Source organism: Bubalus kerabau, chromosome 1, assembly GCF_029407905.1.
Source record: "Bubalus kerabau isolate K-KA32 ecotype Philippines breed swamp buffalo chromosome 1, PCC_UOA_SB_1v2, whole genome shotgun sequence".
Taxonomy (NCBI): Eukaryota; Metazoa; Chordata; class Mammalia; order Artiodactyla; family Bovidae; genus Bubalus; species Bubalus kerabau.
Window position 1 is genome coordinate 63,085,093 of NC_073624.1, and position 144,179 is coordinate 63,229,271.

Sequence of the window (144,179 nt, forward strand, 5' to 3'; positions counted from 1 at the left end):
TCTACAGTGTCCTATAGTACCTAAGACAGCAGGTTCTCAATGTTTGTTTAATGAATAACAATGATTGAATCAAAAGATGTGGAGATTTTTTTGGTCATTTCTAAAATTTGATTAAAGGTCGCTGGGACTTATAGCCTCCCCTGTCCCTGCCGCTTGGTTTGCTGGGTGTACAACCGGCACACCTTCTCAGGAGGATGTTGACTGTCCAGAATCTGAAGAAGTCTTGGTTAGCAACGAAGCCTTCTTGCAGTTTGGTAGATGATGCCTCTCTGGGGCCACGATTGCCCCCTTTCGGCTCTGGCTGCCCTCGCCTGTCTGGGCTGAGCTATCTCTGCTCAGTCCTTTGTTCTGTGAGTGGGCCTGACGGTGTCTTAGGTTAGCGCTTTTTGTGTGGTAGCTATACCACAGTCTAGTTTGCTAGCCCAAGTTAGTTCCCTCAGACTGCCCTTGGAGCATTCAGGCCTGGTCCTTACTCTAAGCAATGTAGCCCATGTCTCCTTGACCAGCCCCAGCTTGCTAGTGGCAGATGCAGGCGTCTGCACTGCTTCTCCACCGGGGGAGTTACCATTGGCACGTAATCTGTGGGTTTTAATTATTTACTTATTTTTCCTCCCAGTTATGTTGCCCTCTATGGTTCCAAGGCTTGCCACAGAATCGGCAGTGAGAGTGTTTCCTGGTGTTTGGAAACTTCTCTCATTTTAAGACTCCCTTCCCTGGACGGAGCTCCATCCCTACCTTTTTTGTCTCTCTTTTTATCTTTTATATTTTTTCCTACCTCCTTTCGAGGACAATGGGCTATGTTTCTGGGTGCCTGATGTCCTCTGCTGGCATTCAGAAGCTGTTTTGTGGAATTTACTCAGTGTTCAAATGTTCTTTTGATGAATTTCTGGGGGAGAAAGTGGTCTCCCTGTCCTATTCCTCCACCATCTTAGGACCCTCTGCCTCAACACTACACCTAAAGCAACTAGAAAATGAAGAAATGAAGAACCCCAGGGTTAGTAGAAGGAAAGAAATCTTAAAAATTAGGGCAGAAATAAATGCAAAAGAAACAAAAGTGACCATAGCAAAAATCAGCAAAGCCAAAAGCTGGTTCTTTGAGAGGATAAATAAAACTGACAAACCATTAGCCAGACTTATCAAGAAACAAAGGGAAAAAAATCAAATCAATAAAATTAGAAATGAAAATGGAGAGATCACAAAAGATAACACAGAAATATAAAGGATCATAAGAGACTATTATCAGCAATTATATGCCAATAAAATGAACAACTTGGAAAAAATGGACACATTCTTAGAAAAGTACAACTTTCCAAAACTAGGCCAGGAAGAAATATAAAATCTTAACAGACCCATCACAAGTACGGAAATTGAAACTAATCAGAAATCGTCCAGCAAACAAAAGCCCAGGTTCAGACAGCTTCACAGCTGAATTCTACCAAAAATTTAGAGAAGAGCTAACACCTATCTTACTCAAACTCTTCCAGAAAATTGGAAAAGTTTGAGTAAGAGTTGAGGAAGTTAAACTTCCAAACTCATTCTATGAGGCTACCATCACCCTAATACCAAAACCTGACAAAGATGCAACAAAACAACAACAACAACAACAACAAAAACTACAGGCCAATATCACTGATGAACATAGATGCAAAAATCCTAAACAAAATTCTAGCAATCAGAATCCAACAACACATTAAAGAGATCATACACCATGACCAAGTGGGCTTTATCCCAGGAATGCAAGGATTCTTCAATATCCACAAATCAATCAATGTAATGCACCACATTAACACATTGAAAAATAAAAACCATATGATTATCTCAATAGATGCAGAGAAAGCCTTTGACAAAATTCAACATCCATTTATGATAAAAACTCTCCCAAAAGCAGGAATAGAAGGAACATACTTCAACATAATGAAAGCTATATATGACAAACCCACAGCGAACATTATCCTGAATGGTGAAAAATTGAAAGCATTTCCTCTAAAGTCAGGAACAAGACAAAGGTGCCCACTTTCACCTCTACTATTCAACACAGTTTTGGAAGTTGTGGCCAGAGCAATCAGAGCAGAAAAAGACATAAAAGGAATCCAAATTGGAAAAGAAGAACTAAGACTCTCACTGTTTGCAGATGACCTGATCCTCTACATAGAAAACTCTAAAGACTCCACCAGAAAATTAATAGAGCTAATCAATGAATATAGTAAAGTTGCAGGATATAAGATCAACACACAGAAATCCCTTACATTCCTATACAGTAACAATGAGAAAACAGAAAGAGAAATTAAGGAAACAATTCCATTCACCATTGCAATGAAAAGAATAAAATAGTTAGGAATATATCTACCTAAAGAAACTAAAGACCTATATATAGAAAACTATAAAACACTGGTGAAAGAAATCAAAGAGGACACTAATAGATGGAGAAATATACCTTGTTCATGGATTGGAAGAATCAATATAGTGAAAATGAGTATACTACCCAAAGCAATCTATAGATTCAATGCAATCCCTATCAAGCTACCAATGGTATTTTTCACAGAGCTAGAACAAATAATGTCACAATTTGTATGGAAATACAAAAAACCTCGAATAGTCAAAGCAACTTTGAGAAAGAAGTAAGGAACTTGAGGAATTAACCTGCCTGACTTCAGGTTCTACTACAAAGCCGCAGTCATCAAGACAGCATGGTACTGGCACAAAGACAGAAATATAGATCAATGGAACAAAATAGAAAGCCCAGAGATAAATCCACGCACATATAGACTCCTTATCTTTGACAAAGGAGGCAAGAATATACAATGGAGAAAAGACAATCTCTTTAACAAGTGCTGCTGGGAAAACAGGTCAACCACTTGTAAAGGAATTAAACTAGAACCCTTTCTAACATCATACACAAAAATAAACTCTAAAGATCTAAACATAAGACCAGAAACTATAAAACTCCTAGAGGACAACATAGGCAAAACACTCTCTGACATAAATCACAGCAGGATCTTCTATGACCCACCTCCAAGAACATTGCAAATAAAAGCAAAAATAAACAAATGGGGCCTAATTAAAATTAAAAGCTTCTGCACAACAAAGGAAACTAAAAGCAAGGTGAAAAGACAGCCTTCAGAATTGGAGAAAATAATAGCAAATGAAGCAACTGACAAAGGATTAATCTCAAAAATATACAAGAATCTCCTGCAGCTCAATTTCAGAAAAATAAGCGAACCAATAAAAAATGGGCCAAAGAACTAAATAGACATTTCTCCAAAGAAGACATCCAGATGGCTAACAAACACATGAAAAGATGCTCAACATCACTCATTATCTGAGAAATGCAAATCAAAACCACTATGAGGTATCATTTCACACCATCAGAATGGCTGCGATCCAAAAATCTACAAGCAATAAATGCTAGAGAGGGTGTGGAGAAAAGGGAACCCTCTTACACTGTTGGTTGGAATGCAAACTAGTACAGCCACTATGGAGAACAGTGTGGAGATTCCTTTAAAAACTGGAAATAGAACTGCCATACAACCCCACAATCCCACTGCTGGACACACAGACCGAGGAAACCAGAATTAAAAGAGACACGTGTACCCCAATGTTCACCACAGCACTGTTTCTAATAGCCAGGACATGGAAATAACTTAGATGTCCATCATCAGATGAATGGATACGAAAGCAGTGGTACATATACACAATGGAGTATTACTTGGCCATAAAAAAGAATACATTTGAATCAGTTCTAATGAGGTGGATGAAACTGGAGCCTATTATACAGAGTGAATTAAGCCAGAAAGAAATACACCAATACAGTATACTAATGCATATATATGGAATTTAGAAATATGGTAATGATAATCCTGTAAGCGAGACAGCAAAAGAGACATAGCTGGATAGAACAGTCTTTTGGACTCTGTGGGAGAGGGTGAGGGTGGGAGGATTTGGGTGAATGGCATTGAAACATGTATAATATCATATGTGAAATGAATTGCCAGTCCAGGTTTGATGCATGATACAGGATGCTTGGGGCTGGTGCACTGGGATGTCCCAGAGGGATGGTATGGGGATGAAGTGGGAGGAGGTTCAGGATGAGGAACGTGTGTACACCCATGGTGGATTCACGTAGATGTAAGGCAAAACCAATACAATATTGTAAAGTAATTAGCTTCCAATTAAAATAAATAAATTTATTTTAAAAAAAAGAAAAAAGAAAGAAAATTAGATTAAAGAAATCTGAATTGTACATTTTTGCAGATATCCTAGATTTTATGCTTTTATTATTTACAAGAACCCAGCCCACCAATCAAATGAAAAGAGGCCTCTGGATAATAGATACTTAATCAGCACCATTATTAAGGGAAAATGACCTGTGAAAATTCTTGGAACATATTGAAGGCTTTAAAATGTATTTAATCTATTTCTCTCATGCCTTCTATGGGAATTCACTGAGCATGATACTGTATCTCATTCTTCTTTTCATTTTTCTCTAATCTTTTCAATAACTTATTTTATACTTAGTATTTTAGTGAGCCACTTTATGGGGACATTTTATTACACAAGAAAGGAAATGTAGTGTTTACACATAAGATTCATTCATCCCAATATTTCAGTCAGCAAGGTCAAGAAATGTCTATACTTTAGGGAAATCCTGATGTATCAAATTCAGAAAAAACTCTTCCAAAAATTTTGCAAATCTTCCATATGTTTCTGCCCTACTTCTCATGTTTTTCTATCTCTTTGGACATTGTCCACCAAGTTTATTAATTCAATAGTGGTACAAATATTAATAACATATGTATAATCCTTAGAGTATTTTCCTCTTGGCTCTGTTGGCACATTTGATTCACTGAAGTACTTCCCATGAGCCATGGGCATATGTTGTGATAAAACTGTATGTGGCTTATACAGGTTAAAAATCCATATAAAAACCATGTCCATAAAGAACCACAGTAATAATATCTTGATACCCTTCACCAGATGGTGACTGCAGCCATGAAATTAAAAGACGCTTACTCCTTGGAAGGAAAGTTATGACCAACCTAGACAGCATATTCAAAAGCAGAGACATTACTTTGACAACAAATGCCCATCTAGTCAAAACTATGGTTTTTCCTGTGGGCATGTATGGATGTGAGAGTTGGACTGTGAAGAAGGCTGAGCGCCAAAGAATTGATGCTTTTGAACTGTGGTGTTGGAGAAGACTCTTGAGAGTCCCTTGGGCTGAAAGGAAATCCAATCAGTCCATTCTGAAGGAGATCAGCCCTGGGATTTCTTTGGAAGGACTGATGCTACAGTTGAAACTCCAGTACTTTGGCCACCTCATGTGAAGAGTTGACTCATTGGAAAAGACTCTGATGGTGGGAGGGATTGGGGGCAGGAGGAGAAGGGGACGACAGAGGATGAGATGGCTGGATGGCATCACTGACTCGATGGATGTGAGTCTGAGTAAACTCTGGGAGCTGGTGATGGACAGGGAGGCCTGGCGTGCTGCGATTCATGGGGTCACAAAGAGTTGGACACGACTGAGCGACTGAGCTGACTTACTGATCCTTCACCATTTTTGCTCCCATGGTTACAAAGCAAAATGCATCAAAGAAAAATAGCTATAGAAAGAAGATAACTGCAAATGTGTTGAGATAGAGTATTTTTACAAATGCTGAATATCTTAACCTAAACTTGAAATAGTTACCAATATTTTTAAATAGTTTCTGCCACTTAATGTGATGCATTTGTAGAAATAGAGGTAAGATTGTAAAGTAAATGCCAATGCAAACTTTCCTTTCCTTAGCACTGATTTATTAATCCTTACCTTGCATTTCAGCAGGTGAAATAAATAATGAATAATTTGGGGTTGCCTTTCTTTCCTGTACATATCAAGGATTCTGAAGAATGAGTCTGTTTATGTTTCCTGTTTGTCATATTAATTTATTAATTTTCAGAAAATTATTGTGAGTTTGGTCTTGCTCATTGAATATATGTCTGATAAGTATCACATGCTTCAGTTTCCGAAGGATATAGTATAGAATTCCAATTTAATGTTTAACTAACTGTATGCTTTTGTTTATAATAATTAATCTCTCATTGTCAGCTTATTCAAAGGTAACAAAAGGTTATTTCAATGAGTCAATGAGATCAATGAGATAAGTACATAAACAGCACTGTCTCTCAAATAAGTGTCCTCCAAAATGGTTGCTATAGTTTTCTAGTGGGACCATCTTCCTCAAATGTAATAATTGATTTTATTTGTAAGAATAATAAAGAGAACAGTATTTACTGTGTGGGAATGCATGCTTTAAAATTTTATGTAATTTAATTTTACTTTTACAAGTTAGCCATCACAATAATTCTATGAAATATTATCCTCATTTTCACAGTGGGGAAGAAAAAAAATATAACTCAGAGATAGATGTATTTTTAATCCAGATGTCTTGGAATGCAAATCCCCAATAATCTCACAGAAATTAATTAAAATTAAGACCCGATGCTATATTTTTATAAGAATTTCTTTTCCTTTTTAGGTTAAAAATTATCTTCAAATATAGATAATAGTTAACAAACAGACATTTAGGGAGATATATAATATCTCTATGGAAACCCACACATCCTAAGAGTGATTTACATAATTATATTTTTTTCCTTCATTATTCCAAATCATACGGGTTTGTGTGTTGATCTGACTAATTTGATTTGACTCCCCTTTTCCATTAAGAAAATGAAAATTTCCTTTTTTCAGAGGAGTCAGAGAAACAGAATTCTGAACTAACTCTAGGACTATTCAAAAATTGTCTTAAGGTAATAATCTGAAAATAATCTAAATTGACTCTTCTTATGAATTTTTTGATACATTCATAATGAAGTTCTTACATGGTATTAGACGTCAGCAAGTGCAGTCAGCAGTGGAAGAAATCATTCTAGAAAAAAAAATTAAGGTTGTTATAAATCCAAACTATTACCCAAGATATAAAATTTAACCAATATTCTGTTCTCTTCTATGACAAATTATCCTAACTTATAAACCTAACACCAATAAAAATATCCTTAATTAATAGGGAAAGACAGATAATTGGAATTCTGTGTAATAATGCCAGAGCTTCCCACGTGGCTCAGTGAAAAGAATCCACCTGCCAGTGCAGAAGATTCAAGAGACTCAGGTTCTTGATCTGGGGTTGGAAAGATCCCCTGGAGGGGGAAATGGCAACTCACTCCAGTATTCTTGCCTGGGAAATCCCATGGATAGAGGGGCCTGGAGGGCTATAGTTCATAGAGTTGCAAAGAGTTGGACATGACTGAGTATGTATGCACCTTTATTAATACTGATGGTGCAAACTGTCTTGAGTTTATATTTGTTCATAGCATTACTTATGACTTCTTAAGAGTTTTAAAGTTAGGAATAGTAAAGTCAGTACATATAGAGAATGTGAGAAGCTAACTTTTGTTTCCAATTATATTGTGGAATTTATGGAGCTTCCCACCCATGTCTCACAATTTAGATAATAAGGAAAACAATGTCTCAACCCTTAATAGACGTTTACATAGTGTTGCTTTTTCAAATTGTAGCATTTAGGGAATGCTGGTGATCTTTTCACAAAGAAGCCATTCTTATAATTTACTATGAAATAGCAGATGTGTCCTGAAAATCATTCCCAGTTATTTTATTTAACCCCAAATTTTATTTAACTCAATGGCAAATATTTGCTTATTATATAGATTGATTTTAATTTTCAAAGATCCACAAGCCTAATTTGACACTGAGCTATCCAAGACACTAGAATTCATTAAAAAGAAAGAGACATAAAGGAACATGAAGCTTGTTATCCTAAGATCCTTGGGACTAGAAAAAACGTGAATGAGCCATTAGTAAGGAAAGTATGAAATGATGACTTATAGACTTGGATATATTCTTTATAACATTACCAAAAACATCCCAGGAATGGTTGACACCTCACATCCCAGAAATGATTTACAGATTAGAGTCATAAATAGCTGTTAGTTGCAGAGGATTGTTCATTGAGAACAATGACTTTCAAATTTTAAATATCTATCAAATACTTGAGTTGCCATACATTTGCCTAAGAAATTATGCTTGTAAGGCTTGCTTTTCTTATAAGTGCTCTTAAACTTTTTTCTTTAGTCATTGAGGATTAGCAAAAGGATAGGTTCATTTTAATGTGAACATCACATTTTTTCCCAGTGCACTGGCCACCACTGACCTCAGTTGGAATTTTCCCTAAATCAGCAGCAGCTCTACTTTCTGCTATACAGAGGAGTAAATGAAAAGAGAGCTCAGGTTTGTAGAGAAAAAAAAAAATTGTGAGAATTTTCACAATGTTACAATAAATTACACACTACAAATCAACAAACCCACACCTTGAAACTAAGTATGCTATTGTAAAAAGTTCTCTCCTGACACTAGAATGTAAAAGCTACAAGTCAATGAGAATTCACAAAATGAATGATATTGAAATTTGTTATTGTTGTTCAGTCACTAAGTAGTGTCCAGGGTTTGCCACCCCATTGACTGCAGCATGTTAGGCTTCCCTGTCCTTCAGTATTTTCTAGAGATTGCTCAGATTCTTGTCCATTGAGTCAGTGATGGTGTCTAACCATCTCACCCTCTGATGCCCCAGTCTCCTTTTGCTTTCAATCTTTTCCAGCATCAGGGTATTTTTCAATGAGTTGGCTCCTCACTTTAGGTGGCCAAAGTATTGCTGCTTCATTCACCAACAGTCCCTCCATTGAATATTAATGGTTGATTTCCTTTAGGATTGACTGGTTTGATCTCCTTGCAGTCCAAGGGACTCTCAAGAGTCTTCTCCAGCACCATCATTTGAAAGCATCAATTCTTGGGCGCTCAGCCTTCCTTATGGTCCAACCCTCGCATTCATACATGACTACTGAAAAAACTATAGCTTTGACTATATGGACCATTTTGGTAAAGTTATATCTCTGCTTTTAAATATGTTGTCTATGATTGTTATAGCTTTTCTTCCAAGGAGCAAGCATCTTTTTATTTCATGGTGGCAGTCATTGTCCTTAGTGATTTTGGAGCCCAAGAAAGAAAATCTGTCACTGCTTCCACTGTTTCCACATCTATTTGCCATGAACTGATGGAACTGGATGCCATGATCTCAGTTTCTTAAATGTTGAATTTTAAACTAGTTTTTTCACTATCTTCTTTCACCCTCATCCAGAGGCTTTTTAGTTTCTCTTCACTTTCTGCCATTAGAGTGGTATCATCTGCATATTTGAGGTTATTGATATTTTTCCGGGATATCTTGATTCCAGTTTGTGCATCATCCAGCCTGGCATTTCACATGATGTACTCTGGGGTTTCCCTGGTGGCTCACAGGTTAAAGCATCTGTCTGCAATGCAGGACACCTGGGTTCGATCCCTGGGTCGGGAAGATCCCCTGGAGAAGGAAATGGCAACCCACTCCAGTATTCTTAGCTGGAGAATCCCATGGAGGGAGGAGCCTGGTAGGCTACAGTCCATGCGGTGGCAAAGAGTCGGACACGACTGAGTTACTTCGCTTCACTTCACTCTGCATAGAATTGAAATAAGCAGGGTGACAAAATACAGCCTTGATGTATTCCTTTCCCAATTGGGAACCAGTCCATTGTTTCATGTCTGGTTCTAACTGTTGCCTCTTGACCTGCATACAGGTTTCTCAGCAGACAGGTAAGATGGTCTGGTATTCCCATCTCTTTAAGAATTTTACACAGTTTGTTGTGATCCCACATAGTCAAAGACTTTACTGTAGTCAATGATTCAGATATTGAAATAAACTGGTTAAATGATTTCTGCTACTGTTAGTTATGATGACAAATAAAGACTCTATTGCTCTTTCATGGATTATACTAGTAGCCTGACAAAATAGAACTTCTATTAAAGGAATATTATTGTCGATAAAATACAAATATAATATAAAAATCAGAATATACACATATATATAGAGAGAGAATGCTAATAATATTTAGATAGAGAGATTTGGAAGAAAAAAGTGTTCTCCTGAAGGTAATGTTTTATTTTAGATATTGACATGAAGAAGGCAATGGCACCCCACTCCAGTACTCTTGCCTGGAAAATCCCATTGATGGAGGACCCTGGTAGGCTGCAGTCCATGGGGTCACTAAGAGTCAGACACGACTGAGCGTGATTCACTTTAACTTTTCACTTTCATGCATTGGAGAAGGAAATGGCAACCCACTGCAGTATTCTTGCCTGGAGAACCTCAGGTACGGGGGAGCCTGGTGGGCTGCCATCTGTGGGGTCGCACAGAGTCGGACACAACTGAAGCGACTTAGCAACAGCAGTAGCAGATATTGACACACTTTGGTTTTCTTAGCTCATGACACAGATCCAATATACTTAATGGCCACTCTGTCTCCTTTCTACTCTTGACTATCTAATATCTGAGAAGATCACCAAAACAGATACATGACCAGGATTCCTTTATTCTATTATCTGGGGCTTCACATGAGTAGGAGGTTGAGAAGGTGAGTGTGAGTTTGATTCAAAACTTAGAAATCTGTCACATAACTCAAGATTCATCTTCCATGATTTTCCTTTTTGAAACATATGCACTGAATGGCCTTTTTCCTGACACATTTGGCTTTTCTATATTACACTAGGAAATAATCATTATATGAGAAACTAGGTGACAGACATTAGGATAGGATGATTTACTGAGGTTGAAGAAAAGACAGAGAGTATCCCAATAGGAGGGGATCCTGTGGAGACTCTTTTTAAGAGTCAAGAGGTAGCTTTTATCTTCCTGTATTTCCTAGGTTGAGAAAAAACATAGATTATAATCCTTGCTTTTCATGTGAAGGATATGTTTTTTGTATAAGATTTTTAAAAATATTTTTAGCCTGATACCAATTTGCAAACTAGAGATTTTGTAAGGTAACATTCTATATGAAACACAAATCTGACATGTAGTAAAAACTTACTTCAAAACAAGTTATCTATTTCATTAACTTTTAAACAATCTCCTAAATTATGTTAGCAGGGCATAATAGGTTTCCTTTCAGAGCCAAATCCCAGTGCTATACATGGATAATCCCCTTTTCTGTGTCTTTCCTTTGTGTTTTCTCCTGAAGGTTACTCAAAAGAAGAAGAAGAAAAATGAGCAACAACAAGAAATAACAGAGTTTATCCTCCTGGGTCTGTCAGATGACCCACAACTTCAGGTTGTGAGCTTTATCTTTCTGCTCCTCACCTACATGCTCAGCATCACTGGGAACTTGACCATTATCACCCTGACCCTGCTGGATATCCACCTCCAGACCCCCATGTATTTCTTCCTCAGAAATGTCTCCTTATCATAAATTTCATTCAGAACTGTCAGTATACCCAAGTTCTTGGCCACCATTATTACAGGAGATAAAACAATCTCTTAGTGATTGTATGGCTCAGTTATTATTATTATTATTTTTTTTTATTTTCTTGGGAGTCACTGAGTTTTATCTTCTGGCTGCCATGTCCTATGACCACTACTTTGCCATCTGCAAGCCGCTGCATTACATGACCATCATGAATCATAGAGTCTGCACACTGCTTGTCTTGGCCTCTTGGTAGCTTCATTCTTAACTATATTGCCATTAGTAATGCTCTTCCTTCAACTTGATTACTGTAAGTCCAATGTTATTGACCATTTTAGTTGTGATTATTTCCCTTTATTATACCTTTCTTGTTCAGACACCAAATTTCTAGAGATAGTAGGGTTTTCCTGTTCTGTGTTTATTCTCTTGTTCACTTTAGCATTAATAATTCTGTCCTACACATATATCATCAGAACAATTTTGAGGATCCCTTCTACCACTCAGAGGACAAAGGCCTTTTTCACGTGTACTTCCCACATGATTGTCATCTCCATCTCTTATGGCAGCTGCATTTTCATGTATATGAATCCATCAGCAAAGGACAGGGTGTCTTTGAGTAAGGGGGTGGCTGTGCTAAACACCTTCATAGCTCCCATGCTGAACCCCTTTATCTATACCCTAAGGAATCAGCAAGTCAAGTGAATCTTCATGGGCATGGCAAGAAGGACTGTATTTTTCTAAAGCAAATGAAAAATAAAAGTCCTGTTTTATGAATTAGACACATAGGAATGGAAAGCTATTAAATTAAAATCCAGGAATGTCAGAATCTATTAATATCCACACAGCCTCCCTAGATTCATATTTCATCATTCATATTTTTATTGCCAGCAGTTTATCAAGGATATTTGCATATGTATATTTTCCTTTTGCCATTCAAATTTGAATTCTTCATATATATATATATATACATATATACACAAATATGTGCTTATACAGTATACAGTTTTTTTCCATTCAATTTGTAATCCTTCTCTCATATACTTTTCTTCCTTTAGGGCTAGTCTTTGTAGTCTGTTACTATGAGAGTGGTTTTATTTCATTCTTTGAAACACCTTTAATTTCATTATTTCACACTAATTTTTAGAAAATTAAAGTCAGAAAGAGGCAGAGCATGTACACACAAGAAATAATAGTGTTTTACAATCTCATCAGAAATCAGGTTTTCTAGAAATTAAATGCATATTAAATCATATTTAATCTTATTTTTAATTTACTACACAGAGACTATAAACATAATCTGACAGTCTTATTAGAATCTTGCACACACTCTCCTTTTCATACTGTGGCCTACTTTGTAACTATGTGAAAAACAGTACAACTAAAAGAAAAATGTAATTACATTTTCTTGAGAAATCAAAAAACTTTTACCATTATGGAGTTTAATATTTTCTGTGCTGTTGTTCAGTCACTCAGTCATGTCCAACTCTTTGCTACCACATGGACTGCAGACTCCCCGGCTGCAGAAGACTGCACCCAGGCTTCCCCATTCCTTACTATCTCCTGGAATTTGTTCAAACTCATGTCCATTGACTCGATGATGCCATTCAAACATCACTATATTGTTCTTCAATTCAAAAAACTATTATAATGAATAGTTGCTTAGGGAAAATTATGATACAGACCCTGCTTTGGGGGATGCCAATTTTAGCATATATACAATAATAATTCTTTTAAAAAGTCTGAAGAAACTGGTAACTTAGTGTGTGTGGATTTATCTCTGGGCTTTCTATTTGTTCCATTGATCTATATGTCTGTCTTTGTGCCAGTACAATACTGTCTTGATAACTGTGACTTTGTAGTAGAGCCTGAAGTCAGGTAGGTTGATTCCTCCAGTTCCATTCTTCTTTCTCAAGATAGCTTTGGCTATTCGAGGTTTTTTGTAGCTCCATCCAAATTGGGAAATTATTTGTTCTAGCTCCATGAAGAATACCATTGGTAGCTTGATAGGGATTGCATTGAATCTATAAATTGCTTTGGGTAGTATACTCATTTTCACTATATTGATTCTTCCAATCCATGAACAAGGTATATTTCTCCATCTATCAGTGTCCTCTTTGATTTCTTTCACCAGTGTTTTATAGTTTTCTATATATAGATCTTTAGTTTCTTTAGGTAGATATATTCCTAAGTATTTTATTCTTTCCATTGCAATGGTGAATGGAATTGTTTCCTTACACCTTATTTTTGACAAAGGAGGCAAGAATACACAATGGATTAAAGACAATCTCTTTAACAAGTGGTGCTGGGAAATCTGGTCAACCACTTGTAAAAGAATGAAACTAGAACACTTTCTAATACCATATACAAAAATAAACTCAAAATGGATTAAAGATCTAAACGTAAGACCAGAAACTATAAAACTCCTAGAGGAGAACATAGGCAAAACACTTTCCGACATACATCACAGCAGGATCCTCTATGACCCACCACCCAGAACATTGGAAATAAAAGCAAAAATAAACAAATGGGACCTAATTAAACTGAAAAGCTTTTGCACATCAAAGGAAACTATTAGCAAGGTGAAAAGACAGCCTTTAAAATGGGAGAAAATAATAGCAAATGAAGCAACTGACAAACAACTAATCTCAAAAATATACAAGCAACTCCTACAGCTCAACTCCAGAAAAATAAATGACCCAATCAAAAAATGGGCCAAAGTTAAGTTTAAAAATAAAATAAAATTAAAAAAAAAAACAAATGGGCCAAAGAACTAAATAGACATTTCTCCAAAGAAGACATACAGATGGCTAACAAACACATGAAAAGATGCTCAACATCACTCATTATCAGAGAAATGCAAATCAAAACCACTATGAGGTACCATTTCACACCAGTCAGAATGGCTGTGATCCAAAAGTCTACAAGCAATAAATGCTGGAGAGGGTGTGGAGAAAAGGGAACCCTCTTACACTGTTGGTGGGAATGCAAACTAGTACAGCCACTATGGAGAACAGTGTGGAGATTCCTTAAAAAACTGGAAATAGAACTGCCTTATGATCCATCAATCCCACTGCTGGGCATACACACTGAGGAAACCAGAAGGGAAAGAGACACGTGTACCCCAATGTTCATCGCAGCACTGTTCATAATAGCTAGGACATGGAAGCAACCTCGATGTCCATCAGCAGATGAATGGATAAGAAAGCTGTGGTACATATACACAATGGAGTACTTCTCAGACATAAAAAAGAACACATTTGAATCAGTTCTAATGAGGTGGATGAAACTGGAGCCTATTATACAGAGTGAAGTAAGCCAGAAAGGAAAACTCCAATACAGTATACTATATGAATCTATAAATTGCTTTGGGTAGTATACTCATTTTCACTATATTGATTCTTCCAATCCATGAACATGTTATATTTATCCATCTATTAGTGTCCTCTTTGATATCTTTCACCAGTGTTTTATAGTTTTCTATATATAGGTCTTTAGTTTCTTTAGGTAGATATATTCCTAAGTATTTCATTCTTTTCATTGCAAAGATGAATGGAATTGTTTCCTTAATTTCTCTTTCTATTTTCTCATTCTTAGTGTATAGGAATGCAAGGGAGTCAATATATAATGAATAATGAAATAAATGAGATCAAAAACACTCTGGAGGCAATAAATAGTAGAATTACAGAGGCAGAAGATAGGATTCATGAATTAGAAAATCAGATCATATCAGATCTGTCACTCAGTCATGTCCGACTCTTTGCGACCCCATGAATCGCAGCACGCCAGGCCTCCCTGTCCATCGGTAGAAATAAATGAATCAGAGAGGAAAAAAGAAAAATGAATTAAAAGAAATGAGGACAATCTCAGAGAGCACCAGGACAATATTAAATGCTACAACATTCGAATCATAGGGGTCCCAGAAGAAGAAGACAAAAAGAAAGACCATGAGAAAATATTTGAGGAGATAATAGTTGAAAACTTCCCTAAAATGGGGAAAGAAATCATCACTCAAGTCCAAGAAACCCAGAGAGTCCCAAACAGGATAAACCCAAGGTGAAACACCCCAAGACACATATTAATCAAATTAGCAAAGATCAAATACAAAGAACAAATATTAAAAGCAGCAAGGGAAAAACAACAAAAAACACACAAGGGGATTTCCATAAGGATACCAGCTGATCTTTCAATAGGAACTCTTCAGGCCAGGAGGGAATGGCGAGACATACTTAAAGTGATGAAAGAAAATAACCTACAGCCCAGATTATTGTACCCAGCAAATCTCATTCAAATGTGAAGGAGAAATCAAAAGCTTTACAGACAAGCAAAAGCTGAGAGAATTCAGCACCACCAAACCAGCTCTCCAACAAATACTAAAGGATATTCTCTAGACAGGAAACACAAAAAGGGTGTATAAATTCGAACCCCAAACAATAAAGTAAATAGCAAGGGGATCATACCTATCAATAATTACCTTAAACGTAAATGGGTTGAATGCCCCAACCAAAAGACAAAGACTGGCTGAATGGATACAAAAACAAGACCCAAATATATGTTGTCTAAAAGAGACCCACCTCAAAACAGGGGACACATACAGACTGAAAGTGAAGGGCTAGAAAAAGATTTTCCATGCAAATAGGGACCAAAAGAAAGCAGGAGTAGCAATACTCATATCAGATAAAATAGACTTAAAGGCTGTGAAAAGAGACAAAGAAGGTCACTACATAATGATCAAAGGATCAATCCAAGAAGAAGATATAACAATTATAAATATATATGCACCCAACATAGGAGCACCACAATATGTAAGACAAATACTAACAAGTATGAAAGGAGAAATGAACAATAACACGATAATAGTGGGAGACTTTAATACCTCACTCACACCTATGGATAGATCAACTAAACAGAAAATTAAGAAGGAAACACAAACTTTACATGATACAATAGACCAGTTAGACCTAAATGATATCTATAAGACATTTCATTCCAAAACAATGAATTTCACCTTTTTCTCAAGCGCACATGGAACCTTCTCCAGGATAGATCACATTCTGGGCCATAAATCTAGCCTTGGTAAATTCAGAAAAATTGAAATCATTAGAGGCATCTTTTCTGATCACAATGTAGTAAGATTAGATCTCAGTTACAGGAGAAAAACTATTAAAAATTCCAACATATGGAGGCTGAGCAACAGGCTGCTGAATAACCAACAAATCACAGAAGAAATCAAAAAAGAAATCAAAATTTTCATAAAAACGAATGAAAATGAAAACATAACAACCCAAAACCTGTGGGACACTGTAAAAGCAGTCCTAAGGGGAAAGTTTATAGCAATACAGGCATACCTCAAGAAACAAGGAAAAAAGTCAAATAAATAATCTAACTCTACACCTAAAGCAACTAGAAAAGGAAGAAATGAAGAACCCCAGGGTTAGTAGGAATAAAAAAATCTTAAAAATTGGGGCAGAAATAAATGCAAAAGTAACAAAAGAGACCATAGCAAAAATCACCAAAGCCAAAAGCTGGTTCTTTGACAGGATAAATAAAATTGACAAACCATTAGCCAGACTCACCAAGAAACAAAGGGAGAAAAATCAAATCAATAAAATTAGAAATGAAAATGGAGAGATCACAACAGACAACACAGAAATACAAAGGATCATAAGACTACTATCAGCAATTATATGCCAATAAAATGGACAACAGGGAAGAAATTGACAAATTCTTAGACAAGTACAACTTTCCAAAACTGGGCCAGGAAGAAATAGAAAATCTTAACAGACCCATCACAAGCACGGAAATTGAAACTGTAATCAGAAATTGTCCAGCAAACAAAAGCCCAGGTCCAGACGCCTTCACAGCTGAATTCTACCAAAAATTTAGAGAAGAGCTAACGCCTATCCTACTCAAACTCTTCCAGAAAATTGCAGAGGAAGGTAAACTTCCAAACTCATTCTATGAGGCCACCATCACCCTAATACCAAAACCTGACAAAGATGCCACAAAAAAAGAAAACTACAGGCCAATATCATTGATGAACATAGATACAAAAATCCTTAACAAAATTATAGCAATCAGAATTCAACAACACATTAAAAAGATCATACACCATGACCAAGTGGGCTTTATCCCAGGGATGCAAGGATTCTTCAATATCTGCAAATCAATCAATGTAATACACCACATTAACAAATTGAAAAATAAAAACCATATAATTATCTCAATAGATGCAGAGAAAGCCTTTGACAAAATTCAACATCCATTTATGATAAAAACTCTCCAGAAAGCAGGAATAGAAGGAACATACCTCAACATAATAAAAGCTATATATGACAAACCCACAGCAAACATTATCCTCAATGGTGAAAAATTGAAAACATTTCCCCTAAAGTCAGGAACAAGACAAGGTGCCCACTTTCACCATGACTAATCAACATAGTTTTGGAAGTTTTGGCCACAGCAATCAGAGCAGAAAAAGAAACAAAAGGAATCCAAATTGGAAAAGAAGAAGTAAAGCTCTCACTGTTTGCAGATTTCATGATCCTTTACATAGAAAACTCTGAAAAAGCCACCAGAAAATTACTAGAACTAATCAATGAATATAGTAAAGTTGCAGGATATAAATTAAATTTTCATGCACTCAGTATCACATGCTGTTTCTGAAGTTGCCTCATGTATCTCAGTCATTTTGCCTTTTTACATTTTTTTAAATCCATATTTACAAAACTGATTCACATGTATCTTTTAATGATGCCTCATTGGTGCTCTCTTTGCTTAGATTCCCCTGGGCTAACAGGAGACAGATAAAATAAATCCAGTTCCATGTGTATGACATACATAGAGAAGAACATTCCTATTTTCTGTTTTTCAAAGCAGAATTTGTAGAATATGTTAGGCTCTGAAGCCTAAGGAAAATGTTACTTAAATTGTATAGATAGATTATCATAGAATTACATAATATTCATTTAAAATCTTTGCATTAATACAAAGAAAATGTCTTAGTAAGTAGTGTTTCATATTATATAAAAAGGAGCAAGTGTACAAAGTACTTTATGAGTCTGCCCAGGTGTAATTAAGATTTTACACAGAGCTTGGGTAACAGACAAAGAGCAACTATGCATTGCATTATAATGAAAATATTCCTCCAATTTTGCAGCAGCAGGAATGAAGGCTATTGTGGGTCAAATATTACCAGTCTAACCATAATGAGAACTATAAACCTTGAGAGCCATGACAAAGTTGAATCACCATACTTGATTTGAGAGTACAAAAGAAACCAAATAAATTGCCAACTCAATTCACCAACTCTGAATTTATATAAATATGGAAGTAATCAGACTTTAAAATTTGAGACTAAATCATCAAGAAGAACCAGGGAGTAAGTATCTTTGTTATTTTCAAGTATAATAATATGATTCCTTTTCATTAAAATGTTTTAAAATAGTATTTGTTTATGGGTTTGTGAATTCAAAACCTTTCTGATATTAAAATGTGATTATTTACTAACAAGAAGACTATTCATAGAGTCCTGAAGAACCAGCACAGCAATAAGTCTAGGGCTTTTCATTAACTTTTCTTAAGTTAAATGGTTTTCTGTTACAGAAATGAAATGACATTCTCTGTGTAAAGGAATATCTGCTTCCCAGTAAAAGTTCTGACCATCTACTTGGTCACTTTCTAAAGCAATATTGTAAAACAAAACAAAACTGATGTGCTCATTGCATGAACAAAACTATTTTTAGACAATATTTATTTTAGTAGCAGACGTTACACTCTCTTGTCCTTCTGGCCTGTTATGAGAAATAGAAAACAATGATGTGGGAAAGGGTTGCATCAACCAAACCCATAAGAAAAAAGAGAACACCAAAAAAATATTCCCATTGAAAACACATATTCTAAAGTGAGATATTTACTATGTGAACGAGTCATTTAAACTTGTGAAAGTTTCCTAAACAAAGTGGGCCTCAGTTATTCAAAATATAAATGTGGAAGAGGGCTACATAGCCTCTGTAAGATTATAAACTCTGTATTTAGATTATCTACAAAGCATACTGGTTTTTATAATACTGAGGAAAGGAGAAGAATAAATTAAATGTCATATTATCACCAAGAAAGCTAAATATTTTAAAGAGTAATTTGAAGTCTTAAGAAAGAAAACAGTAGAAGAAATGTCCCAGTTTAAATGTTAACATGTAACTTTTATTTCATCCATGGCCTGTGAGAGTGTATTTTTGAAGATGAGAGCTCAATATTTAACTTCAGATAATATTCATTACTTGAATGAAAGGTTGAAAGGAAACTGGAGAAGTTACTGTATGGGAAGAGAGGTTTTCAATGTCAAACACTACTTCATGATGGAAGCTTTAAAACTTTTGTATTCTATCCGCAAATATCTTTTAACATTTTTTATGTCCTATAGGGAGAGCATATTGGAGAAGAAAATGGCAACCCACTCGAGTACTCTTGCTTGGAAAATTTGATTGGACAGACGAGCCTGGTAGGCTACAGTCCATAGGGTTGCAAAGAGTCAGACATGACTGAGCAACTTCAGGGAGAGCATACATTTTCTGTTCTAATGAGGGAGAAAATAATCAGAAATGAAAAACCACACAAGACGCACAGAATTCAATCTTCTGGGGCTATCAGATGACCCAAAGCTTCCGATTGTGATTTTTCTCTTTTTAATCATCACATATATATTAAGTGTCACTGGAAATTTCACCATCATCATTCTCACCTTGGTGGACTCCCATCTACAGACACCTATGTATTTTTTCCTCAGTTACTTCTTTATATTAGAAATCTCCTTTACAACTGTCTGTATTCCTAGATTTCTGGGCACAATTATCACCAGGGACAAAGCAATTTCATACAATAATTGTACAATTCACCTGTTTTTCTTCATTTTCTTGGGTATCACTGAATTTTATCTTCTTTTTTTTTTTTAATTTTATTTTATTTTTTTTTTTATTTTTATTTTTTTTTTTTTAATTTTATTTTATTTTTAAACTTTACATAACTGTATTAGTTTTGCCAAATATCAAAATGAATCCGCCACAGGTATACATGTGTTCCCCATCCTGAACCCTCCTCCCTCCTCCCTCCCCACATGTTTATAAGTTGATGTTTCATCAAATGATAGTTCTAAGACTCTCAATTGAGTATGGTATGTGAATATCAGGAATAAATTTCCCCTGAGTTATGGTTACAGTCTTTGTATAACAATGGTTTAAAAATGAGGGATGTGTTACCTAACCTGAACACATGTGTATGTGTGGTAGATTCATGCTGATATATGGCAAAACCAATACAATATTGTAAAGTTAAAAAATAAAATAAAAAAAAAAATTGAGGAATGAGTTTGAATACCTTTCATCATTATATAAATTTTTGACTTCATGGAAAACAGAAAAGAAAAAAGTGTTCAGGGCCAGAATTGCATGATCTTGTATGATTATTCATATAAATTCTAATCAGTATATTTTCCAATATGATAATGCTTAAAATAAGCATTTTTAACAAAAACCCTCAAGTTTATATATGGTAAAACTTTGCTCTTGTTACCTTCTTTACTCCTATTGATTAGGCATACACTTAAAGAGGGAATTAAAAGAATTGTATGTACAAGCTATTATCTCAGAATAGTCACAAATATGTGAAAGTTATAACACCCCTTAGCTACTGATTATCAAAAGATCAGCTTAACATTAAGCTTTTATTTAAATATACAACTGACCGCAGTAAATGCGGTCATATTTGGTATCCAGTAATATTTATTTTGTCAGCTACAAATTGGCACTTGTCATGAGTGCTTGCCATCTGTCTCTACAAGGGTTAAATCATGTGCTGTGCAGCTGCTGATGTTCTACACCGTCTGAAGGAGTTCAGTGTGGAGAGCAGGAGTGAGGCACTTTGTGCTCTGGGAAAACTGGCAGGACAGGCCTTCATATAGTTATACAGTCTCAGGAGCTGATTTTATGAGCCCAATTCTTGTATCTCCTCATATCAAGAAAAACACTAAAATTCTTCATTGTGACGATTGTTTCTCATAACTAGCAGACTTTTCATGAGACGAGCAGAAACTTTCTACAAAAAGAAATGTGCTTGAATACATGTACTCCCTTTTTACCATATCACATATATACTGTCCTTCCCCTATACCTCTTTAGATCTGTTTCTCACAGATATCTGAGGTCTGTCTCCCGGATTGCAATCCTCATATTGCTCCAAATAAAATTTAACTTGCAACTCTCACGTTGTGTTTTGTTTTTAATTGATAATTTCTTCAGGCATTTTAAAAGAATTATTATGATACACATGCTAATAATGGAGTTCCCCAAGAAGTGGAGGCTATTTCATAGTGTTCCCTAATAGCTTTCATAGTTTTCTTCATTATAATAATCTTTGAGTTGATAAATTATACAGCACAGAAAATGTTATACGAAGTAATGAGAAAAGTTATTTGATTTCTCAAGAAAGTGTAATCACATCATTCTTATAAGTTGTACTGTTTTTCATGTAGTTACTAAATTGGCCACAATATGAAAAGGAGAGTATATGCAATGTTCTAATGAGACTGTCAGATTATGTTTATTGCCCTTGTGTGGTAATAAAAAATAAGATTAAACACGATACAATATTTACTCAATTACTGAAAAGAGTAATTCTGGTGAAATCACAAAATGCTATTTTCTCTTGCATTTTGAAATTTCACCAGAAGAAAAGTGCATGAGAGAAGGTTTGCAATCTGAATGGGAAAAAAAAAATGTGTATGTATATATATTTACATATATGAAGAGTTCAAATTTAAATGGCAAAAATAAAATACACATATGCAAATATCCTTAGTAAACTGCTGACAATAAAATTATAAATGATGAAAATGAATCTAGGGAGGCTGTGGATATTAAATTTTGAAAAACCTGGATTTTAATTTAATTGCTCTTCATTCATATGCCTCTAATTCAGGAAATAGGGACTTTTATATTTTCATTTCCTTGAGAAAAACATAGCCTTCCTTTCCATGTCCAAGAAGGCTCTCTTGACTTGCTGATTCCTAAGAGTGTAGATAAAGGGGTTCAGCATGGGTGCTACTGAGGTATTTAGCACAGCCACTCCCTTGCTCAAAGAGACCCTGTCTTTTGCAGGTGGATTCACACACATGAAAATGCAGCTGCTGTAAGAGATGGAGATGACAATCATGTGGGACGAACACGTGGAAAAGGCCTTTTTCCTCTGAGTGGTAGAAGGGATCCTCAAAATTGTTCTGATGACATATGTGTAAGACAGAATTATTAATGCTAAAGTGAACAACAGAACAAAACACAGCACAGGAAAACCCCAGTATCTCTAGGAATTTGGTGTCTGAACAAGAAAGGTATAATAAAGGGAAATAATCACAAGTAAAATGGTTGATAACATTGGACTTACAGTAACCAAGCTATATGAAGAACATGAGTAATGGGAATATAATTAAGAATGAAGTCAGCCAAGAGGCCAAGACAAGCAGCGTGCAGACTCTGTGATTCGTGATGATCATGTAATGCAGTGGTTTGCAGATGGCAATGTAGCGGTCATAGGACATGGCAACCAGAAGGTAAATCTCAGTGACTCCCAAGAAAATGAAAAAAAACAACTGAGTCATACAATCATTAAAAGAGATGGTTTTATCTCCCGTAATAATGGTGGCCAAGAACTTGGGAATAGTGACAGTTGTGAATGAAACTTCCAATGTGGAGAAACTCCTGAGGAAGAAATACATGGGGGTCTGGAGGTGGATATCCAGCAGGGTCAGGGTGATAATGGTCAAGTTCCCAGTGATGCTGAGCATGTAGGTGATGAGCAGAAAGACAAAGATCAAAACCTGAAGTTGTGGGTCGTCCGACAGTCCCAGGAGGATAAATTCTCTTATTTCTGTGTTGCTTCTCATTTTACTTCTTTTAAGTAACCATCAGGAGAAAACACAAAGGGAAGACACAGAAAAGGGGATTATTCATGTATAACAATGGGATTTGTCTCTGAAAGTAAACTTTCTATGCCATGCTAACATAATTCAGGAGATTTTTTAAAACAAGTTAATAAAAATAGGTAACTTACTTTATTTTTTTTAATTTTATTAAATTTTATACTTTACACAATTGTATTAGTTTTGCCAAATATCAAAAAGAATCCGCCACAGGTATACATGTGTTCCCCATCCTGAACCCTCCTCCCTCCTCCCTCCCCACACCATCCCTCTGGGTCGTCCCAGTGCACTAGCCCCAAGCATCCAGTATCGTGCATTGAACCTGGACTGGCAACTCGTTTCATACATGATATTTTACATGTTTCAATGCCATTCTCCCAAATCTTCCCACCCTCTCCCTCTCCCACAGAGTCCATAAGACTGTTCTACACATCAGTGTCTCTTTTGCTGTCTCGTACACAGGGTTATTGTTACCATCTTTCTAAATTCCATATATATGCGTTAGTATACTGTATTGGAGTTTTCCTTTCTGGCTTACTTCACTCTGTATAATAGGCTCCAGTTCCATCCACCTCATTAGAACTGCTTCAAATGTCTTCTTTTTAATGGCTGAGTAATACTCCATTGTGTATATGTACCACAGCTTTCTTATCCATTCATCTGCTGATGGACATCTAGGTTGCTTCCATGTCCTGGCTATTATAAACAGTGCTGCGATGAACATTGGGGTACACGTGTCTCTTTCCCTTCTGGTTTCCTCAGTGTGTATGCTCAGCAGTGGGATTGCTGGATCATAAGGCAGTTCTATTTCCAGTTTTTTAAGGATTCTCCACACTGTTCTCCATAGTGGCTGTACTAGTTTGCATTCCCACCAACAGTGTAAGAGGGTTCCCTTTTCTCCACACCCTCTCCAGCATTTATTGCTTGTAGACTTTTGGATCGCAGCCATTCTGACTGGTGTGAAATGATACCTTATAGTGGTTTTGATTTGCATTTCTCGGATAATGAGTGATGTTGAGCATCTTTTCATGTGTTTGTTAGCCATCTGTATGTCTTCTTTGGAGAAATGTCTATTTAGTTCTTTGGCCCATTTTTTGATTGGGTCATTTATTTTTCTGGAGTTGAGCTGTAGGAGTTGCTTGTATATTCTCGAGATTAGTTGTTTGTCAGTTGCTTCATTTGCTATTATCTTCTCCCATTCTGAAGGCTGCCTTTTCACCTTGCTAAGTTTCCTTTGATGTGCAGAAGCTTTTAAGGTTAATTAGGTCCCATTTGCTTATTTTTGCTTTTATTTCCAATATTCTGGGAGGTGGGTCATAGAAGAACCTGCTGATGTATGTCAGAGAGTGTTTTGCCTATTTTCTCCTCTAGGAGTTTTATAGTTTCTGGTCTTACGTTTAGATCTTTAATCCATTTTGAGTTTATTTTTGTGTATGGTGTTAGAAAGTGTTCTAGTTTCATTCTTTTACAAGTGGTTAACCAGATTTCCCAGCACCACTTGTTGAAGAGATTGTCTTTAATCCATTGTGTATTCTTGCCTCCTTTGTCAAAGATAAGGTGTCCATATGTGCGTGGATTATCTCTGGGCTTTTTATTTTGTTCCATTGATCTATATTTCTGTCTTTGTGCCAGTACCATACTGTCTTGATAACTGTGGCTTTGTAGTAGATCCAGAAGTCAGGTAGGTTGATTCCTCCAGTTCCATTCTTCTTTCTCAAGATCACTTTGGCTATTCGAGGTTTTTTTGTATTTCCATACAAATTGTGTAATTATTTGTTCTAGCTCTGTGAAGAATACCGTTGGTAGCTTGATAGGGATTGCATTGAATCTATAAATTGCTCTGGGTAGTATACTCATTTTCACTATATTGATTCTTCCAATCCATGAACATGGTATATTTCTCCATCTATTAGTGTCCTCTTTGATTTCTTTCACCAGTGTTTTATAGTTTTCTATATATAGGTCTTTAGTTTCTTTAGGTAGATATATTCCTAAGTATTTTATTCTTTCCGTTGCAATGGTGAATGGAATTGTTTCCTTAATTTCTCTTTCTGTTTTCTCATTATTAGTGTATAGGAATGCAAGGGATTTCTGTGTGTTGATTTTATATCCTGCAGCTTTACTATAGTCATTGATTAGTTCTAGTAATTTTCTGGTGGAGTCTTTAGGGTTTTCTATGTAGAAGATCATGTCATCTGCAAATAGTGAGAGTTTTATTTCTTCTTTTCCAATTTGGATTCCTTTTATTTCTTTTTCTGCTCTGATTGCTGTGGCCAAAACTTCCAAAACTATGTTGAATAGTAATGGTGAGAGTGGGCACCCTTGTCTTGTTCCTGACTTTAGAGGAAATGCTTTCAATTTTTCACCATTGAGGATAATGTGTGCTGTGGGTTTGTCATATATAGCTTTCATTATGTTGAGGTATGTTCCTTCTATTCCTGCTTTCTGGAGAGTTTTTAATCATAAATGGATGTTGAATTTTGTCAAAGGCTTTCTCTGCATCTATTGAGATAATTATATGGTTTTTATTTTTCAGTTTGTTAATGTGGTGTATTACATTGATTGATTTGCGGATATTGAAGAATCCTTGCATCCCTGGGATAAAGCCCACTTGGTCATGGTGTATGATCTTTTTAATGTGTTGTTGGATTCTGATTGCTAGAATTTTGTTAAGGATTTTTGCATCTATGTTCATCAGTAATATTGGCCTGTAGTTTAAAGTAAGTTTTTACCATATTCCAGTATGTGTGTTTCACATAGAATATTTCTTTATCAAATCCCTGTTTTACAGGTTGCAATCAGAGTAGGAATAATTTTAAAAAATCTTATCCAAATCACATACCTGAATTGAAAAAGCAGGGATCATCACCTAGATCTTTCTAAAACCTAGGAAATACAGTACAATAAATGCTACCTGTTGACTTGTAAAATGCCCCACCCCCCAACACTTACAGGGTTCCCTCATGTTGGGAAAGACTTTGTCTTTTTTCAAGCCCCATAAAATCATCCTATCCTAGTTTGTGTCAGGTGGTTACTCGTATTGCTATTCTCTACTGTAATACAGAAAACCTAAATGTGTCAGGAAAAAGTCACCCAGTGGATATGTCTCCAAAATGAAAGTCATTGGAATGAAATCTTTAATAACATGACAGTTTTCTAAGTTTCCACTTAGACTCATATTAACTTCTCAAGCTCATAATCCTCTTCTGAGGCCCCAGATAATGGAATAAAGGAATCCAGATAATGGATTTGCTTCAGCAGTCTTCTCACATATTAGACAGTCAAGAGAGGAGGCAGAGTGGACTTTTAGTAGATTGCATCTGTGTTATGAGTTAAGGAAACCAAAATATGTTGTTCAGTCTCCAAATCATGTCTGACTCATTGTGACCCTGTGGACTGCAGCACGCCAGATTTCCCTGTCCCTCACTATCTCCCAGAATTTGCTCAAGTTCATGTCTATTGCATTGGTGATGTCATCCATGCCCTCATGCCATGGTGATGCCATGCTTCTGACATCCTCTTCTCCTTCTGCCCTCAATCTTTCCCAGCATCATAGTCTTTTCCAATGAGTCAACTGTTGGCATCAACTGGCCAAATTATTGAAGCTTTCAGTAGATAGCAATAACGGAGCTGCTCTGCTACATCAATCAGCTCAGTTCAGTTGAGTTGCTCAGTCCTGTCCAACTCTGCGACCCCATGAATTGCAGCATGCCAGGCCTCCCTGTCCATCACCAACTCCTGGAGTTCACTCAAACCTACGTCCATTGAGTTGGAGATGCCATCCAGCAATCTCATCCTCTGTCGTTCCCTTCTCCTCCTGCTCCCAATCCCTCCCAGCATCAGAGTCTTTTCCAATGAGTCAACTCTTTGCATGACATGGCCAAAGTACTGGAATTTCAGCTTTAGACTCATTCCTTCCAAAGAACACCCAGGACTCATCTCCTTTAGAATGGACTGGTCGGATCTCCTTGCAGTCCAAGGGACTTTCAAGAGTCTTCTCCAACATCACAATTCAAAAGCATCAATTCTTCAGTGCTCAGCTTTCTTCACAGTCCAACTCTCATATCCATACATAACTACTGGGAAAACCACAGCCTTGACTAGATGGAACTTTGTTGGTTCCTATGCAGCTCTGCTACACAGGAAATCCCAAATCAGAATTACATTGTCTACGAATGGTTTAGCACCAGGTTCCCTACAAATTGGGGAGCCATGATGGGTGAAGGGGTGACTACCTTTCTGGCTGCACCCAGTCCCAGGATGAAGGGCTCTCTGCACCTGACCCTGGTCCCAAAGAACAGGGTGGTGCTCCCTTAGGGACCCCGGGGAGTCCTGCCAGCAGGGATGTTGATGGACCAGCTATCCTAGGCCAATCAAGGCTCCTGTGATGCTGATATATCATTCTGTATGGGCAGGATTCTCACTTAGAGGTGTTCGGTCATAATCCCACAGATGGTTGCTTCGCTCCGTTGGCTCTTCAGCTAAGCTCTCAACCAAAGTATATGAATATCTGAAAACAAACATTACCTTCCAGAGAATAGTTTTTCTTCAAAATTTATGCCATCTAAATGTTACTAGTATTCTCTCTCCATTTCTGTTTCTCAGCCGTGTCCAACACTTTGCAGCCCCATTGACTGTAGCCCACCAGGCTCCTCTGCCCATAGAATTTTCCAGGCAAGAATACTGGAGTGCAGGTGCCATCTTCTACTTCAGGGGATCTTCCCCATCCAAGTATTGAACCCAAGTCTCTTGAAAATCTTGCATTGGCAAACAGATTATTTACCAATTGTGCCACCTGGGAAGGTTCTACATTAATCTTCCCTTAATAGAATCTCTATTTTGTCAGTGTATTAGTATAAACATGAAATAGCAATGAAAACCTTTATTTTGTCATTCCATTAACAGTAATAATAATTAATTTATGTTAAAAAGAAGCTGAGTTTCCTCAATAAATTCAGACAACCCAGAATTTGATACATATTTACAAATATAAAAGTCATTGTTCTCGGTTAACAAAAATCATCTATAATTAACAACTGTGTCTAAGAGTCATACATGACTGAGTGACTGAACTGAACTGAACTGATGACTCTGATGTGTAAACCACTTCTGGAATGTGAGGTGTTAACCATTCCTGGGATGGTTTTGGTAAAGTAATGAAGAATATATCCAAATTTCTAAGACATCATTTCCGAGTTTTATTTTTTTTTTTCCTTACAACTCATTCAAGCTTTTTTTTCCCCTTAGTCCCATGGAACTTAGGATAACAAGTTACATATTCCTTTCTGTCCCTTCCTTTGTAATTAATTCTAGTGTCTTGGTAAGGGCTTCCCAGGTGGCACTGGTGGTAAAGTACATGCCTGCCAATTCAGGAGACGTAAGAGATGTGGGTTCCATCTTTAGGTTGGGAAGATGCCCTGGAGGAGGGCATGGCAATCCACTCCAGTATTCAGCCTGGAGAATCCCCATGTACAAAGGAGCCTGGCAGGCTACAGTCCATAGGGTCTTAAAGAGTCAGACACGACTGAAGTGACTTAGCAGCAGTGTCTTGGATCTCACTGTCGAAACAGGCATGTGGCTCATTGAAAGTGAAAATTAACCTATATGATAAACAAATGCTGGCCATTGTTGTAAATAAGATAACTGGAAGTGATTTTCAGGACACACATGCTATTCCATAGTAAAGTGTAAGCATGGCTTCCTTGAGAAAAGATCACTAGCATTGCCCAAATTCACCAATTTAAAAAAGTGACAATATTTAAATGTCTATTAAAGATTACATTCCTTATTTTATATAAATTGTGAGACACAAGTGGGAAGCTCTCTAAATTCCACAATATAATTGGAAACAAATTAGCTTCTCACATTCTCTATGTGTACTGAATTTTCTCTTCATAACTTTAAGACTCCTAAGGAAATCATAAGTAATTCTATGAACACATATATCCTCAAGGCAGTTTTCACCCTTTGCATACGACATAGTATTCCACTTCCTTATCGTTTCCTTTCACTTGAGGGTCTTTTTCCTGGTGTTAGGTTTATAAGCTAGAATAACTTGTCACAGAAGAGAACAGAATATTTATTAAATTTGATATCTTGGGTAATAGCTTGGTTTTATAACAACCCTAATCTTTTTCTAGAATGATTCGTTCCACTCCTGATTGTATTTTCTGACATCTAATACCATGGAAGAACATCATCATGACTGTAAGGGGAAAAAAAAACTCATAAGAGTTAATTTAGATTATTTTCAGATTATTACTTTATGACTGCCTTTGCTAGTCCTACAATTAGTTCAGAGTCCTGTTTCTCTCAGACCCCTAATTAAAAAAAAAAAAAAAAAAAGTCCTTGTTTCTTTCTTAATGGAAAAGGGAAATCAAACCAAAGCACCAATAAGTATGAATAGGAATAATGAAGGGAAAACTGTAAAGACCTAGGTCACTCTCAAAATCTGTATAATTTCCTAGAAATGTTGCTTCTCCCCTAATTGTCTCATTTTTAACTATTACCTATGTCTGAAGATAATTTTTAACTTAAAAAGGAAATAAATTCTTATAAAAATATGGCATCAGGACTTAACTTGCTAGTTAAAAACGTGTGAGACTATTAGGGATTTGTATTCCAAGAGAAATTATTAAAAATACAACTCTCTGAGTTATAGGTTTCTTTTCCACTATGAACATGACTATAATATTTCATGGAATTATTATGAGGGCTAATTTAATTAAAAGAAAAGTGATATTATATAAAAAATTTTAAAGCATGCATTCCCAGAGTAAATATTATTTTTATTATTATTCCTAAAAGTAAAATCAATTATTACCTTTGAGGAAGATGATCCCAATATTAAAAATAATAACCATTTTTGAGGAAACTCGTTTGAGAGACAATGATAAGATTTATGCAGTCATCTAACAGACTCATTACAATATTTTTGTGTAATGTTTGAATAACCTAATAATGAGAGGCTAAATATTAAACAAAATCATATAGCTAGTAAATGGTCAAATTAGTATTCTAAATTCTTTCTGCTTGAACTGAAGCATGTGTTATTTATCAAACATATATTCCATGAGGAGGACCAAACTCAAAGAGTAATTTTCTAACAATGAATAAATAATTAGTAAGACAAACAGAAAGAATTAATGTGCTCATTCTTCATAACCCTTGATATTTACAGAAAGGAAAGGCAACTCCAAATTATTCATCTCCGTGTAATGAAAAGTTAAGCTAAGAATGTATATATCAATGCTAAGAAAAAGTTGTCATTGGCTTTTACTTTACAGTCTTACCTCTTTTTGTACAAATGCATCACTTCAGGTGACTGAAGCTATTTTAAAAACTTGGTCACTATTTCAGTTTTAGGATAAGATATCGAGCATTTCTAAGAATGCTCTATCTCAACACATTTGAAATTACCTTATTTCTATAGATAAATTTCCTTGATACATGTTACATGGAAGCCATGGGAGCAAACACAGTGAAGGGAAGCAAGATATGGAGTTACTGTGGTCCTTTCTGGATGTGATTTCTCTATGAATTTTAACCTGCATGAAGCAAATGTTGCTTTATCCACCATATGGGCAAGGCTAGTGGGAAATACTCCAGTGAATCAAATGTGAGAACAGGGCCAAGAGGAAATACACTAAGGATTATAAACATATTATCAACATTTATATCACTACTGAAACAGAAAACTTTGCAGATAATATCCAAACAGATAGAAAAGCATGAGAACTAAGGCAGAATCAAATGGATTATTTTCCTTACTGTCTATGTGAAGATATCTAAATGTACAGGATTTTGGAAGGGATTTCCTGAATATCCTAAATCACCATTTCTCTGAAGAATAGACCTTTTCCCCCTTGCTGACTAAACTACTGTGATGAATGGATCTTATGAGTAAACATTACATTTTCCTTTCTTATGTGATAAAATGTCTCTATAAAGTTGCTCTCTGTGCTACTAAATAAAAAAAAAATTAAAAATCAAATAGAGCACAATAAAAACAAGAATGAGAAAAAATATCATACTCAGTGAATTCCAATGAAATTTATGAGAAATTGTGGATTAAATACACTTTAAAATGTTCAAACTCTTCCTAAACACTTTTCAGGTTATTTTTCCATAATAATAGTACTAACTGTTGAGAAGGATCTACCAGAGGTCCTGTTTTCATCTGATTGATTGTCAGTGTTCCAGTAATTACTGAAAGCATAAAATCTAGTAATTTTATAGGAATTTACAACTCAGATTCCTTTTAATCTAATTTTAGAAAGGACAGAAAATTAAATAAACCTCATCTATTGACTCAATCACTGTTATTCATTCAACAACCATTTATTGAGATTCTTCTAGCTTTAGATACTATAGGAGCACTAGAGACACTACAGGATCAAAATAGATATGACCCAAATTTTAATCAGCTTACCAAGGAATCTCCAAACACAAATAAAGAAGATATTGTCGTGGTCCGTGCACAGGTTAGAAAAGAATTTCCAGACATATAGAATGAGAGGGAAATAAAGTTTATTAGAGTGGGAGATGCTGATAAGAAGAGATACTACACTTGATCTTAGTCAAAAGGCTGAGACGCAATAGATTTAGGGACATGGGGAGAGGGGAGGAGAGGGTGAGAAAGAGTAACATGAAAACTTACATTACCATATGTAAAATAGATAGTCAAGGGGAATTTGCTGTATAGCTCGGAAAATTCAAACAGGGGCTCTGCATCAACAGGGGTGGGATTGGGAGGGAGTTGGGAGGGAGGTTCAAAAGGGAGGGGATATATGTATAGCTATGGCTGATTCATGCTGAGCTTTGACAGAAAACAGCAAAATTCTGTAAAGCAATTACCCTTCAATAAAAGAATAAATTAATTTTTTAAAAAAAGAAAGAAAAAAAGAATGAGAGAATGTTAGAACAGTGAGCCAGCTCAAGGGAGAACCAACGCTGAACAGTCCTCAGTCCACTTTTATATCCAGGGTGCAAGTACAAGGAATGGGGTAGGTGTCTTGTGGGTCACTTGCTGATTGAATGAGACATGCATATTGGGTAGCAAAGAGTAAGGCAAATACCTTCCTTGTGTGGGTAGGAGGGGAGACAGGTTATACTGCTCAGGAGGACCAGAAATCCGTTAATAGTTATGACATGGGGGAGGGAAGGACCATATGTGTCTGCTTTTTTCGTTCCTGCATTCCAAGACCCTCCTTGGTTTTATCAGCTTTTTAGTCCCTGGGTCACCACATTCCTCCCTTCCTTTATTTTTAGGGCCAATTCTTTGGCCCCTGTTGATACCCTGTTCATGTCTAATTATCTACCTATTGCTCTTTTAGGCATTTGGGAACTGAGTCTCAGGAGAAGAGGAGCGATGACCATTCTGGATTCTTCAGGCTGTACAGGGGTGTCATGGGACTCTGGGCTCCCTTTGCCTGCTTCTTTGTCAGGGTGAATTTATGGAGGGAGATGAGAGTCCATGGAATGATAAGGTGATTTGTTTCAGCATTGTCTTTGGGCTGGTCAGAGGACAGTCTTGTTGTACTACCACTTGGAGATTTGTTGTATTCTAGAAGAAACAAACTTAACAAAAAAGTTAAAGGTACATGGGCCAAAGATTAAAAGAAGTAGGAAAGCTGCTCAGGGGCTAGCCAGGAGAACCAGGGCCAGACATTGGTTCGTGACATTAGTGTTTCTCTAGGTACAAGAAGATGCAAGAATTTGGGCTCATAAAATCTTTACCTGAAAACATCTGACTGTCTGAAGGCCAGTTCTTCTGGGCTTTTCCCAGAGCACAGAGCGCATTATTTCTGATCTCCATCCTGAGCTCCTTTTAAGGGGTGTTGAAAGTCAGCAGCTTGCAGTGGTCATGATATAATCTTTGTAGAGGCAGCTAGCAAGTGCCAACTCCTAGTCAGCAGGGTCCAAATATGTGACCATGCTTTGGGTGCATTTCATGCCCATTGTGCCCTGCAGTGCTGGGAAGGCTCATTCCAGGTCCGGGGAAGATTTCATTGATCGGCCACTCAGGGTGCTGTTATTGGACCAGGTCTTGTGAGCAGCAAAAGTCTCTGGACCATATCTGTCTTACTAGCCTCTTGGTCCAGGAATATAGTCCCTCTTGTTGCTTCTTCCCATATCTAGAGTTACAATATTACAATCATTGATATCATGGAACTGCTTATCAGCATTTTATCACAGTCTCAGTCACACATTTATTAACATAAGAAACAATCTTCTGATACAAGAGACATAGAAAATAGTGCAGCTAGCAGCTGGTAATAAGGTCACAAGCAAGAATTTAAGTCAAGAACTTTCATTAGGTATAGCCCAGCACACCCTGGGTAATCTGACTTGGTTAAATGACTATAGACAGGTGTGACTCTAATGGTTGTACATCGAAAGGTTGGTTATTGAGATAAGCTTAAGAAACAAACAGAGTGTCCTTTTTAATAACTTAATTAAACCTTTATCAATATAACATAACAGTAAGGAACTATCTCAGAAGTGAGTCGTAGTAAACACACACCTTAATTAATGAAACTAGAACTTAATATTAAGTGAAATATAATTTTTTTGTCATTGTGAGGGCATTAACCCTGTAGCCAGGGAAGGCTTTAACCCATCAAATAAAAATGAGGTTTGTCAGGGAGCCTGAAAAATTCAAGCGGCCGTCTTGGATTTCCCATAGTCCTGACTCTTATTTACAACTATTGTTAACCCATTTTTAATTCTCTGATTTAGGAGTAGGCTATTGCCATATTTTAAGGACATCAAATAGCAAAAAAAGAAGGGTTATTTCTTGTAGAAGCAGAATGAGCTTTTACATGTATCATAATCTTTAATAATTCTTATTTACTTTACCAAAGTAACAAAAGATTTAAAAAACAAATAAAATACTTAAAGGCAAAGAAATTCATAATCTGTTATTGAAAGCTTCATTCTAAGAAAACTTTGTTCTCTTAACATAGAGAATTGGCTGAATTCCAGCCTGTTACCAGTTTAACAGATAACAAACAAACAAAATTTTTATTGATTAATCTTAGAAAAGTCTTTTCCATAAATCTTGAAATAGCTGTATTCTTGCAAAGGCATCACAGTGAAACCATAGAAGACATGTTAAAAATCTCATTAAATTGCAATTGACAAAGTAGCTTGGCCATTGCTGTGATATGTAACACTAATATGATAATTAGAATTATAATTGAGCACATTTTTATCAGGGCATATCAGATCTATACGAATTCCACATAATTTTAGGATATATATATATATTAGTAAGTCAACCGTATAGTATGATCTGAGAAGATTTATCATCCCTTCAACAATATTTCCCATGTAACTTAACATGTCTAATGAACCCAGGTGGTTTAAGAGCTCTTTGGGTTGTCTCAGGGGCCCTCTGAAGCATCCCAAAGTCATCCTCATAAAATATGTGAGATGCCCCCAAATCTCTTGGTGGACTTGATCATGATGAAGTCCTGAACAAATCCAACTCCAAAATACTGGAATGGCAGTTGAACCGCCACTTGGTGTAGGTAAAAACACCAAGTTACAAGGGAAAAGAAGAAACAGAAAATAACCCAATCAAATAAAATAAACCTCAAAAATTTTACCCTAAACAAATGGAGGTTTTTAAACACTTGACAAAGACATCAAAATAACTGTCATAAATATTATCACTAAATTCAGGAAAGTGGCAGTGTTTTAGTTTTATTGAATTTATTCTGAATTATTTGAATGAATTTTTTCCAAAATAATAGAGAACATGGAATTATATACAAATTACATGATATCATGATCAATATTTACCTTCAAAACATGTATTGAATTTCACAAAATAAATATCTTGACATTAAAAGTCTGATGCATGAGTACATATCTCTTTGGACAGAATTTAGTGTATGCCGACTAAAAAAATATAGTCACAACCTGAAAGAAGAGAGCTATTTTATTTGATGGGAATGTTTAGGACTCTGAGCCCAGGAAACAGCATCTCAGTAGCTCTGAGAAAACTGCTTCAAGAAGAAAGGAGAGGGAGTCAGACTATATACAAATTCGCAACAAAGAGAGCAGGCAGTCTGAACACCAAAGATCAGGTATCAAATAAAGGAATTTAACATTCTAGGTATAGGAAGATGCAAGCCTCTATGTCCACTGAATTAATTCCTTTCATAAACACCTCAGCTGCTACTGCTACTGCTAAGTCGATTCAGTAGTGTCCGACTCTGTGTGACCCCATAGATGGCAGCCCACCAGGCTCCCCAGTCCCTGGGATTCTCCAGGCAAGAACACTGGAGTGGGTTGCCATTTCCTTCTCAGCTATCTGGGGCCAAATCCGGTTCCCTTGTTCACCTTAAAGAGTTGCAAGTGGTTACTTCTTGCATCACCCCCAGGTACTCAGCAATCACCATGAGGGAATGAGACTCTACTGGTTCTCAGTTTGGGGAGCTCTCATTCACATTTGGAGACCAGAATTTGCTGATGGCTGTGACGTTTCTTGTTTGTTGATATGACAGGAGATATTTTCATTTCACACATAATATCACACAGAATATACAGATTCTTTAAACCATAGGAAATATTAATGTTCATCTTGAAAATACACAGGAAATTACACACTCATTTTGAAATTCCATATTTGAAGTACAAGGTGGTATCATAGGATCTTTTCAGTGACTGATTAAGAGAATTAAAACCATCTTTCACATTGTGCTATGGCTTAAAGAAATACATTTCTTTTTTTACAAAAGTTCTGCATGAGAAATAACCTAATTATATATTTATTTTTTATTTTTTTAATTTTATTTTATTTTTAAACTTTACATAATTGTATTAGTTTTGCCATATATCAAAATGAATCCACCACAGGTATACATGATTATATTTTTAAATGTCAAAAAATAATACACTGGAGAAACAGGAATGGAAGTAGAAGCAGCAGACTGGGAAAATAATATATTAACTGTCAAGTGGCATGTTAAGAGACTATAACGATCAACCATAGTTAAACAGACTTTAAGGAATTTTAGGAATTAACCAAACTGCCATTTAAAGTTGACCAAAAAATCATTTATTGCCAGAAAAGACTGCTTTACAGACCATGTCTTTGAAGGCTTGTTTCACTTGCTGGTTTCTCAGGGTGTAGATGAAGGGGTTCAGCATAGGGGCCACAGAGGTATTGAGAATAGCTACTCTTTTGTCAATGATGCCTTTTCTTTGGCTGAGGGATTAGCATACATGAATATGCAGCTTCCATAGGAGATGGAGATGACAATCATGTGAGAGGAACAAGTGGAGAAGGCCTTTTTTCTCTGACTGGCAGATGGGATTCTCAGAATAGTCCTGATAATGTACATATATGACAAAATCACCAAGGCCAAAGTGAATAGCAAGGTAACCAAAGCAAAGTAAAAACCAATTATTTCTAGGAACCGTGTATCTGAACAAGACAATTGTAAAAGGGGGAAATAGTCACATGCAAAGTGATCAATGACATTGGAAGCACAGTAATCCAGCTGGAGGAGAAGCATAAGGGGTGGGAAAATGGTCAGAAACCCACCAAGCCAAGCACAGAGCACAAGCAGGCTGCAGAGTTTCCTGCTCATGATGGTTGTGTAATGCAGGGGCTTGCAGATGGCAACATAGCGGTCATAGGACATGGCAGTTAGAATGTAAAATTCAGTCACTCCCATGAAAATAAAGAAAAATAGTTGGGCTGCACAATTGTTGTAAGAAATAGTCTTGTCTTTGGTAATAATTGCCCCCAGAAATCTAGGGATGCACACAGTAGTAAAGGAGATTTCTAAGAAAGAGAAGTTTCGGAGGAAGAAATACATTGGTGTCTGGAGATGGGAGTCCACCCAGGTTAAGGTGATGATGGTCAGGTTTCCAGTGACACTTAATACATATGTGATTAATAAAAAGAGGAAAATCACAATCTGAAGCTCAGGATCATCAGAAAGGCCTAGAAGGACAAACTCTGTGATCACTGTGTGGTTCATTTCTTTCTCTTTTTCCCTTCTTTTACCTTCTTTTAAATATATTTAGATAGAAAGTGTATTAAAAGGAAGTGATGAAAAATATAATTCATGATGACCAATATCATCATCATTTCTAAAGCATTCTATCTAATTCATGCCCATATTGTTTTCGTTTAATACCTTATTTACAATTTTTCTTAAAACGTATTTGTGGGTCATGTTTTATATAAGAGTTCTCTTATTCTAAAGCTAACAGGAAAAGTTAGGAAATCTTTATATGAGTCATATTATTCAGAGATGATAAATGAATTTGATACTTTTTGCTTTGTCTAGTTTATGCAAGTCCTTGCAGTTTTGTTGGGATAATCCTATAAAACATACATCATTTTTTGTCAGGTATCAGAAAACACTGCCATCTAAAAGAGAAGTGGATGATCTTAATTCCATCATAAGACATAAATGAAACTTAAAAGAATAAAGTAACAACACCTTTTATGAAACAAGAAATCAAATCACGATTTTCTTAGCAAATAAAATAAACTTTAAAATATTTAATGATTAGATAATTTAATTACCAGCTATATATATTTTTTTTTTACCAGCTATATTTTTTAAATTTTATTTTATTTTTAAACTTTATAATATTGTATTGGTTTTGCAAATTGGGGTTTATGAATGTAATTATCAACATGAATATGCTATAGGTATTAGATATTATTTACAAGAAAATATAATTATTTTATATATTAAATATCATTCACTTAATGGTTTACCTGATAATTCCTTTGAAATCATTAATGTTTGACATTCTCTAAGATTTTCTATGCATATATATATATATATAGAAACTTTATATATATATACAAGACTGTGTATGCTTTTTAGCTTAAAAGGATATGCAGTATTTATCAATTTTTTATTTTCATTGGAAGCACAAACTGAAAAATAACTACTTGCCTCAGATAGTAGCAGCTCTATTACCCAGACTTCAGCCCAGTACATTTTCCATTTGAACATCCTTGCTTCTCAGCTATTAAACTTTATGAGCAACTGTTTTATTCCCTTGGAGTTCTACCCAACATTTATCTTTTACATGAGGTGATTAATCCAAAAGGATGTTCCAGAAATGTAGAAGAAAACCTCTCCTATTAATCCAAAGCCATTCAGCTGATTCCCAGCTCCACTGGATGTATCTATCATTCTGCGTATCTGGTTTGCTAAAATCATAATAGCTCCCTTATCTTATTTTAGATATTCACATTTCTGCTGTGAATAATAGAAGATAAATCATCACTACTCTGCCAGACACTAGTAAACATCACACGAATTAAATTTGATTATTTTCTCTCTATTTTATGATGATTCATGAAAAATAAAAATGGAATATCAAAAACTTAAGAAGATATGGAACTTCTATCATCCTCTTCAATAATGTTGGTCTAGAAGTTTAAAGGAGCAATATTTAAAGTGAGAACTGCAAGTGACATGGCAATGTGGGGTATTATGAGTGTAGAGTCTTAAACTAGGATCTGGCATTTAGTTGCACTAAATGCTCAAATATTCAAGTTTAGCTCTTGTGACCTATGAAGAGAGACCTGTGTTGATCTCCTGGGAACAAAGGCCAGGCGACAGCTGTGCTATGACGTGGAACATCGGGATTTCTGGAAGCTACCATTGGTGTTCTCAGAGCCGCCTGACTCTCTTCTATAGTGAATCTCTCTTGGGAATGTTTATGTTCATCCCACAGAAGAGTTCAATGAGGACTTCTACAAAATAATACTTTTTTCATTTATCCCAATTATTTACTATTTTTGAGTAATAAAATAGATGTGAAATCTTACAAAAATAGCACTCAGTCGACTTTAGTTTCAGCCATATTCTTGGCATATAAAAGTTTTCTACATATACACTTCATTACTTATCCTTAGACTTCATTATTGTTGGAGCTTCAAGGTTCTTTCATAATTCTAAGTTATATAAGAACTTTATTAAATATTAAGGGTAACAAGGGAAAAATAACATACAAGGGAACTTCCATCAGGTTATCCACTGACTTTTTAACAGAAACTCTACAAGCCAGAAGGGAATGGCATGATATATTTAAAGTGATGAAAACAGAAGAACCTACAATCAAGACTACTCTACCCAGCAAGCCTCATTCAGATTTGATGGAGAAATCAAAAGCTTTCCAGATAAGCAAAATTTGAAAGAATTCAGCACCACCAAACCAGTTTTACAACAAATGCTAAAGGAACTTCTCTAAGCAGGAAACAAGACAAGGAAAAGACCTACAAAAAATAAACCCAAAACAATTAAGAAAATGATAATAGGATGATACATATTGATAATCACCTTAAATGTAAATGAGTCAAATGCACCAACCAAAAGACATAGACTGACTGGGTGGATGAAAACCTGTGCATGTATGTACTTCCAAATACTATATCTCTCTGCTTAACCTCCCAAACAGTATGGAGTCATTTTATATTATTAGGTTAATCATGTTCCCATTATCGCTTGCAATTGCACTGATCTTTAAATGCTGTCTGGCTAATGATTGTGAACATTGAAAAACATCTTTTACTATTGTGATTATGTAACTATTACTCCTTAATATCATTGTATCATGATTGGTCAACAACAGAATTCTATATCATCAACACTAACATTTAATAGGAAAACCTATAATCACCTTTTAAAATAAAGATGCATATCTGAAATATCTTGGAATTTTTTGAAAAATACAAATGCCCAGGTATTGCTTTTTTCTTCCAAAGCTCCAGATACGTTTCTAAGGAGCAGCCATGTTTAAAAAGGACTGCACCATAGGATGATCTTTTACTTTTATCTAGTTGGTTTCACTTTTTCTATTTCATATTCAGTGCTCCCATCTCATTTAGCTTTTGTTTTCAGATTTCTCCATCTCTTCTACTTTTTTTAATGTCCTTTCTCAAGCTTTTATCAATCATAGTAGAACAGTTTTCATATACATATATATAAATAGTATTTGTAGGGTGTATATATATATATATATATCTCTTAGAAAAGTATGAATTTTTTCCTAAATAAAAAATTTGACATTTTGACTCAACTCGACTTAATATTAATAAAATGCTATATTTCTAATTATAAAAATAGATATACAACAAGCAACAAAGTTTTATTATATCACACAGGGAACTATAAACAATATCGTGTAATAACCTATAATGGAAAATAATTTGAAAAATAATATATGTGTATATGTGTAACTGAATTACCTGGCTATGTACCTGAAACACTGTAAGTCAACTATACTTCTATAAAGTATATATGCTAAGAAATTTTAAAACAGAAATGGAGCTTTATGGTACTCAAGGATGAGATTCTGCAAAGTATTTTAAGATCACTATAGAAAATTATTCCACACTATAAAGTCTTTTAAGCATGTAAAAGACTATGTAAATAATCAATAACATGTCACCGACCATTACAATGTTTACTGAGCTTAAAAAAAGATTAGAAACTCATATATACATATATATATATAAATTATTTACATTATTAATAGTACTTCTGATAATAATGAGGAGGAGAAAAAGAAAGAGGAGGGTAGAGATACTTTTTTTTCAGCAATGACTATAATCTGGGATGACCCAGAGGGATGGTATGGGGAGGGAGGTGGGAGGGGGGTTCAAGATTGGGAACACGTGTACACCCGTGGCGGATTCATGTTGATGTATGTCAAAACCAATACAATATTGTAAAGTAATTAGCCACTAATTAAAATAAATAAATAAATAAAAAAATCTATAGCCCAGACCTAAGTCCCAGGGACCGGGGAGCCTGGTGTGCTGCCGTCTATGGGGTCGCACAGAGTCGGACACGACTGAAGTGACTTAGCAGCCGCAGCAGCAGCAGACCTATTCTAATTGTTTTCTTCATATTGCCTCTTCGAATCCTGCCAACAACTTTATGAGGTACCTATAATTATTATTCTCTTGCAGAAATATTTATGTTATCTTTTTCTCTGAAAATATTTTATAAGATTGTTGCCAATTGGTCAAAGTTTATGGGAAATTTTAAGACAGCAAGTGGATAGACTATCTATAGCCTACTGGGCAAATTTGGCTCATGAACTATTTTTATTAAAAGCTTTATTAGACATGCTTTAGCCCTTTCATTTACATGTTGTTCATAGCTGCATCCACACTACAGAGGGGGACAGTTAGTTACCTCAAGGACTTATGGTCTACAAATTCTAAATTATTAATATATGACCCTTTTATAGAAAAAGTATGACTTGACTGGTGATATTGATAATCAAAATGCTCATACAGATTGCAAACATTTATAATAACCACTAAGGAATTTGCATAGTGTTATGTAGAGAGCTGTATTATCTGATAATATCAACATAAACTCTCTCATATCTTTTGCAATAATTTTACAGTTCTTTTAATTACCAGAACTACACCTATCTGCAGTCTATGGTATATATTTTTTTTGAGTCATTAAAAAGTCACAGTTATCAATCAAGTCTAACTTCAGTATTTTCATGTTTCCAATTAAGCTTAGAAATGATAAATGTCCAACATGAGGGGAGGAAAAAGTAACTGCATGACTTCCCTACAGTGTGGAAATCTCCTCAGTATGGTTTATAAGTTATTTTCTTTGTGTTTCAGCTAATGATGTATCTAAGACTCTCAACTGAGTATAGTAAAAGAGTATCAAAACTTAGTTCAATGAATTATGATTACAGTCTTTCTATAATAATGGTTTAAAAGTGTAGGATGATTTTGAGCACTTTCCATTATTATTTCAGTTTTTGACTTCATGGAAAACAGAAAAAAAATGTTCAGGGCCAGAATTGTATGATCTTGTACAATTGTTCATATACATTCTAATCAGTACATTTTCCATATGATATCATACTCTAATGCTTAAGATAAGCATTTTTAACAAGAAAATCTCAGTTTTGTGTATAGTAAAACTTTGGTACTCTTAGTTTCTCTAATACTGATTAGGCATATCACTTAAAGAGACAATTAAAAGAATTGTATGTATAAGCTATTATCTCAAAATAGCCACAGATATGAGAAAGTTATTAAAAAAAAAAAAAACCTTAGTTATTGATTATCAAAAGACGAGCTTAACATCAAGCATTTATTTAAATATATAACTGACCATAGCAAATGTAGTCATATTTGGTATCCAGCAACTACAAATTGGCAATTGGCATGGGTACTCGCCATATAACCTCTAAAAGGATTAAATCATGTGCTGCTGCAACTGCTGACCTTCAACACTCCCTGAAGGAGTGAGGGTAGAGAGAAGAAATGAGGTACCCTCTGCTCCAGGAAAACTGCCAAGACAGGTCTTCAGATAGTTAGATACACTCAGGAGCTGATTTTATGAGCCCAATTCTTGTATCTCCTCATATCTAGAAAAGTACTAAAATTCTTCATGGTGCAAATTGTTTCTCATGACTGGCAGAAGCTTCATAAGACCAGCAGAAATTCTAAAATAAATGTGTGCTTAATTGTATATCAAAATCATATATACACTATCTTTCCCCCGTACCTCTTTGGAACAGTTTCTCAGAGTTATTTGAGGCACTGTCTCCTGGGTCGCTCATATTGCCCACCTAAAAACTTAACACACAGCTCTCAAGTTTTTAAGTTGCCAGTTTCTTCAGGCTTCTTAAAAGAATAGTTATTATATATATGTTAAAATTGGCATTCCCCCAAATCAGGGTCTGTTTCATAATTTTCCCTAAGCAACTATTCATTATAATAGTTTTTTGAATTGAAGAACAATATAGTGATGTTTGAATGGCATCATCGACTCAATGGACATGAGTTTGAACAAATTCCAGGAGATAGTAAGAAACAGGGAAACCTGGGTGCAGTCTTCTGCAGCCGGGGAGTCTGCAGTCCATGGGGTCACAAAGAGTTGGACATGACTGAGCGACTGAACAACAGCACAGAAAATGTTAAACTCCTTAATGGGAAATGTTTTTTGATTTCTCAAGAAAATGTAATTACATTTTTCTTTTAGTTGTACTGTTTTTCACATAGTTACAAAGTAGGCCACAGTATGCAAAGGAGAGTGTGTTCAAGATTCTAATAAGACTGTCGTATTATGTTTATAGTCTCTGTGTAGTAAATTAAAAATAAGATTAAATATGATTTAATATGCATTTAATTTCTAGAAAACCTGATTTCTGGTGAGATTGTAAAACACTATTCTCTCTTGTGAGCACCTGTTCTGCCTCTTTCTGATTTTAATTTTCTAAAAATTAGTGTGAAATAATGAAATTAATTTATATTAAAAAAAAACCTAATTTCTCTATTACCATAAAAAAAGTGTTTCAAAGAAGGAAATAAAATCACTCCCATAGTTACGGACTAGAAAAACCAGCCCTAAAGGAAGAAAAGTACATGAGAAAAGGATTGCAAATTGAATGGAAAAAAACTGTATAGTGTATAAGCATATATTTGTGTATATGATGTGTGTGTGTGTATATATATATATATATATATATATATATGAAGAATTCAAGTTTGAATGGCAAAAAGAAAATATACATATGCAAATATCCTTGATAAACTGCTGGCAATAAAAATATGAATGATTAAACATGAATCTAGGGAGGCTGTGTGGATATTAAGAGATTTTGAAATTCCTAGATTTTCATTTAATTGCTTTTCATTCATATGGGTCTAATTCATAAAACAAGACTTTTATTTTTCATTCACTTGAGAAAAATACAGTCTTCCTTGCTGTGTCCATGAAGGCTCGCTTGACTTGCTGATTCCTTAGGGTATAGATAAAGGGGTTCAGCATGGGAGCTATGGAGGTGTTTAGCACAGCCACCCCCTTGCTCAAAGACACCCTGTCCTTTGCTGATGGATTCATATACATGAAAATGCAGCTGCCATAAGAGATGGAGATGACAATCATGTGGGAAGAACAGGTGGAAAAGGCCTTTGTCCTCTGAGTGGTAGAAGGGATCCTCAAAATTGTTCTGATGATATATGTGTAGGACAGAATTATTAATGCTAAAGTGAACAAGAGAATAAACACAGCACAGGAAAACCCTACTATCTCTAGAAATTTGGTGTCTGAACAAGAAAGGTATAATAAAGGGAAATAATCACAACTAAAATGGTCAATAACATTGGACTTACAGTAATCAAGCTGTAGGAAGAGCATTACTAATGGGAATATGATTAAGAATGAAGCCAGCCAAGAGGCCAAGACAAGCAGTGTGCAGACTTTGTGATTCATGATGGTCAAGTAATGCAGCGGTTTGCAGATGGCAATGTAACGGTCATAGGACATGGCAGCCAGAAGATAAAACTCAGTGACTCCCAAGAAAATGAAAAAAAATAACTGAGCCATACAATCATTAAAAGGGATGGTTTTATCTCCTGTAATAATGGTGGCCAGGAACTTGGGTATACTGACAGTTGTGAATGAAATTTCTAATAAGGAGAAATTTCTGAGGAAGAAATACATGGGGGTTTGGAGGTGGGCATCCAGCAGGGTCAGGGTGATAATGGTCAAGTTCCCAGTGATGCTGAGCATGTAGGTGATGAGCAGAAAGATAAAGCTCACAACCTGAAGTTGTGGGTCATCTGACAGTCCCAGCAGGATAAACTCTGTTATTTCTGTGTAGTTTCTCATTTTTTCTTCTTCTTCTTTTGAGTAACCTTCAGGAGGAAACACAAACAGAAGACACAGAAAAGGGGATTATCCATGTATAGCTCTGGGATTTGGCTCTGAAAGGAAATCTACTATGCCCTGCTAACATAATTCAGGAGATTGTTTAAAAGTTAATGAAATAGATAACTTGTTTTGAAGTAAGTTTTTACTACATGTCAGATTTGTGATTCACAAAGAATGTTACTTTATAAAATCCCTAGTTTACAAATTGGCATCAGGCTAAAAATATTTTTAAAAATCTTATACAAACAACATATCCTTTACATGAAAAGCAAGGATTATAATCTATGTTTTTCTCAAACCTAGGAAATACAGGAGGAGAAAAGCTACCTCTTGACTCTTTAAAAGTGTCTCCACAGGATCCCCTCATATTGGGGTACTCTTTGTCTTTTCTTCAACCTCCGTAAATCATCCTATCCTAATGTCTGTCATCTAGTTTCTCGTATAATGATTGTTTCCTAGTGTAATATAGAAAAGCCAAATGTGTCAGGAAAAAGGCCATTCAGTACATATGCTTCCAAAAGGCAAATCATGGAAGATGAATCTTGAGCTACATGCCAGATTTCTTAAGTTTTGAGTCATACTCACACTCACCTTCTCAACCTCCTACTCATCTGAAGCCCCAGATAATGGAATAAAGGAATCCAGGTCATGTATCTGTTTTGGTGGTCTTCTCAGATATTAGATAGTCAAGAGTAGAAAGGAGGCAGAGTGGCCATTAAGTATATTGGATCTGTGTCATGAGCTAAGGAAACCAAAGTATGTCAATATCTAAAATAAAACATTACCTTCTGGAGAACATTTTTTTTTCTTCCAAACCTCTCTATCTAAATAGTATTAGCATCCTCTCTCTATCTATATGTGTATATTCAGATTTTTACATTACATTTTAATTTTATCTACATTAATGTTCCCTTAATAGTTCTGTTTTGTCAGGCTACTAGTATAGTCCATGAAAGAGCAATGAAGTCTTTATTTTGTTATCATAACTAACAGTAGCAGAAATCATTTAACCAATTAATTTCAATATCTGCCTCATTAACTACAGTAAAGTCTTTGGCTGTGGAAAATTCTTAAAGAGATGGGAATACCAGACCATCTTACCTGCCTGCTGAGGAACCTGTATGCAGGTCAAGAGGCAACAGTTAGAACCAGACATGGAACAATGGACTGGTTCCAAATTGGGAAAGGAATACATCAAGGTTGTATTTTATCACTCTGCTTATTTCAATTCTATTCAGAGTGAAGTGAAGTGAAGTAGCTCAGTTGTGCCTGACTCTTTGCGACCCCATGGTCTGTAGCCTACCAGGCTCCTCAGTCCATGGGATTCTCCAGGCAAGAATACTGGAATGGGTTGCCATTTCCTTCTCCAGGGGATCTTTCTGACCCAGGGATCGAACCCAGGTCTCCTACGTTGCAGGCAGACGCTTTAAACTCTGAGCCACCAGGGAAGCCCCATAGTACATCATGTGAAATGCCAGGCTGGATGATGCACAAACTGGAATCAAGATTGCCCGGAAAAATATCAACAGCCTCAAATATGCAGATGATACCACTCTAATGGCAGAAAGTGAAGAGGAACTAAAGAGCCTCTGGGTGAGGGTGAAAGAAGATAGTGAAAAAACTAGTTTAAAATTCAACATTTAAGAAACTAAGATCATGGCATCCAGTCCCATCAGTTCATGGCAAATAGAAATGGAAAAAGTGGAAGCAGTGACAGATTTTTCTTTCTTGGGCTGCAAAATCACTAAGGACAATGCAGCCACAAAATAAAAAGATGCTTGCTCCTTGGAAGACTATGACAATCCTAGACAACATATTTAAAAGCAGAGATATAATTTTACCAAAAAGGTCCATGTTGTCAAAGCTATAGGTTTTTCAGTAGTCATGTATGAATGTGAGGGTTGGACCATAACGAAGGCTGAACGCCCAGGAACTGATGCTTTCAAATTATGGTGCTGGAGAAGACTCCTGAGAGTCCGTCGGACTGCAAGGAGATCAAACCAGCCAATCCTAAAGGAAATCAACCATAAATATTCAATGGAGGGACTGTTGGTGACTGAAGCAGCAATACTTTGGCTACCTAATGTGAAGAGCCAACTCATTGAAAAATACCCTGATGCTGGAAAAGATTGAAAGCAAAAGGAGAATGGGGCGGCAGAGGGTGAAATGGTTAGTTAGATACAATCACTGACTCAATGCACATGAATCTGAGCAATCTCTAGGAAATAGTGAAGGACAGAGAAGCCTAACATGCTGCAGTCAATGGGGTGGCAAAAAGCTAGACATGACTTAGTGACTGAATAACAACAACAATAACAAATTTCAATATCATTCATTCTGTGAATTCTCATTGACCTGTAGCTTTTACATTCTAGTGTCAGGAGAGAAGTTTTTGCAATGGAATACTTAATTTCAAGGTGTGGGTTTGTTGATTTGTAGCATGTAATTTATTGTAACATTGTGAAAATTCTCACTTTTTTTTTTTTGTTTGTTTGTTTTCTCTACAAACCTGAGCTCTCTTTTCATTTACTCCTCTGTATAGCAGAAAGAGGAGCTGCTGCTGATTTAGGCAAAATTCCAACTGAGGTCAATGGTGGCCAGTGCACTGGGAAAAAATGTGATGTTCACATTAAAATGAACCTATCCTTTTGCTAATCCTCAATTACTAGAGAAAAATGTTTAAGAGCACTTATAAGAAAAGCAAGCCTTACAAGCATAATTCCTGTAGGCAAATTTATGGCAACTCAAGTATTTGATAGATATTTAAAATTTGAAAGTCATTGTTCTCAATGAACAATCCTCTGCAACTAACAGCTATTTATGACTCTAATCTGTAAATCATTTCTGAGATGTGAGGTGTCAACCATTCCTGGGATGTTTTTGGTAATGTAATAAAAAATATATCCAAGGCTCTAAGTCATCATTTCATACTTTCCTTACTAATGGCTCATTCATGTTTTTTCTAGTCCCAAGGATCTTAGGATAGCAAGCTTCATGTTCCTTTATGTCTCTTTCTTTTTAATGAATTCTAGTATCTTGGATAGCTCAGTGTCAAATTAGGCTTGTGGATCTTTGAAAATGAAAATCAACCTATATAAAGCAAATATTTGCCATTGAGTTAAATAAAATTTGGGGTTAAATAAAATAACTGGAAATGATTTTTAGGACACATCTGCTATTTCACAGTAAATTGTAAGAATGGCTTCTTTGAGAAAAGATCACCAGCATTCCTTAAATGCTACTATTTGAAAAAGCAACAATATGTAAATGTCTATTAAGGATTGAGTGATTGTTTTCCTTATTTTATCTAAATTGTGAGACATGGGTGGGAAGCTCCATAAATTCTACAATATAACTGGAAACATAAATTAGCTTCTCACATTCTCTATATGTACTGATTTTACTATTCCTAACTTTAAGATTCCTAATATGTCATAAGTAATGCTATGAACAAATATAAACTCAAGAGGGTTTGCACCATTAGTATTAATAAAGGTGCATACGTGCTCAGTCATGTCCAACTCTTTGCAACCCTATGAACTGTAGCCCTCCAGGCCCCTCTGTCCATGGAATTTCCCAGGCAGGAATACTGGAATGAGTTGCCGTTTCCTCCTCCAGGGGACCTTTCCAACCCCAGGATCAAGAACCTGGGTCTCTTGAATCTTCTGCACTGGCAGGTTGATTCTTTATCACTGAGCTATGTGGGAAGCTCTGGCATTATTACACAGAATTCCAATTATCTGTCTTTCCCTATTAATTAAGGATCTTTTTATTGGTGTTAGGTTTATAAGTTAGGATAATTTGTCATAGAAGAGAGCAGAATATTGGTTAAATTTTATATCTTGGGTAATAGGTTGGATTTATAACAACCCTATTTTTTTTTCTAGAATGTTTTGTTTCACTGCTGACTGTGCTTGCTGACATCTAACCATGTAATAACTTCATTATAACTGTATTAAAAAATTCATGAGTCGATTTAGATTATTTTCAGATTATTACCTTAAGACTATTTTTGAATAGTCCTAGAGTTAGTTCAGAATTCTGTTTCTCTGACTCCTCTGAAAAAAGGCAAGTTACTTTTTCTTAATGGAAAAGGGGAGTCAAATCAAATTAGTCAGATCAACACACAAACCCATATGATTAGGAATAATGAAGGAAAAAAATGTAATCACCTATATCACTCTTAGGATCTGTGGGTTTCCATAGAGATATTCTGCTGCTGCTGCTAAGTCGCTTCAGTCATGTCAGACTCTGTGCCTACCAGGCTCCTCCATCCATGGGATTTTCCAGGCAAGAGTACTGGAGTGGGGTGCCATTGCCTTCTCCGTAGAGATATTCTATTTCTCCCTAAATATCTGTTTGTTAACTAGTATCTATATTTGAAGATAATCTTTAACCTAAACAGGAAAAGAAATTCTTATAAAAATATAGCATTAGGTCTTAATTTAAATTATTTTGTGTGGGATTATTCGGGATTTGCATCCCAAGAGATCTGGATTAAAAATACAACTCTCTCTGAGTTATATGTTTTTTTTCTTCCCCACTGTGAAAATGAGGGTAATACTTCATAGAATTATTGTGATGGCTAACTTGTAAAAGTAAAATTAAATTATATAAAATTTTAAAGCATGCATTCCCACACAGTAAATACTGTTCTCTTTATATTCCTACAAATAAAATCAATTATTACATTTGAGGAAGATGGTCCCACTAGAAAACAATAGCAACCATTTTGGAGGAAACTTATTTGAGAGACAGTGCTGCTTATGTAATTATCTCATCGATCTCATTGATTCATTACAATAACCTTATGTTACCTTTGAAGAAACTGACAATCAGAGATTAATTATTGTAAACAAAGGCATACAGCTAGTTAAAGGTCAAATTGGAATTCTATACTATTTCCTCCTGAAACTGAAGCATGTGATACTTATCAGGCATATATTCAATGAGCAGGACCAAACTCAGAATAATTTTCTGAAAATTAATAAATTAGTATGACAAACAGGAAACATAAACAGACTCATTCTTCAGAATCCTTGATATATACAGGAAGGAATGGCAACCCCAAATTATTCATTATTTATTTCACCTGATGAAATGCTAAGCTAAGGATTAATAAATCAGTGCTAAGGAAAGGAAAGTTTGCATTGGCATTTACTTTACAATCTTACCTCTATTTCTACAAATGCATCACATTAAGTGGCAGAAACTATTAAAAAATATTGGTAACTACTTCAAGTTTAGGTTAAAGATATTCAGCATTTGTAAAAATACTCTATCTCAACACACTTGCAATTATCTTCTTTCTATAGCTATTTTTCTTTGGTGCATTTTGCTTTGTAGCCATGCATGGGAGAAAAAAAATGGTGAAGTGTAGCAAGATATCATTACTGTGGTTCTTTATGGACATGATTTTTATATGGATTTTTAACCTGCATGAGCCACATGCAGTTTTATCACAACATATGCCCATGGCTCATGGGAAGTACTCCAGTGAATCAAATGTGCCAGCAGAGCCAAGAGGAAAATACTCTAAGGATTATACATATGTTATTAATATTTGTACCACTATTGGATTAGAAAACTTGGTGGACAATGTCCAAAGAGATAGAAAATCATGAGAAGTAGGGCAGAAACATATGGAAGATTTGCAAAACTTTTGGAAGAGGTTTTTTGAATTTGGTACATCAGGATTTTCCTAAAGTATAAACATTTCTTGACCTTGCTGACTGAAATATTGGGATGAATGAATCTTATGTGTAAACACTACATTTCCTTTCTTGTGTAATAAAATGTCCCCATAAAGTGGCACACTAAGCTATTAAGTATAAAATAAATTATTCAAAAATTTAATAGAGAACAATGAAAAGAAGATTGAGATACAATATCATGCTCAGGGAATTACCATAGAAGGCATGAGAGAAGTTAGATGGAACTGGACGAATCAACCTGCCTGATTTCAGGCTCTACTATAAAGCCACAGTCATCAAGACAGTACGGTACTGGCACAAAGACAGAAATATAGATCAATGGAACAAAATAGAAAGCCCACAGATAAATCTACGCACACATGGACACCTTATCTTTGACAAAGGAGGCAAGAATATACAATGGATTAAAGACAATCTCTTTAACAAGTGGTGCTGGGAAAACTGGTCAACCACTTGTAAAAGAATGAAACTAGAGCACTTTCTAACAACATACACAAAAATAAACTCAAAATGGATTAAAGATCTAAACGTAAGACCAGAAACTATGAAACTCCTAGAGGAGAACATAGGCAAAACACTCTCCAACATACACCACAGCAGGATCCTCTATGACCCACCTCCCAGAATATTGGAAATAAAAGCAAAAATAAACAAATGGGACGTAATTAAACTTAAAAGCTTCTGCACAACAAAGGAAACTATAAGCAAGGTGAAAAGACAGCCTTCAGAATCGGAGAAAATAATAGCAAATGAAGCAACAGACAAACAACTAATCTCAAAAATATACAAGCAACTCCTACAGTTCAACTCCAGAAAAATAAATGACCCAATCAAAAAATGGGCCAAAGAACTAAATAGACATTTCTCCAAAGAAGACATACAGATGGCTAACAAACACATGAAAAGATGCTCAACATCACTCATTATCAGAGAAATGCAAATCAAAACCACTATGAGGTACCATTTCACACCAGTCAGAATGGCTGCGATCCAAAAGTCTATAAGCAATAAATGGAGAAAATGGAACCCTCTTACACTGTTGGTGGGAATGCAAACTAGTACAGCCACTATGGAGAACACTGTGGAGATTCCTTAAAGCACTGGAAATAGAACTGCATTATGATCCAGCAATCCCACTGCTGGGCATACACACTGATGAAACCAGAATTGAAAGAAACACGTGTACCCCAATGTTCATTGCAGCACTGTTTATAATAGCCAGGACATGGAAGCAACCTAGATGTCCATCAGCAGATGAATGGATAAGAAAGCAGTGGTACATATACACAATGGAGTATTACTCAAGCATTAAAAAGAATACTTTTGAATCAGTTCTAATGAGGTGGATGAAACTGGAGCCTATTATCCAGAGTGAAGTAAGTCAGAAAGAAAAACACCAATACAGTATACTAATGCATATATATGGAATTTAGAAAGATGGTAGCAATAACCCTGTATACGAGACAGCAAAAGAGACACTGATGTATAGAACAATCTTTTGGACTCTGTGGGAGAGGGAGAGGGTGGGAAGATTTGGGAGAATGGCATTGAAATATGTGTAATATCATATATGAAACGAGTCGCCAATCCAGGTTTGATGCACGATACTGGATGCTTGGGGCTGGTGCACTGGGAAGACCCAGAGGGATGGTATGGGAAGGGAGGAGGGAGGAGGGTTCAGGATGGGGAACACATGTATACCTGGGGCAGATTCATTTTGATATATGGCAAAACCAATACAATATTGTAAAGTTAAATAAAATTTTAAAAAAATCTTCTTTAAAAAAATTGAAATAATAATGGAGAGTGCTAAAACTCATCCTACACTTTTAAACCATTATTATAGAAAGACTGTAATCATAATTTTTTGAACTAAGTTCTGATATTCACGTACTATTCTCAGTTGAATGTCTTAGATACATCATTTGCTGAAACACAAAGAAAATAACTTATAAACCATACTGAGGAGATTTCCACACTGTAGGGAAGTCATGCAGTTACTTTTTTCTCCCCTCATGTTGGACATTTATAATTTCTAAGCTTAATTGGAAACATGAAAATACTGAAGTTAGACTTGATTGATAACTGTGACTTTTTAATAACTCAAAAAAATATATACCATAGACTGTAGATAGGTGTAGTTCTGGTAATTAAAAGAACTGTAAAATTATTGCAAAAGATATGAGAGAGTTTATGTTGATATTATCAGATAATACAGCTCTGTACATAACACTATGCAAATTCCTTAGTGGTTATTATAAATGTTTGCAATCTGTATGAGCATTTTGATTATCAATATCACCAGTCAAGACATACTTTTTCTATAAAAGGGTCATATATTAATAATTTAGAATTTGTAGACCGTAAGTCCTTGAGGTAACTAACTGTCCCTCTCTGTAGTGTGGATGCAGCTATGAACAACATGTAAATGAAAGGGCTAAAGCATGCCTAATAAAGCTTTTAATAAAAATAGTTCATGAGCCAAATTTGCCCAATAGACTATAGATAGTCTATCCACTTGCTGTCTTAAAATTTCCCATAAACTTTGACCAATTGGCAACAATCTTATAAAATATTTTCAGAGAAAAAGATAAGATAAATGTTTCTGCAAGAGAATAACAATTACAGGTACCTCATAAAGTTGTTGGCAGGATTCGAAGAGGCAATATGAAGAAAATAATTAAAATAGGTCTGCTGCTGCTGCGGCTGCTGCTAAGTCGCTTCAGTCGTGTCTGACTCTGTGCGACCCCATAGACGGCAGACCGCCAGGCTCCCCCGTCCCTGGGATTTAGGTCTGGACTATAGTTTTTTTTTTTTTGTTTGTTTGTTTTTTTAATTTTAATTAGTGGCTAATTACTTTACAATATTGTATTGGTTTTGCCATACATCAACATGAATCCGCCACGGGTGTACACGTGTTCCCAATCCTGAACCCCTCTCCCACCTCCCTCCCCATATCATCCCTCTGGGTCATCCCAGACTATAGTCATTGCTGAAAAAAAATTATCTCTACCCTCCTCTTTCTTTTTCTCCTCCTCATTATTATCAGAAGTACTATTAATAGTGTAAAGAATTTATATATATATATATATATGAGTTTCTAATCTTTTTTTAAGCTCAGTAAACGTTGTTATGGTCTGTGACATTTTATTGATTATTTACATAGTCTTTTACATGCTTAAAAGACTTTATAGTGTAGAATAATTTTCTATAGTGATCTTAAAATACTTTGCAGAATCTCATCCTTGAGTACCATAAAGCTCCATTTCTTTTTTAAAATTTCTTAGCATATATAATTTATAGAAGTATAGTTGACTTACAGTGTTTCAGGTACATAGCCAGGTAATTCAGTTACACACATACACATATATTATTTTTCAAATTATTTTCCATTATAGGTTATTACACGATATTGTTTATAGTACCCTATGTTATATAATAAAACTTTGTTGCTTGTTGTATATCTATTTTTATAATTAGAAATATAGCATTTTATTAATATGAAGTCGAGTCAAAATGTCAAATTTTTTATTTAGGAAAAAATTCATAAATTTTCTAAGATATATATATATACACACACACCCTACAAATACTATTTATATATATATATATGTATATGAAAACTGTTCTACTATGCTTGATAAAAGCTTGAGAAAGGACATTAAAAAAAAAAGTAGAAGAGATGGAGAAATCTGAAAACAAAAGCTAAATGAGATGGGAACACTGAATATGAAATAGAAAAAGTGAAACCAACTAAATAAAAGTAAAAGATCATCCTATGGTGCAGTTCTTCTTAAACATGGCTGCTCCTTAGAAACGTATCTGGAGCTTTGGAGGAAAAAAGCAATACCTGGGCATTTGTATTTTTCAAAAAATTCCAAGATATTTCAGATATGCATCTTTATTTTAAAAGGTGATTATAGGTTTTCCTATTAAATGTTAGTGTTGATGATATAGAATTTTATTGTAGACCAATCATGATACAGTGATATTAAGGAGTAATAGTTACATAATCGCAATAGTAAAAGATGTTTTTCAATGTTCACAATCATTAGCCAGAGAGCATTTAAAGATCAGTGCAATTGCAAGCTATAATGGGAACATGATTAACCTAATAATATAAAATGATTCCATACAGTTTGGGAGGTTAAGCAGAGAGATATAGTATTTGGAAGTACATACATGCACAGGTTTTCATCCACCCAGTCGGTCTATGTCTTTTGGTTGGTGCATTTGACTCATTTACATTTAAGGTGATAATCAATATGTATCACCCTATTATCATTTTCTTAATTGTTTTGGGTTTATTTTTTGTAGGTCTTTTCCTTGTCTTGTTTCCTGCTTAGAGAAGTTCCTTTAGCATTTGTTGTAAAACTGGTTTGGTGGTGCTGAATTCTTTCAAATTTGCTAATCTGAAAAGCTTTTGATTTCTCCATCAAATCTGAATGAGGCTTGCTGGGTAGAGTATTCTTTTTTTTTTTTTTTTTTTTTTTTTGTTTTAATTTTATTTTATTTTTAAACTTTACATAACTGGGTAGAGTATTCTTGATTGTAGGTTCTTCTCTTTTCATCACTTTAAATATATCATGCCATTCCCTTCTGGCTTGTAGAGTTTCTGTTAAAAAGTCAGTGGATAACCTGATGGAAGTTCCCTTGTATGATATTTTTCCCTTGTTACTCTTAATATTTAATAAAGTTCTTATATAACTTAGAATTATGAAAGAACCTTGAAGCTCCAACAATAATGAAGTCTAAGGATAAGTAATGAAATGTATATGTAGAAAACTTTTATATGCCAAGAATATGACTAAAACTAAAGTCGACTGAGTGCTATTTTTGTAAGATTTCACATCTATTTTATTACTCAAAAATAGTAAATAATTGGGATAAATGAAAAAAGTATTATTTTGTAGAAGTCCTCATTGAACTCTTCTGTGGGATGAACATAAACATTCCCAAGAGAGATTCACTATAGAAGAGAGTCAGGAGGCTCTGAGAACACCAATGGTAGCTTCCAGAAATCCCGATGTTCCACGTCATAGCACAGCTGTCGCCTGGCCTTTGTTCCCAGGAGATCAACACAGGTCTCTCTTCATAGGTCACAACAGCTAAACATGAATATTTGAGCATTTAGTGCAACTAAATGCCAGATCCTAGTTTAAGACTCTACACTCATAATACCCCACGTTGCCATGTCACTTGCAGTTCTCACTTTAAATATTGCTCCTTTAAACTTCTAGACCAACGTTATTGAAGAGGATGATAGAAGTTCCATATCTTCTTAAGTTTTTGATATTCCATTTTTATTTTTCATGAATCATCATAAAATAGAGAAAAAATAATCAAATTTGATTCGTGTGATGTTTACTAGTGTCTGGCAGAGTAGCAATGATTTATCTTCTATTATTCACAGCAGAAATGTGAATATCTAAAATAAGATAAGGGAGCTATTATGATTTTAGCAAGCCAGATACACAGAATGATAGATACATCCAGTGGAGCTGGGAATCAGCTGAATGGCTTTGGATTAATAGGAGAGGTTTTCCTCTACATTTCTGGAATATCTTTTTGGATTAGTCACCTCATGTAAAAGATAAATGTGGGGTAGAAGTCCAAGGGACTAAAACAGTTGTTCATAAAGTTTAATAGCTGAGAAGCAACGATGTTCAAATGGAAAATGTACTGGGCTGAAGTCTGGGTAATAGAGTTGCTAGTATCTGAGGCAAGTAGTTATTTTTCAGTTCGTGCTCCAATGCAAAATAAAAAATTGATAAATACTGCATATTATTTTAAGCTCAAAAATATACACAGTCTTGTATATATATAAAGATTCTATACATATATTCATAGAAAATCTTAGAGAATGTCAAACATTAATGATTTCAAAGGAATTTTCAGATAAACCATTAAGTGAATGATATTTAATATATAAAATAATTATATTTTCTTGCAAATAATATCTAATACTTATAGCCTATTCATGTTGATAATTACATTCATAAACCCCAATATAAAAATAAAACTGGTAATTAAATTATTAATCATTAAATATTTTAAGGTTTATTTTATTTGCTAAGAAAATCATGATTTGATTTCTTATTTCATAAAAGGTGTTGTTACTTTATTCTTTTAAGTTTCATTTATATCTTATGATGGAATTAAGATCATCTACTTCTCTTTTAGGTGGCAGTGTTTTCTGGTACCTGACAAAAAAATGATGTATGTTTTATAGGATTATCCCAACAAAACTGCAAGGACTTGCATAAACTAGACAAAGCAAAAAGTATCAAATTCATTTATCATCTCTGAATAATATGACTCGTATAAAGATTTCCTAACTTCTCCTATTAGATTTAGAATAAGAGAACTATTATATAAAACATGACCCACAAGTACGTTTTAAGAAAAATTGTAAATAAGGTGTTAAACGAAAACAATATGGGCATGAATTAGATAGAATGCTTTAGAAATGATGATGATATTGGTCATCATGAATTATATTTTTCATCTATTCCTTTTAATACACTTTCTATCTAAATATATTTAAAAGAAGAAAAATGAAGGGAAAAAGAGAAAGAAATGAACCAAACAGTGATCACAGAGTTTGTCCTTCTAGGCCTTTCTGATGATCCTGAGCTTTAGCTTGTGATTTTCCTCTTTTTATTAATCACATATGTATTAAGTGTCACTGGAAACCTGACCATCATCACCCTAACCTGGGTGGACTCCCATCTCCAGACACCAATGTATTTCTTCCTCCGAAACTTCTCTTTCTTAGAAAGCTCCTTTACTACTGTGTGCATCCCTAGATTTCTGGGGGCAATTATTACCAAAGACAAGACTATTTCTTACAACAATTGTGCAGCCCAACTATTTTTCTTTATTTTCATGGGGGTGACTGAATTTTACATTCTAACCGCCATGTCCTATGACCGCTATGTTGCCATCTGCAAGCCCCTGCATTACACAACCATCATGAGCAGGAAACTCTACAGCCTGCTTATGCTCTGTGCTTGGCTTGGTGGGTTTCTGACCATTTTCCCACCCCTTATGCTTCTCCCCCAGCTGGATTACTGTGCTTCCAATGTCATTGATCACTTTGCCTGTGACTATTTCCCCCTTTTACAATTGTCTTGTTCAGATACATGGTTCCTAGAAATAATTGTTTTTTACTTTCCTTTGGTTACCTTGCTATTCACTTTGGTCTTAGTGATTTTGTCATATATGTACGTTATCAGGACTATACTGAGAATCTTATCAGCCAGTCAGAGAAAAAAGGCCTTCTCCACTTGTTCCTCTCACATGATTGTTATCTCCATCTCCTATGGAAGCTGTATATTCATGTATGCTAATCCCTCAGCCAAAGAAAAGGCATCATTGACAAAAGGAGTAGCTATTCTCAATACCTCTGTGGCCCCTATGCTGAACCCCTTCATCTACACCCTGAGAAACCAGCAAGTGAAACAAGCCTTCAAAGACATGGTCTGTAAAGCAGTCTTTTCTGCCAATAAATGATTTTTTGGTCAACTTTAAATGGCAGCTTGGTTAATTCCTAAAATTCCTTAAAGTCTGTATAACTATGGTTGGTCTTTATAGTCTCTTAACATGCCACTTGACAGTTAATATATTATTTTCCCAGTCTGCTGCTTCTACTTCCATTCCTGTTTCTCCAGTGTATTATTTTTTGACATTTAAAAATATAATAAGGTTATTTCTCATGCAGAACTTTTGTAAAAATGAAATGTATTTCTTGAAGACATAGCACAATGTGAAAGATGGTTTTAATTCTCTTCATCAGTCCCTGAAAAGATCCTATGATACCACTTTGTACTTCAAATATAGAGTTTCAAAATGAGTGTGTAATTTCCTGTGTATTTTCAAGATGAACATTAATATTTCCTATGCTTTAAAGAATCTATATATTCTGTGTGATATTATGTGTGAAATGAAAATATCTCTGTCATATCAACAAACAAGAAACGTCACAGCCATCAGCAATTTCTGGTCTCCAAATGTGAATGAGAGCTCCCAAAACTGAGAACCAGTAGAGTCTCATTCCCTCATGGTGATTGCTGAGTACCTGGGGGTGATGCAAGAAGTAGCTACTTGCAACTCTCTAAGGTGAACAAGGGAACCGGATTTGGCCCCAGATAGCTGAGAAGGAAATGGCAACCCACTCCAGTGTTCTTGCCTGGAGAATCCCAGGGACGGGGGAGCCTGGTGGGCTGCCATCTATGGGGTCGCACAGAGTGGGACACGACTGAATCAACTTAGCAGTAGCAGTAGCAGCTGAGGTGTTTATGAAAGGAATTAATTCAGTGGACATAGAGGCTTGCGTCTTCCCATACCTAGAATGTTAAATTCCTTAATTTGATACCTGATCTTTGGTGTTCAGACTGCCTGCTCTATTTGTTGCGAACTTGTATATAGTCTGACTTCCTCTCCTGTCTTCTTGAAGCAGTTTTCTCTCAGAGCTACTGAGATGCTGTTTCCTGGGCTCAGAGTCCTAAACATTCCCATCAAATAAAATAGCTCTCTTCTTTCAGGTTGTGACTATATTTTTTTAGTCAGCATACGCTAAATTCAGTCCAAAGAGATATGTACTCATGCATCAGACTTTTAATGTCAATAAATTTATTTTGTGAAATTCAATACATGTTTTGAAGGTAAATATTGATCATGATATCATGTAATTTGTATATAATTCACATGTTCTCTATTATTTTGGAAAAAAATTCATTCAAATAATTCAGAATAAATTCAATAAAACTAAAACACTGCCACTTTCCTGAATTTAGTGATAATATTTATGACGGTTATTTTGAGGTCTTTGTCAAATGTTTAAAAACCTCCATTTGTTTAGGGTAAAATTTTTGAGGTTTATTTTATTTGATTGGGTTATTTTCTGTTTCTTCTTTTCCCTTGTAACTTGGTGTTTTTACCTACACCAAGTGGCGGTTCAACTGCCATTCCAGTATTTTGGAGTTGGACTTATTCAGGACTTCATCATGATCAAGTCCACCAAGAGATTTGGGGGCATCTCACATATTTTATGAGCATGACTTTGGGATGCTTTAGAGGGCCCCTGAGACAACCCAAAGAGCTATTAAACCACCTGGGTTCATTAGACATGTTAGGTTACATGGGAAGTATTGTTGAAGGGATGATAAATCTTCTCAGGTCATACAATATGGTTGATTTACATATATATATATATATATCTCCTAAAATTATGTGGAATTCGTATAGATCTGATATGCCCTGATAAAAATGTGCTCAATTATAATTCTAGTTATCATATTAGTGTTACATATCACAGCAATGGCCAGGCTACTTTGTCAATTGCAATTTAATCAGATTTTTAACATGCCTTCTATGGTTTCACTGTGATGCCTTTGCAAGAATACAGCTATTTCAAGATTTATGGAAAAGACTTTTGTAAGATTAACCAATAAAAACTTTTGTTTGTTTGTTATCTGGTAAACTGGTAACAGGCTGGAATTTAGCTAATTCTCTATGTTAAGAGAACAAAGTTTTCTTAGAATGAAGCTTTCAATAACAGATTATAAATGTCTTTGCCTTTAAGTATTTTATTTGTTTTTTAAATCTTTTGTTACTTTGGTAAAGTAAATAAGAATTATTAAAGATTATGGTACATGTAAAAGCTCATTCTGCTTCTATAAGAAATAACCCTTCACTGTTAGACTTTTGCTATTTGATGTCCTTAAAACATGGCAATAGTCTACTCCTAAATCAGACAATTAAAAATGGGTTAACAATAGCTGTATATCAAAGAGTCAGGGCTATAGGAAATCCAAGATGGCAGCTTGGATTTTTCGTGCTCCCTGACAAACCTCATTTTTATTTGATGGGTTATAACCTTCCCTGGCTACAGGGTTAATGCCCTCACAATGACAAAAAAAAAAAAAATGTATTTCACTTAATATTAAGTTCTAGTTTTGTTAATTAAGGTCTGTGTTTACTATGACTCACTCCTGAGATAGTTCCTTACTGTTATGTTATATTGATAAAGGTTTAATTAAGTTATTAAAAAGGACACTCTAAGTTTGTTTCTTAAGCTTATCTCAATAGCCAACCTTTTGATGTACAACGAGGAGAGTCACACCTGTCTATAGTCATTTAACCAAGTCAGATGACCCAGGGTATGCTGGGCTGTACCTAATGAAAGTCTTGACTTAATTCTTGCTTGTGACTTTATTAACAGCTGTTAACTGTACTATCTTCTATGTCTCTTGTATCAGAAGATTGTTTCTTATGTTAATAAATGTGTGACTGAGACTGTGATAAAATGCTGATAAGCAGTTCCATGAGATCAATGATTGTAATAATGTAACTCTAGATATGGGAAGAAGCAACAAGAGGGACTATATTCCTGGACCAAGAGGCTAGTAAGACAGGTATGGTCCAGAGACTTTTGCTGCTCACAAGACCTGGTCCAATAACAGCACCCTGAGTGGCCAATCAATGAAATCTTCACCGGACCTGGAATGAGCCTTCCCAGCACTGCGGGGCACAATGGGCATGAAATGCACCCAAAGCATGGTCAAATATGTGGACCCTGCTGACTGGGAGTTGGCACTTGCCAGCTGTCTCTACAAAGATTATATCATGACCACTGCAAGCTGCTGACCTTCAACACCCCTTAAAAGGAGCTCAGGATGGAGATCAGAAATAAGGCACTCTGTGCCCTGGGAAAAGCCCAGAAGAACTGGCCTTCAGATAGTCAGATGTTTTCAGGTAAAGATTTTATGAGCCCAAATTCTTGCATCTTCTTGTACCTAGAGAAACACTAATGTCACGAACCAATGTCTGGCCCTGGTTCTTGTGGCTAGCCCCTGAGCAGCTTTCCTACTTCTTTTAATCTTTGGCCCATGTACCTTTAACTTTTTTGTTAAGTTTGTTTCTTCTAGAATACAACAAATCTCCAAGTGGTAATACAACAAGACTATCCTCTGACCAACCCAAAGACAATGCTGAAACAAATCACCTTGTCATTCCATGGACTCTCCTCTCCCTCCATAAATGCACCCTGACAAAGAAGCAGGCAAAGGGAACCCAGAGTCCCATGACACCCCTGTACAGCCTGAAGAAGCCAGAGTGGTCATCGTTCCTCTTCTCCTGAGACTCAGTTCCCAAATGCCTAAGAAGGGAAATTGGTAGATAGTTAGACATGAACAGGGTATCAACAGGGACCAAAGAATTGGCCCTAAAAATAAAGGAAGGGAGGAATGTGGTGGCCCAGGGACTAAAAAGCAGATAAAACCAAGGAGGGTCTTGGAATGCAGGAATGGAAAAAGCAGACACATATGGTCCTTCCCTCACCCATGTCATAACTATTAACAGATTTCAGGTCCTACTGAGCAGTATAACCTGTCTCCCCTCCTACCCCAAACAAGGAAGGTATTTGCCTTACTCTTCCCTACCCAGTATACATGCCTCATTCAATCAGCAAGTGACCTACAAGACACCTATCCCATTCCTTGTACTTGTACCCTGGGTATAAAAGTGGACTGTTCAACGTTGGTTCTCCCTTGAGCTGGCTCACTGTTCTAACAGTGTCTCTCATTCTTTTTTTCTTTCTTTTTTTAAAAAATGTATTTATTCTTTTATTGAAGGGTAATTGCTTTACAGAATTTTGCTGTTTTCTGTCAAAGCTCAACATGAATCAGCCATAGCTGTACATATATCCCCTCCCTTTTTTTTTTTTTCCAGTGTTACAGCTCTATTTTATTTATAAGATAGCAGGAGAATCCAAGACTTGAAGAGAAGAGAGTGGAGGAGTGCATGGGGAGGGAGGGAGAGAGAGTGAGAGAGAGAGAGTGAGAGAGAGAAAGAGAGAGAGAGATAGAGTGCATACACGCGGGATAGAGAGTCCTAGAGAAAGCACTTTGGATCCTCCTTTTATATGTTTTTTCTGCCACCTGAGCCTGCCCTATGCAAATTAGGCTTAGCCAGGAGTGCTGTTTGTTCTGTTTGTTCTGCCTGAAGTCTTCACTCTGGTCCTCGGACCTTCCTTGTCTTTTAGCCACCGCCATTTTGGACTCCTTTTCCCTATTCTACCTACCTAACATTCCCCCCTCAAGAGATGGGAGGCCCAATTCTTTGGGAATAGGGGCGACGAGGTCTTTCTGGCTACTTCCTGCTGAACTGGGACGGCGAGGGGTATTGGGCCTCCTCCTCTTGCTGGTCTCAATTCTCAGAGTCCTTATAGCGGTATCCAAGGGTGTGTGATATTTTCCGTGGTCAGCTGCAGTTTTACATTTTTGTTGAACTTGCACTGCATGTTGCAGCTGGTTGACATGGGGGCAGAGGCTTAGCCTCTATGGTCTCAAAATTGGAGACTACTGCATACCTGGCTCTTCTTTTTCCATCCAAGACCAAGCTGCTTCCATCAGTGTGCCAGATTTCCTCAGGATTGGTCAGAGGATCTTCTGACAATTGCTCTCGGGGTTTTGTCCAGTGGTCCAAGGTTTCTAGACAAGAGTGAAATGGGAGAGAGCCCTCAGGGGTAGGTAGGAGGGTGGCTGGGTTAAGAACCTTACAAGGGGATATAGTGAGGCCTGGATTTTCCATCAGCATTACTTGATATCTGAGGATTCTTTGATCAGACATCCATAAATGGCCTCTCCCATTTAGGAGTTGTTTTACTTGGTGGCTGGTAAAAATAGTTAGTTTGCCCCCAAAGGAGAGTTTTAAAGCATCTTCTATCATGATTGCAATAGCCACAAGATTTCAAAGGCGGGGGGGCAACCTTGGGAAGTTGGATCGAGCCTCTTGGATAAGTAAGCTACAGGCTGGGGCTCAGATCCCCACATTTGAGTTAACACTCCCAAGGCTATTCCCTCTATTTCATGGACATAAAGTTGGAATGCTTTTTCTGGGTCTGGCAACCTCAAGGCAGGTGCCTGAGTTAAGGCCTGTTTTAGTGTAGTATCCCCTCACTTTTGAACCTCCCTCCCGACTCCCTCCCAATTCCACCCCTGTTGATGCAGAGCCCCTGTTTGAATTTCCTGAGCCATACAGCAAATATCCCTTGACTATCTATTTTACATATGGTAATGTAAATTTCCATGTTACTCTTTCCATACATCTCACCCTCTCCTCCCCTCTCCCCATGTCCCTAAGTCTATTGCTTCTCAGCCTTTTGACTAAGATCAAGTGTAGTATCTCTTCTTATCAGCATCTCCCACTCTAATAAACTTTATTTCCATCTTATTCTATATGTCTGGAAATTCTTTTCCAACCTGTGCACAGACCATGACAGTATCTTCTATATTTGTGTTTGGAGATTCCTTGGTAAGCTGATTAAAGTTTGGGTCATATCTATTTTGATCCTGTAGTGTCCCTAGTGCTCCTATAGTACCTAAAGCTAGAAGAATCTCAATAAATATTTGTGGAATGAACAACAGTGATTGAGTCAATAGATGAGGTTTATTTAATTTTCTGTCCTTTCTAAAATTAGGTTAAAAGGAATCTGAGTTGTAAATTCTTATAAAATAGATTTCATGCTTTCAGTAATTACTGGAACACTGACAATCAATCAGATGAAAACAGGACCTCTGGTAGATCTTTCTCAATGGTTAGTATCATTATTATGGAAAAATAACCAGAAAAGATTTTTTGAAGAGTTTGATCAGTTTAAAGTGTATTTAATCCAAAATTTCTCATAAATTTCATTGGAATTCACTGAGTATGATATTTTTTCTCATTATTGTTTATATTGTGCTCTATTTGATTTTTAATTTTTTTTTATTTATTAGCACAGAGAGCAACTTTATAGAGACATTTTATCACATAATAAAGGAAAATGTAATGTTTACTCATAAGATCCATTCATCACAGTATTTAGGTCAGCAAGGGGGAAAAGGTCTATTCTTCAGAGAAATGGTGATTTAGGATATTCAGGAAATCCCTTCCAAAATCCTGTACATTTAGATATATTCACATAGATAGTAAGTAAAATAATCCATTTGATTCTGCCTTAGTTCTCATGCTTTTCTATCTGTTTGGATATTATCTGCAAAGTTTTCTGTTTCAGTAGTGATATAAATGTTGATAATATGTTTATAATCCTTAGTGTATTTCCTCTTAGCCCTGTTGTCACATTTGATTCACTGGAGTATTTCCCACGAGCCTTGGCCATATGGTGGATAAAGCAACATTTGCCTCATGCAGGTTAAAATTCATAGAGAAATCACATCCAGAAAGGACCACAGTAACTCCATATCTTGCTTCCCTTCACTGTGTTTGCTCCCATGGCTTCCATGTAACATGTATCAAGGAAATTTATCTATAGAAAGAAGGTAATTCCAAATGTATTGAGATAGAGCATTCTTAGAAATGTTTGATATCTTATCCTAAAATTGAAATAGTGACCAAGTTTTTAAAATAGCTTCAGTCACCTGAAATGATGCATTTGTACAAAAAGAGGTAAGACTGTAAAGTAAAAGCCAATGACAACTTTTTCTTAGCATTGATATATACATTCTTAGCTTAACTTTTCATTACATGGAGATGAATAATTTGGAGTTGCCTTTCCTTTCTGTAAATATCAAGAGTTATGAAGAATGAGCACATTAATACTTTCTGTTTGTCTTACTAATTATTTATTCATTGTTAGAAAATTACTCTTTGATTTTGGTCCTCCTCATTGAATATATGTTTGATAAATAACACATACTTTGGTTCAAGCAGAAAGAATTTAGAATACCAATTTGACCACTTACTAGCTATATGATTTTGTTTAATATTTAGCCTCTCATTGTTAGGTTATTCAAACATTACACAAAGCTATTGTAATGAGTCAGATCAGATTCAGATCAGATCAGATCAGTCTCTCAGTCATGTCTGACTCTTTCCGACTCTTTGCCATGAGTCACAACATGCCAGGCCTCCCTGTCCATAACCAGCTTCCGGAGTTCACTCAGACTCACATCCATTGAGTCAGTGATACCATACAGCCATCTCATCCTCTGTTGTCCCCTTCTCCTCCTGCCCCCAATCCCTCCCAGCATCAGAGTCTTTTCCAATGAGTCAACTCTTCCCATGAGGTGGCCAAAGTACTGGAGTTTCAGCTTTAGCATCATTCCTTCCAAAGAAATCCCAGGGCTGATCTCCTTCAGAATGGACTGGTTGGATCTCCTTGCAGTCCAAGGGACTCTCAAGAGTCTTCTCCAACACCACAGTTCAAAAGCATCAATTCTTCGGCACTCAGCCTTCTTCACAGTCCAACTCTCACATCCATACATGACCACTGGAAAAACCATAGCCTTGACTAGATGGACCTTTGTTGGCAAAGTAATGTCTCTGCTTTTGAATATGCTATCTAGGTTGGTCATAACTTTCCTTCCAAGGAGTAAGCATCTTTTAATTTCATGGCTGCAGTCACCATCTGCAGTGACTTTGGAGCCCAGAAAAATAAAGTCTAACACTGTTTCCCCATCTATTTCCCATGACGTGATGGGACCGGATTCCATGATCTTCGTTTTCTGAACGTTGAGCTTTAAGCCAACTTTTTCACTCTCCACTTTTACTGTCATCAAGAGGCTTTTTAGTTCCTCTTCACTTTCTGCCATGAGGGTGGTGTCATCTGCATATCTGAGGTGTTTGATAACTGCATAAATCTTAGCATTGTCTCTCAAACGAGTTTCCTCAAAAATGGTTATTATTTTTTATATTGGGATCATCTTCCTCAAAGGTAATAATTGATTTTACTTTTAGGAATAATAATAAAAATAGTATTTACTCTGGGAATGCACGCTTTAAAATTTTTATATAATTTCACTTTTCCTTTAATTAAATTAGCCCTCATAATAATTCCTTATTATTATATTATAGTCAAGTTCATAGTGGAAAAGAAATCTATAACTTAGAGAGTTGTATTTTTAATAATTTCTCCTGGAATACAAATCCCTAATAGTCTCACACGTTTTTAACTAAAGTTAAGTCCTGATGCCATATTTTTATAAGAATTTATTTCCTTTTTAAGTTAAAAATTATCTTCAGACATAGATAATAGTTAAAACTGAGACAATTAGGGGAGAAGCAACATTTCTAGGAAATTATACAGATTTTGAGAGTGACTTAGGTCTTCACAGTTTTCCCCTCATTATTCCTATTCATACTTATTGGTGCTTTGATTTGATATCCCTTTTCCATTAAGAAAGAAACAAGGATTTTTTTTTTTTTTTTAATTAGAGGACTGAGAGAAACAGGACTCTGTACTAATTGTAGGACTAGCAAAGGCAGTCATAAAGTAATAATCTGGAAACAATCTAAATTGACTCTTATGAGGTGTTTTTTTTTTTTTTTCCCCCTTATAGTCATGATGATGTTTTTCCATGGTATTAGATGTCAGCAAACACAATCAGGAATGGAATGAATTGTTCTATAAAAAATTACCCAAGATATCAAATTTAATAAATATTCTGTTCTCTTCTGTGACAAGTGATTCTAGCTTATAAACATAACACCAAGAAAAAGATCCTCAAGTGAAAGGAAAAGAAAAGGAAGTGGAATACTATGTTGTATGCAAAGGGTGCAAACTGCCTTGAGGATATATGTGTTCATAGAATTACTTATGATTTCCTTAGGAGTCTTAAAGTTATGAAGAAAAAATTCAGTACACATAGAGAATGTGAGAAGCTAATTTGTTTCCAATTATATTGTGGAATTTATAGAGCTTCCCACTCATGTCTCAAAATTTATATAAAATAAGGAATGTGATCTTTAATAAACATTTAAAAATTGTCACTTTTTTATTTTTTTTTATTTTTTTTTTATGGCTTTTACAATTTTTTTTCTTTTTTTTTTTTTCTTTTTTTTTTTAAATTTTATTTTATTTTTAAACTTAACATAACTGTATTAGATTTGCCAAATATCAAAATGAATCCGCCACAGGTATACATGTGTTCCCCATCCTGAACCCTCCTCCCTCCTCCCTCCCCATTCCATCCCTCTGGGTCGTCCCAGTGCACCAGCCCCAAGCATCCAGTATCGTGCATCGAACCTGGACTGGCAACTCATTTCATACATGATATTTTACATGTTTCAATGCCATTCTCCCAAATCTTCCCACCCTCTCCCTCTCCCACAGAGTCCATAAGACTGTTCTATACATCGGTGTCTCTTTTGCTGTCTCGTACACAGGGTTATTGTTACCATCTTTCTAAATTGACTTCTCTCTTCTTTTTTAAGAGACTTCTCTCTTTTTTAAATTGGTGAATTTGGGCAATGCTAGTGATCTTTTCTCAAAGAAGCCATGCTTACACTTTACTATGGAATAGCATGTGTGTCCTGAAAATCACTTCCAGTTATCTTATTTAACACAATGGCCAGCATTTGTTTATCATATAGGTTAATTTTCACTTTCAATGAGCCACATGCCTGTTTCGACAATGAGATCCAAGACATTGTTGCTAAGTCACTTCAGTCGTGTCTGACTCTTTGAGACTCTATGGACTGTAGCCTGCCAGGCTCCTTTGTACATGGAGATTCTCCAGGCTGAATACTGGAATGGATTGCCATGCCCTCCTCCAGGGCATCTTCCCAACCTAAAGATGGAACCCACATCTCTTATGTCTCCTGAATGGCAGGCATGTACTTTAAAACCAGTGCCACCTGGGAAGCCTTTATCCAAGACACTAGAATTAATTACAAAGGAAGGGACAGAAAGGAATATGTAACTTGTTATTCTAAGTTCCATGGGACTAAGGGAAAAAAAGCTTGAATGAGATGTAAGGGGAAAAAAAAAACCTCGGAAATTATGTCTTAGAAATTTGGATATATTCTTCATTACTTTACCAAAACCATCCCAGGAATAGTTAACACCTCACATTCCAGAAGTGGTTTACACATCAGAGTCATCAGTTCAGTTCAGTTCAGTCACTCAGTCATGTATGACTCTTAGACACAGTTGTTAATTACAGATGCTTTTTGTTAACTGAGAACAATGACTTTTATATTTGTAAATATGTATCAAATTCTGGGTTGCCTGAATTTATTGAGGGAACTCAGCTTCCTTTTAACATAAATTCATTATTATTGCTGTTAATTCGAATGACAAAATAAAGGTTTTCATTGCTATTTCATGTTTATACTAATACATTGACAAAATAGAGATTCTATTAAGAGAAGATTAATGTAGATGCTTCCCAGGTGTCACAGTTGGTAAATAATCTGTTTGCCAACGCAAGATTTGAAAGACTTGGGTTCAATACTTGGATGGGGAAGATCCCCTGAAGTAGAAGATGGCACCTGCACTCCAGTATTCTTGCCTGGAAAATTCTATGGGCAGAGGAGCCTGGTGGGCTACAGTCAATGGGGCTGCAAAGTGTTGGACATGGCTGAGAAACAGAAACGGAGAGAGAATACTAGTAACATTTAGATGGCATAAATTTTGAAGAAAAACTATTCTTTGGAAGGTAATGTTTGTTTTCAGATATTCATATACTTTGGTTGAGAGCTTAGCTGAAGAGCCAATGGAGTGAAGCAACCATCTGTGGGATTATGACTGAATACCTCTAAGTGAGAATCCTGCCCATGCAGAATGATATGTCAGCATCACAGGAACCTTGATTGGCCTTGGATAGCTGGCCCCTCAACATCCCTCCTGGCAGGACTCCCTGGGGTCCCTAAGGGAGCACCACCCTGTTCTTTGGGACCAGGGTCAGATGCAGAGAGCCCTTCATCCTGGGACTGGGTGCAGCCAGAAAGGTAGTCACCCCTTCACCCAACACTGTGCCCCAATTTGTAGGGAACCTGGTGCTAAACCATTCGTAGATGACCTAATTCTGGTTTGGGATTTCCTATGTAGCAGAGCTGCATAGGAATCAACAAAGTTCCATCTAGTCAAGGCTGTGTTTTCCCAGTAGTTATGTATGAATATAAGAGTTCGACTGTGAGGAAAGCTGAGCACTGAAGACTTGATGCTTTTGAACTGTGGTGTTGGAGAAGACTCTTGAGAGTCCCTTGGACTGCAAGGAGGTCCAACCAGTCCATTCTAAAGATGAGTCCTGGGTCTTCTTTGGAAGGAATGATGCTAAAGCTGAAACTCCAGTACTTTGGCCATGTCATGCAGAGTTGACTCATTGGAAAAGACTCTGATGCTGGGAGGGATTGGGGTCAGGATAAGAAGGGGATGACAGAGGATGAGATGGCTGGATGGCATCACTGACTCGATGTACGTGAGTCTGAGTGAACTCCAGGGGTTGGTGATGGACAGGGACGCCTGGCATGCTGCAATTCATGGAGTCCCAAAGAGTCGGACAGGACTGAGCAACTGAACTGAACTGAGCTGACTGATGTAGCAGAGCAGCTCCGTTATTGCTATCTACTGAAAGCTTCAATAATTTTGCCAGTTGATGCCAACAGCTGACTCATTGGAAAAGACTATGATGCTGGGAAAGATTGAGGGCAGAAAGAGAAGAGGATGTCAGAGGAATGGCATCACCATGGCATGATGGCATGGATGACCTCACTAATGCAATAGACATGAACTTGAGCAAACTCTGGGAGACAGTGATGAACAGGGAAGTCTGGCATGCTGCAGTCCACGGGGTCACAATGAGTCAGACACGATTTGGAGACTGAACAACACATTTTGGTTTCCTTAACACATAACACAGATGCAATCTACTAAACGTCCACTCTGCCTCCTCTCTTGACTGTCGAATATCTGAGAAGACTGCTGAAGCAAATCCATTGTCTGGATTCCTTTATTCCATTATCTGGGGCCTCAGAAGAGGAGTAGGAGGTTGGGAAGGTAATATGAGTCTGAGTGGAAACATAGAAAACTGTCATGTTATTAAAGATTTCATTCCAATGACTTTTATTTTGGAGACATATTCACTGGGTGACTTTTTTCTAACACATTTAGGTTTTCTATATTACAGTAGAGAATAACAATACAAGGAACCAGCTTACACAAACTAGGATAGGATGATTTTATGGGGCTTGAAAAAAGACGAAGTCTTTCCCAACAGGAGGGAATCCTCTAAGAGTGGGTGGTGGGGCATTTTACAAGTCAACAGGTAACATTTATTTTACTGTATTTGCTAGGTTTTAGAAAGATCTAGGTGATAATCCCTGCTTTTTCAATTCAGGTTTGTGATTTGGATAAGATTTTTTAAAATTATTTCTACTCTGATTGCAACCTGTAAAACAGGGATTTGATAAAGAAATATTCTATGTGAAACACACATACTGGCATATAATAAAAACTTACTTTAAGTTACCTATTTTTATTAACTTGTTTTTAAAAATCTCCTGAATTATGTTAGCATGGCATAGTAAGTTTACTTTCAGAGACAAATCCCATTGTTAGACATGGATAATCCCCTTTTCTGTGTCTTCCCTTTGTGTTTTCTCCTGAAGGTTAATTAAAAGAAGTAAAATGAGAAACAATACAGAAATAAGAGAATTTATCCTCCTGGGACTGTCGGACGACCCACAACTTCAGGTTTTGATCTTTGTCTTTCTGCTCATCACCTACATGCTCAGCATCACTGGGAACTTGACCATTATCACCCTGACCCTGCTGGATATCCACCTCCAGACCCCCATGTATTTCTTCCTCAGGAGTTTCTCCACATTGGAAGTTTCATTCACAACTGTCACTATTCCCAAGTTCTTGGCCACCATTATTACAGGAGATAAAACCATCTCTTTTAATAATTGTATGACTCAGTTATTTTTTTTCATTTTCTTGGGAGTCACTGAGTTTTACCTTCTGGTTGCCATGTCCTATGACCGCTACATTGCCATCTGCAAACCACTGCATTACATGACCATCATGAATTACAGAGTCTGCACGCTGCTTGTCTTGGCCTCTTGGCTGACTTCATTCTTAATTATATTCCCATTACTCATGTTCTTCATACAGATTGATTACTGTAAGTCCAATGTTATCAACCATTTTACTTGTGATTATTTCCCTTTATTATACCTTTCTTGTTCAGACACCAAATTCCTAGAGATACTGGGGTTTTCCTGTGCTGTGTTTATTCTATTGTTCACTTTAGCATTAATAATTCTGTCCTACACATATGTTATCAGAACAATTTTGAGGATCCCTTCTACCACTCAGAGGACAAAGGCCTTTTCCACATGTTCGTCCCACATGATTGTCATCTCCATCTCTTATGGCAGCTGCATTTTCATGTATGTGAATCCATCTGCAAAAGACAGGGTCTCTTTGAGCAAGGGAGTGGCTGTGCTAAATACCTCAGTAGCACCCATGCTGAACCCCTTTATCTACACTCTTAGGAATCAGCAAGTCAAGAGAGCCTTCATGGACGTGGCAAGGAAGACTATGTTTTTCTCAAGGAAATGAAAATATAAAAGTCCCTGTTTCATGAATTAGAGGCATATGAATGAAGAGCAATTAAATTAAAATCCAGGTTTTTCAAAATCTCTTAATATCCACACAGCCTCCCTAGATTCATTTTCATCATTTATAATTTTATTGTCAGCAGTTTACTAAGGATATTTGCATATGTGTATTTTATTTTTGCCATTTAAATTTGAACTCTTCATATGTACATATATATACGTACACATTTTTTTTCCATTCAGATTGCAAACCTTCTCTCATGCACTTTTCTTCTGGTGAAATTTCAAAATGCAAGAGAAAAAAACATTTTGTGATTTTACCAGAATTACTCTTTTCAGTAATTGAGTAAATATTGTATCATGTTTAACCTTATTTTTTATTACCACACAGGGATAATAAACATAATCTGACAGTCTCATTAGAACATTGCATATACTCTACTTTTCATACGTGGCCAATTTAGTAACTACATGAAAAACTGTACAACTTAAAAGAATGATGTAATTACACTTTCTTGAGAAATCAAATAACTTTTCTCATTACTGAGTTTAACATTTTCTGTATAATTTATCAACTCAAAAACTATTATAATGAAGGAAACTATGAAAGCTATTAGGGAAAACTATGAAATAGTCTCCACTTCTTGGGGAACTCTAAAATTAACATATGTATCATAATAATTCTTTTAAATAGCCTGAAGAAATTATCAATTAAAAACAATTCACAATGTGAGAGTTGCAAGTTAAATTTTATTTGGGGTAATATGAGGATTGCAATCCGGGAGACAGACCTCAGATATCTGTGAGAAACAGATCTAAAGAGGTATAGGGGAAGGACAGTATATATGTGATTTGGTAAAAAAGGAGTACATGTATTCAAGCACATTTCTTTTTGTAGAAAGTTTCTGCTGGTCTTATGAAAAGTCTGCTAGTTATGAGAAACAATTGTTACCATCAAGAATTTTAGTGTTTTTCTTGATATGAGGAGATACAAGAATTGGGCTCATAAAATCAGCTCCTGAGACTGTTTAACTATCTGAAGGCCTGTCCTGCCAGTTTTCCCAAAGCACAAAGTCCCTCACTCCTGCTCTCCACACTGAACTTCTTCAGGCGGTGTTGAACATCAGCAGCTGCACAGCACATGATTTAACCCTTGTAGAGACAGATGGCAAGCACTCATGGCAAGTGCCAATTTGTAGCTGGCAAAATAAATATTACTGGATACCAAAGATGACCGCATTTCCTGTGGTCAGTTGTATATTTAAATAAAAGCTTGATGTTAAGCTGATCTTTTGATAATCAGTAGCTAAGGGGTGTTATAACTTTCTTATGTTTGTGACTATTCTGAGATAATAGCTTGTACATACAATTCTTTTAATTGCCTCTCTAAGTGATATGCCTAATTAATAGGAGTAATGAAGGTAACAAGAGCAAAGTTTTACCATATATAAACTTGAGGGTTTTTGTTAAAAATGCTTATTTAAGCATTATCATATTGGAGAATGTACTGATTAGAATATATATGAATAATCATACAAGATCATGCAATTCTGGCCCTGAACATTTTTTTCGTTTCTGTTTTCCCTGAAGTCAAAAATTTATATAATGATGAAAGGTACTCAAACTCATCCCTCATTTTTTTTTGTTTTTTTATTTTATTTTTTAACTTTACAATATTGTATTGGTTTTGCCATATATCAACATGAATCCGCCACAGGTATACATGTGTTCAGGATAGGAAACAGATCCCTCACTTTTAAACCATTATTATACAAAGACTGTAACCATAATTCAGAGGCAAGTTTTTCCTGATATTCACATACCATACTCAGTTGAGAGTCTTAGATCTATCATTTGATGAAACACAAGAAAAACAACTTACAAAAATAATACTGATATTTCCATGTTGTAGGGAAATCATGCCATTACTTTCTCCTTCCCTCATGCTGAAACATTTATAATTTCTAAGCTTGATTGGAAGCATGTGAAAATACTGAAGTTTAGACTTGATTGAGGGTTGTGAGTTCTTATTCACTCAATAAAAATATACCATAAATAGTAGATAGGTTTGTTCTAGGAATTAAAAGATCTGTAATAATTTTACAAAATTTGTGAAGGAGCCTACGCTGATATTTTCAGATAATGCAGCACTCTACATCATTCTATACAAACTCTTTAGTGTTTAGTTTAAATGTTTGCTATCAGTATAATCATTTTGATTATCAATAGCAGGGATCAACACAAACTTTTTATGTAAAAGGGTAATACATTAATAATTTAGAGTTTGTAGGCATAGTGTCCCTGATTCATTACTCAGTTCTTCCTGTCTTTATTTTTGATGCAGCTATGAACAACATGTAAATGAAAGGGCTCAGGTGTGTTCAATAAAACTTTTAACAAAAATAGGTGGTGGGTCAAATTTCCCAGTGAGCAATGGATCGTCCACCAACCTCCTGTCTTAGAATTTTACTAAACATTGACCCATATATTATTTCTTATTTAAAATAAGGTAGTATGACTAATAGGTCCATCTAGTCAAAGCTAGGGTTTTTCCAGTAGTCATTTATGGATGTGAGAGTTGGACTATAAAGAAAGCTGAGTGCTTAAGAACTGATGCTTTTGAAATGTTGTGTTGGAGAAGACTCTTGAGAGTTCTGTGGACAGCAAAGCAATCCAAATAGTCCATCCTAAAGGAAATCATTCCTGAATATTCATTTGAAGGACTGATGTTGAAGCTGAAACTTCAATACTTTGGCCACCTAATGTGAAGAACTGACTCATTTGAAGAAACCCTGATGCTGGGAAGGAAGGAGGGTGGGAGGAGAAGGGGACAACAGAGGATGAGATGGCTGGATGGCATCACCGACTCAATGGACATGAGTTTGAGTGAACTCCGGGAGTTCGTAATGGACAGGGAAGCTGGTGTGCTGCAGTTCATGGGGTCGTAAAGAGTCGTACAGGACTGAGTTACTGAACTGAACTGAACTGAACTGAAGAGTGAAAATTTCAGAAATCCACATTATTCCTGAGATTCTTTTTCTCAAACAAAATGGCTTATGTTGTAACATTTTATACTTCATCAAATACATACGAATAAAAATCAGTTTACAGAAAATTCTGAAGCAATATTCAGCTTTATTCAATTTATTTGGTTCAACGTGTGGGGAAGTTCAGAAAAGGAATAAATAAAAAGGAATCATATAACTGTAGTGAAAGAGTTTTGAGAGAATATGAATGAAGAAATAATTGACCAGAACTTTATTTTTTAATGCTGCAGTTAGTTGCATTTACTGGAGAAAAAGATAAACTTTTGGATGGTATCCTTAAAGGCTTGCTTCACTTGCTGGTTCCTCAGTGTATATATAAACGGATTCATCATAGGAGCAACAGAAGTATCCAGAATTGCTACACCTTTCATCAAGGATGTCTTTTCTTTTGCTGAAGGGTTGATATACACAAATATACAGCTTCCATAAGAGATGAAAATGACAATCATGTGAGAGGAGCATGTAGAAAAAGCCTTTTTTCTCTGACTGGCATAAGGCAGCCTCAGAATTGTCTTGATGATGAACATGTAGGATAGAATTATTAATGCCAAAGTAAAAAGCAGAATCACTATTGCAGAGTAAAAACCAATCACTTCAAGGAGCCATGTGTCTGAGCAGGATAGTTGCAAGAGAGGGAAATAGTCACAAGCAAAGTGATCAATGATATTAGAATCACAGTAATCTAACTGGAGAAAAAGTATAACAGGTGGGAAGATGTTTAAGAACCCTGCCAGCCAAGCACAAAAGACAAGCAATACACATACTCTGTTGTTCATGATGGTTGTGTAATGCAGAGGTTTGCAGATAGCTACATAGCGATCATAGGACATGGCAGTTAGAAGATAAAATTCAGTGATACCCAAGAAAATGAATAAAAACAGCTGAGCTGTACAATTGTTGTATGAAATTGCTTTGTCCTTGGTGATAATTGTGCCCAGAAATCTAGGAATACAGACAGTTGTAAAGGAGATTTCTAATATAGAGAAGTTCCTGAGGAAAAAATACATAGGTGTCTGTAGATGGGAGTCCACCAAGGTGAGAATGATGATGGTCAAATTTCCAGTGACACTTAATATATATGTGATGATTAAAAAGAGAAAAATCACAATCGGAAGCTCTGGGTCATCTGATAGCCACAGAAGAATGAATTCTGTGGGTCTTGTGTGGTTTTTCATTTCTGATTCTTTTCTCCCTCATTAGAACAGAAAATGTATGCTCTCCCTGAAGTTGCTCAGTCATGTCTGACTCTTTGCAACCCTATGGACTGTAGCCTACCAGGCTCCTCTGTCCAATCAAATTTTCCAAGCAAGAGTACTCGAGTGGGTTGCCATTTTCTTCTCCAATATGCTCTCCTATAGGACATAAAAAATGGTAAAAGATATTTGCGGATAGAATACAAAAGTTTAAAGCTTCCATCATGAAGTAGTGTTTGACATTGAAAACCTCTTTTTCCATACAGAAACTTCTCCACTTTCCTTTCAAACTTTCATTCAAGTAATGAATATTATCTGAAGTTAAATATTAAGCTCTCATCTTCAAAAATACACTCTCACAGGCCATGGATGAAATAAAAGTTAACATGTTAACATTTAAACTGGGACATTTCTTCTACTGTTTTCTTTATTAAGACTTCAAATTATTCTTTAAAATATTTAGCTTCTTTGGTGATAATATGATAAAATTTAATTTATTCTTCTCCTTTCCTCAGTATTATAAAAACCAGTATGCTTTGTAGATAATCTAAATACAGAGTTTATAACCTTACAGAGGCTATTTAGCCCTCTTCCACATTTATATTTTGAAAAACTGAGGCCCACTTTGTTTAGGACACTTTCACAAGTTTAAATGACTCGTGGACATAGTAAATATCTCACTTTAGAATATGTGTTTTCCATGGGAATATTTTTTTGGTGTTCTCTCCTTTCTTATGGGTTTGGTTGATGCAACCCTTTCCCACATCATTGTTTTCTATTTCTGATAACAGGCCGGAAGGACAAGAGAGTGTAACTTCTGCTACTAAAATAAATATTGTCTAAAAATAGTTTAGTGCATGCATTGAGCACATCAGTTTTCTTTTGTTTTACAATATTGCTTTAGAAAGTGATCAAGTACATGGTCAAAACTTTTACTGGGAAGCAGATATTCCTTTACATGCTATGCTATGCTAAGTCACTTCAGTCTTGTCCGACTCTGTGCGACCCCATAGACGGCAGCCCACCAGGCTCCCCCATCCCTGGGATTCTCCAGGCAAGAACAGTGGAGTGGGTTGCCATTTCCTTCTCCAATGCGTGAAAGTGAAGTGCTCAGTCGTGTCCGACTCTTACGACTCCTTGGATTGCAGCCTAACAAGCTCCTCTGTCCATGGGATTTTCCAAGCAAGGGTACTGGAGTGGGGTGCCATTACCTTCTCCGATTCCTTTATATAGAAAATGTCATTTCATTTCTGTAACAGAAAACCATTTAACTTAAGAAAAGTTAATGAAAAGCCCTAGACTTATTGCTGTGCTGGTTCTTTAGGACTCTATAAATAGTCTTCTCGTTAGTAAATAATCACATTTTAATATCAAAAAGGTTTTGAATTCACAAACCCATAAACAAATACTATTTTAAAACATTTTAATGAAAAGGAATCATATTATTATACTGGAAAATAACAAAGATACTTACTCCCTGGTTCTTCTTGATGATTTAGTCTCAAATTTTAAAGTCTGATTACTTCCATATTTATGTAAATTCAGAGTTGGTGAATTGAGTTGGCAACTTATTTGGTTTCTTTTGTACTCTCAAATCAAGTATGGTGTTTTAACTTTGTCATGGCTCTCAAGGTTTATAGTTCTCATTATGGTTAGACTGGTAATATTTGACCCACAATAGCCTTCATTCCTGCTGCTGCAAAATTTGAGGAATATTTTCATTATAATGCAATGCATAGTTGCTCTTTGTCTGTTACCCAAGCTCCGTGTAAAAACTTAATTACACCTGGGCAGACTCATAAAGTACTTCGTACACTTGCTCCTTTTTATATAATAAGAAACAGTACTTACTAAGACATTTTCTTTGTACTAATGCAAAGATTTTAAATGAATATTTTGTAATTCTATGATAATCTATCTATACAATTTAAGTAACATTTTCCTTAGGCTTCAGAGCCTAACATATTCTACAAATTCTACTTTGAAAAACAGAAAATAGGAATGTTCTTTTCTTTGTATGTCATACACATGGAAATGGATTTATTTTATCTGTCTCCTGTTAGCCCAGGGGAATCTAAGCAAAGAGAGTGCCAATGAGGCATCATTAAAAGATAGATGTGAGTCAGTTTTGTAAATATGGATACAAAAATGTAAAAAGGCAAAATGACTGAGATACATGAGGCAACTTCAGAAACAGCATGTGATATGAGTGCATGAAAATTTAATTTAGATTTGACTCTTGTATGATTGGGGCTTCCCTGGTGGCTCAGAGGTTAAAGCATCTGCCTGGAATGCAGGAGACCGGGGTTTGATCCCTGGGTCGGGAAGATCCCCTGAAGAAGGAAATGCCAACCCACTCCAGTATTCTTGCTTGGAGAATCCCATGGAGGGAGGAGCCTGGTAGGCTACAGTCCATGGGGTCCCAAAGAGTTGGACACGACTAAGCGCCTTCACTTCACTCACTTCACTTGTATGATTATGTTTAAGGAATATACTTTTTTCTCCCAGAAATTCTGGATTTACCCTTAAGAGAGTTAATGTGCTTATATCCCTTGTATTTTGAGTTTGGATCATAGAAACAATGAGTCTCTACAAATAGATTTGTATTTGTACAACTCCAGAGAGGCAGTTTTTAAACATTTACCAGAAATCGATAGTCCTTCTCATTTAGAACATCTGTCAGCCATGCAGTGGATATTCAATAAATGTAAAATAAATAAACATATTTAAATAATTTATGTGCAGAGTCAATCCCTGTTAGTCAACAGAACCTTAACAACTGATTGCAACATGTATTATTGGTAAAGAATTTGAGAAAGAAAATATAAAAAGAATCACTACTTGGATACACAAATAAAGGTGAAGTCTCTCACCATGGCAAATTTCAAGCTATCAGTGTACCCTTACTGAACTCAGAGGTGAGAACAGACTTGCAACCATTGGCTCCCAGGATGTGGTCCAGGCAAGCTCCAGCACACCACTGCTGGGAGTGCATCAGTTCATCTACAAAGTAGATAAAGGCCCCTGCTTTCATGGGGTAAGGGATGTAAGAGAATACAGACAATAAACCTGAACATAATTGACTAGTAAACTATATATATGGTATATCATATGTTAATGAATAGTTTGTAAAAGAAGAGAAAACTGAAAAATCTTGGAAGTAGGGAGATACTGTAATATTAAAAAATGTCATTGGGGTGGATGTTTGTCATTGAGGTGACATTTGAACAGAGACCTAAAGGAGTGGAGGGTGCTAACCATGCAAATATCTGGGAAAGGAAACTTTCCACTAAAAGAAATATTTAGTGTAAGACACTAAGGACCTAGGAGGAAAATTGTGTTATTTGCAATGAATGACACATTTGTTTATTCCTTTCCAATACTTTTATTTATATTTAGTTTTTTTATGATAGTTCCATGGATAGACCTTCCAACAGAGTACTAAATGAAAGGAGTTATGGTGATAGTTCTCATTTTATAACTGATTTTATCAAGACTTGGCTACTGTTTAAAACATTAAAATTGTTAGCTATCATTCTTAACTTATGAATATTATCAAATATACACTAAGATAGAGAACTGGAGAAATAAGTTTCATTTACAGATCAAGCAGACTCAATAATTATGAGGGCTCTTAAAATATTTGCATTAACTCTTTTTTTAAAACTTTAAAGAATTTTATTAATATATATTAAACCAGAACTGAAATAGAGTACTTTTTCATCCCTGTATATTTTCAGTATAAATTCCTAAAATACATGTTTGATTTTTGCTTAACCATAATGCAATTTTCAAGCTAGTAAAATTAACCAAGGTCTTTGATATTATTTATCATCTTGCAATACTCAGAGGTACCCAGTTGTCCCAAAATATCATTTTGCCTTAACTTGTTCCAATTGAGTTAAACAAGGAACATAGAGCATATCTAGTTGTGATGATGTCATCAGGTTATTTATGCTACCAAGAAAAAAATATTCTGTTGTATTTTACTAAGAGACTGTTAAGAATCATGACTGGTTATTGCATTTTGTTCAAGGATATGTGATTTTCTTTTTTCAACCTTTGATTTTCAGCTTTATTTATTTTTTTTATTTTATTTTTTAAACTTTACATAATTGTATTAGTTTTGCCAAATATCAAAATGAATCCACCACAGGTATATCTTTAATGTAACTGATTCCACAAATAAGCTTTCTACAGATAAATTACCTTTGGGATAAAATCATATGTAACATGAAATGCTAGTTTTGATACTTTTAGTACTTTATCTTTTAATTTAGGGTTCAAATTGTTGATTATATTTAATTTCTTACATTATGTTTTGATATCAAGAATAAAAATCTCCAAAACTGAGTTAGAAATGCTTGTCTCATCTTTTCCTCTGGAAATAATTTATAAGATTATGCTAATTTACCTTCATAATAAAAAGATCTGGAGTTAAAATTAAAACTTACATCTATTATTGAATTTTCACATTTCAATCAAATTAGCCCATATTAAATAAAGAAAATAGCATATGGGTTAATGTTTATGGCAAAAGTCTAAAACAGGGTGAGTGAACTAAGGTTTATGGGCCAAATTTGGCCCAGTTCCTATTTTTGTTAAAGAAAGCTGTGGTACATATACACAATGGAATATTACTCAGCCATTAAAAAGAATGCATTTGAATCAGTTCTAATGAGGTGAATGAAACTGGAGCCTATTATACAGAGTGAAGTAAGCCAGAAAGAAAAACACCAATACAGTATACTAACTCATATATATGGAATTTAGAAAGATGGTAATGATAACCCTGTATGTGAGACAGCAAAAGAAACACAGATGTATAGAACAGTCTTTTGGACTCTGAGGGAGAGGGCGAGGGTGGGATGGTTTGGAAGAATGGCATTGAAACATGTATATTATCATATGTGAAATGAATCGCCAGTCCAGATTCAATGCATGATACCTGGTGCTCGGGGCTGGTGCACTGGGGTGACCCAGAGAGATAGTGTGGGGAGGGAGGTGGGAGGGGGGTTTAGGATGGGGAACACGTGTACACCTATGGTGGATCCATGTCAATGTATGGCAAAACCAATAAAATATTGTAAAGTAAAAAAAAAAAGATAATGTAACATAGCATTACAAAGAAAAAACAAAAAGTTTTATTGGACATGCCTGAGCCCTTCCATTCACACAATGCTTATAGCAGCATTCGTATTACAAAGATGGAGAGTTGAATAGTTTCAACAGGGACACTATGGTCTGCAAATTCTAGATTATTGATATATTGCCCTTTTACAGAAAACTTGTGTTTACCTCTGATATTGATAATCAATGTTTACATGCAGATTGCAAACATTTATATTAACCACTAAGGAGTTTGTAAGAGTTATGTGGAGAGCTCCATTATCTGATAATATCAGCATAAACTCCTCTTTTGTAATTCATTTACAGTTCTTTTAATTCCCAGACTACAGTTTATGGTATCTAGAACTCACAATCATCAATCAAGTCAGTATAAAATAAACTTCAGTATATTCAAATATAATTCAATATTTATAATTCGAATATATTCAATATTTATAATTCAAATATATTCAATATTTATAATTCAAATATATTCAATATTTATAATTCAAATATATTCAAGTATAATAAACAGTATAAAATAAACTTCAGTATATTCAAATATTTCCAATTAAGCTAGGAAATCATAAATGTTTCAGCATGAGGGGAGGAAATAGTAATTCCACAACTTTCCTACAAAGTCAAAATTGCCTCAGTATTTTTTAATAAGCTGTTTTATTTGTTTTTCAGTAAATTTTGGACTTCTCTCTCTCAATTGATAATAGTACACAAATATCAGGAAGAATTTGGCTCCGTGAATTACAATTACACTCTTTCTGGATAAATGTTTTAAAAATGTAGGATGAGGTTGAGTATCCCTCATTATTATTCCAAGTTTTGACTTCAGGGAAAACATAAAAAAATAAAATTTCAGTGTCAGAATAGCATAATCTTGTATGAATGTTTTATAAATTTTAATCAATACATTTTCCAAAGTAATGCAATTTTCTAGTGCTTAAAATACAGTGAACTTACAATTTTTATTTAGCCTCAATTAACTTTGCCAATGTGAGCTTCATTATCCCTACTAATTAGGTTTGTCATTTAAGCAGATTATTGAATGAATTGTATCTGTAAGATATTACCTCAAAATAGCCACAAATATGAGAAAGTTACAGAAACTCTTAGCTATTGATTATTGAAAAGATCAGCATAACATCAATCATTTATTTAAATATACAACTGGCCACAAAAAATGTAGTCATATATGGTATCTGGTAATATTCATTCTTCAACCTTTCTTTAAGAATTGTTACAGCATATATGTTAGTTAAATATTTCCAAAAAGGAGGTTATTTCACAGTCTTGCTAAATGTATATATTCATATTGATAAATTATATGGCACAGAAGATTTAAGCTGAGTAAAGAGAAAAGTTTTTGAGTTCTCAGAAAATATAATTACATTATGTTCTTAGTTGTATTGTTTTCACATAACTACTAGGTAGGCCACAATATGCAGAGGAGGGTATATGTAATAGTCTAATGAGATGAACAGATTATGCATATGGCCATTGTAGAGTAAATTAAAAATAGTGCTTTGCATGATTTAATATTTCCTGAAATTCTAGAAAGAGTGTTTTCTGGTGAAATCATAAAACACAGGTCTCTCTTGAGTGCTCTTGCTCTGCCTCTTCTGTCTTTAATTTTTAAAGAAATATTGTCCAAAAATGTGGAATTAAAAACATTTCAAAGAAGAATTATGAGGTCAGTTCATGGTTATAGAGTGGAAAGACTAGCCTGAAGGAAGGGAAGTGTATGAGAGAAGGATGGGAATGTGGAAAAAAATGTATCTAATATCCTTGGCAAGAGCTAGCAATACAAGTATGAGAAATGAAAAACAACTCTAGAGATACTATGTGAAAATAATTAGATTTGTTAGTAATTTATAATAATTACTCAACAATAGTGTATGGCTTCCCCAATGGCCCAGTAGATAAAGAATCTGCCTGCAGTGCAGGAGACACAGGAGACACAGATTCAATCCATGGGTCAGGAAGATTGCCTGGAGGAGGAAATGGCAATCCAATCCAGTATTTCTTGCCTGAAAAATCTCATGGACAGAGTTTAGCAGGCTACAGTCCAAAGGAACACAAAGAGTTGGATGCGACTGAGATGAACAATAATGAATAATGATCAACAATATATATATATGCCAGCCCCAATCACACACCACCCCCAACCCCCTGCTTCCTCTGGCAAGCAGTAGTTTATTGGATAGGTTAATTTTCACCCTAAATGAACCACAAGCCTGATTCAACATGAGATATATAAGACATTAGAAATCTTAAGGGAGAGAAAGGAATATGAAGCTTGTTATTCTAAATTTCATGGGAATAGCAGGAAAAGTGTGGATAAGCCCTAAGGAAGGTTAAGTCTGAAATGAGGTCTAAAAGACTTGGGTATATTCTTCATTGCTTTATCAAAAACATCCCAAGAATGGTTGACACTTCACATTCCAAAATGGTTTAAGGATCAGAGTTATGTACAGCAGTTAATTAGAGAAGATTGTTGTTAATTGAGAACAATGACTTTTACACTTGCATTAATGAATATTTATCAAATATTGATTTGCCATGAATTTGTCTACAGACAATGTAAAGCCTGCTGTTTTTGTCAGTTTCAAGATATTGTTTTCCTCTGATCTTTGAGGATTAGCAAAACGATATACTCATTTTCTCCTAAACATCACATGATTTCCCAGTAGAATTGGCCACCATTCATCTCAGTTGGAATTTTCCCTAAATCGAGAGTAGCTATAGTTTTCTTATACAGTAAAGTGAATGAAAAGGCTCAGGGTTGTAGAAGAAAAAAAACACTGAGAATTTTCACAATATTATGATGTATTACATACTAAAAAATAAGCCTTCCCTGGTGGCTCAAATGGTAAAGAATCTGCTGGCAATGGAGGAGACCCAGTTAGATCCCTTGGTCAGGAAGATCCCCTGGAGAAGGGAATGGCTACTCACTCCAGTATTCTTGCCTGGAGAATCTCATGAATAGAGGAGCCTGATGGGATATAGTCCATAGGTTTGCAAAGTGGTGGACAGAACTGAGCAACAAAGCATGCACATACAACAAATCAATAAACCTATATCTTGAAATTAAATATTTTACTGCAGAAAGTTCTCCCCTGATATCGAAATGTAAATTTTACCATTCAAAGAGAATTCACAGAATGAGTGATCTTGAAAATAACTGGGTCAATTTATTGACCTTTTAAAATAAATGCATTGTTATTTTTGTTACTGTTAAACAGCAAAACAAAGTAAATGTCTTTCATTGCTATTTAAGAATTATACCAATATACTGAAAAAATAGAGATTTTACTAAGTGAATATCAATGTAGAAAAAAGGAAAATATAAAAATACAACATAGGATAGAAAGCAGAATATACATGAAACTGGAGCCGATTATACAGAGTGAAGTAAGCCAGAAAGAAAAACACCAATATAGTATACTAATGCATATATATGGAATTTAGAAAGATGGTAACGATAATCCTGTATGGGAGACAGCAAAAGAGACACAGAAGTATAGAACAGTCTTTTGGACTCTATTGGGGGGGGTGGATGATTTGGGAGAATGGCATTGAAACATGTATAATATCATATAAGAAACGAATCGCCAGTCCTGGTTCAATACAGGATACAGGAAGCTTGGGGCTGGTCCACTGGGATGACCCAGAAGGATGGTATGGGGAGGGAGGTGGGAGGGGGGTACAGGATTGGGAACAAGTGTACAGCCGTGGTGGATGCATGTTGATACATGGCAAAACCAGTACAATATTGTAAAGTAATTAGCCTCTAATTAAAATAAATAAATTTAATTTTAAAAGAAGAAAAAAAAAGAATATACACACACATATAGAGAGAATAATAATATTTAGATAGCAGAGATTTTGAAGAAAAAAATATTCTCTGAAAGATAATGTTTTATGTTTGATTTCAGATATTCATACAACTTAGTTTCCTTAGCCAATGACACAGATGCAGTCTATGAAAAATCCACTCTACCTCCTCTGTACTCTGGAGTCTGTACACAAGTTCCCCAACTTTTTGTACCAGGGATCAGTTTAGCAGATGACAACTTTTCCAAGGACCTGGGTGGAGGCTAGTTACAGGATGGTTCAAGCTCATTTTGCATATTGTGCACTTTAGTTCTATTATTATTACATCTTTGTCACATCAAATCATCAGGCATTAGATTTCAGAGTTCATAAACCCTGGCTCCAATACTCGAGATGGTCACAATAGTGAATCCATTAGGTGTGATTCAGATAAGGAGTCAGAAGTTAGGAAGGTGGGTGTGAGTCAGAGTGAGAACTTAGAAGTCTTTCATATTGTTGAAGGTTTAAGTCCAATGACTTTCATTTGGGAGACGGACCCATTTGAGTGACCTTTTCCCTGACATATTTGGATTTTCTAAATTAACTAGCAAAATAATAATATAAGAAATCAGGTAAAAGATTAGGAAATAATGCAATCTAACTGAATTTGAAGAAAAGATGAGGAGTTTCCCATTGGGGAAGAAATATTTTAGGAAAGGATTTAAAAGATCAATAGATAGCATTTCTATTCCAGTATTTTATATACATAGAAAAGCCTAGGTTAAAATTCCTGCTCTTCGCATTTAAAGTATGTGATTTGAATAAAATTTTTAAGCATATTTTTAACCTCATTTCAATCAGTGAAATAGTTATTTTAAAAGAAATATTCTGTGTCTCTTTTGCTGTCTCACATACAAGGTTGTCATTTTCATCTTTCTAAATACCATATATATACGTTAGTATACTGTATTGGTGTTTTTCTTTCTGGCTTACTTCACTCTGTATAATAGGCTCCAGTTTCATCCACCTCATTAGAACTGATTCAAATGTATTCTTTTTAATGGCTGAAAAATACTCCATTGTGTATATGTACCACAGCATTCTTATCCATTCATCTGCTGATGGACATCTAGGTTGCTTCCATGTCCTGAATATTATAAAGAGGGCTGTGATGAACATTGGGGTACACGTGTCTCTTTCAATTCTAGTTTCCTCGGTGTGTATGCCCAGCAGTGGGATTGCTGGGTCCTATGGCCAGTCCAGGTTCAAGGCAGGATACATGAAGCTTGAGGCTGGTGCACTGGGATGACCCAGAGAGACGGTATGGGGAGGGAGGTGGGAGGGGGTTCAGGATGGGGAATACGTGTACACCCGTGGCGGATGCATGTTGATGTATGACAAAACCAATATAATATTGTAGAGTAAAATAATAATAAAAATAAACATAACATAAAAGAAAAAAATGAAAAAAGAATAAAAGAAATATTCTATGAAAAACACACACTGGCATATGTTAAAAAAAAAATCTTTAAAGATAAGTTGTTTCAAAGATCTCCCAAGTTAAATTGGTATGGCATAGCCCTTCCAGAAATAAATTCCAGTGCTATGTGTGAATAGTTTGCTTCCTTTTAGTCTCTTTGCGTTTTACCCTGAAGGATACTCAAAAGAAGATGAAAAGGAGAAACTACATAGAAATAAGAGAGTTTATCCTTCTGGGACTGTCAGATGACCCACAATTTCACGTTGTGAGCTGTGTCTTTCTACTCACCACCTACATGCTCAGTATCACTGGAAACCTGACCATTAACCACCCTAACCCTGATGGATGCTCACCTACAGACCCTCATGTATTTCTTCCTCAGAAATTTTTCCATATTAGAGGTGTCATCCACAACTGTCACTGTACCCAAATCCCTTATCACCATTACTACAGGAGAGAAAACCTTTTCTTTTGCTGATTGTATGACTCGTTGTTGTTTTTTTCCATTCTCTTACGAGTCATTGAGTTTTGCCTACTGGCTGCCAAGTCTTCTGACCATTACATTGCCATCTGCAAATAGCTGCATTACATGAGCATCATGAATCATAGACTCTGCACACTACTTGTCTTGGCTTCTTGGTTGACTTCATCCTTAATCATTTTCTCATCACTCATGCTGTTCAGACAACTTGATTATGCTATTGATCATTTTACTTGCGATTATTTCCCCTTTCACACATTTTTTGTTCAGACACCAAATTGCTAGAGATGATGGTCTTTCCTACTGCTGTATTTACCCTAATGTTCACTTTGGTATTAATAATTCTGTCCTATCCATATATTATCAGAACAATTTTGAGGATCTCTTCCACCACTCAGAGGACAAGGGCCTTTTCCACGTGTTCTTTTCACAAATTGTCACCTCCATCTCTTATGGTAGCTACATTTTCATGTACATGAATCCATCAGCAAAGGACAGGGTGCCTTTGAGCAAGGGAGTGGCTGTGCTAAACACCTCAGTTATCCCCATGCTGAGCCCCTTTATTTATACCCTAAGGAATCTGAAAGTCAAGTGAGCCTTCATGGACATGGCCAGGAAGACTGTACTCTTCTCAGGAAATGAAAAAATAAAAGCCTTGTTGCCGGGGTCCAGCCCCGGCTGATCCAGGGTATTCGAAGGAGAGACGGCGTAGGCGAGGGTCAGGAAACAACTGCTTAATTAAACATTAATTAAGGATATAAAGAGTAATAGAATGAGGATAGCTCAGTAGGAAAATTCAGTGGAGAAAAGCGGCTGATAAGGATTGCTCAGTAGGAAAATTCAGTGAAGAAAAGAGGCTGAGTAGCTTGGTTTACACGGGAGACCAATAAAACTTCAAGACAAGAAGTTTGCACCACTTACGTAGGCCGCAGGCATCCTTCCGTTCTCCCGAAGGAGAGGAGACACTGAGGCCTCCCCGGTCGGATCTTAGAAGCCCAGGCACAATTAGCAAGCATGGCGGGTTCCGTGCTCCAGATGGAGACTCAGCCAGAATTTGAAAGAGAGAGTGACATGGGGAGACCGAGTTTCGGTGAACAAGGCCCGCACTTTATTTTCCAAAGTAGTTTTTATACCTTAAGTTATGCATAGACGATCATGGGGGAAGGGGTGGAGTCATGCAAGGACAGCAGTTCCTGGTTCTAATCGAAGCCAGGCTTTCAAACTTATCATATGCAAAAGTTCAGGTGATTGACATCATCTTCTGGCCAGGAGGCCTGTTAACATTTTAAGAAACTTATTTTTCTCTAAAGGTGATTATTCCAAAGTCAGGCACCAGCCTCCAAAAAAGCATTGGACAAAGCTGCATTTTACATTTCTATACACCCATTATATCAATCAATACACTGCCAAGGACACAGTAGGTAAGGAGTATGGAGACTTAGCAGCAAACATTGGCCCAAAAAGTGAAAAACCCTTCACCAATACAATTTCTAATCAATCTTTTAACTACTCAAAGGAATCTGTGTTTAGGCAGTTTAGAACATCTCCTGCCTCTCACAGTTGGGAGGCTCTGAACAATCACATGTGGCCGGAAAAACCTATTCAGGCAGGCTAGAGGATTTCCAAAGGAGTTTGTAGGTTGAAACACTGTCACACCCAGGGATTATTAACTGGAGCTGTAAGCTAACTCTTTTTTCAGAGAGAGGTAGTGGGGGACAGTCCCCATAAAGTCAGAGGTGTAGGTGAGAACACAAAGCAGAAAGTAGGCAGACTCAGGTTTGGGGGGTAGATGCTCGAGAATTTCCAGGGGGACTCCTGAGGCTCGATCCTGCCTTTGCGTATGCCGAGCCTCCTTCCTCATGACCTTTGTCATGGGCGGAGTGCCTCACGCTGGCCCCCGGCAGTGATAGAATTCTAGTTGAGCTATTCCAGATCCTCACTCAATATGCAATATGCCGGCTCCCGGCACCTTGTTTTATAAATTAGAGGCATAACAATGAGAAATCAAATAAAAACCAGGGCTTTCAAAGTCTATTAATTTTCACATAGTCTCCCTGCAAGTATTTTTCAGTGCTCATACTTTTATTGCTAGCACCTTACCAAATATGAGTGCAGTTGTTCAGTAGTTTGAACATTCTTTGGAATTGTCTTTCTTTGGGATTGGATATGAAAACTGGCATATTGAGTGCAACATTTTAACAACATCATCTTTTAGGAATTGAAAGAATTCAACTGGATTTCCATCACCTCCACTAGTTTTGTTCATAGTGATGCTTCCTAAGGCTAACCTGACTTCAGACTCCAGGATGTCTGGTTCTAGGTGAGAGATCACACCATCATGGTTATCTGGGTCTTAAGATCTTTTTTGTATAGTTCTTCTGTGTATTCTTGCCAGCTCTTCTTAATATCTTCTGCTTCTATTAGGTCCATACCATTTCTGCACTTTATTGTGACCATCTTTGCATGAAATATTCACTTGGCATCTCTAATTTTCTTGAAGAGATGTCTAGTCTTTCCCATTCTCTGGTTTTCCTCAATTTCCCTGCATTGTTCACTGAGGAAGGCTTTCTTACCTCTGCTTGTTATTCTTGGGAACTCTGCATTCAAATGATTATATCCTTCCTTTTCTCCTTTGCCTTTCGCTTCTCTACTTTTCTCAGCTATTCGTAAGACCTCCTTAGACAGCCATTTTGCCTTTTTGCATTTCTTTTCCTTGAGGATGGTCTTGGTCACTGTCTCCTGTAGAATGTCATGAACCTCCATCTATAGTTCTTCAGGCACTCTATCAGATCTATTCCCTTGAATCTATTTGTCACTTCCACTACATAATCATAAAGGATTTGATTTAGGTAATATCTGAATGGTCTGGTGATTTCCCCTACTTTCTTCAATTCAAGTCTGAATTTGGCAGTAAGGAGCTCATGATCTGAGCCATAGTCAGCTCCCAGTCTTGTTTTTGCTGACTGCATAGAGCTTCCCCACCTTCAGCTGCAAAGAATATAATCAATCTGATTTCAGTGTTGACCATCTGGAGATGTCCATGTGTAGAGTTTTCTCTTGTGTTGTTGGAAAAGGGTATTTGCTATGACCAGTGTGTTCTCTTGGCAAAACTCGATTAGGCTTTGCCCTGCTTCTTTCTTTATTCCAAATTTGCCTATTATTCCAGGTATTTCTTGACTTCCTACTTTTGCATTCCAGTCCCCTACGATGAAAAGGGCATCTTTTTTGGGTGTTAGTTCTAGAAGATCTTGTAGGTCTTCATAGAGCCATTCAACTTCAGCTTCTTCAGCATTACTGGTCAGGGCATAGACTTGGATTACTGTGATATTGAACGGTTTGCCTTGGAAACAAACAGAGTTCATTCTGTCGTTTTTGAGATTGCACCCAAGTACTGTATTTCACACTAGCCTTTTGTTGACTATGAGGGCTACTCCATTTCTTCTACTTCTTACTCACAGTAGTAGATATAAAAGTCCTCTGAGTTAAATTCGCCCATTCCAGTCCATTTTAGTCCTCTGATTCTTAAATGTTGAGTTCACTCTTGCCATCTCCTATTTGACCACTTCTGATTTATGTTTTCATGGGGTCGCAGAGTTAGACATGACTGAGCGACTGGACTGAACTGAACTGAACTGATTTACCTTAATTCATGGACCTAACATTCCAGGTTCCTATGCAATATTGTTCTTTACAGCATCAGACTTTAGTTATTACCAGTCACATCCAAACTGGGCCTTGTTTTCACTTTCGCTCCATCTCTTCATTCTTTCTGGAGTTATTTCTCCACTCTTGTGCAGTAGCATATTGAGCACCTACCAACCAGGGGAGTTCATCTTTTAGTGTCATATCTTTTTGCATTTTCATACTGTTCCTGCGTTTCTCAAGGCAAGAGTACTGAGGTGGTTTCCATTCCCTTCTCCAGAGGACCACGCTTTGTCAGAACTCTCCACCATGAAGAATGTTTAAACTACCACACAATTGCACTTATTACACTCTCGAGCAAAGTAATAGTCAAATTCTCTGAGTGAGGCTTCAACAGCATATTAACTGAGAACTTCCTGATGTTAGAACTGATTTAGAAAGGTCAAAGAACCAGAGATCAAATTGCCAACGTCTGTTGGACCATAGAAAATTCAACAAAGTTCCAGAAAAATATCTACTTCTTCTTTATTGACTATGCCAAAGCCTTTGACTGTGTGGATCACAACAAACTGTGGAAAATTCTTAAAGTGATGGGAATACCAGATCACCTTACCTACATCCTGAGAAATGTGTATGCCGTTCCAGAAGCAGCAGTTAGAACTGAACATGGAACAATAGACTGGTACCAAATTGGGAAAGGAGTACGCTAAGGCTGTATATTGTCACCCTGCTCATTTAACTTACATGCAGCGTACATCATGTGAAATGCCAGGCTGGATGAAGCACAAGATGGGATCAAGATTGATGAAAGAAATATCAATAACTTAGATAAGCAGATAACACAATCCTTTGGGCAGAAAGTGAAGAGGAACTAAAGAGCCTCTTGATGAAAGTAAAAGAAGAGAGTGAAAAAGCTGGCTTGAAACTCAGCATTTAAAACACAAAGATCATGGCATCCGGTTCCATCATTTCATGGCATATACATGGGGAAACAATGGAAACAGTGGCAAACTTTAAATTCTTGGGCTCCAAAATCGTTGCAGATGATGACTGCAGGCATGAAATTAAAAGACACTTGCATCTTGGAAGAAAAGCTATGACCAAACTAGACAACATATTAAAAAGCAGACATTGTCAACAAAGATGCATCTAGTTAAAGCTATGGTTTTTTTTTCAGTAGTCATGTATGATGTGAGAGTTGGACCATAAAGAATACTGAGTGCCAAAGAATTGATGCTCTTGAACTGTGGTGTTGGAGAAGACTCTTGAGAGTCCCTTGGATGGCAATGAGATCAGTCAATCCCAAAGAAAATCAATCCTGAATATTCATTGGAAGGGCTAATGCTGACGCTGAAGCTCCAATACTTTGGCCACTTGATGCAAAGAACTGACTAACTGGAAAAGACCCTGATGCTGGCAAAGAGTGAAGGCAGGAGGAGAAGGGGATGACAGAGGATGAGATGGTTGGATGGCATCACTGACTCAATGCACATGAGTTTGAGCAAGCTCCAAGAGTTGGGGATAGACCAGGAAGCCTGGCCTGTTGCAGTCCATGGAGTCGCAAAGAATTGAACATGAGTGAATGACTGAACTGAACTACCAAATATAGTATATACATTTTTTGCCATTCAAATTCTCATCATTCTCTCATGTATTACCCTTCTTTTGGGTTCATCATTCCATTCATCCTTGGAACTCACCTCATTTCCCTCTTTGAAATGTTTTTTCATTCCATGTTTTCACAATATTTCTTACAAAATTAGGACAGACAGTAAAAGGCAGAGCAGCAATGCCTGAGAGAGACCTGTATTTTGATTTTGACAGGAAACACTCTTTCTAGAAATTCAGGAAATATTCAGTCATGCTGAATACTAGTTTTCAATGTTTTTTAATTGTTGGATAATTGCTTTACAATATTGTGTTGGTTTCTGCCATATGTTAGCACAAGTCTGTCATAAATATACATATGTTTCTTCTTTTTTGACTTCACTCCCACCTCCTACCCCAGCCCACCTCTTTAGGTTGTCATAGAGGCTGGGGTTAAGCTCACCGTGCTGTACTGCAACTTCTCATTGGCTATCTGTTTAATATATTTTAATGTATGAGTTTCAATTATAGTCTCTCAATTTGCCCCACCCTCTCCCAACCATCACCGCTATGTACACAGGTCTGTTCTCTATGTCTGTGTCTCTAATTGATGCCCTGAAAGTAGATTCATAGGTACCATTTTTTCTAGATTCCATATATATGTGTTGATATACAATATTTGTTTTTCTCTTTCTGATTTACTTCACTCTATAACAGGCTCTAGGTTTATCTACCTCACTATATTTGATTCCAGTTTGTTCCTTTATGTGGGTGCTTGGATTGTTATGAACCAGTTTATAACCCAGCTTATGGTTGTGCATTTGTGCTCAGTCATGGCCAACTCTTTGTGACGTTAGAGTCACAAAGGACTATAGCCTGACAGCCTCTTCTGTCCATGTGCTTACCACAATCTCTTTATCCATTCCATCTGCCAATGGACATCAAGGTTGCTCCCATGTCCTGGCTATTGTGAATAGTGCTGCAGTGAACACTGGAGTACCTGTGTCTTAGAATTGTGATTTTCTGAATATATGCCCGGTAGTGAGACTGCTGGGTCATATGGAAGCTTTATTCCTATTTTTCAAAGAAATCACCATACTATTCTTCATAGTGGCTCTATAAATTCACATTCCCACCCACTGTGCAAGAGGATCCCCATTTCTTCACATCTTCTCCAGTATTTGTTTGATGACGGCCATCTTGACCGATGTGAGGTTTTACCTCATTGTAGTTTTGACAAGTGAAGTTGAGTATTTTTTCATGCGTTTATTAGCCATCTGTATCTCTTCTTTGGAGAAATAGCCATCCATTTAGGTCTTTTGCTCATTGTGTCAATGACTTGTTCTTTTGTTATTGAACTACATGAGTTGCTTTTTTAGAGACTGATCCTTTGTCCGTTGCTTCATTTGCAACTATTTTCTCCCATTCTGAGGGTTGTTTTGTCATCTTGTTTATGATTTCCTTTGCTGTGCAAAAGCTTTTAAGTTTAATAAGGTCCTGCTCCGGCTGGTGCTGATGCTAAGTCGCTTCAGTCATGTCCGACTCTGTGAGACCCCATAGACGGCAGCCCACCAGGCTCCTTCATCCCTGGGATTCTCCAGGCAAGAACACTGGAGTGGGTTGCCATTTCTTTCTCCAATGCACGAAAGTGAAAAGTGAAAGTGAAGTCGCTCAGTCGTGTCCGACTCCTAGCAACCCCATGGACTGCAGCCCACCAGGCCCCTCCATCCATGGGATTTTCCAGGCAAGAGCACTGGAGTGGGTAGTCATTGCCTTCTCCGTAATAAGGTCCTACTTGATTTTATTTCCAAAACATAAGGAGGTGGAGGTCTGTAATCCGTTTGGAGTTTATCTTTGTGAATGGTGTAAGGAAGTGTTCTAATTTTATTCTTTTACACATAGCTGTCCAGTTTTCCTTGCACCACTTATTGAAGAGGCTGTCTTTCCTCTGTTGCATATTCTTGCCTCCTTTGTTGAAGATAAGGTGCCCAAAAGTGCTTGGGTTTATCTCTGGGCTTTCTATTTTGTTACATTGATTCTTGCAATTCAAGAATTGGTATGTCTCTCCATCTGTTTATGTCATCTTTGACTTCTTTAATCAATGTCTTATAGTTTTCTTTATACAGCTCTTTTGTGCATTTATTCCTAGATATTTTATTGTTATTGTTGCTTTGATGAATGGAGTTGATTCTTTATTTTCTCTTTCAGATTTTCATTGCTAGTGTATTGGAATTCAACGGATTTCTGCGTATTGATTTTGTATCCTACAACCTTACTAAATTAACTGATTAGTCTAGTCATTTTCTGATGGTATTTGTACAGTTTTCTTTGTATAGTATCATGCTGTCACCAATGAAAGTTTTACTTCTTTTCCAATCTGGATCCCTTTTCTTTCTTGTTCATCTCTATTGCCAATTAAAATTAACACCAATTTTACCTTTTCATCATGGCTGTGAAATAAGAACAGTCATATGAAACATTTCCAGAGGAAAAGATAAGGTAAAAATATCTTCAATAGAAAATCAATAACAGTTACCTCAGAAAATTGTTTAAGAAAAGCTTTGATGAACTTAGTATATTAAAAAGCAGAAACATCACTTTGCCAACAATGATCTGTATAGTCAAAGCTATGGGTTTTTCAGTAGTCATGTAAGGATGTGAGAGTTGGACAAGAAAGAAGGCTGAGCACACAAGAATTGATGCTTTTAGACTATGCTCTAGAGAATATTCTGGAAAGTCCTTTGGACTGCGAGATCAAACCAGTTAGGAAATCAACTCCGAATATTCATTGGAAGGACTGATGCTGAAGCTGAAGCGCCAATATTTTGGCCACCTTATGTGAAGAGCACACTCACTGGAAAAGACCGTGATGCTGGGAAAAATTGAGGGAAGGAAGGGAAGGGGGCAACAGAGGATGAGATGCTTGGAAGGCATTACTAGATCATGGAAATGAGTTTGAACAAACTCGGGGAGCTAGTGAAGGACAGCGGAGCCTCGTGTGCTTCAGTCCATGAGAGCACAAATGACTGAAAATGACGAATGAGTGACTGAAAATGAAATAAAGCTGTTCACAAGATTCAATGAGCCAATATGAAGAAAATAATTAGAATAGGCCTGGAATATAGTAATTACTGAAAAAATATTAACTCTACCCTCCTCTTTCTTCTCCCTCCTCATTATTATAAAAGTATTATAATAGTATAAAGAGTTCAAATATACTTCAGATTCTAAACTTTAAAAATATTTAAGTTGATATTTATATTTATTTTCAACCCTCTAGGGATTGTTGTTGTTTGATTTCATGAAAATTCCAGATAGAATAAAAATTCCTAATAATGTCATTTCTATTACCTGGTAGAATGAAAATTTCAGAAATGCACATCAAGTCTGACATTCTTTTCATCAAACTAAATGGCCTATAAAATTGTAACACCAACCTGTGTTCTTTACTTCATCCAAATATATTTGAATAAAAAATTATAGAAAATTCTGAAGTAATATTCAACTTTATATAGTTAATTAGGTTCAGTGTGGGGAATTTTTTAACATGGGAACAGATGAAAAGGATTCATACAACTGTACTGAAAGAGTTTGGGCAGATTATGAGTAACAGAAAGCATTGACAAGAACTTTACTCTTTTAATGATATAATCACTTGCATTTCCTGGAGTAAAGATAACCTTTTGGATGGTCTCCTTGAAGGCTTCTTTCACTTGCTGGGTCCTCAGTGAATATGTAAATGGTCACATAGGGGGAACAGAAGCATTCAGAATAGATGCTCCTTTGTTCAAGGATGCCTTTTCTTTTGCTGAAGGGTTGGCATACATGAATATACAGCTTCCATAAGAGATGGAAATGACAATAACGTGAGAGGAGCATGTAGAAAATCTCTTTTTTCTCTGACTGGCAGAAGGCAGTCTCAGAATTGTCTTGATGATGAACATGTAGGATAGAATTATTAATGCCAAAGTAAAAAGCAGAATCACTATTGCAGAGTAAAAACCAATCACTTCAAGGAGCCACGTGTCTGAGCAGGATAGTTGCAAGAGGGGGAAATAGTCACAAGCAAAGTGATCAATGATATTAGAACCACAGTAAGCTAACTGGAGAAACAGAATAACAGGTGGGAAGATGTTTCAGAACCCTGCCAGCCAAGCACAAAAGATAAGCAATACGCAGACTCTGTTGTTCATGATGGTTGTGTAATGCAGGGGTTTGCAGATAGCTACATAGCGATCATAGGACATGGCAGTTAGAAGATAAAACTCAGTGATACCCAAGAAAATGAAGAAAAACAACTGAGCTGTACAATCATTGTATGAAATCATTTTGTCCCTGGTGATAATTGTGCTCAGAAGTCTAGGAATACAGAGAGTTGTAAAGAAAATTTTTTAATATAGAGGGGTTCCTGAGGAAAAAATACATAGGTGTCTGTGGATGGGAGTCCACCAAGGTGAGAATGATGATGGTCAAATTTCCAGTGACAGTTAATATATATGTGATGATTAAAAAGATAAAAATCACAATCTGAGGCTCTGGGTCATCTGATAGCCCCAGAAGAATATATTCTGTGGGTCTTGTGTGGTTTTTCATTGCTAATCCTTTCCCGCCATTCAAACAGAAAATGGATGTGTTTCCTATAAGAAATAAAAGGTGAAAATACATTTGAGGATAGAATACAAAACTTTTAAAGTATCCTTCATGGCGATAATGAATGAAATTCAAAATTCACCTACAGAACTCTCTCCAATTTCCATTCAACTTTCCAAAATCATTGCAGATGGTGAATGCAGCCATGAAATTAAAAGACGCTTACTCCTTGGAAGGAAAATTATGACCAACCTAGATAGCATATTCAAAAGCAGGGACATTCCTTTGCCAACAAAGGTCCGTCTAGTCAAGGCTATGGTTTTTCCAGTGGTCATGTATGGATGTGAGAGTTGGACTGTGAAGAAAGCTGAGCACCGAAAAATTGATGCTTTTGAACTGTGGTGTTGGAGAAGACGCTTGAGAGTCCCTTGGGCTGCAAGGAAATCCAACCAGTCCATTCTGAAGGAGATCAGCCCTGGGATTTCTTTGGAAGGAATAATGCTAAAGCTGAAACTTCAGTACCTTGGCCACCTCATGCGAAGAGTTGACTCACTGGAAAAGACTCTGATGCTGGGAAGGATTGGGGGCAGGAGGAGAAAGGGACAACAGAGGATGAGATGACTGGATGGCATCACTGATTCGATGGACGTGAGTCTGACTGATCTCTGGGAGTTGGTGATGGACAGGGAGGCCTGCCATGCTGATATTCACGGCAAAGAGTCGCAAAGAGTCAGACAGGACTGAGCGACTGAATTGAACTGAACTGAAGGAATATTATCTGAAGTTCAAAATCATTATTTCTTCTTCAAAATACACTATCATAGACTTTGGATAAAATAAAACTCTTATGATAACACTTAAATAGGGCTTTTTTTTTCTAATAAATTTTAATTGGTTCAAGGTATTCTTTAAAATATTTAGCTCCCTTTATAAAAAGTACAGAAATATTTAAATTGGTTCTCCTCCTTTCCTCATTAGTATAAAAACCAGTATAGTTTGCAGATAACATAAACAGAGTTTGAAAGCATACAGAGTTTGTGTATGCCTACTTCCACATTTTAAATTTTGTATTACTGAGGCCCACTTTGTTTAGGTGACTTTCACTAGTTTAAACGACTAGTGAACATAGTAAATCTGTGGGAAGTTCTTAAAGAGATGGGAATACCAGACAATCTAACCTGCCTCCTGAGAAACCTATATGCAGGACAAGAAGCAGCAGTTAGGACTGGACACAGAACAATGGACTGTTTCAAAATTGGGAAAGGAGTACTTCAAGGCTGTATATTATCACCCTGCATGTTTGTGTGTGTGTGTTAGTTGCTCAGTCGTGTCTGACTTTTTACGAACCCATGGTCTGTAGCCACAGTCCATGTGGATCACAACAAACTGTGGAAAATTCTTAAAGAGACGGGAATACCAGACCACCTGACCTGCTTCCTGAGAATTCTGTATGCAGGTCAAGAAGCAACAGTTAGAACTGGACATGGAACAAAAGAATGGTTCTAAATGAGGGAAGGAGTACCTCAAGGCTGCATATTGTCCCCCTGCTTATTTAACTTATATGCAGAGTACATCATGCAAAATGCCGGGCTGGATGAAGCACAAGCTGGAATCAAGATTGTGGGCAGAAATATCAATAACCTCAGATATGCAGATGACACCACCCTTATGGCAGAAAGTAAGGAAGAACTAAAGAGCCTCTTGAAGAATGTGAAAGAGGAGGAGAGTGAAAATGTTGGCTGAAAACTCAACATTCAGAACACTAAGATCATGGCAACCAGTCCCATCACTCCATGGCAAATAGATTGGGAAACAGTGTAAACAGTGACAGACTTTATTTGGGGGTGGGGGGGCTGTAAAATCACTCCAGATGGAGACTGTAGCCATGAAATTAAAATACGCTTGCTTCTTGGAAGAAAAGCCATGACCAACCTCAACAGCATTTTAAAAAGCAGAGACATTATTTGAGAGCAAAAGTCCATCTAGTCAAAACTTTGGTTTTTCTAGTAGTCATGTGTGGTTGTTAGTCATGTGTGGACTATAAAGAAAGCCGAGTGCCAAAAAATTGATGCATTTGAACTGTGGTGTTGCAGAAGACTCCTGAGAGCCCCTTGGACTGCAAGAAGATCAAACCAGTTAATCCTAAGTGAAATCAGTTCTGAATATTCATTGGAAGAGCTCACTCACTGGAAAAGACCCTGATGCTGCGAAAGATTGAGGGCTGAGGTGATGGGGACAAAAGAAGATGAGACGCCTCATAGCATCATAGATTCAGGGGATGTGAGTTTGAGCAAACTTCGGGAAATAGTGAGGGACAGGGAAGACTGGCATGCTGCAGTTCATGGGGTTGGAAAGAGTCAGACACAACTAACCACCTGAGCAACAACAACACAGCATAGTAATATCTCACTTTAGAATATAGGTAGATACCCATGGGAGTATTTTGGGGCACTCTTTCCTAATTTACTTTCATAAAGGTTTGGTTGATGTAATGCCTTAATTTCTTCCTTTTCTGATAAAAGATCAAAAGCACAAGAAACTAACTTCTGCTACCAAATTAAATAATTGCCTACACTCAGTTTAGTTCATACAATGCACACTTATTTTCTTTTGTTTTACAATTTTGCCTTAGCAAATGAGCAAGTAGATGGACAAAACTTTTTCTGGGAAGCAGATACTCCTTTAAATAAGGAATGTTATTTTTATAGTTTTATTTCTATAAACGAAAACCATTTAATTTAGGAAAAATTAATGAACAACTCAATACTTATTGCTATGCTGCTTCTTTAGGACTCCATGAATAGCATTCTTGTTAGTAAACCACCATTAACTCCTTAATAACAAAAATTTCCTAAATTCACAAACCCATATGCAAATACGACTTTAAAACACATGAATGAGATGCAATAATATACATTAACCTGAATAATAACAAATTATACTTGCTTCCTGGTTTTTCTTGATGATTTAGTCTCAAATTTTATGGTCTGATCACTTCAATAATTATATAATTGCAGAGTTGGTGATCTGAGTTAGCAATTTATTTAGTTTTAATTGTACTCTCAAAACAAATATGGTGACTTAACCGTGTCATTGCTCTCAGGATTATATTCTCACTGTGGTTTGACTGGTAATATTTGACCCACAATATCCTTCATTTCTGATATTGCAAAATTGGGGCACATTTCATTATACTGTGACTCATAATTGATTTTTGTCTCTTATCCAAGCTCTGTATACAAACTCAGTTGCACTTGGGGGGACAAGTCAAATATTTCTTACACCTTTTCACATAATAAAAGCTCTACTTATTAAAACATTTTATTTATATTAGTGCACATATTTTAAATGACAATTTTGTAATTCTATGATTATTTATCCATGCAATGTAAGTAATATTTTCCTTAGGCTTCAGAGACTGTTATATTTTCCTACAAATGTTGCTTTGAGAAAAAGAGATTTAGAAATTTCTTCTCCATCTATGTCATACACAGGGAATTGGATTTACCTTGTCTTTCCTGTTTTCTCAGGGTAATTTGTTAAGTAAACAGAGGGCTGATAAGGCATTATTAAAAGACACAGGTGAATCAGTTTTGTGAGGATTAATAAGAAAGTGCTTACGTTTCCCTAGTAGCTCAGTGGTAAAGCATCCACTTGCCAATGCTAGAGATGCGGCTGTGATCCCTGAAGTGGGAAGATTCCTCAAGCCATGGAGCAACTAAGACAGTTTGCCACAAAATCTAAGCCTATGCTCTAGAGCTCAGGAACCGCAATTACCGAGTCAACATGTTGCAAATATTGAAGCCCTTACCACCTACAGCCCATGCTCCACATGAAGAGAAGCCACAGCAATGAGAAGCTCATACACCATAAGTAGTAATGGCAACCCACTCCATTGTTCTTGCCCGGAGAATCCCAGGGACAGGGGAGCCTGGTGGGCTGCCATCTATGGGGTCACACAGAGTTGGACACGACTGAAGTGACTTAGCAGTAGCAGAAGCAGCCGGTGTCTCAACTAGAGAAAGCCGGTGCAGCCAAAAATAAATCAATAAGTAAAATTATTTTTAAAAAGAAAGTGTCAAAAACAAAAATGACTAAGCTAAATAAGGTAACTTCATAAACAACAGGTCATGTTGAGTGTGCAAAAATTCGATTTAGATTTAGAAATTGACAAACTCAACAAATCAGCCCCTCAACTTCACCTCTGAGAGGCAGTTGTTAAACATTTACTATTCTCTCATTTAGAACATCTGTCAGTCATGTGGTGGATACTCAATAAATATTTCTGAGTGAATAAATATTTGAAATAATTTTGGTGTATAATCAATCTCCAGTACTCAATAAAATCTTAAAAACTGATTGTTAAAGAATTTCAGAAACAAAATATGAAAAGAATCACTATTTGGATAAAAAAATGTTAGTTGCTCAGTTGTGTCCGACTCTTTGCAACTCCATGGACTGTAGTCAACCAGACTCCTCTGTCCGTGGAATTCTCCAGGCAAGAATCCTGGAGTGGGTTGCCATCCCCTTCAAATATAAAGGCAAAGTCTCTTACCGGGGCAGATTTCAAGAACCTTACCCAGTTGGGTCCCATGATGTGGTCCAGACAGGCTCCAGCACACCACTGCTGGGAGTGAACCAGTTCATCTACAAAGTGGACAATGATCCCTGCTTTCATGGGGTGAGGGATGGGAGAGAATGTAGATAATAAGCATGAATGTAATAATAATAAATGTTTTGAAAAGGAAGAGAAAACTGAAATGCCTTGGAAATGGGGAGCTAGTATAATTTTAAATAGTGTCAGTGGGGTAGATTTTATTGAGGTGGTATTTGGACAGAGATCTCAAGGAGGGATAGGTGCTAACCATGTGATTATCTGGGAGAGGGAGACTTTCCAGTTTAAGAAACATTTAGTGTAAATACAGTAAGGTCCTAGAAGGAAAATCATGCTGATTGCAAAGAATGATTTTTGGTTGTTTATTTTGTTTTCTCATTTCTGATATTTTTCAATTTTTGTTGAACTAGTTTCCTGGATAGAATCTCCAGCAGAGTATTGAATAAAGCAGTTATAGTGATTCTTCACATCTTAAAACTGATTTTACCAAGAATACAGCTACTATTTAGAACATTAAAAATGATATGTGCTGTAAACTTATGTTATGAATATTTTCAAGTATACACTAGGATAGAGAACTGGAGAAATAGTTTCAAGTACAAATGAAGCAGATTCAATAGATATGAAGGCTATTTTATATTGCTTTACCTGTCTTTTGAAAAGCTTTGAAACATTTTGTTGTATTTTAAACTAGAACTTATATAGCAAACTTTTTCTTACCTGTATATTTTCAGTATGAATTCCTAAAATATATATATATATATATATTTTTTTTTTTTTTTTGCTTAATCCTGATGCAGTTTCCAAGCTAGCTAAATTAGCAAAATGTCTTTGGTATCATTTATCACCTTGCACACACTTGCACATATTCATGCTCACTTGCTCAGTTGTGTCCAATTCTTTGTGACCCCACGGACTCTAGCCCACCAGGCTCCTCTGCTTATGGGGTTTCCCTGGTAAGAACACAGGAGGAGGTTGCTATTTCCTCCTCTAGTAGATCTTCGAAACCCAGGAACTAAACCCGTATCTCCTGAGTCTTCTGCCTTGGCAGGAGGATTATTTGCCACTGAGTCACTGGGAACATACACCTAATACCCAATTGTCTCAAAACATCATTTTTCGTTGACTTGTTCAAATTGGAGCCAGACAAGGAACAAGTAGCTTATCTAGTTGTGATGATCTAGTCAGGTTACTTATGCTACTGAAATAAAGCTCTATTCTGTTTTATTAAGAGACTTTAAAAAGTCATGAATGGTCACTGAATTTTATCATTGTATATATGACTTTCATTTCAACTTTTGTTTTTCATTTTTAGTCGTTTGATGAGGCAAATTCCACAAGTAAATTATCTAAAGATAATTATCTTTGCGGTAAGGCCATATGTAACATGAAATACTAGTTTTGATCCTTTCTTTTAGTACACTATCTCCTTATTTATCAGTCAAATTGGTGGTGACTTCCTCACTTAATCTTTTGATATTAAAAGCAATATAAATGTTCAAAAATGAGTTAGAAATGTTTGCCTCATCTTTTCTTTTATAAATATTTATGTTGTCCTCATTCACCTTCTTAATAATAAATAAATAAAATACATTTGCTGTTAAATTTGAAAATCTTACATCTTTTATTGGATTTTCAAATTTTAGTCAAATTAACTGATATTAAATAGGAAATAATATACTTGCCAAAGTGTATGCAAAAACTGTTGTCCATGGGTCATAGTTGGCCCACCACATATTTGTGTTAAAAGTTTAATTGGGCACATCTGAGCCCTTTCATTCACATATGGTTTAGAGCTGCATTTGTATGACAGAGGGGGAGAATTGAGTAATTTCATCAGGGACACTATGGTCTGCAAATTCTAAATTATTAATATAGAACCCTTTAGGCACAAATTGTGTTGACTTCTGATACTGATAATTAAAATGTTTACACTGATTGAAACCTTTATAATAACCACTAAAGAGTTTGTGTAGAGTTAGAGAGCCATATTATTTGATATCAGCATAAACCCCTTCATATCTTTTGTAATACAATTTACAGTTCCTTTAATTCTTGGAAGTATAACTCGCTAGTTTATGGTATATTTTTATTCAGGTATCAAGAACCCACATCATCAATGAATTCTAAACTTCACTATTTTCAAATATTTCCAATTAACTGTAGAAATTATTAATTCAACAAAAAGGTAGGAGATAGTAGCTCCATGACTCTTTCCAAACTGGAAAACGTTTTAGTAATGTTTAAAGTTGTTTTCTTTGTTTTTCAGCAATTATGGATATAAACTTTCAACTGAGTACAGTGTATGCATATCAGGAATAATTTGGCTCAATGGATTAGGATTACAGTCATAATAGAAAATAGGTTAGAAAATGTAAGTTGAGACTGGGTAACATTCAATATTACTTAAAATTTTGGCTTCATGGAAAAGCAAAAATAGAAAAAAACTTAGTGCCAGAGTTGCATGGTCTTGCATAATCATCTTCTAAATTCTAATCATTATAATGCTTAAAGCAGAGTGAACATACAAATTTTTAACAAAAGAAAATTTTAAATTTATATACAGTAAAATTTTGCCAATGTCAGCATCTTTATCCCTATTCATTAAGATTGTCATTTAATTAGGTAATTGAATGCATTATATGTGTATGATATTAACTCAAAATAACCACTAATATAAGAAAGTTGTAAAAACTGTCAACTATTGATTAGTTAAAAAAACAGCTTAACTTCAAGCATTAATTTAAATATAAAACTAATTATAGCAAATGTAATCATATATGGTTTCCAACAATTTTTAATTCTTCAGGCTTTTATTAGAAATTGTTATGTGTTACTTAAAGTGTTCCCCAAAAGAGGGACAATTTCACAGTTTTCTTGAAAGTATATATTCATAATTGTTCTCATATTGATAACTTACGTGGCAGAGAAGATTTTAAGTTGGGTAATGAAAGATTTTTTATTTCTTAAGAATCTATATTTCCATTAATTTTTTAGTTGTGCTATTTTTCACATAATTTCAAAGTAGGCCATAGTATGGAGAGAATAATATATGTAATACTCTAAAAAGATGGTCAGATTATGCTCATGATCTTCTATAGTAAATTAAAAATAGTGTTTAGCATGATTTACTGTCTCCTGAATTTCTAGAAAGAAATCTCTCTTGTGCATTCTTGCTCTGCCTCTTTCTGTCTGAATTCAATTTCCCAAAATATATTGTGGAAGAAATGGGATTTTAAAAGTTTCAAAGAAGGAAATGGCAGTTTCATAGTTACAGAGTGGAACACATGTATGCAGCTGCATAGTCATGCCAGGTCTTTGTGACAGTGTGGGCTGTAGCCCATCAGGATCCTCTGTTCATAGAATTTTCCAGGCAAGAATACTGGAGTGTGCTGCCATTTCCTACTCCAAAGTGTCTTCCCCAGCCAGGGATCAAACCTGTGTCTCCTGAGTCTCCTGCATTGGCAGGCGGACACTTTACCCCTGGCACCAACCAGGAAGCACAGAATGGAAAGCTGAGTCCAGAGGAAGGTAAGTGAATGAGAGAAGGATGGGAATTTGAATAGAAAAAAAAAATGTATACAATATGCTTGCAAAGCCGCTGTCAATGAATTTGTGAGTAATGAAAAATAACTCTGGAGAAAATATGAAAATTAATAGATTTTGAAAAGTTCTGAGTTTATTTACTTGCATTTCATTATGCCTCTAATTTATGAAATAGGACTTTTATTTTTTCATTTCCTTGAGAAAAGTACTTTCTTTCTTGCCATGTCCATGAAGGCTCTCTTGACATGCTGATTCCTAGGGTATAGATGAATAGGTTTAGCATGAGGGCAACTGAGATATTTTGCACAGCTACTCCCTTCTCAAAGAGACCCCATCCTTTGCTAATGGATTCATGTACATCAAAATGCAGCTGGCATAAGAGATGGATACGGCAATCATGTGGGAAGAACATGTGGAAAGGCCTTTGTCCTCTGAGTGGTAGAAGGTATCCTCAAAATTGTTCTGATGATATATGTATCAGTTCAGTTGTTCAGTCATGTCCGGCTCTTTGTGACACCATGAACCACAGCACTCCAAGCCTCCCTGTCCATCACCAACTCCTGGAATTCACCCAAACCCATGTCTATCAAGTGAGTGATGCCATCCAATCATCTCATTCTCTGCCATCCCCTTCTCCTTGTCCCCTCAATCTTTCCCAGCATAAGGGTCTTTTCCAATGAATCAGCTCTTTGCATCAGGTTGCCAAAGTATTGGAGTTTCAGCTTCAACATCACTCCTTCTAATGAACACCCAGGACTGATCTCCTTTAGGATGGACTGGTTGGATATCCTTGCAGTCTAAGGAACTCTCAAGAGTCTTCTCCAACACCACAGTTCAAAAGCATCAATTCTTCTGTGCTCAGCTTTCTTTATAGTCCAACTCTCACATCCATATATGACCACTGGAAAAACCATAGCCTTGACTAGATGGACCTTTGTTGGCAAAGTAATGTCTCTGCTCTTGAATATGCTGTCTAGGTTGGTCATAATTTTCCTTCCAAGGAGTAAGAATCTTTTAATTCCATGGCTGCAATCACCATCTGCAGTGATTTTCGACCCCAGAAAAATAAATTTACTGCTTCCACTGTTTCCCCATCTATTTGCCATGAAGTGATGGGACCAGATCCCATGGTCTTAGTTCTCTGAATGTTGAGATTTAAGCCAACTTTTTCACTCTCCTCTTTCACTTTCATCAAGAGGCTTTTTAGTTCTTCACTTTATGCCATAATGGTGGTGTCATGTGCATATCTGAGGTTATTGATATTTCTCCTGGCAATCTTGATTCCAGCTTGTGCTTCTTTCAGCCCAGCGTTTCTCATGATGTACTCTGCATGTAAGTTAAATAAGCAGGGTGACAGTATACAGGCTTGACGTATTCCTTTTCCTATTTGGAACCAGTCTGTTGTTCCATGTCCAGTTCTAACTGTTGCTTCCTGACCTGCATATAGATTTCTCAAGAGGCTGGTAAGGTGGTCTGGTATTCCCATCTCTTTCAGAATTTTCCACAGTTTATTGTGATCCACACAGTCAAAGGCTTTGGCATAGTCAATAAAGCAGAAACAGATGTTTTTCTGGAACTCACATCTTTTTTCGATGATTCAGAGGATGTTGACAATTTGTACTCTGGTTCCTCTGCCTTTTCTAAAACCAGCTTGAACATCAGGAAGTTCACGGTTTATGTATTGCTGAAGCCTGGTTTGCAGAATTAAGCATTACTTTACTAGCGTGTGAGATGAATGCAATTTTGTGGTAGCTCGAACATCTTTGGCATTGCCTTTTTTTGGGATTGGAATGAAAACTGACCTTTTCCAGTCCTGTGGCCACTGCTGAGTTTTCCAAATTTGCTGACATAATGAGTGCAGCACTTTCACAGCATCATCTTTTAGGATTTGAAATAGCTCAACTGGAATTCCATAACCTCCACTAGCTTTGCTTGTAGTGATGCTTTCTAAGGCCCACTTAACTTCACATTCCAGGATGTCTGGCTCTAGATGAGTGATCACACCTTCGTGATTATCTTGGTCATGAAGATCTTTTTTATACAGTTTTTCCTTGTATTCTTGCCACCTCTTATTAATATCTTCTGCTTCTGTTAGGTCCCTACAATTTCTGTCCTTTATCGAGCCCATCTTTGCAAGAAGTGTTCCCTTGGTCTCTCCAATTTTCATGAAGAGATCTCTAGTCTTTCCCATTCTGTTGTTTTCGTCTATTTTTTTGCATTAATCGGTGAGGAAGGCTTTCTTATCTGTCCTTGCTATTCTTAGGAACTCTGCATTCAAATGGGAATATCTTTCCTTTTCTCCTTTGCTTTTCACTTCTCTTCTATTCACAGCTATTTGTAAGGCCTCCTCAGAGAGCCATTTTGCATTTCTTTTCCATGGGGATAGTCTGGATCCCTGCCTCCTGTACAATGTCATGAACCTACATCCATAGTTCATCAGGTACTCTGTCTATCAGATCTAGTCCCTTAAATCTATCTCTCACTTCCACTGTATAATCATAAGGGATTTGATATAGATCAGACCTGAATGGTCTAGTGGTTTTCCCTACTTTCTTCAATTTAAGTCTGAATTTGGCATCTTCTTAGTTCATGATCTGAGCCACAGATGCTCCTGGTCTTGTTTTTGCTGGGAGGAGCTACCCCACGCTAGAGGTCAGGGGTGGCAGCCGAGACGAGCCATCCCAAGTCCAAGGAGTGGTGGCTGCACGGCTGCAGGAGTGTCGAGAGGAGCTACTCCATGTTCAACATCAGGAGGGGCGACCTCGTCCAAGGTAAGGAGCAGTGGCTGCACTTTGCTGGAGCAGCTGTAAAGAGATACCCCATGTCCAAGGTAAAAGACATCCAAATAAGTTGGTAGGTATTGTGAGAGGGATCAGAGGGCAGACACACTGAAACCATAATCACAGAAAACTAGCCAATCTGACCACACGGACCACAGCCTTATCTAACTCAAAGAAAGCAAGCCATGCCGTGTGGGGCCACCCAAGACAGACAGGTCATGGTGGAGAGGTCTGACAGAATATGGTCCATTGAAGAAGGGAATGGCAAACCACTTCAGTATTCTTGCCTTGAGAACCCCATGAACAGTATGAAAAGGAAAAATGAAAGGATACTGAAAGAGGAACTCCCCAGGTCAGTAAGGTGCCAAATATGCTACTGGAGATCAGGGAGAAAAACTAATACAGTTATGTAAAGTTTAAAAATAAAATAAAATTTTAAAAAAAATTAAAAAATTAAAAAAAAAAAAAAAGAATGAAGGGATGGAGCCAAAGCACAAATAATACCCAGTTGTGGATGTGACTGTTGATAGAAGCAAGGTCCAATGCTGTAAAGAGCAATATTGCATAGGAACCTGGAATATTAGGTCATGAATCAAGGCAAATTGGAAGTGGTCAAACAGGAGATGGCAAGAGTGAACGTCACCATTCTAGGAATCAGCAAACTAAAATGGACTGGAATGGGTGAATTTAATTCAGATGACGATTATATCTACTACTGTGGGCAGGAATCCCTTAGAAGAAATGCAGTAGCCATCAGGGTCAACAAAAGAGTCTGAAATGCAGTACTTGGATGCAATTTGAAAAACGACAGAATTATCCAAGGCAAACTTGGCCTTGGAGTACGGAATGAAGCAGGGCAAAGGCTAATAGAATTTTGCCAAGAGAAAGCACTGGTCATAGCAAACACCCTCTTCCAACAACACAAGGTTATATATTAGAGCCCCATAATTTTTCATCTCATACCTAGAGTTTTATCTCATCTGGAAAATATCTCATTTCACCACACATTAGTCGCTGGCAGTTTTCAATGGGTATGTTTGATTCTGAATCTTCAAAATAAACTTTTCAGTTATCTATCCTTTGTATCCTACACAGTAGGGTAAAGGAGTTGAATATAAAGTTAGAATATAGTGCTGTCTATAACAAATATTTTTTTTCTTTTTTAATGATACATTAAAAACTGGAAAAATATATAGACATTTCTGTTTGTCAGTATGAAATTTAAATTTATTTTATACATACACTTGAATATTTTAGAAATGTGGTAATGTTAATGATGAAATCAATGATAATAATAAAAATGAAGGTAAGTTTGTTGTCCTGGTAATGGAGTCTTATATCACAAATTGTCTACATGGTCCAAGGAAAGTAATTGAGATTAATGGGGTGACTTTTCTCAGAGATAAAATAAATCCATATATATGATAAAATATTTATATAATAAAGATCAAGAGAAGCTATATTTATGCATATAAAGATACAACGCAGGCCCTCAGATAATGAAGTCTGTATAAAGATGAAGCTGATTAAGAAATTATCAGAAAAATAGAATTTCATCTGGCTAAAATCTAATCTCTCTCATCTGGTCCTCCAGTCCAATCTCTCTCTCTTTTTCTTCTGTCTCCCTCTCTGTTTCTGTGTCTCTTTTTCACCTTTTCTTTCTCTATGCTCTTTTGACCCAGGGGCATAATCATGACAGTATAACAAAATTAATATTGGAGGGTCAATTTTTTTTTTTCTGTAAGGAAATGAAAGAATTGTCTTAACTAAAAAGTGAAAATATTTATATTGAAATACAATGATTTACAATATTATATTACTCCATTGTATACAGTATGATAATTTAGTTTTTACAAATTATAGTTCTTTAAAAGATGTTACAAGATAGCTATAAAACTCTTTGATGTACAAAATATCCTTGCTGCCTATGTATTTTATGCATAGCAGTTTGTATCTCTTAATATCCATAACATAATCATGTCTTGCCACTACCCTCTTCTTGCCCCCTATTGATAACCAGTAGTTTGTTTTCTATATCTGTGTTTTGCTATGTACTTTGTATAATTTGATTTTTAGATTCCCCACATAAGTGATATCATACAATTTTATCTTTATCTGACCTATTTCACTAAGTATAATAATCTCTAGTCCATTCAATGTTGCTACAAATGGTGTATTATGCAACCATGAAAAAATAGTGATATTCTGCCATTTGCAGCAACATGGATGGATCTAGAGAATATGTGGAAAAACTTTTTCTGTGTCTATTGAGATGAAAAATAGATTTTTATTCTTCAACTTGTATATCTTGATATATCTCACTTTAACGGTAATCTTAATTGTCTATTTCTTTTTTATTCGTCTGAAAAGCTAAGTTTAATTCTAAAAATTACTGTAACTGTAGAGTGATATGATCAGGTCAAAGCTACGATTGATCTGATATCTCACACTTCAACTTTTCCATGTGAAAATCCTCATAAGAGGTCTGGTGGAAAATGTAAAGTAAGGAGTCAACTTTAGGATGAACTGACAATGTAGTTCACTGATATGATTTAACTAAAAAAAACTCTTTGATTGGGTTATTGGGAAAGTGGGTGGAGGAAATTCTGGGGTGTGAGATATGAGAATGTCAACTTTCCCATGTTACAGTCTCAACAGTGAAGGTTCTGTCTTTTGGAGAGAAACTTCCAATATCTGGGGATAAGACAGCTCTGATTCTCAGCACAATATTAAGAAGCAATAGAGTAAACAGTTATAATTTAGCTTCTGGTTAAAACCTATGACAGTACTCCCAAACATATAAAATAAAATATTATTTTCCTTGCTTTGGCTTTTTGAGAGGAAATTTACTAACAGGTCACACACACTAAAATAAGACCACATAAAACCATAACTTCTGAGTGGAGTAGTGGCTTGCTAGAAAGAGGAGTTGTGGGTGACGGAAAACATGGTAATATATCATTTCCCTACATTATAATTGGATGACTTAATTAACTATTAACAATATTTTTTAACAATTAGACCAAAGGCAAACTCCGTATCTACTTAGGGAGGAACATAGAAAATAGGAATTATTACAATAAAACATCTAAAATATCTTTCAGTTAATTCATCTTCATTCAATTGAGAAATCTGATCCTTCATGGATAAATATGCCTTTTTTTCATAATTTCTGTGTGATTAACACTTTATGAGATGATTACAAAATGCTTCCTTAAATTTATTCAATATATATTGTCTGAGTGTGGAAATGGGGAATGAACAAGGAGGATTTATATTCCCCCTGCACCATTACCCCTCAAATAATAACTTTAATAAAATTTCTCATTGTTTTTTCCCTAAGTATCTCTGACTGTGTTGTAGAGCCACTGTCATATTTATATACTAAACTTCAAAACTTTTCCAGAGTTAAGAGAAATATTTCCCTCACTTGCTCCTTTTACCTTAATATTAGTCATATACAACATCATTTTCAAGAGTAACTTCCCCAAAGCAAGAAATTTCAATATTAAAGTTTACATCTTACATGTAATTTAGATGATTCTTTCTCTTTTTTTTTTTTTTTTTTGTGGAAATATCAGTTAATGAAAAGCACCTCAAAATGTCCTGAGTGTATATTAATTGAGGTTGTATGGATGGTTTCCTATACATAATGCCTTGGACTTACTAGGAATAAAACCTTGAAATCATATTATAAGACTATCTAAGTGGTTCTTATATACAACCATTTTAAATTAATTGTTATATCAACTTTCAGTCCAGAAGACTATTCCAGCAAACAAGACCCTTCATGTTGTTACTACCATTTTTTAAAAACATACAAGTAATAGCTTAAACAGTTTTATTAAATTTATTTTTAATTGGAGGATGATTGCCTTACAATATTGTGGGTGTTTTTTTTTTTTTTTTTGAATTGTTTAAGAAAAATCCTTTTCTTTTATTGAGTGCTAGGTATTTCTAATACTATATATTTACTGAACCGTGAGATGTTGGATACATTACTACTACCTTACATGTAGAGAATTAGAGGCATAAAAATACTCTGTGCAGTGTTCCATGTGGTGTATGTGCTTAAGCCTTTATTGAACAGGGTGAATGTCTCAAAATCCTGGTCTAAGCATTGCATGTAATAATTCTCTAAATGCATGTGGTTCTCTAACACTTCTCTGGTATTTGCATATACTTCTGTCTCAGTATACTGTCCTTCTATATATGTTTAGGGACAGCATAATTAGCATAATTTTCACTGTCTCCTGAAATCCCTTCCTAAACTCCAAGATTAGTCAGAAGCTACCCAATATGTCCCTTAATACTTTTGTCAATAGTTGTTGCAACACTAGTTATATACTGGATAGCAATACAGAACCGTTTTGATTTCTTTTGTTTTATATAATGCAAACTTCTTAAAGTAAGGAATGAGGCCCTCACAATACTGGGAATAAGATAGACACACGATAAACATGTCTTTAATTAAACCAATATGATATTGAAAGTTAAAAAATAATAAATAAATAAATAAATATAAAATAAATTACACACAGCAAGATACACATAAACAGGAAAAAAAGGTGGGGTAGTGTTAGTCGCTCAGTGATGTCTGACTCTTTGTGACCCCAAGGACTATAAGCCTGCTAGGCTCCCCTGTCCATGGTATTTCCCAGGCAAGAATATCTGAATGGGTAGCCATTCCTTCTCCAGTTCAGTTCAGTTCAGTCGCTCAATCGTGTCCCACTCTTTGCAACCCCATAAATCGCAGCACGCCAGGCCTCCCTGTCCATCACCAACTCCCGGAGATCATTCAAACTCACGTCCATCGAGTCGGTGATGCCATCCAGCCATCTCATCCTCTGTCGTCCCCTTCTCCTCCTGCCCCCAATCCCTCCCAGCATCAGAATCTTTTCCAATGAGTCAACTCTTCGCATGACGTGGCCAAAGTACTGGAGCTTCAGCTTTAGCATCATTCCTTCCAAAGAAATCCCAGGGCTGATCTCCTTCAGAATGGACTGGTTGGACCTCCTTGCAGTCCAAGGGACTCTCAAGAGTCTTCTCCAACACCACAGTTCAAAAGCATCAATTCTTCAGGGCTCAGCTTTCTTCCCAGTCCAACTCTCACATCCATACATGACCATTGGAAAAACCATAGTCTTGACTAGACGGACCTTTGTTGGCAAAGTAATGTCTCTGCTTTTCAATATGCTATCTAGGTTGGACATAACTTCCCTCCAAGGAGTAAGCGTCTTTTAATTTCATGGCAGCAGTCACCATCTGCCGTGATTGTGGAGCCCAAAAAAATAAAGTCTGACACTGTTTCCACTGTTTCCCCATCTACTTCCCATGAAGTGATGGGACCAGAAGCCTTCTCCAGGAGATCTTACCAACCCAGGGATCAAACCTGCATCTCCTGCATTGCAGGCAGGTTCTTTACCGTCTGAGCCACTCTCAGAGCCTCACACTTACGCAAAGCATATTTTACTCAGTCATGATTTCTAGATACTGATAAGCCATAAGGAGATGATATTTAACACTTAAATTACAGACTTGAGAGAGTAAATTATTATAGCAGGATGGAATGTTTTCCTTAGAAAGAATAAAGTATAAGAGTGAAGCTGAGCTATAAGATTCTTGACAAGAATGTCCTCTATGAAATAAGTATTGAAGTAGGAAAACGTGACCAGAACAAATGCATGAAACATATTTTTGTTTTTGTTGTGATAATATTATGCCTTGTGGCCTTTAAATAACTGTTTTTTTGAGCAAAGCAGGATCTTTTGTAACCTGTCCCAGAAGACTTCTTTCACCTATTGGTTCCTTAGTGTGTAAATGAAGGAATTTAGTAAAGGGGTAACTGAAGTGTACAACAAAGCTACACCTTTGGATACAGTTACCTGTTCTCTTGTAGATGGTTTAGCATACATAAAGATACAGCTTCCATATGTCAGAGAGACAACAGTCAGGTGGGAAGTACAGGTGGAAAAAACATTGGCTCTTGGCTGTGCTGAAGGGAATTTCAGAATGGTCTTAATGATGTAAATGTAAGAAAGAATCACTGATACCAATGTGACCCCAAGTGTTACCATAGCTAAGCTAAAAGACATCAATTTCAGAACATGTGTATCTGTGCAGGATATCTGCAGGATAGGAGACATTTCACACATAAAGTGATCAATTACTTTGGAAGCACAGAAATCCAGCTCGAGTCCCATGATAAATGGAGGAAAGATAATTAGGAATCCAGTTACTCAAGATCTGAGTACAAGCTGATAACACACTTTGCTGTTCATGATGACTGGGTAATGTAGCGGTTTGCAGATGGCAACATAGCAGTCATAGGACATGGCAGCCAGAAACTAATAGTCTGCAACTCACAATAAAAGGAAGAAGAACAATTGAGCTGCACAATTATATGAAATGGTTTTTTCTTTAGTCACCATGATGACCAGGTATCTGGGAATACATACTCTTGTGAATATGATTTCTAAAAATGAGAAACTACAAAGAAAGAAATGCATTGGAGTTTTGAGGCGAATATCCAGCAGGGTGAGGAGGATAATGATTATATTTCCCATCAGGCTCAATGTGTTACTGAAAAAGAGATACAGGAAAATCACAATTTGTAGTTGTGGGTCAATCCCAAGAGAATGAATTCTATCTCCCTTGACTGGTTCCTCATTACTCTTGTGAAAAGTGGGAGTCGCTCAGTCATGTCTGAGGTCACTCTTTGTAACCCCATGGACTATACAGTCCATGGAATTCTCCAGGCCAGAATGCTGGGGTTGGTAGCCTTTCCTTTCTCCAGGGAATCTTCCCAACCAGCGATCAAAACCAAGTCCCCCATATTGCCAGCAGATTCTTTACCAGCTGAGCCACCAGAGAAGCCCTTAGTCTCTGTGAGCCTTGTCAAATCTACATATGAAACAAAAACAAAATAATTGAACTTAAAACATATGAATAGAGCAATATAAATTAACTTACAGGTATTAACCATTGTATGTGTAAATATATAACTTTAATATTTATAAATTAGCCTAAATGTATATAAATTAACCTAAATGTATATGTGTAAAATGAAGATATATTTTAACTAAATATTCATTAGCATATATATGCACATATATATTAACCTAAGGCAGAGAACGGTATATAGTCTCTAGCTATTCACAGGTTGTATCTTCAAAAATTGCCAATGACACATAATTACATACTATAGTCAATTCTAAATTCTTTCTCATACATTAGATCTCTTAATTCTAATATTCCTCACAATTTTCCCCCTGGAACTTGAATTTTTTGTGTTAATATGCATATATAGTCATCTTTCCCAAGTGGGCACTATTCTGGATGTATAATTTAATTAAAAGAATATCAGTTATTTTAAATGTATTTCCCTTTCATATTTATTTAACCTGTGCAAATGCACTGAGTTGGTTTGTCTTTGTAGAATGAGTATTAGGATGATTTTTCAAAACCGGATTTTAGAGTTACAGTATGATTCCTGTGATGATCAATGACTGTAGCAGTATTGATTTCTAGTACTTGAAGATCCTGCTTACAGTTTTTCTTTTTTTTGCATTTCCTTTGCACTGAAAGTATACCATTATTGCTATCAATTTTCTTGACTGGCTTTGCTATACTCAAAAATTGTTATTAGTTCAGTTCAGTTTCAGTTCAGTCACTCAGTCGTGTCTGATTCTTTGAGACCCCATGAATCACAGCGTGCCAGGCCTCCCCATCCATCACCAACTCCCGGAGTTCACTCAGACTCACGTCCATGGATCGAGTCAGTGATGCCATCCAGCCATCTCATCCTCTGTCGTCCCCTTCTCCTCCTGCCCCCAATACCTCCCAGCATCAGAGTCTTTTCCAGTGAGTCAACTCTTCGCATGAGGTGGCCAAAGTATTGGAGTTTCAGCTTTAGCATCAGTCCTTCCAAAGAAGTCCCAGGGCTGATCTCCTTCAGAATGGACTGGTTGGATCTCCTTGCAGTCCAAGGGACTCTCAAGAGTCTTCTGCAACACCACAGTTCAAAAGCATCAATTCTTCGGCACTCAGCTTTCTTCACAGTCCAACTCTCACATCCGTATATGACCACAGGAAAAACCATAGCCTTGACTAGACGGATCTTTGTTGGCAAAGTAATGTCTCTGTTTCAATATGCTATCTAGGTTGGACATAACGTTCCTTCCAAGGAGTAAGCATCTTTTAATTTCATGGCTGCAGTCACCATCTGCAGTGATTTTGGAGCCCAAAAAAATAAAGTCTGACACTGTTTCCCCATCTATTTGCCATGAAGTGATGGGATCAGATGCCATGATCTTCATTTTCTGAATGTCAAGTTTTAAGCCAACGTTTTCACTCTCATCTTTCACCTTCATCAAGAGGCTTTTTAGTTCCTTTTCACTTTCTGCCATAAGGGTGGTGTCATCTGCATATCTTATATGTGGTAAATAAACAAATGAAAACATGACAAAAACAAACATCTTAAGGAAAAATATTTTGTCACTTTACTTCAATTAATCTTTTCTTTTTTTTTTTTTTAGTCACAACACAGCCCATGGGATCTTAGTTTCCTGATAAAGAATGGAAAAGGTGCCAGCGGAAGTGGAAGCATGGAGTTCTAACTACTGGACCACCAGGGAATTCCCTCCATCTTTTAAATGTATTCTTACATGTATATGTATAAGTTCAGACACAATGTTTTTTACATCCTCCAGTTTCTTTAAAAACTGTTGACTACTCCAGATTATATTATTCCTATACTTTCTACATATAAGAATTTTACTTACTTCCATGTTGTACTGACACCTTTATGTTAATCCTATCAGTCCTTCAATATATGCATTGCCTGTGGACTTGGCTTTCTTTCTTTCTTCCTTTCTTTCTTTTTTTTTTTTTTTTCCTGAGCATTTAGAAACAAATATTTTTCCTGGTTGTTATTCTCTCTCTCTCTCTCTTTTTTTTTCTTTTTGTATTGAAGTATAGCCAATTAACAATGTTGTGATAGATTCAGGAGAACAGTGAAGGGACTCAGTCAGACAGATATATGTATCAGTTCTCCCCCAAACTCCCATCCAAGCTGCCACATAACATTAAATAGAGTTCCATGTAGACTTTTAAGAGAAATGAGTTACTCAAGCATACTTTGCTGACTTTATTCTTTTGCATTTGTCTTGCTAATATTCCTATCTTTTCTGTTTATTACTTTTTTACTGTTTGAAAAAATAAAATAAGATTTTAGTTCTTAAGGTGATTTTCCAAAGCAGATATTAGTAAAGAGCCTTAATGTCTTTAATGGCAATGGAAGACTTGTGGTCTTCAACTACCAGGTGGTTGTAAGCTTTAATTACCAAAATATATTTTTGTCCTTGCTATGACACCTATAGTTGCTCTATCTCTGATTTGAAAATCTATATTTTAGGATTTAGTCATAGAACTTCTCTTACCATGTGGGTTTGACTGTTCTAGAATTATATTTTCTCAAGTCTCAGAAAAAAATTGCCGTAATTTCTTCATATCTCTTTACCTAGGCAATATTTAGACTTCCCCTGGTGGCTCAGATGGTAAAGCGTCTGTCTACAATGCGGGAGACCTGGGTTCAATCCCTGGGTCAGAAAGTTCCCTGGAGAAGGAAAAGGCAACCCACTCCAGTACTCTTGCCTTGAAAATCCCATGGACGGAGGAGCCTGATGTCCATGGGGTGGCAAAAAGTCGGACACGACTGAGCGACTTCACTTTCACTTTCAGGCAATATTTAATTAATAAAGAGAATCAAAGGAAGTGAAATTTGCATGTAACTGAATAAAATACAATACATCAACTATGAATATATAAAACATAAATGATTTTATCATTAATTTTTTTTTTTTTTACTTTTACAATATTGTATTGGTTTTGCCATACATCAATATGAATCCGCCACGGGTGTACACGTGTTCCCAATCCTGAACCCCACTCCCACCTCCCTCCCCATACCACCACCTCCCTCTGGGTCATCCCACTGCACCAGCCCCAAGCATCCTATATCCTGCATCGAACCTGGAATGGCGATTCATTTCTTATATAATAGTATACATGTTTCAATGCCATTCTAACAAATCATCCCCCCACCCCACAGAGTCCAAAAGACTGTTCTATACATCTGTGTCTCTTGCTGTCTCACATACAGGGTTATCATTACCATCTTTCTAAATTCCATATATATGCATTAGTACACTGTATTAACATAAGAATTCTGTAGTCAAGTTTAACTCCCTAAATTTGATTCACTGTACATTTGAATTAATTTCTGATTCTGAACTTGTTAAAATTATAGTTGACTTACCTTCTTGGATCTCTTGTATCTATTATTCCCTTATGAGTGCATAGAAGAGATTAATGCTAACATAACTAATAATGAGTTTATGCTCTTACAATAATAGTTTATTATCTAACCTGGATGTTGATTATCTAGGTGATTTTTGTGTAAAGAAAAAATGTGTACATACTGTGTTTCTGTAAAGATTTGCTACATTCTCTTAAGTTCATACCCACTTTGCAATTCAGAACTCAGGTATCAATAACTTTAATAGACTTCCATCGTCTGATCCAGATAAGCTGCATTATATGAAATTTTGTTCTTACATTTGCTGTCATTCATAACTTCAAAATAGTTATTCCTCAAAGTAAATTGAACTAAAATAAAATAAAGGAGGACAAGTGACAAAAATCTTGGGACATCATCTAATCAGAGATAAATAACTGTTTCAAGAAGAGATTCCACATTTCTTTCTGTCCACTTGTAATATTCCATCATTTTATCATTTTTTACTTACTACACTCTCAAAGGATCTATTGAAGTAAAACACAGAAAAAAAATCTCTTCTCTGGGGATAGGAATTCCAAAACAACTAATTACTGACAATGAAAGACAACACTGTAATTTACTTTAAACAAAAGTTGAAGCGAAAGTAACCCAAAGGAGTAGCCAAGTGATTTAGGGAAATTAATGAAATATCTAACAAGGATATCAGCAGTTCTCTGTCCTGGCATGACGTTCAAAAATCCCAAGCTGATTCAAATGTATTCTTTTTACCAATACAATATTGTAAAGTAAAAAAAAAATAAATAAATAAAAATTAAAAAATTTAAAAAATCCCAAGCTGGCTTACACCAACACAAGATGTCATCGGCTTCCAATTAGCAACAGAAGCAATTTTACACTTTATTGCAAACCATTTTACAATCTGGCACCGAGTGGTGTATACATGACATTTGTAAGTAATAATTAAGGATCATATATTAATATATTTACAATATGAGGAACTTGGAGTGGATTTTGATGAAATTATTTTTTGATCTTTCAAATGAACTAAATTTATCTATGAAATGCATTGTGTTACTGCCCATTCCTGGAGAAAATTCAATGTCTGTCAGCTGGTGAAAGGTTCAGCAAATGGTAGTATACATGTCAAAAGAATAGACTAATGATATATTAAAAAGCACAACTGAATATTAGAAATATTATGCTTAGTATAAGAAGCCAGATACAATATCTATGTATACTGTGATTCCATTTTTATAATTCTGTATGCATGTGTGCTCAGTCGCTTCAATGGTTTCTGACTCTTTGTGACCCTCTGGGCTGTAGCCCTCCAGGTTTCTCTGTCCATGGGATTCTCCAGGCAAGAATACTGGAGTGGATTGCCATACCCTCCTTCAGGGGATCTTCCCAACTGAGGGATGGATCTAGTGTCCCCTGCATTGCAGGTCGATTCTTTATTACTGAGCCATAGGGGAATCTCTTCATAACTCTAGAAAACACTAAAAATTAGCGACCAAAATCTGACGAGTAGTGTTATAGGCTGAGGGTGAGAAGTAATTGATTACAAAAGTGTTTTAAGGGAACTTTTCATAGAGTGATGTGAACATTTGGTATGTTGTTTAAAGTGGTGGTTGCATGACTATAATTCTTGTTGATATTCACTAACTATATCCCCCCAAAAATTCAATTTATTTTGAAGTTAAATTATTTCTGAATAATCTGTCTGGAGATAGCTGCTTTTTTTTTTTTTAGACTATTGATAAGATTACATATGCAACAGTTAGAACTGGACATGGAACAACAGACTGGTTTCAAATAGGAAAAGGAGTACATCAAGGCTGTATATCATACCCTGCTTATTTAACTTATAGGCAGAGTACATCATGAGAAACGTTGGGCTTGAAGAAGCACAAGCTAGAATCAAGATTGCCAGGAGAAATATAAATAACCTCAGATATGGAGATGACACCACACTTATGGCAGAAAGTGAAGAGGAACTAAAAAGTCTCTTGATGAAAGTGAAAGAGGAGAGAAAAAAAATTGAATTAAAGCTCAATATTCAGAAAACTAAGATCATGGCATCTAGTCCCATCACTTCATGGCAAATAGATGGGGAAACAGTGGAAACAGTGTCAAATTTTATTTTTTGTCAAACTGCAGATGGTGACTGCAGCCATGAAATTAAAAGACGCTTACTCCTTGGAAGAAAAGTTATGACCAACTTAGGTAGCATATTGAAAAGCAGAGACATTACTTTGCCAAGAAAGGTCTGTCTAATCAAGGCTATGGTTTTTCCAATGGTCGTGTATGGATGAGAGAGTTGGACTGTGAAGAAAGCTGAGTGCCGAAGAATTGATGCTTTTGCACTATCGTGTTGGAGAAGACTCTTGAGAGTCCCTTAGACTGAAAGGAGTTCCAACCAGTCCATTCTAAAGGAGATCAGCCCTGGGTGTTCTTTGGAAGGAATGATGCTAAAGCTGAAATTCCAGTACTTTGGCCACCTCATGTGAAGAATTGACTCATTGGAATAGACTCTGATGCTGGGAGGGATTGGGTCAGGAGGAGAAGGAGACTACAGAGGATGAGATGGCTGGATGGCATCACTGACTCGACGGACGTGAGTTTCATTAAACTCCAGGAGTTGGTGATGGACAGGGAGGTCTGAGATGCTGTGATTCATGGGGTCGCAAAGAGTCAGACAGGACTGAGTGACTGAACTCTACTGAACTGAAGATTACATAGATCCACACTATCCAATAATGATAGCCTAAATCAAATCCCTTATGATTATACAAGTGGAAATGAGAAATAGAATTAAGGGACTAGATCTCATAGACAGAGTGCCCGATGAACTATGGATGGAGGTTCATGACATTGTACAGGAGACAGGGATCAAGACCTTCCCAATGGAAAAGAAATGCAAAAAAGCAAAATGGCTGTCTGAGGAGGCCTTACAAAAGTCTGTGAAAAGAAGAGAAGCAAAAAGCAAAGGAGAAAAGGAAAGATATAAGCATCTGAATGCAGAGTTCCAAAGAATAGCAAGGAGAGATAAGAAAGACTTCCTCAGTGATCATGCAAAGAAATAGAGGAAAACAACAGAAGGGGAAAGACTAGAGATCTCTCCAAGAAAATTAGTGATACTAGGGGAACATCTCATGCAAAGATGGGCTCGATAAAGGGCAGAAATGGTATGGACCTAACAGAAGCAGAAGATATTAAGAAGAGATGGCAAGAATAAACAGAGAGAACTGTATAAAAAAGATCTTCACGACCAAGATAATCATGATGGTGTGGTCACTCACCTAGAGCCAGACATCCTGGAATGTGAAGTCAAGTGGGCCTTAGAAAGCATCACTATGAACAAAGCTAGTGGAGGTGATGGAATTCCAGTTGAGCTATTTCAAATCCTGAAAGATGATCCTGTGAAAGTGCTGCACTCATGTCAGCACATTTGGAAAACTCAGCAGTGACCACAGGACTGGAAAAGATCAGTTTTCATTTCAATCCCAAAGAAAGGCAATGCCAAAAAAAATGCTCAAACTACTGCACAATTGCACTCACTCACAGGCCAGTAAAGTAATGCTCAGAATTCTCCAAGTCAGGCTTCAGCAATACATGAACTGTGAACTTCCAGATGCTCAAGCTGCTTTTAGAAAAGGCAGAGGAACCAGAGATCAAATTGCAAGCATCCGCTGGATCATGGAAAAAGCAAGAGAGTTCCAGAAAAACTTCTATTTCTGCTTTCGTGACTATGCCAAAGCCTTTGACTGTGTGGATCACAATAAACTGTGGGAAATTCTGAAAGAAATAGGAGTACTGGACCACCTTACCTGCCTCTTGAGAAACCTATATACAGGTCAGGAAGCAACAGTTAGAACTGAACATGGAACAACAGACTGGTTCCAAATAGGAAAAGGAGTACGTCAAGGCTGTATATTGTCACCCTGCTTATTTAACTTATATGCAGAGTACATCATGAGAAATGCTGGGCTAGAAGAAACCCAAGCTGGAATCAAGATTGCCGGGAGAAATATAAATAACCTCAGATATGCAGATGACACCACACTTATGGCAGAAAATGAAGAAGAACTAAAAAGCCTCTTGATGAAAGTGAAAGAGGAGAGTGAAAAGTTGGCTTAAAGCTCAACATTCAGAAAACTAAGATCATGGCATCTGGTCCCATCACTTCATGGCAAATAGATGGGAAAACAGTGGAAACAGTGTCAGACTTTATTTTTATGGGCTCCAAAATCACTGCAGATGGTGATTGCAGCCATGAAATTAAAAGATATTTACTCCTTGGAAAAAAATTTATAACCAACCTAAATAGCATATTGAAAAGCAGAGACATTACTTTGCCAACAAAGGTCCATCTCTTCAAGGCTATAGTTTTTCAAGTGGTCATGAATGGATGCGAGAGTTGGACTGTGAAGAAAGCTGAGTGCCTAAGAATTGATGCTTTTCAACTGTGGTGTTGGAGAAGACTCTTGAGAGTCACTTGGACTGCAAGGAAATCCACCCAGTCCATTCTGAAGGAGATCAGCCCTGGGATTTCTTTGGAAGGAATGATGCTAAAGGTGAAACTCCAGTACTTTGGCCACCTCATGCAAAGTGTTGACTCATTGGAATAGACTCTGATGCTGGGAGAGATTGGAGGCAGGAGGAGAAGGGGACGACAGAGGATGAGATAGCTGGATGGCATCACTGACTCAATGGATGTGAGTTTGAGTGAACTCCAGGAGTTGGTGATGGACAGGGAGGCCTGGCGTGCTGCGATTCATGGGGTGGCAGAGAGTTGGATACGATTGAGCGACTAAACTGAACTGACTCCTTGGAAGGAAAGTTATGACCAACCTAGATAGCATATTCAAAAGCAGAAACATTACTTTGCCAACAAAGGTCCATCTCTTCAAGGCTATGCTTTTTCCAGTGGTCATGTATGGATGTGAGAGTTGGACTGTGAAGAAAGCTGAGCACCGAAGAATTGATGCTTTTGAACTGTGGTGTTGCAGAAGACTCTTGAGAGTCCCTTGGACTGCAAGGAGATCCAACCAGGCCATTCTGAAGGAGATCAGCCCTGGGATTTCTTTGGAAGGAATGATGCTAAAGCTGAAACTTCAGTACTTTGGCCACCTCTTGTGAAGGGCTGACTCATTGGAAAAGACTCTGATTCTGGGAGGGATTGGGGGCAGGAGGAGAAGGGGAAGACAGAGGATGAGATGGCTGGATAGCATCACTGACTCCATGGTCATGAGTTTGAGTGATCTCTTGGAGTTGGTGATGGACAGGGATGCCTGGCTACTGCGATTCATGGGGTCACAAAGAGTCGGACAGGACTGAGCGACTGAACTGAACTAAACTGATAGCTGTATGTGTGTATATACCTTTAAATTTAAAATAATGAACATTAAATTCATAATGGTTACCTTTCAAGTACTTAAAGCTGTAGGTGGCTAGTGGCTACCATACTGAACATCACTGAAATAAATAAATGATTAATAGTTTTTGTCTCTTCTAAAGCATACATTTGTTTATGCCAGTTTTGCATAATGTACATTTAACTAAAATTTGTGTATTTAACAAATTTTGATATATTTCCTTTCCAAGTAGTTCAAAATTTTCTCTAAGGCCTTACTGATTCGTCTTGTGAGCAACTGACTATGTAGAAGTATATTACTTAATTTTCAAACATTTGGTGACTTTCTAGTCTTCTGTCTGTCACTGATTCTTACTTAATTCCATTATAATTAGAAATCATATTTCCAAGAATTTAATCCTGTGGAATGTTTTGTAATTTCCTTTAGGCTAAGTTGACATTCAATTTTGTAAATATTTCATGTACTTTTAAGACAATTATATACTTTTGAGCTTGGATGCAGTACTCCGTATTCATCATTTACTTCCTAAGTGGCTCTAGTGGTGACGAACACGCCTGCCAGTGCACGAGACATAAGAGACAGGCTCGATGCCTATGTTGGGAAGATTGCCTGGAGGAGGGTGTGGCAATACACTCCACTATTCTTGTCTAAAGAATCACCATGGACAGAGGAGCCCGGCAAGCTACAGTCCATGGGGTTGCAAAGAGTTGGACATGACTGAAGCGATTTAGCACACACAAAAGAATAAAACAAGTTTGTTTTTTTTTTTTTTTGTATTTCTATAAGAGTAATATATTTGTTAACAGTTTAGCTATTGCAGTTTTCAATTCTATAATTAGATCTTCCATTAAGCCTTTTTCAGCCCAGTTTCTTTTGATTTCTTTTGAATGGACCATATGTTTCCTGTTTCTCTTACATTTTGTGTTTGAGGATCACTGGCCATTTAAATTGAATAATGTGCTAACTCTGGGATTCAGATTCTTCCTCTTGCCAAGGGCTGCCATTTTTTGTTACTGTTTTCTAGTTTACTTTCATGTTTTGATTATGGTAGGCATCCTCTATGCCAATTGTCAGCCTGAGTATAAACTTAAGGTTTCAGTTCTCTTCTGAGACTGTGCCTTTCCCTGATCATGCACACTTTCTAATCTTCACAGTAAATGCATTTACTTCTGAACATCCTAGTTATTCAAAAAAAGGGAGAGAGGAAAAAAGAGCCAGCCCGTTTACATCCATTATGAAATAGCATATCGGATAGGACTTGATGAGAAAGTCATCATCACTGCTGTGGTAGTCCAGCCAAAGGTCAATAAATTAAACATAATCCTGAGGAAGCTTTAGCCAAAATCAAGGGACATAATATATAAATACTGGAAAATAATTTCAGTCAACATTCTCAAAAGTGAAGGAAAAATTAGAGAACTATTCCAAATATTAATAAAAGGAAACTAAAATACTATGAGAATCAAATGAAACATGCCATATTAAACTATATTCTTTTTTCTATACTGGGAAATTTTTAGACAATTGGTGATGTTTGAATAATATTTGAGAATTTGAAGTTAATAACGTACCATTGCTTACATTCTGGTAATAATGGTTTTATCATGTTTACCCAGTAAAATATTATTTTTTGTTGTTGTAAATCCACATAACCATATTAAGTAGCAAATGGAGCATCAGTGGCTTGGGAATAAAAGATCCTATTGTATATTTGTTGCGTATTTTTCTTTATGTTTTATATTTTTTAAAAATAAAGTAAATAGGAAAACATTTAAGTACTGTCCCCAAATTTGGGGGGATAGGGGTGGGTCACAATCAAGTTATTGAAATTCTAACATATTGCCTAACAAAAACAGGAGAGAAGTTCATGTTTGGGGTAAATTTTCTCACCAGTAGAACTGGTCATATTGTCCTATGGTAGTTGAGTATCTGAAATTCTTGTTGGCATTAAATATTTTAAGTTTAAATCATAATTCTCTTATGAGAAATGTCTCTTCATTTTTGTAGTTAAAGCAACTCACAGTGGTTTTCTTTCATTCTTCCTTTGTTTTCTGTTTCTTCTCTTTTAACCTTTCCTTTTTCTTTTTTAAAATTTAATTGGTATGTATATCCTTTCTGGTAGCATTCTCCAGAAGGTGTTTCTTTTTTGTTTCTCTTTTTATTTCAATGAATCCCCTTGTGCCTCTTATGAGTGAAATGATAAAACTGTGGCTTTTTTTAGTGTACAGTTTGAAGCAATAATTCTTTGCTGCAAATTTTAGGTTCCTTTCATTTGAGAGATTTCCTAAAATATCTTTTCAGTTAAACTATAACACTTTTTTTTTTGACTGAACAACAACAGAGTTTATTGTTGTCTATTTTTAACATTAATTTATATTTTTTTTCATTAAGCTAGGAGAATATATTCCATTCAACACATTTTCAACATGTGGGATTTATTGAGGATTCCTTTATCATAGTTTCTTTAAATGTTGTAGAGTTAAAAAGAAAATGCATTTTTCATTTTGGTGACATAATTAGAAAAACAGACTGTGTCTACTGCTTACATCTATCTTTTTTTTTTTTTTTTTGCTTTCTTTTTTTTAAATTTTATTTTATTTTTAAACTTTACATAATTGTATTAGTTTTGCCAAATATCAAAATGAATCCGCCACAGGTATACATGTGTTCCCCATCCTGAACCCTCCTCCCTCCTCCCTCCCCATTCCATCCCTCTGGGTCGTCCCAGTGTACCAGCCCCAAGCATCCAGTATCGTGCATCGAACCTGGACTGGCAACTCGTTTCATACATGATATTTTACATGTTTCAATGCCATTCTCCCTAATCTTCCCACCCTCTCCCTCTCTCACAGAGTCCATAAGACAGTACGAGACAGCAAAAGAGTATAACACTTTTATTTAGAATTTTTATAGAGTACTTTTTCTATTTATATATATTTTCTAAACAACAGGAAAATGAAATTTATCTGGCATGAAAGAGGATTCCAATTATCTGTAACATCTATGTTCTCTAACTTTTATGTGTGTGACTGCTAGTGGAAAACATTAGCAGATGCATATAATTCCCAGATTGTATTTCTTTTTTGAATCCTTCATTAAAGAAGCATTGAAACTAAATTTACACTTGAAATAATTAAACATTTTATGTTATAAGAAGGAGAATATCATTTTTTTGACTCATTTCTATCATATTCCTGTATGGAGAATTATAATAATATAATCTGGATATGGTAAGTGATGTAAAATTTGGAATATATATCTAAGCCATAAATGAAAATCATTTTGCAAGTACTAGTCAGATATTTTTCATTGACTCTTGAACTGTCACATTTTTTTTTCATTTTTATGTGGATGTAATTTTCCATACTTTCTGATTAAATACAACTGACTGTAAGAAGACTGGTACATTTGAAGTCCCTTCCCCCCCAAATTAAGTTAAATGATAGAAGAAAAAAATAAGAAAACATCATATTGGTACAAAATAATTAATGGGTTTTGTTAGAATATCTCCATGATAGGGAAAATATTTAACTATTATATTTACTATATATTCCATATCTTTAAAAATTCTTTTGATGAGCTAAGAATTTTTTCACAAATAAATATTGCCAATTGAAGCTGGTGTAATTTTCAACACACTATAAGAAATTTGTTATTAATTTGTGAAACATTTATAGAAAATTCATTTTGAGTAATAGTTATATGGGGCTTCCCTGGTGGCTCAGAGGGTAAAGAGTCTGCCTGCAATGTAGGATACCTGGGTTTGAACCCTGGGTTGGGAAGATCCCCTGGAGAAGGAAAAGGCAACCCAATCCGGTACTCTTGCCTGAAAACCCCACGGACGGAGAAGCCTGGTAGGCTACAGTCCATAGGATCGCAGAGAGTTGGACACCACTGAGACTTCACTTTCACTTTTATGTCTTGGCACAGTGGATCAAACTATTAAACTTATTTACATTTCTGAATATTTTTTCTATGTTTGCAGTCTTTTAAAAAGTACTGTTACATCTGCTTCTTTAAGAATTGTTTTCCTAAGTATTTTTTCAGTTCAGTTCAGTTCAGTCGCTCAGTCATGTTCACTCTTTGTGATCCCATAATCGCAGCACGCCAGGCCTCCCTGTCCATCACCAACTCCCTGAGTTCACTCAGACTCACGTCCATTGAGTCAGTGATGCCACCCAGCCATCTCATCCTCTGTCGTCCCCTTCTCCTCCTGCCCCCCAAATCCCACCCAGCATGAAAGTCTTTTCCAATGAGTCAACCCTTTGCATGAGGTGGCCAAAGTACTGGAGTTTCAGCTTTAGAATCATTCCTTCCAAAGAAATCCCAGGGCTGATCTCCTTCAGAATGGACTATTTGGATCTCCTTGCAGTCCAAGGGACTCTCAAGAGTCTTCTCCAACGCCACAGTTCAAAAGCATCAATTCTTCAGCGCTCAGCTTTCTTCACAGTCCAACTCTCACATCCATACATGACCACTGGAAAAACCATAGCCTTGACTAGAGGAACCTTTGTTGGCAAAGTAATGTCTCTGCTTTTGAATATGCTATCTAGGTTGGTCATAACTTAACTTCCAAGTTAAGTGTCTTTTAATTTCATGGCTGCAGTCACCATCTGCAGTGATTTTGGAGCCCCCAAAAACAAAGTCTGACACTGTTTTCACTGTTTCCCCACCTATTTGCCATGAAGTGATGGGACCAGATGCCATGATCTTAAATTTGAAATGAAGAACCAGTCAAGAGAGATAGAATTCATTCTCCTGGGACTGACTGATGAACCACAATTGCAAATTGTGATTTTTAATGTTTCTCTTCCTAAACTACATGTTGAGTGTGATGAGAAACTTATCCATCATCTTTCTTATCTTGCTGGATCCCGGCTCAAGACTCCCAGGTATTTTTTCCTCCAAAATCTCTCCCTCTTGGAAGTTTCATTAACAACAACCTGTATTCCCAGATTCCTGATAGCCATCGTGACTAAAAACAAATTCATTTCCTACAATGGTTGTGCATCTCAGCTATTCTTTTTTCTGTTATTATGCCTTACAGAATTTTACCTACTAGCTGCCATGTCTTTTGATTGTTATGTAGCAATCTGCAAAGCCTTACATTACCTGATCATTATGAGCAAAAAAGTGTGCTACCAACTTGTACTCAGTTCATGGGCAGTGGGCTTTCTGGTTACTTTTCCACCAGTGCTCTTGGCAATGAAACTGGAATTCTGTGCTTCCAGAGTAATTGATTATTTTGTATGTGACACTTCCCCTGTGCTGCAGATTTCTTACACAGACAACTCATATCCTAGAATTGATTTCATATGGCTCAGCTGTTGGAAACTCATGATTACATTATTGTTAGTGATGCTTTCCTATACATATATTATCAAGACCATTCTAAGCATTCCATCTGCTCAGAAAAGAACAAAAGCTTTCCCCACATGTTCTTCCATATGATTGTAGTCTCCCTTACTTATGGTAGCTGTATCTTTACTTACATGAAGCCATCTGCAAAGGAAAGGGTGACTCTGTCCAAAGGTATATCTGTTATTTATACTTCAGTTGCCCTGTATTAAACCCTTTCATTTACACTCTAGGAACCAGCAAGTGGAACAAGCCTTCAAAAATATACTCCAAAATATTTACATGTTTTTCAATTAGTGAAGAAAATTTTAGTCATGAAATATGGAGAAAACCAAATTTTTTTTTAACATTTTACAGTTTAATTAACCTGTCCTTCAATTTTATTTAGACTTCTTAAAACATTTTAACCAAGGGTTTTAGCATAATGCACTTTTTTTTCTTATCACTGTTGATAATTGGCATTTTCCTGTGTTACAGTGAGTCCTTTCTTCACGTTGTCAATACAAATGTTGAATTTCATTTTCTCTACAAGACATGCATGGTTCTGACTTTAAAAAACTATTATAATTATATATTAATCATATGAAAATTTTAATGATGGAAATATTATTAATAACATATCCTACCACCAGGGTTCTGGAGTTTCCCGGGTGGTGCTAGTGGTTAAGAATTCGCTTGCAAATGAAGGAGATGTAGGAGACGTGGGTTTGATCCCTGGATTGGGAAGATCACCTGGAGAAGGACATGGACAACCACTCCAGTATTCATGCCTGGAGAATCCCATGGACAGAGGAGCCTGATGGGCTACAGTTCATAGTATCGCAAAGAGTCAGACATGACTGAAGTGACTTAGCACTTACGCACCACTGGGCCTCTGGAAAGTATCAATACTTTAAGTGCAACTTGCTGATATCACAAGTCTGATAACTCAAAGTGTTATTCTTTTGGCCAGTCATTGAAGGCTTAAATTTAGACATCTGTATGAGCTTGATCAAGTTTCTCAAACCCTATGTTGCTGAGTTTCTCCAGTTATGAAATAGATATAATAACAATAATTTTATTTTAATGTTATTTTGAGGATGAAATGATACATTATATAAACTAATGCACAATCTGCATCTGGCTTACACTGAACTGTCGAGAAATGTAGTTGCACTTGAGGGAAAATGTTGCCTCAGCTGAGACAATATTTAACAAGTCAAGGGGAAAAAAGACAGACTTCAAATCATAAGAAACTTTTATGTCCAAAAATGTACTTGTTCTGTACCTGGTAGTCCTAAATATTTGGAACAAATAAGAATCACCTACCTGGTTAGCTTATTTAAATTTAAAGTCCATGTTCTCATCCCTAAATATATATTATCAGTTTAACTGGAGTATAGAAACATAGACTATAAGTGACTTGGAAGCCAGTGGTTCATATATAATCAGATTTTCATTTTAAAAGGATTACTCTGTTAACTTATTGAAGACAGATGTCCAAATGTTGGAGTCAAGAAGATGAGGTAGAGGGCTAATATTTATGCTACATGAATTATTTGAGGATTAAAATACAATAGTGTCCATGAATTCAAATCTCAGTGAGATATCTCCAGAGATCTTTAGAAAAAAACTGAGATGAACTGTCAAGAATTTGAATATCTGAGAAAATTAAAGGGTGTTTTAAAAATGAATTGAATCTTCTTGGAATTTCCTCTATGCTCTCTCCTGTTCCCCCTGTAGCTCAGCAGTAACAAATCCACATGCAATACAGGAGCTGGATCAGGAAGATCCCTTGAAGAAGGAAATGGCAACCCACTTCATATTCTTGCCTGGAGAATCTTATGGACAGAGGAGCCTAGTGGGTTATAGTAATGTTCAACTCTTTGCAACCAAATGCATTTGTATAAACTTTGACCCTGTACATGACTCAGTGACTAACAGTTTCACTTTCCTGTACATACTCACTTAAATATATCAATATAATGACTTTTAAGAAAGGATTATGGTTATATACTGTCAGATTCTTAAAAAAAAAAAATCTACAATATCTCCTTAAAATGTACAGATTTCCATTCTGGATATAATATTCTATCAGAGAAATACATATGAAAAAATCACAAAGGCATGTATTTAATGGTAAGACTATTATCTATGTGTACCTGAAGACATAATTTTAACTGAGTTGTTTTCTGGTTCATTTTACCATTTTAAGCCAACACTATTACCCATCTGCTCTTCTATGGAAAAATAGAAGAGTAAGTACTTATTGTTTTCAACGCCCTAAAAACCACCCTCGATAGAGAGTTTGCATTCAATAAGTCTTTAAAAAAAAAAAAAAAATTTTGAACTCAGGTCTCTTGCATTGCAGGCAGATTCTTTATCATCTGAGCCACCAAGAAGACCCTTAAAAAAAAGCACCAAAACCTTATTATATACATGATTTGTGAATATTTTTTTTCCTTCTTTGGGTTGTATTTTCAGTTTCTTCACAGTGCCCTTTGATCACTAAAGTTTTAATTCTGATGAAGCTGTTAGGTAGTTAGAATAGTAAACAGGAATCCAGAATGGTGGTGGCTAAAAGACAAGGAAGGGAAAAGCCTGACAAAATAGAACAAAGGAAGATCTGAGGACCGGAGTGAGGACCTCAGGTAGAACAAACACTCCTGGCTAGCCCACTTTACATAGGGCAGGCCTAGGGGGAGAAAAAAACATATAAAAAGAGGACCCAAAGGGCTGGGGGGGGTCTCTCTCTCCCCTGAACACTGGGGTGCTCTTCTAGTCCCATCTTTGGGTAGACATGCCCTCACACCTCGAGGATGGGTTTTCCTGCTATTATCTAAATAAAACAGAGATGTAACATGGAGCTGTAACACTGATTTGTCTAACGGCTATAATACGGTCTGTTCAAGACCCGAGAGCTGTGACACGCTGAATGCTTTAATGTCCGTCACTCCAAATCTTTGTTGTGACGAGACAGAACCGAGGAGAATACACTCGCCTGACAAAGCCATGTTAATTTTTTTCTTTTGCTGTTTGTGTTTTTGGTGTCATATTTAAGAAATCATTGCCTATTTCAAAGTTACAAGTAGTTATATGTATGGTTTCTTCTAAGAAATGTATACTTTTAGTGCCCATAATAATCTTTTTTTTTTTCTTTTGAGTTTATATATGGTCTTTTCTAAAAAAAGGTTTTTTTTTTGTTTGTTTGTTTGTTTTTTTTAATTTACTTATTTATTTATTTTGGTCTGTAGTGCATCTTTGTTGCTGCATACAGTCTTTATCTAGTTGAGTGGGTGGGGGCTACTCTTCATTGGAGTGCTCAGGCTTCTCATTGTGGTAGCTTCTGTTGTTGTGGAGCACAGGCTCTAGATACATGAGCTTCAGTGTTTACAGCTCTTGGGCTCAGTAGCTGTGGCCTGCTGGCTCTAAAGCACAGCCTCAGTAGTTGTGGTGCATGGGCTTAGTTGCCCCTCAGCACACGAAATCCTCTTGCATCAGGGATGGAACCTGTGTCCCCTGCCTTGCAAGCCAGACTTTTAACCAGTGGACTACCAGGGAAACCCTATATATAGCCTTTTTATATGGGGTGAGATAGAGATAAAGTTTTCTTTTGCATGTACATATCTAGTTTTCCCAACATGGCTTCTTACAAAAACTGTTACTTCTTTGAATAATCTTGTCACTCTTGTTAAAAATCAATTGACCATAAATGTGGGGTTCTACCTTAGAGTTCTTTGCTTTATTCCTTTGATCTGTATGTTGACTGTTATGCCAGTATCACACTCTTTTGATGATTGTAGCTTTATGAAAAGTTTTCAAATTGGATTTATTTCTTTTTTTTTAAATGTAACTTAGTGCATGGTCTTCTTTGTGGTTCAGTGGTAAAGAATCCACCTGCCAAGCAGGATACACAGGTTCAATCCCTGGGTCTGGAAAATCCCCTAGAGAAGGAAATGGCAACCCACTCTAGTATTCTTGCCTGGGAAATCCCATTGGACAGAGGAGCCTGGAGAGCTATAGTGCATGGGGTTGCAAATGAGTTGAACACAACTTAGCAACTAAATAACAACAGCAATAAAGAATACTTCAGGCACACATAAAATGAAGAAACTATATAACACAAATGCAGTCCACAATCTTCTTGACACATTGTGAGTTGTTATTGTGAAAAAATTTAACAGGAGTTTGAGAATAACTTTTATATGACTGTTCTCAATTTCTTCTCTGTGATGACATTATTCCTTACAAAAAAACTGTATATATGTAAACACTAAGTTGTAGGCTTTTTGCTGAAAATACTATTCAAGAGTGATTATTTTACCAGGAACAAAATCTTCTATGTAATCACTCTGGTAGTTTTTCCTATTGTCAGCCAGTACAACACCCTCAGGCAGAGGATAAATCCTTCCCCTGGGCCTAAGGAATGTATACATCTATATATAAAACTTAAATTCTAAATATTTATTTATAGTGCTACTAAACTAAGAAATCTATAAAATCATTGAAGTTATAGATTATACCTCTTTCCTTCATTTACCCCAGTGTACAGTCCGGCACCATAGGATACAGACAGAAAATCAAGGAAACAGAATGGAGAGCACAGAAACCCATGTTTACATGGTCATTTAACTTACAAAAGAGGCAAGATTATAAAATGGGGAAAAGACAGCCTCTGCAATGAATGGTTGTTGAGAAAACTGGATGGCCACATGCAAACTGGACTACCTTATCACACTTTTTGCAAAAATAAAGTCAAAATGAACTGAGGACTTGAATGTAAGACCCCAAACCCTAATACTACTAGAAGAAAACTTAGGTAGTACAGTCTTTGACATAGGTCTTAGGAATAATTTTTAGGATATATCTTCTTAGGCAAGGGCAACAAAAACAAAAATAAACAAATGGGACCACATCAAACTAAAACGTTTTGAACAGTGAAGGAAACTATCAACAAAAAGAAGAAACTGCCTACTGAATGGAAAAAGCTATTTGCAAACAATAGTCTCATAAAAGATTAATATCCAAAAGTATACAAGACTCTTAGATCTCAACATAACAAGAAACTAACAATTAATAGTGGACATGGGACCTGAGTAGACATTTTCCAAGAAGAAGGTCAATAGCACATGAAATGTGCTCTGTATCACTAATCATGAGGGAAATGCAAATCATAACCACAATTAGATATCTTCTACACCTGTCAAGATTGTTAAGAAGATAACAAAAATACGTGTTGGTGAGGAGATGGAGAAAAGGGAATTCTTTGCAAATTTGTAAATTGGTGCAGCCACTATGGAAAACATTTTGGAGCTTCTTAAAAGGATAAAAAATAAACCTTGCATAGGATCCAGCAATTTTACTTCTTATATTTCTTCCTAAAGAAAACAAAACACTATTTTGAAAAGATGCATGTACTCCTATTTTCTTTGCAACATTACTCACGATAGTCAAAATGTGGAAGCAACCCAAATTCCTATCAATAGATGAATAGATTAAAATATAAACAGAATATTATTCATCCATAGAAAAGAATGACATCTTGCCATTTGGGATAATGTGAATGGACCCAGAGAGTGTTATATGTGAAATATATGTGACACTGAAAAATAAGTAACATATGATTTGAACTACATGTGACATATAGAAAAAAGCTATAAATGAACAAATATAACACAGCAGAAATAAGTGTCATAGATAAAGAGAAAAAAGATGGAATGGGGTTATGGGATGGGTGAAACAGGTGAAGAGGTACAAAATTCCACTACAGAATAAATGAGTCATGAAGATGAAATGTACATGGTTGGAATACAAGCCATAATAATGCATTATCTTTGTATGATGACCAAGATGATCAAAGGTACAAACTTCCAGTTATAAGTCTAAATAATTACTAACGGTATAATGTATAGCATGATTGCTATATTTAACACTGCTGTATATTTCATATTAATGTTATTTAGATAGTAAATCCTAAGAATGTTTACCATAAAGAAAAATAATTTTTCTTCAATCTAGAATTGATATGAAATGATGGATTTTCATTAAACTTATTGTGGTAATCTTTTCAGGTATGTAAGTCAAATTGGACCATAAATAAGGCTGAACACTGAAGAACTGATGCTTATGAACTGTAGCATTGGAGAAGAATCTTGAGAATCCCTTGGGCTGCAGGGAGGTAAAGACAGCCAATCCTAAAGGAAATCAATCTTGAATATTCATTGGAAGGACTGATGATGAAGCTGAAACTCAAATACTTTGGCCACCTCATGTGAAGAACCAACTCATTAGAAAAGACCGTGATGCTGGGAAAGATTGAATGTAGGAGGAGAAGGGGACAACAGAGGATGAGATGGTTGGATGGCATCACCAACTCAATGGACATGAGTTTGAGCAAACTCTGGGTATTGGTGAAGGACAGGGAAGCCTGGCATGCTGCAGTCCATGGGGTTGCAAAAAGTCAGACATGACTGAGTGACTGAACAACACTACCACCACCTTAAATTCAAATAATGTTGTATATGTTGATTACATCTCCATCTAGTAGATAAAGAAAAATTTTAAAGCAACAAAATCTCAACAAATTGAATACAGAAAGAACATACCTCAAAAAGGAAAAAAAAAATAAAAAGAATGTATCTCAACATAAAAAGGCCATTTATGACAATTACATAACATCATATACAATGAGGAGGTTTGAAAGCTTTTCCTTGAAGATTAGCAACAAGACAATGGTGTTCTTGTTCACCACTCCTATTCACCACAGCACTGGTAGTCCCGGCCAGAACAATCAAGAAAGAAAAAGAAATAAAAGGCATCAAAATCAAAGAAGAATTAAAAATGTTTCTGCTTGCAGATGATATGATATTATATATAGAAAACCCAGGAAAACTGTTAAGAGTTAATTAACAAATTCAGCAAAATTGCAAGATAAAAATATACATACAAAAATCAGTTGTGCTTGTATATGATAACAACATACTATCTGAAAAAGAGGTAACATTTAAATTCCACTTATAACAACACAGAAACAATAAAATACTTGAGAATAAATTTAACCAAGAAGGTGAAAGATCTATAGACCTAAAATTATATGACATTGTAAAAAAATTGAAGAAGCCAAAAATATGTGGAAAAGTTTACTGTTCATGGATTATAAGAGTTAGTATTTTTAGTGTCCATACTACCTGAAGCCATGTATAGATTAAATAAAATCTCTATTAAGATCCTAATGGTATTTTTTCAGAAATAGATTTCATATTGACATACAAAAGACCCTTAAGATCCACAACAACCCGGAGAATAAACAAAGCTGGAGACATTACATTTCTGAATGTCAAACTATTTTACAAAGCTATAGGAATCAAAGCAGTATGCTACAGGTATAAAAACATGCACGTAGATTAATGTAATGGAATTGAGTGCTTCAAAATAAACCAGTGCCTCTGTGGTCAAATAATATTATATAAGGAAGTCAAGGATACTCAATGTGTAAAAATGTACCTTCAATAAATGTAATTATGAAAACTGAATATTTAAAAGAATGAAAGTGGACCAATATCTTACAATACTCAACAAAAATTAACTCAAAATTGATTGAAAGCCTAAATGTAAGACCTGGAACTATGAAACCCTGAGACAACATAGGAGAAATTTCCTTGACATTGTTCTTAGCAATGATTTTTTTTGGATATGACACTAAAAGCACCAGCAACAGAAGTTATTTTTTTGAAAAATTAATTCAATCAATTAATATCTAGCAAGGCTAACCAAGAAAAAAAAACACAAACTAATAATATCAGTAATGAAGTAAAAGTCTCACAGACAATAAAAGAAAATAAGGAAAAATTATAAATAATATTATGATCATAAATATGATAAGAAATGAAATGAACCTATTCTTGAAAGACACAAGCTTAAGAAATTCACTGAAGAAGGCATGACTAGCCCTACATCTATTCAAGTGTGTGAAGGTGGTGTTAAAAATCTTCCCCACATAAAAAAAATTACCAACTTTTTATTAGCATTATCCTAATCTGAAACCAGAAAAATAAATTGTAAGGAGAGGAAACTATAGCTCAGTATCTGTCTTAAACATTGATGAAAGATTTCTTAACAAAATTTTATTAGTAGTTAAAATGCAGTTTTATATATATATATATATATATATGTAACTGTCTTGTATATAATTTAGTAATATCTATCATATATATATAATACATACATTAATATATATATATATTCCTTCCTGTAGAGGAAATTGCAGCTCAATATCTGTATTAAACATTGATGAAAGAGTTCTTAACAAAATTTGATTAGTAGCCAAAATACAGTAATATATATAACTACTAATTTGATTAGTAGTTAAAATACAGTAATATATATACTATAATATATAGTATATATTATATACACAGTAATATATAGATTATATATATAAATATGTGTATGGATAACCCAAACTTTTATATATATTGACTTTTTTATATATAAAAATCAAGTTTGGTTGCATTTCTTTTCCTGGCTTAAGATGTATAAAGATGAATTAAACAAAGGCCATTTCCTCCACATTATATAGCATTATAATGCCAAAAGATATATATATATGTATGAGTAATTGCAACAGAGTAAGATAGTGTGCAAAATTTTAGGAAAGCAAAGAACAGAGGGCACCTAATCCTGGCTTTGCAAACCAGGGAAGATTTCAAGGAATATATGACATTTAGATAAAACCTTAAAGAAAAATTTGTGCATGTATGTGTGTAAGTCTGTGTGTGTGTGAGAGAGAGAGAAAGAAAGAGAGAGAGAATGCCTAACAATTGTAAGAAATGATGAGCAATTGATAAGGTCAGAGCAGAGGTCACACAGGGCCTTGGTTCCAGAAAGATGCCATGCACTTAAGCAATATTTCAAGAGTAAAGGAAAGAGAAATAACTGCCCAATACAACTATCTGAATTAATGGGAATGCTCTGTAATCTGTTCCATTTCAATATATTAGCCATTAGCCACATTTGGCTTTGGAGTACTTGAAATGAAATTAATGTAACTGAGGATTTGAGTTTGTATTTTTAACTAATTCATATTTTCATTTAAATAGCTGCATATGTGACTTATCACTTATACTGTGAAATTTACAGTCTAGTGAGAATGAGACCATGTTAGCAATTAAAATATAATCACTACTGCAAAGATGAAGTACAAGGCATTATGGAAACATGTAAGAGTTTGGGAAAATCAAAGATTCAGGGAATACTGCCATAAAGAATAAAGTAGATTTATCGGATGACTAGAAGAGAATTGAAGTCCCAAAGAAAGCACATCCAAGAGGCAGATTATCAGACTGTTAAAACAAATAAACAAAAAACACAAGTACGCTCCGGCGAAAAAAATGAAGGTGGATGTAAGGCCTGAATGGAAGGAGGGGATCCGATCTTATAGGGCTTTGACTCTTTTAAAATTCGACTCTTTATACTGGAGTCAAAGAAACCTCCTTTTTTTTGGAATATGAGAATTATCAGTTTCTCAAGGCAAGGCAATATTTCAGTTGAGTCAGTTATTTTCTCAGCTGAAAGATGACATACAGATCTTGTTAATGAGAACAATGAGATAGACAGAATCTGCTAATGGGATAACAGGACATTGATGCTCTTAGCAACTCACTGTCCAAACTCTCATATTATCCCTAGCTCATTGATGTCAGGGAAATTAGTTATGCTATTAAAAAGCAAAAAAAAAAATCCATATCTGATATAATAATAAATTCTGGATGGACCAAAGACAAAAATGTAAAAAGCAAAGTCATAGAAGTGTTGAATATAAGCAGATATTTATAGAATTTTGAAATACATGGAAGGATGTACTGAGAAGAATAGGTCACCAAGAATTCATGACAGACTCTACAACTTTCATTATTGAACCACTCGATTAAAAGTTAAAAAGGAAGGATCGTCTCTGCAAACATCCTGCTACAGATATGACTGGGGGGTTACTATTCATAACAGATATATCCTACTAATAAATAAAAAGACAACAAAGCCGAGGAAAAGTGAACACAAGTTAAAATAGACCATTCATGGATGAGAAATAGAAATTAAAATGTTCAATCTATTAATTGCAGAATATGAAATTTAAAGTAATATTAACGTTTATACACCACTAGAGCTTCCCTGGTAGCTCAGTTGGTAAAGAATCCACTTGGGTTCAGGATGGGGAACACATGTGTACCTGTGGCGGATTCATTTTGATATTTGGCAAATCTAATACAGTTATGTAAAGTTTAAAAATAAAATAAAATTTAAAAAAAATAAAAAAATAAAAAAAAAAAAAAAAAAAAGAATCCACTTGCAATGCAGAAGAACCCGGTTTGATTCTTGGGTCAGAAAGATCTGCTGGATAATGGATAGGCTACCCTATCCTATCCATTGAATACCACTGGAGGCTACCACTCCAGTATTCTTGGGCTTCCCCGATGGGGAAGAATCTCTCTGCAATGTGGGAGACCTGGGTTTGATCCCTGAGTTGGGACTATTCTGCTAATTTATACATTATCACTTTAATCTTTGCAGTATACTATGAATGAGGACTGTTAGGATTCTCATTTTATGGGTAGAGCAACCTCAGAAAGGTTAAATCAAGTTGGAAAGTTTACAAAGGGCTTGGCTCTCTTTAACCTCAAAACCTAGTCACCTAGGCACCAGGATGCGGTCTTTATGATATTTTTATTAAATTAATTTTGGCATCATTTTCATCCTTATATAAAATTTGTGACTGCATCTAGCACTGATTAAGATGCACTGAAAGAGTTCATTCCTGTCTGTAGGAGAGAAATTTTGAAGTATCTATCAAAATTTAGTATATATATTACATCAATACTTCTATGTATGCAAAAAAATGCATAAAAATAGACAGCATTGTAACCAATGATGTGAAATTGTTAGCAGACTAATTCCCTAAATCTCAATCAACAATGAAATTACCAAATTATATACATCTCCTCTGGTATTCTATGCAATCATATATGAGTTCTATCTAGATAATTTGACAATGAATAATATCCATTACCTATTATTAACTGAAAATAAAGGAAAATTGCCAAATATTTTCTGTAATAAATTTGCATTAATGTAGAAGGAAAAAATGTATCTCTGAGAGTGTGAATGTGGCTATGTTTATAGCTGAATATCTAGAAATATATGTAGCAGAACACAGTACAAAAATATAACACTATATAATTTTAAGCTTTGAGGGCAAACAAAAATTCATTTGGAAACATAAGAGTCATTCCATAAGTCACAACGTACTGATTTGATACCGGTTCTCTCATACTTGATTCTCATAACATTAAGCATATGTAACTATTAGAATGAAAAATACTAAAGTTTCAAGTACTCTCCTTATTTTTAAAGATATTAAAATGCTTTATTTATTCATTCATTCTACTTTGTGCTGGTGGAGATGTGAAAATTAATGAAACATAGGTACTACCCGTAGTGAAGGGTCCACTGTGGTGTAGCTCAGCCCTGTATTCCATCCACCCCAAAGGAACAGAGGATAAATTATCTCCCAAGTGTGGACTGAGTGCCATGTGCTTATTAGAGAAATTTAAGTCCAACCAAAGGAAAACCACCTGGTTGACACACTTTTGCTTTTATCCTGCTCTATCCATTAGCTTCTGGAAGAGTGTATATCATGACATCACTACATCTCTTGAAATATCTCTTCTTACACCCTTTCTATCATCCCTCTGGTTTCAGAGATTTAAGCAGTAACCAAAGAAGGTAAAATCGATTAATCTTTTGGTAATAGTCAATCTTCACTTTATCCAGGAAGCTTGAAATGTTTTCCCTTCCAGTCATTAAGCAGTGTTTCTTGAACTTTTCCTTCAAGAACTCTCAGGATTACAAGAGTGATTTCTTAAAGTTTCAGTCAGGACAATGTTTACCTTTATATGGCAAGATGAAAGAAATAAAAAACAAATATTTGTAACAGAGTTTATAGAAAATATCCATGAGATCAAGCCTGTGTTTTCTCTATGTGAGATACTTTTATATAATGGACACAAGGGTGAGATAATGACCAAAAAATCTCCTAAGGTATAATATGAATGCATTACATCTCATATTTTAAGTACATAAAGGAAATTTGGGATTATATTTCTGACTGGAATCATTAGATGTATCAGAAAGTAAGACTGTTCCCAGTTTTTAAATGTGTATTTCACCTTTTTTCCATCCAAAAGTTTATTTTGTCAGAATAAATTGCTTTAACATATTTACTATTACTTGTTTTATATTTTAATATTTCAATCATTGTTCAAAACACAGCAATAGTTTCTGCCTTTTGATCTGCCAATTTTGCTAATATGTATAACAAAATATGTTTATTCTTAAAGGAAGAAAATGCTGATTGTTAAGAAGGACTTAAAGAGAAAAAAGAAGGCACTATACAAGCTTTGATACTTAACCACCTGTTGACTGTTCTTCTGCTGCAGCTGCTAAGTCGGTTCAGTCGTGTCCGACTCTTTGCGACCCCACAGACGGCAGCCCATCAGGCCCCGCCGTCCCTGGGATTCTCCAGGCAAGACACTGGAGTGGGTTGCCATTTCCTTCTCCAATGCATGAAAGTGAAAAGTGAAAGTGAAGTCGCTCAGTCGTGTCCGACTCTTAGCGACCCCATGGACTGCAGCCTACCAGGCTCCTCCGTCCATGGGATTTTCTAGACAACAGTGCTGGAGTGGGTTGCCATTGCCTTCTCCGTTGACTGTTCTTATTCATGCTATAAAATAAAATAAATATTAATAAGAGCTTACACAGAGATACAATTCTGGTAAGAATAAAGACTGATCAAGATGAATAAAAATTATATAGATTACTTTTGAACAATTTTGGTTACTAGACAGTAAATCTTAAACAGAAATGTATTTATTCTAATGACTTAGCCTCCTAGAAAGAAGTTAATGGGACATTTTGGCATCAGAAGGCTCCCTCTTGTGTTTTGTCCTGTCCTCAGACACATAAGTGTAAAAGGAATAAATACAGCAAAGTTTTAAAAATGAGATGACTGTAAATTTAAAGAGATGTAAAAATGATATAAAAGGACCAGTATGTCATAGAAATGCAATATTGATATAGCTCTATGTGGTATTAGTCAATATCATTAATTTCTTATTTCTTTCTTTTAAATTAGAACTTTGTTCTTATTTATAAGCAAGGCAATTCTATTTCCATGTATATGTGATTGTAAGCACATTTATTTATTTTGGGCATATTGAAGAAATACATACTAAGAAAGAAAAAATCATAGCTATTATTAAGCTCAGGAATTGTCATTGGGTCATAAGTTGCCACTGAAACCTCCTAAGCCCATTTTGTACATAGTATCAGAACCATAACCCAAAATTAGATATTTCAATCCTATAAGCACAGCATCCTGGAAACTAGAAACTAATGTCTTAATATTTAAACTACAGATTTGGCTAGTAAATATGGTTGTAGAAAATGTAATTAAAATATATTTGCTCACATAGAAAATTTAGTCCTATGTAGAGGTTTTATGTCAAATCACTAATGTGGGGACTTTAAACATAGACCTGTAAATACATTTTTTCTCTTTAATAGACAATGTGTAAAGTATTTTGCTTTAGTAGGAGTGAGTGGATATTGCAAAAATTCTTACAGGGAAAAAGGTCCAGTGCTTCCTTTAATGAGAGCTAATAATTCCAATATCTAAATCTTCAATTCATTTACTATTCACTTACTCTTTGTTTTGTTTTATACCAACAGATTTGGCTTAAAGACAATAAAATCAGTATGAGAAACCACACAATGCTTACAGAATTCGTCCTCTTGGGCATATCAGACAACCCAGAGCTTCAGGTTGTCATTTTTACCTTTTTATTTCTGGCTTATGTATTGAGTGTTGCTGGAAACCTAACCATCATCATTTTTACTTTAACAGACTGTCATCTAAAGACTCCAATGTATTATTTCCTCCGGAATTTCTCCTTCTTAGAAATTACATTCACCAGTGTTTCTATCCCCAGGTTTTTGGGGGCAATCATTACTAAAGTCAAGACTATTTCCTATAACAATTGCTTGGCTCAGTTATTTTTCTTCATCTTCATGGGTGTGTCTGAGTTTTTCCTTCTCACTGCCATGTCTTATGATTGATATGTTGCCATCTGCAAGCCTCTCCATTACACCACCATCATGAACAAGAAAATCTGCACTTTGCTGGTCTTTAGTTCATGGCTAGGGGGATTTCTTACCATTTTTCCACCACTCATGCTTATCCTTCAGCTAGATTTCTGTGCTTCCAACATAATTGATCACTTCTCCTGTGATTACTTCCCCATTTTGCAACTCGCATGCTCAGATACGTGGCTTTTAGAGATGACTGGCTTTTACTTTGCTTTTGTGACTCTGCTCTTCACATTGGCATTAGTGATTCTATCCTACATGTGCATTATTAGCACCATTTTGAGAATACCATCGGCTACTCAGAGGAAAAAGGCTTTCTCCACATGTTCCTCTCACATGATTGTCATTTCCATTTCTTATGGAAGCTGTATATTCATGTATGTCAAGCCTTCAGCAAAAGAAAGAGCTTCATTGACCAAAGGAGTAGCTATTCTCAACACTTCAATTGCCCCCATGTTAAATCCTTTTATTTATACCTTGAGGAATGAGCAAGTAAAACAAGCTTTGAAAAACTTGGTTCATAAAGTGATACTTTCTAGAAATAAATGAAAGTGTGTATTAACATGAATGAATGCAATTTAACTTCTACAGTGTCCACCTAGCTCCATCTCACAGATATCATCTGCACTGCTGAGCTCATTAGCTCAAACTTCCTTTTTAATGAAATTGACTATGCTGTGTCTTCCTTTCAAACTATCTATAGCTTCCATATAATCATGGACTTACAATTCCAAATAGAAAACCAGTAGCTTTAGAACATAAATCATTTTATCCATTATTCTGAATAATAAAAAAATCTCATATTGAATAAAAATATTTAATATGGTAATTTCTAAAGGAGTAAACATTGTTTTAATCAGCTTACTCTTAAATTTTATCTTTTGGTGCTAATATAGCAATTTCTTAAAGTTGTGGAATATGAAATAAATAATCAACAGCCATATTTTTTGCACACTGTCTGCAGTATCTGTCCAGATCTTTCCACTCATCTGATGTACTTGGATATTTATTTTCCTACTTTCAGA

General features: G+C 36.0%; 4 protein-coding genes and 8 pseudogenes across 4 annotated transcripts; 6 read left to right on the plus strand and 6 right to left on the minus strand.

Moving 5' to 3' along the window:
• Positions 1-11,479: 11,479 nt before the first annotated feature.
• On the plus strand, positions 11,480-12,024 carry LOC129645747 (olfactory receptor 6C1-like; annotated as a pseudogene).
• A 10,287-nt stretch (positions 12,025-22,311) lies between these two features.
• Positions 22,312-23,251, minus strand: LOC129641535 (olfactory receptor 6C1-like; annotated as a pseudogene).
• Positions 23,252-36,353: 13,102 nt separating this feature from the next.
• LOC129641536 (olfactory receptor 6C3-like) lies at positions 36,354-37,288 on the minus strand. Its single transcript, XM_055566226.1, is given in 2 exon segments — positions 36,354-36,481; positions 36,484-37,288. Coding segments are annotated over 2 exon segments (933 nt in total).
• Positions 37,289-43,999: 6,711 nt separating this feature from the next.
• On the minus strand, positions 44,000-44,938 carry LOC129641534 (olfactory receptor 6C1-like). Its single transcript, XM_055566225.1, has one exon. The coding sequence runs from the start codon at positions 44,936-44,938 to the stop codon at positions 44,000-44,002; it is 939 nt and encodes a 312-aa protein (XP_055422200.1).
• Positions 44,939-57,273: 12,335 nt separating this feature from the next.
• On the plus strand, positions 57,274-58,209 carry LOC129641537 (olfactory receptor 6C3-like; annotated as a pseudogene).
• A 5,634-nt stretch (positions 58,210-63,843) lies between these two features.
• Positions 63,844-63,976, plus strand: LOC129642427 (uncharacterized; annotated as a pseudogene).
• A 7,131-nt stretch (positions 63,977-71,107) lies between these two features.
• Positions 71,108-72,046, plus strand: LOC129641538 (olfactory receptor 6C1-like). Its single transcript, XM_055566228.1, has one exon. The coding sequence runs from the start codon at positions 71,108-71,110 to the stop codon at positions 72,044-72,046; it is 939 nt and encodes a 312-aa protein (XP_055422203.1).
• A 2,940-nt stretch (positions 72,047-74,986) lies between these two features.
• Positions 74,987-76,267, minus strand: LOC129641539 (olfactory receptor 6C3-like). The gene has a single exon (XM_055566229.1). It carries the CDS (start codon positions 76,265-76,267, stop codon positions 75,323-75,325), a length of 945 nt encoding a protein of 314 aa, XP_055422204.1. The 3' UTR covers positions 74,987-75,322.
• Positions 76,268-96,063: 19,796 nt separating this feature from the next.
• On the minus strand, positions 96,064-97,005 carry LOC129641540 (olfactory receptor 6C3-like; annotated as a pseudogene).
• A 16,655-nt stretch (positions 97,006-113,660) lies between these two features.
• On the minus strand, positions 113,661-114,613 carry LOC129645813 (olfactory receptor 6C6-like; annotated as a pseudogene).
• Positions 114,614-128,340: 13,727 nt separating this feature from the next.
• On the plus strand, positions 128,341-129,273 carry LOC129645866 (olfactory receptor 6C6-like; annotated as a pseudogene).
• Positions 129,274-142,764: 13,491 nt separating this feature from the next.
• LOC129641541 (olfactory receptor 6C3-like) lies at positions 142,765-143,703 on the plus strand (annotated as a pseudogene).
• The last annotated feature ends 476 nt before the right edge of the window (positions 143,704-144,179 follow it).

Excerpts from the sequence above, each read along its gene's own strand:
- LOC129641534 (XM_055566225.1), bottom strand. The coding sequence starts at position 44,938 with ATGAGAAACTACACAGAAATAACAGAGTTTATCCTGCTGGGACTGTCA.
- LOC129641538 (XM_055566228.1), top strand. The coding sequence starts at position 71,108 with ATGAGAAACAATACAGAAATAAGAGAATTTATCCTCCTGGGACTGTCG.
- LOC129641539 (XM_055566229.1), bottom strand. The coding sequence starts at position 76,267 with ATGAAAAACCACACAAGACCCACAGAATTCATTCTTCTGTGGCTATCA.